The sequence below is a fragment of the Cryptomeria japonica genome, chromosome 8 (assembly GCF_030272615.1).
Source record: "Cryptomeria japonica chromosome 8, Sugi_1.0, whole genome shotgun sequence".
NCBI lineage: Eukaryota > Viridiplantae > Streptophyta > Pinopsida > Cupressales > Cupressaceae > Cryptomeria > Cryptomeria japonica.
In genome coordinates, this window is record NC_081412.1 from 308,332,608 (window position 1) to 308,476,786 (window position 144,179).

Consider the following 144,179-nt stretch of genomic DNA (forward strand, 5'->3'; position numbering starts at 1 on the left):
TCATGCCAACACACAACTTCATATCACTTCTTATCAGTGATGTTACTAACAGTCTCAATACCTTCTCGTCTTCCACACCATCATACCAGTTGACAAGCCTTCATGTTAATCTTCCTTATGCTAGTTCAATCTTCTTCATACTAGTTTTGTCATATTAACATACCCTACCTGTAGCCTACAATACCGGTCGACATCAATGACAACTCAATGCCAACAATTTTCATCCACCTCACACATGTGGGATCAAATTCTCAAACCCTATTCTTTATCCCACATTTGCACCACCCCGAGGATATCTAAAAAAACTTAGTCCCCTCTCTCATTTGAGGCTATCTAGCAATCTAGAAATTTTCTCACTCTTTGCATTATTCTTAGCTTGCATTTCATTTTCTTTAGCTTCCTTTGCATTCATCATCTTGAATCTTCAAAAACCATAGCTTCTTGTGTGTGCTTCTGAGAGCGATATTATCTACATAAGATCTTGGTTTAAGGAGTGAAATGGAGTAGATTGTGTGACATGCATGTGTGTTGGCAGGAAAAACTCCATTGTTGGATGTTGGAAGTTTTGAATCTTTGATTTGAACCATTTCCCTCATCTACATGTACATATTTTACTTCTTTCTCTACAACCTTCTCTCTTAAGAAATGATATTGAATTGAATGTGTTTAGTCCTTGAATACATCACTAGATTCTTTGAAATATTAATTGCACTTGTAGTAACACACATAATAGGAATTGCCTCATCATACTTCACCTTGATGTCTTTAAGTGTTTGTTTCATCCACATGACTTGAGTACAACAAGATGTTTCTGAAATGTTTATGCTTTTGCAGTAGATAATGACATTGAATTCTATTTATTTCTTAACCAAGAGACTAATTTGTCTCCCAAGAAAAATGTACCACCACTTGTACTTCTCTTGTCATCAGCACATCTAACCCAATCAACATTTGTATATACTTTTAAAATAAAATCATCATCCTTCTTGTACCATAATCCATAATTTGAAGTCCCTTTCAAATATTCAAATATCCTTTTTACAACTTGATCATGAGATTTCTTAGGATTATCTTGATATATGACAACCAAATAGACAACCTGCATAATATCTAGTCTTGAAGTAGTCAAATACCATAATCCTCCAATCATAGATCTGTACTATTTCTAGTCAATATCCAGAGATCCATCATCCTTACTTAACTTATAGCTAGTAGCCTTTGGGGTTACAACTAGTTTAGAATTCTCCATCCCAAACTTCTTCAACATCTCCTTGATTGTAGTGCCCCTCCCTGATTCATCATTCTTTTTTATGCATCATTAGATTATATTGGCATAGCTTGGACTATTTTGTGATGTTTTGATCAGATACTTATGGATTTGTCTTATGATTTAGATTCTTTATTATGGATATTAGACATATTGTACTATGCTTGACATCATGATTACTTGAGATGACATTCCTAGATTATGATGGTGATGGATTACTCTTTGACGATCAAGATGTACTTGTGCTATATGTGTATTTCATGTTTACTTAGTTTGATTTTATGACATTATATTATGTGTCACATGTATAAATTCATCAAATCTAAAGTAAACTAGGAATGAAAGGGAAAATCATGAATCCCTATCCTAATTAGAATTCAAACAAACAAAACAATGAAATAACATAGAAGCAAGAAACTGGAATATAATTAAAATCAATCAATCCCCCCTATTCCAAGACTATGTATAACTTCCATTGCTCTTCTCCTCTTAGTGGTATGGTGGCTCTCAGATATCGTGCTGGCAACCTACAAATGACACAAAGATTCAAAGTTCATGATTGTTGAAAATGGAGATTGAATGCTGAATTTATAGATTATTGGAGAGGATTGATTGAAAGATAGAGAAGATTGATCAAGAGGTGGAACTCAGGTGAGCTCACATGTTGATTGATAGTTGAATTGCTGATTTGGATGTGAAGCATAATAGATTGAATAGATTAATTGAGAAAAAGATGACTGAGGGATGAAAAAGAGTGATTGGAGGAAATAAAGAGGAGGAGATAGTTAACTAATCAAAAGCTGATTGAGAGCTTTATTTAGAAAAAGCTAACTAAAAGATGAAAATAGGAATTGAAGAGATAATTGAATTAGTTATTAATTGATTGAATTAATTAATTTAGCATGTGCTTGAACTTTAACTTGGATTTTTAATTTAATTTTTGCATGAGATTTTAATTCAAATAATTGAATTTATTTTAAATTCAATTTTGCTATTTGAATATATTTAGAACTTGACTTTGATTTTCAATTTGATTTTTGAAATCATGCACATGTATTTGAAATTAGAAAAAATAGAAGAATTAAATGAAATTAGAAGGATAATTAGTTAATTAAATAATTTAAAGAAACTATTTAATTATTTAGAAATGGACTTTAATTAAATAATTAAGACTATTTAAATTAAAGAAATTACATCACAATTAATTAAATAATTAATATTTAATTAACATTTAGAAAAGGGTTAATGATTAATTGAATAGAGATAGAAATTGAAAATTAATTAATTTAAATAATAAAGATTTTTAAATTGGGGAATTAATCAGAATTAATTAAATAATAAATATTTAATTAAGATTAGAAAAATGGTTAAAATGATTAAATGATGATAGAATTGGAAATGAATTAATTGGTAAGATAATGAGGAAATATGAAACTAGAAGAATAAGATTAATTAACTTAATTAAAGAATTATTTAATCAATTAGAGGAATAATTAGTACATGATCAATGAGACATTTTTAGGTGTCTACATTTGCCCCTATTTGAGACAATGTTGGAACGACGTTGTTTCAAAGAAAACAAAAAAAATTCTGCCCCAGTATGCCTTGGTACCACTGTATAGTGTAAATATGCCCCCTCAGAAAAGGTGGTAAAAATTGAGACCATATTTTCAATATCGATATAATGAGCAATCGTGTGAAGTTTTGTGCAATTTTGAGACCATTTGAGTAGCTTACAATTTGTTTGAAGTTGATAGGGACCATGGGCGTTGGAGTGGGAAAAAACCCTAATTTTGAGCTATAAATAGAGATTCAGCTTTTCATTTGCTCATTTGCATTGTGGTGAGTTCTTAGAGATCCTTGCGAGTATTTTGCTTTTCTACGAGTATTTGATCATCATGGTTGGCTATAGGGCACGAGTGCACTTGTCTGACCGAGTACGTTCTTATCAAAGACCTATGGGGACTGACAGCATGGTATTTATCTAAATTTTTGCTTGATTTTTTGTAATTTTTTCAAAAAACTTCCAGAGACCTAATTTTTTATTCATTACGCATATGCATGTTGGTTTTAACGCATTAGTGCTAAATGTTGCGTAAACTCTCTAAATGTACCACAAAAGATTAAGTGTCATGCATAGGTGCTTAGTGTTACGCATAGGTGCTTAGTATGACACATTTTATTATCTGTTCACGCATTAGTTGTAAATGCTATGCATTCATTGCAATTGTTATGCATACGCACTAATTGTATCACAATGGTGTTAAATATCACACATAAGTGTTTAACTTTATGCATTCATTGTTAATTGAATTTTTTCTCATGTGTTTGATAATTTTTTGTAATCTAGTTATCCGATATCTGACATTTTCAATATTTTCTCCGTGTAGGAGAATATTGGAGTGTTATACTGCCGACAAAGAAGACCCGATGGACTTGATCTTCGAGTTGATTTACTTGATGAGGAGATTGCACATATCTAACATCTAGGTTTATATCATGTTTTACATTTGCCAGAGGTTATGACCAATTGGGCCTTGATTACAGCATTAGTAGAGTGGTGGCATTCTGAGACATGTTCCTTCCATCTTCGTATTGGTGAGGCATCCATTACCTTAGAGGATGTTTGGTGTATACTGCATATTGCCATTCATGGTGCGAGAGTTGTCTATGATCATGATGATGGCGTTGCTGGACTGTGTGCCCTTTTTGAGTGTGAGGAGCAGGATTTACAGATCAGTGGTCATTATGATATCCCTTGGGCTTGATTGGACTATGATGATCTTACTATCATATTGTGAAATATTGTAGGTGGTTTGTTGATTCCTAACAGACGAGGTCATGGCTTTCTAGTTGGATGGGGTAGAGTGCTCCATGATATGATTGTTCATCGATGCCGAGTATATGCTTGGGGTCCTTGTCTTTTAGCCATGGTTTATTATCAGATGCATGACAGTGTATGCCTTGGATACCGATCTATCAGTTGTGGTGTGACATTTCTCTAGACTTGGGCATGGGAGCACATTTCTATCTCGAGGCCAGTTATTCATATTGACTTGCAGCCTAATGAGCCCTATGCATACAAATACACACCTAGTATTAGTCACAAGGGTTCAGGTAATGCCTTGTATTGGTGACATCAACTTGATATCTTGCAAAATTTCATTTGGAGACCATATTTAGATTTCCTCGATTGGGCAGATGATGCACAACACTTTCCTTTTTGTAGACAATAGAGAAATCTTATTGGGAGGACCATTGAGACTCAAAGGATTATTGAGATGTCTCTTCTAGGACGAGTACTCTGACAATTTGGAGAGATACATGTGACACCTATTGTTACAATGTACTTTGCTCGTGTTTCATATGAGGTTTCCGATTGGGGTGTATGCATATAGCCACATGTGGTAGCTGCCGAGTTTGATGCTTTTCAGGCATTACAATGGGGTTGGTGTGCAGGTGCAACAGATCCAGGGACTACTCCTGAGTATGATGCATGGTGGGCTAGACATAGGCCTATTCCACTAAATGATTTGACTGTTTTGATCATAGTGCAACAGATACGACATCCTAGACAATGATTAAGGATAGAGGTCATTTTGGTTCCAATAGGACTTCTACACAAAGGACCATCAGTGGTGGTGTTATGGGTCCACTTCAACATCCTAGAGCAGGATCTAGTGGGCAGGATCCACCTGTTGACAAAGACAGTGTTGGTTGAGACATTTAGATCATGTTATCTAAGCCTTCAGGCTTGTTTATGATTATTATATTTAGACACATTACCATTTTTGAGTTATATATATATGATATGCAATTTTTTGGCGATGATCTATTATGCCTTGTTTTCTATGTATGTCACATGATGCTATGAGTTATGTGATGCATGTCTATATGATTTATAAAATAATGTTATGAATGCAATGGTTTCTACATGATTTCTATATGATTTATGAATAATGTTATGAATGCAATGGTTATTAAATGAAATTTAAACTAGATGAATGCAACTTTATCTTTATGGATGCAATTTTATGGATGTAACTTTATGGATGTAACTTTTAACTATATGGATGCAACTTTTTTTTTTGTATGATAATGCCATAATATTATTTTAACTCGGATGTATCTTAAATAAATGTTAGTAAAATGAAAGAAATAAGAGATTGATGAAAGAATAATGTTAGAAAAGAAAATGATTTAGAAAGAAGATGAGAAATCAGCAAACTATCAATAAATAGATGAGATGAGAATGAGAATGAATGATTCACGAACCTGTGTCATTATTTATTGTGCAATATATATTCATCACCGAGCCTTATTATTGAAAAATGGAGCTTAGCACATCAGGGTATAAGGAACCAAGATGTAAAGATATCTCATTGAAGAAACAAACACATAGTAGACAAGGAGTGAGCCCCTCCATTCTGGGAATACACTAGGGGTCGAGGTATGTGTGGCATTCACTAGCTGAATGCTCTTATCACAGACACCCACTAGAGCAATTTCCCTAGAACTTCATTAGTTCACAACACAAACAACAAACAAAGAAAAATATAATGCCCAACATCGCTCCTCTAGTCACTTATGGACATTCTTGAGTAGCATAGGAACATAATCTATCGCCGAATGATAAAAGATAAAGACTGACCCGAACAAAATTCAACAACTATACTTACCTTGTGCCTTCATTCTCAGTTGCTTGATGTGATGGTTTATAATGGCTGATCTCATAAAGTTGTGGACCCCATTTAAGACTGACCTATCTAATTTTGAGTGTATCCTCTTCTATTTAAGACAAGATAATGATCACTTGATATTGATATGATACGGTTGATAAGACAGTTTGATCAATTGATTTCAGATGTTTGACTAGATAGTCGTATCCTTTGTTAACTTCGTGTGAAGTGTTTGTTGGATATTTGCTAGGGTATTTGTTTCTTGTGAGACATTTTATTGCAAGTTTTTTGATTGATTTTTGATATTTTTGGATTTTATGGACTGATATTTGAATGTTTTTGGTTGATTTTTTTCGGACAGTATATGGATGTTTTTGATAATTTTTTCAGGACATTTTCTGAATGTTTTTGGTATTTTTATGCTTTTCACTATTTTTGGTATTTTTTTAGGATCATAACTAGATGTTTTTGTATTTTTTCAGGATCATATTTGAATGTTTTGTATTTTTTCAGGATCATATTTGAATGTTTTTGTATTTTTTTTTTCAAGACTTTTTATGAATTTTTTGGATTTTTTCAGGACTTTATTTGATTTTTAGGATTTTTTCAGTTATACCCCCAGTGTGCAAACCTATGTGACATGATGATCTACAAAATACATGTGGAGACAATTAATGTTTGACATGACCTATGTTAATGCAATTTGTATTATGAAGATGCATTTCCTATTTGAACAAGGATGACCGTGTTTGTTAAGCATTTCATAATACACCAATTGAATTGGAGGTACAAAATATTTCATAGATAAGTAGTCAATCGATCCTTAAATTCCCTTGGAACATCTAGATTAACACACTTAGTGACTAGGATTTACAAATGGAGATGCGGAAAACTTCCCCATTGGTTCTTGAAACTTTGATCTTCTTTTGCCCATGTGTGTGCAAATGAGTTAATTCCTGGTTTTATATTCACTAAATATCCTTAGCATCCGATATGGCTAGCTACATGGATTCTACATGGATTATTCTAACTTCAAAAGCATCTCAAATAGAGCCTCGCTACTAGCAAGCTTGTAGAGCTCTGATGAGGTTATAGACTATAATTTCTCAAATATTGCTCCATTGCCAGCATGCGCTCATATCCCTGATGGAGTTATCTATATGTTCCCATAGTCAATGTTTTTTGTCGCACTTTGTATGCATGATATTTAAGTTATATATCATTGCTCTTTTGCCTTGAGATGAATATTTGGCATAGCATTTTTTCAGTTTTTCTTTTCTTGCTTTGCCTTGTAAGTAATGTTCAACCTACTTGGGTGTGACAATTATAGCGGCGCTAAAGTAGAATTTTAGATTTTTCACCAGTCATATGATCAACTAGGTGTCTTGAATGAATTAGATATTTTGTTAATGTGTGAGATATAGCAATTGATAGATTTTGGGTTAACAAGTCTCAAATAGTGAAATCACTACCCAACCATAAGTAAAGCTTCGTCACAGGGTAATGTAAAAATGAATGACCTTAGGACCTCAAAGACTTCATGTTCAAATATCTAAGAAAGGAGATGACCCTTGTTTCTCTTGAATGCAAATGGATGATAAACTTGGACTTTTGCCTTATTTTATTGATGCTGATATATGCCATGAAATTTGTGAATGTGATGCATTTGAAAAAGAAACTATATGCAATGCAGTGCTTTGAATAAAAATTATATGCAATGCGGAAAGCAAAACCTAAACTAACCCAACCCTTAGATATAATATTGTTTAAGGTGCATGCGGTTCATAGGGCCAGGGAGTGGATCTCCCTCCATGGTAGCCAAATTCTATGCTCCATTTTCTATAACCCTTGTTATGATAAAATGTCCTAGCTAGTTAGGTTCAAACTTCCCTGACTTTTCTTGTTCCGCTAGGTTCCTTTGGTTCTCCTTGAGAACTAGATCTCTCACTTCAAAATTTCTTGGGCGTACTCATTTATTGTAACTCCTCAATTTGTTCTGGTAACCTTGCAAATTATTTAAAGCAGTTTGTCTCTTTTCATTGAGCGTTTCAATCTCTTGTAATCTTGCAACCCGATAATCTTCCTTTGATATGATGTTTTTTAAGGAGACTCTTAAAGACGGTAGTTCTATTTCAATAGGTAGTATCGCTTATGTACCATAGCCAAGGAATATGGTGTTGCTCCTGTGGGGGTGCGTACTCCTATTTTGTAAGCCCAAAGAGAAGGATTTAACTAGAGATGCCAGTCCCATCCTGCATCAGTGACAACTTTCTTTAGGATCTTCAATATTGTCTTGTTTGTTGCCTCTGCTTATCCATTGCTTTGTGGATAATATGGTGTTGCAAATCTCTATTGTATTTGAAATTTTTCACACAATTCTCTCATTTATTGATTTTTGAATGGACGTCCATTGTCTGTCACTATGCACATTGAAATTTTGTACCGGCAAATAATGTAATTAAGCATGAACTTTGCTATTTGCTTACCAGTGGTGTATGTAAGGGGAATTGCTTCAACCCATTTAGTAAAATACTCAGTAGTTGTTAAGATTAATTTGTTCCCATTGAAAGAAGTAGGATTGACTTTACCAACTAGATCTAACCCCCATTGTGAAAATGGCCATGGTGATGTAATAGGTTGAAGATCATGTGTCGGTGCATGAATGAGGTCTCCATGCATTTGACATTGTTTACATTTTTGTACATATTTATTGGCATCCTTTTCCATAGTTGGCCAATAGTATCCAATTCTTAACAGTTTCTTTGATAGTGGTGGGCCACTTTGATGTGCCCCACAAATTCCATAATGTACCTCCTTTAGGGAAACTTGTGCTTCTTCTTCATCAAGACATCGGAGAAGGGCTCCATCAAAGACCTTTCTATACAATGTGTCAACAATAATAGTGTGTCTGGATTCCTGACGAATAAGAGTTTTCTTTTGATTTCTAGACAAATTAGGAGACATATATTGAGTATGTAAGTATGTGTATATCTCATTATACCATGGGGATTCAGGACCCACAATTACACATACATATTCTGATGATGGAATCTCATACGCCGGTATCATCAATTGTTCGACAATAAACTCAAACTAAGTTTCATTATTAGGCATATTTAGTAGAGACCCTACTGTAGCCATGGTGTCAACTGCCTTGTTCTACATCCTTGGAATCTGTTCAAAAGTGATGTTACTGAAATGTTATTTGTAATCTTCTACCATTTGTTTATAGGGAATCAATTTATCATATTTTGTATTATAGTGATCATTGACTTGATTTATAATTAGTTGTGAGTCACCATAGACCTATAATTCTTTTATCCTCCACTGGACAATAGTATGAAGTCCTATGATGAGAGCTTCATATTCAGCTATATTGTTGGTACAGGGAAATTTATTCTGAATGACTTAGGGATAGAATAACCTTGAGGGGTGTGTAAAGTGGAAAATCGCGATCGAACCCTAGTTGTTCTCCCCTCTTCCAACTCCGAGGAGAGAGAAGGGAGGTTCGCTAGGATTCGATGGTTTTCACTTAGGGGAGAGACTTTACATTCAAAAGAGGGGTTGAAACTCATAAGATCCAATCCCACACAATGCAAGATTGGATGCTAAATGTGTTTCAAGGGTTAAGACAGCAAGGCTACCCTCTTTTGTAAAGAATGTTGATAGGAGAATTAAGCTAAGCATGCATAGAAAGTGATAAAGATTCGCTTATAAACTGAGATAGGAATACAGTATGAAGCTGCGGACTTGGAATTAGCAGTAAAATGTCGATACGACACTGTCTTGCAAATTTGAGCAAAAGTTGTCAGGACGATGGTGCCCGGCGCCACGGTCCTTTGAAAAATCCGCGAAACGAAGGGGGATCTGTTCGTCTCTGCACAAGGATTCCAGATCTTCAATTTCAGCCGCGTACCTGCAACCTACACACAGAAAAGCGAAGACGATTGGGGGGTTAGGGATTAGGGGTTTGCCTTTAGGTCAAACCCCGATTTTGGAATTAACCAAGAAATGAGCAAGAGCTGTAAATGTAAATGTATGTAAAACAAGTACTAATACCTTGTTCTAAGGATGTTTGTATCCTTATGTGCGAAGGTTTAGATGTTGTATGTTGTATGTAGCATGTAGTATGTGATCTCCTCTTCAATGGTTGAATCCTTGACTTGAATGCAACACTTAGCCTTGAATGGAGACTTGAAATGATCAATTGCTTGAAGGAATGCTTGAATGCTTGAATGCTTGAGTATAGTTTCCACGCCTTTTTCCACATATCCTCCTCATGCCAAATGAGAGAGAAAAATGTAGTTTATATACTTGCCAATTAGGGTTAAAAGACTGATTTTCCCGACCTTAGGCCGACCAGGAAATGTAATTTCCAAATTGCAAACAAAAAGACCCGCAATCTCCTTAGGAGACCGGGCCCAAAATAGGACCCAGGGACCAGAGCGCTGGGCGCCATGGTCCTGGGGACCAGGGCGCTGGGCGCCCTGGTCCTGAGGGACCAAGGCGCTGGGCGCTCTGGTCCCACCTCCCGGGATAGCAGGGTGCAAGGAGGTTCAGGCCAGGGTACTTGAAAAAATGCAGTTTTCAGTGTCGTGAGCAAGTTTCAGGGTCTCCATTCAGGTTGCGTGTTGCGTCGCCATCGTGAAGACCGAAATGCAGTCAAAATTGCAAGTGTCGCAATTTTAGGACGCTACATTTAGCCCCCACTTTAGCGGGAGTATGTATGCTCATACTTCCGTTAAAGTACAAGGAAACAACATTGAAAGACTTTCACCACGTCAAGGAGGCAAGATACACCAAGCCCCCAGTGGACTAAGGATCTTACGACTTTGATTGAAAAAGTAAAAGGGAAGATCACGAGGGAGAACCATGACTGTCAGTAGTAAGGTTCCCTCACTATGAGTCATGCAAGAAAGATATCAAAAATTTTCAAGGCAAGGCTAAATTTACCAAGAAATTTTCAAGTATCTTGAAAAGATATGAACGGGATGTATGCCCCCCTACGTTAAAGCGATCGCACACGCCTCACCGGGGGTGACTGTTTTAACATAGTGATACACATAAGAAATGAGAAAGGAGCACGTTATCGCAAGGATTTAGCCCCCAAGTGTGAGATAAACCCAAGGATAATAGACACAAAACACAAAGCACAAGGTGACTTCTCTTTCCTCGGGGTCAGTATGCTGTATGATAATTCATGTATATATATCATATGTATGTATGCATAATTGTTCTTCATTCCCCAATCAAGGAAGGTCACCTAGAAGAAGGGAACACATGTGTCTTTTGAGTCAACATGAGAGAGAACGAGAGATCTCAATGCTTTGCATCGTCCTCAAGTAAACAACACTAAGGACAACAAATAGAAGAATGAGAATAACATATAGAAGCAGTAACGCAAGAGAGGAGGAGAGAATCTGCTATGCTAATGTAACTAGTCTAGCACGTCATCTACCCCCCGATCTTGCTGATCAATGTTTCGGGAAGGCAGGGAACACGCTAGAGGAGGAACCTCCAACACAGCAGATGGAGCTATCACAAGATCCAAACAAGGGCTATGTTCATGTTCCGAGCCACACTGTTCTTGTCTAGGAGCTAGGATAAGTTCTTTAGAAAATTCATTAGATAAATGGTTATCAATATCAACAAGTTCATATTCACTATCAGAAGCAAGAGAAGTAACATTTTCATCATGCATAACATTTTCATCCATATCGTCATCAAGGTTTATAAAAATAGGATCTTTAACTCGCACAGGATCAAGACCATCATGCATCTTATGTTTAGGAGATTTAGGCTCAATGTCCGGTTGAGGAGAAAATGGAATAATGCTTGTTGAAGGTGTTTTTGGAGATTGCAAAGTTTGAGCTCTAAGACGACGCTTTCGCCGGCGTTCCCGTGCAGAACGATTTCGTCTAGTCTTAGTAGGAAGTGGAGAAGATTGAGGAGGAGGAATGTTCTCGTCCTTAGCACTTGGGTGTTTAGGTTGTGGTCTCTTAGGCTGGATAATAGGAGAAGAAGAAGGTCTCTTCTCTCTATAAAAAGAAGGAGGAGGAACTGCTCCATATAAGGGAAGAATATTTGGTTTAGGGAGAAGACCAAGTCCATCATGACGAGGAGGTATAGGTCTACTCTTAGGAAGTTTATTAGGCATAGACATAGTCACATCCATAGGGATGGGTTGGGAATCTTCTTGAGGAAAGACATTAGTTTTATCTTTCAAAGGAAGAACTTCCTTCTCAAGAATGATAGGAATGTCAAGTTTAGGTGTTCTAGGTTCACTTAGAGATAAGATCATATCTGTTTTCCACTTTTGATAAGATTTGAAAAGATGATCACTTCGCGGAGGAAGAGACTGGAATTGTTTAGGCCAAAAGTAATCAATAGGAACGCTAGAAGTTCTTTCAGCTAGTTTAAAGAGACTATGATTGACAGTAACAACTTCACCATTATGGGGAAATTTCAAACACTTGTGAATAGGAGAAGCAATAGCTTTCATGGAAGATAGCCAAGGATAGCCAAGCTTCACACGAAATTGTTCGGAAGATGGAATAATAGAAAAGTTCACATCAAGAGATTTGTTATGGACCTCAATAGGCAATGTAATAGAACCAATTGCAGGAGAAGAAAATGCATCAAATAGTTTCACAATCACATCTGTTTTGTCATAGATCACTTGATTCAATTGCAAAGTAAAAAGAAATTCCTTAGTAATAACATTAACCATGCACGAAGGGTCAATAAGCACTCCACGGCAAGGTGTATTCTTGACTTTTGCAACTATGTATAAAGGACCATCAGGTGCTCTAATGGTTTCACTAGAATCAAATGTGATGGAAGATTCTTTAGGGATTTCTTGCTGCTCTACAAAGTTAATCACATTCGGAGTCATAGACACAAGACCATCAGATGAGAGAGAGGAATCATTAGCCTCAATTGCATTAGAGGTATGAGAAGGCAATGGATCAGTGAAAATCTGAAGATTTTGGTTAGGAGGAGCTACAGATGTGTTGCCTTTATCATTCACTCCAGAAACAGAGATAGTATTGTTATCAATCAAATCTTGAATTTTACCCTTTAAAGAAAAACATTTTTCAGTATCATGCCCAGGCTGACGGTGAAATTGACAAAAAGATTTGTTATCAAAATAAGGTGAAGTAATCTTTGTAGGATCAATTTGTCTTATAGGAGGAAGAGTAAGCACATTTTGTTCCAATAACTTATTCATAATACTATGCAATGATTCATTCAAAGGAGTATACTTTCTTTCTTTCTTGAAAAATTTAGAAATAGGAGGCACACCTGATGCTGCATTCACATTGTTGTTGATGATGTTTTCATTGAATTTGATGGAATCTCTGTTCGGTTTAAACTTCCCAAATGGTTGTTGACTGCTATCACCCTTATCACTCGGAGCCATAGGATGTGATTGTTCCATTTGACTCACAGTCAGTTGATAATTGTGAAGAGTGGCACACAACTATTGGAAAGAAGTAAACTCAGAAAACAGAAGTTTGTCTCGAATATCTTTTTGTAAATTAGAAATAAAGATTCTTTGAATATCATTGTCAGGCACTGGAAAAGAAATTTGAGCATACAAATGCTTATATCTACCAATGAAATCAGTCACTTTTTCTTTAACACCTTGTTTACAATGCATTAAATCAATCAAAGTAACCTTAGGACTTATTTTGTTTTGAAATTGTTGAATGAAAGCATTTGCAAGTTGTTCGAAAGAAGTAATAGAATAGGAAGGCAACGAGCAATACCATTGTAGGGCTTTGTCTCTTAATTTTCTAGTAAACAGTTTTGCAAGCAACCTTTGGTCATAAGCAAAATCGGTACATATTGTTTGAAAAGTCTTAACATGTGTTAGAGGATCTCCTTTACCATTATAAAGTTCCAAATGCGGGATTTCAACATGTTTAGGAGGGATAGCTCGAACAATGTCAAGAGAAAGTGGGCTTGCAACGTCAAATGTGGGCACACTAAACTTAGATTGATTCATAGAGGCAATTTGTTGCTGTAAAGAAGAGACGGTTTGTGCTAGATTGTTAATGGTCGCTTCAGTCGAAGAATTCATATTGGATGTGTTAGATTGAGATGGAGGTGTTATGTTATTGAAAGAAGGTAAAGAGTAAGGTGGTGGGACTCTATGATAATTAGTCATAGGAGATGATTGGACAGGAGGAACACTACAAGGAGGGATGGAATGGTTAAACGAATTGCCCCCTTGTGTCATGTTCATTTGTGAAGATATAATAGGCACACTCATTGAAGGAATGAATGAAGAAGTCGGATTGAATGAAGGAAGAGGGTTAACTGAAGAAGAAGGGTTGCCCCCATGACTGGTGATGATAGGAGGAATGTCTTGTGTAGAAGTAGCCATTATGTTTGATGTAAAAGTAGGTATACTAGCAATAGGAGTCGCCAAAGGAATAGAATGATTGTCTTGAGTAGGAGGTTGTGTATAACCTAAGGTTTCGGCACAACTCTTCATAGGCATCACATTTGAATCCACAATGTGTGCAATACCACGCAAAATATCAATTCCATTCTTATCACTTTGAAGCATACGTTTTAGACCCTCAATTAAAGGAAGAGCTTGACTATCAGGGTATTCTTGAGACATCCATTGTCGAAAATCGTCAAATTGGTTATCCAATTTCGAAAGTTGTTCTACGGAAACCTCATGGAGAGCTTCTTCATCATTAGGAGGATTAGAGGAATTACCCATGTCCTCGTTAAAAAGGCTATTCAAATTAGGTTCCATCTCCTCAGTAGTTAAACCTCGGAAAGACTTAATTCTACGGCTTCGTCTAACGGGAATAGTGTAAGTAGGGCTTATTGTTGTAAAACTCATGCACTAGAGAGGGAGAGAAAATTTTGATTTTAGAGGTAGCAATTTTCAGTAAAATCAGCCAATCTTCTGGATTTAAGCTGTTAAATGCAATCACAACAGTCTCCCGAAATTTCGGAAAAAATGTCCAGGACCGTGGCGCCCGGAGTGCAACACGGTCCTTACAACTTTTTTCGAAATTTGCAGGGATGAAAGGTATGATGATTTTAGAGCTAATCTGAAAAAATTGAGTGATTTTACGATCTGTAGATAGGCCAAATTAAAGCTGCAATCTCAAAATTGAACCCTACCAAGATTGTCGAAAAATGCAAAATTTGAATTTTGAAAAAGAGAGGGAAACTGAAATTTTGAATTTTATGATTTTAGAGGGAATGCCAAGAGCAATGCAAATTTTGAAATTTGAAAATTGACTCAATTTCACGCAACATTCAATTTTGAAAGCGGAAATCAAAGTTGTTGTAATTAAGCACTTAATTTCAAAAGTCACAAAATGCGAGAATTTGAATAAAGCACTGAAATTTTTAATAAATGTTAACACACTTTTCAGATTTAGGACAGTAAGAACACAATTTTGACACAAAATTTCAATTTCAATGATTTTTGAATGTTTAAAAGCCTTAATCCAAGCAATCACAAGACCAACTTTGACTGTAATTTTGAAGGTGTTAAAATTGATAAAATCAGCCAAAATTCTGGATTTTAGCAGGAAAATACAGTAAGATCTTGCTCCCGAAATTTCGGAAAAAATGTCGGGGACGATGGCGCTCGGCGCCACGGTCCTCGCAACTTTTTTCCAAATTTTCAGGGATGAAAGATATTGTGATTTTATTGCGGAATCCAAAGTTACAGCTGATTTGGAGATGTTCTGATCAATGAAATTGTCGGACAAAGGTTGAATCAAGAGGGTTTCAAAAATTAGGGTTTTGACACTTAACCACTTAATTTTCAAAATTAAAGCATAGATATGAATTGATAATTTGTAATAGAAGGGCAGATCTGAAACAAGCATTAACATTTAGACATTTCGCAAGCTTAATTACTAAAAAGAAAATTTAGGGTTTTTATGCAATCACCTCTAAAATTTTGCAAAAGATCAAACATGGAAATGTAATCAAGGAATCCAATTTTCAGATCTAGGCATGAAAAATCAGAAAGGATGTTCACATCGGGTTCACCAAAATGTAAAACGGAAAATCGCGATTGAACCCTAGTTGTTCTCCCCTCTTCCAACTCCGAGGAGAGAGAAGGGAGGTTCGCTTGGATTCGATGGTTTTCACTTAGGGGAGAGACTTTACATTCAAAAGAGGGGTTGAAACTCATAAGATCCAATCCCACACAATGCAAGATTGGATGCTAAATGTGTTTCAAGGGTTAAGACAGCAAGGCTACCCTCTTTTGTAAAGAATGTTGATAGGAGAATTAAGCTAAGCATGCATAGAAAGTGATAAAGATTCGCTTATAAACTGAGATAGGAATACAGTATGAAGCTGTGGACCTGGAATTAGCAGTAAAATGTCGATACGGCGCTGTCCTGCAAATTTGAGCAAAAGTTGTCAGGACGATGGCGCCCGGCGCCACGGTCCTCCGAAAAATCCACGAAACGAAGGGGGATCTGTTCGTCTCTGCACAAGGATTCCAGATCTTCAATTTCAGCCGCGTACCTGCAACCTACACACAGAAAAGCGAAGACGATTGGGGGGTTAGGGATTAGGGGTTTGCCTTTAGGTCAAACCCTAGTTTTGGAATTAACCAAGAAATGAGCAAGAGCTGTAAATGTAAATGTATGTAAAACAAGTACTAATACCTTGTTCTAAGGATGTTTGTATCCTTATGTGCGAAGGTTTAGATGTTGTATGTTGTATGTTGTATGTAGCATGTAGTATGTGATCTCCTCTTCAATGGTTGAATCCTTGACTTGAATGCAACACTTAGCCTTGAATGGAGACTTGAAATGATCAATTGCTTGAAGGAATGCTTGAATGCTTGAATGCTTGAGTATAGTTTCCACGCCTTTTTCCACATATCCTCCTCATGCCAAATGAGAGAGAAAAATGTAGTTTATATACTTGCCAATTAGGGTTAAAAGACTGATTTTCCCGACCTTAGGCCGACCAGGAAATGTAATTTCCAAATTGCAAACAAAAAGACCCGCAATCTCCTTAGGAGACCGGGCCCAAAATAGGACCCAGGGACCAGAGCGCTGGGTGCCATGGTCCTGGGGACCAGGGCGCTGGGCGCCTTGGTCCTGAGGGACCAGGGCGCTGGGCGCTCTGGTCCCACCTCCCGGGACAGCAGGGTGCAAGGAGGTTCAGGCCAAGGTACTTGAAAAAATGCAGTTTTCAGTGTCGTGAGCAAGTTTCAGGGTCTCCATTCAGGTTGCGTGTTGCGTCGCCATCGTGAAGACCGAAATGCAGTCGAAATTGCAAGTGTCGCAATTTTAGGACGCTACAGGGTGATAAAAATAATTCCAGCTCTAGCTCCATGAATTGTATAGGACCCATCAAAGTATAATTTCCACATGGTAGATGTTGTCAATGTAAACACTGCTTCATCAAGAAAGTCTATTAGTAGCGGGTGGTTGTCTTGCAAGGGAGCCTCTACTAACTGATATGTTATAATCTTCCCTTTGATTGCCTTTCTATCCATGTACTCTATATCAAACTCACTTAAAATCATGACCCACTTAGACAATCTTCCAGTCAATGTTGCTCTGCTTACCAAATATTTGAGTGGATCAAAGCGTGCAATGAGTTGTACTTTGTGACTCAGCATATACTATCTAATTTTCTGAGATGTGAAATCACTGCTAGACATGCTTGTTCTATAGGAGTCTAATTAAGCTCATATCCAATTAAGGTTCTACTTATATAGTAGATTGCTCTTTCTCTTCCTTGATCATCATGTTGTGTGAACAAGGCTCCTAAAGATGAGTTTGTTGCTGATATATATAGTAATAGGGGTTTTCCTGGAGTAGGTGAAACTAACATTGGAGTATTCAAAAGATAATATTTTAAAGCTTGAAAAGCTTCTTGGCACTCTTCTATCCATTTGAAGGTAACTCCTTTTCTGATTAAATACTAAAATGGATGACATTTATCTGCTAGTTGTGCTATGAATCTCCTTATAATGGACTGTATTATTCCTTGTAACCATCTTAACTAATTAAGTGTTAATGGAGGTTGATTATCCATGATTGCTTTGACCTTTGCAGGATCTACTTCAATTCCTCTGTTAGACACAATAAACCCTAAAAGTTTGCCTGTTGTTACACCAAACACACACTTTTTTGGGTTTAGCCTGACATTGTACTGCTCTAATTGATCAAATATTTTTGCAAGGACTTCAAGATGACCTTCTCTTGTCTTTGATTTAGCCAGTAGATCATCAAATGTAAAGTAAACTAGGAATGAAAGGGAAAATCATGAATCCCTATCCTATTTAGAATTCAAACAAACAAAACAATGAAATAACACAAAAGCAAGAAACATGAATATAATTAAAATCAATCAATCCCCCCTATTCCAAGACTATGTATAGCTTCCATTGCTCTTCTCCTCTTTGTGATATGGTGGCTCTCAGATATCACGCTAGCAACCTGCAAATGACACAAAGATTCAAAGTTCGTGATTGTTGAAAATGGAGCTTGAATGATGAATTTATAGATTATTGGAGAGGATTGATGGAAAGATAGAACATATTGATCAAGAGGTGGAACTTAGGTGAGCTCACATGTTGATTGATAGTTGAACTGTTGATTTGGAGGTGAAATAGAATAGATTGAATAGATTAATTGAGTCAACTGATTGAGAAAAAGTTGACTAAAGGATGAAAAGAGTGATTGGAGGAAATAAAGAGGAGATAGTTAGCTGATCGAAAGTTGATTGAGAGCTTTATTTAGAAAAAACTAACTAAAAGATGGAAATGGGAATTGAAGAGATAATTGAATTAATTAATTAATTTAGCATGTGCTTGAACTTTAACTTGGATTTTCAATTTAATCTTTGCATGAGATTTTAATTCAAATAATTGAATTTATTTTAAATTTAATTTTGCTATTTGAATATATTTAGAACTTGACTTTGATTTTCAATTTGATTTTTGAAATCATGCACATGTATTTGAAATTAGAAAAATAGAAGAATTTAATAAAATTAGAAGAATATGAAATTAAATGAAATGAGAAGAATTATGAAATTAGAAGAATAATTAGTTAATTAAATAATCTAAAGAAACTATTTAATTATTTAGAAATGGACTTTAATTAAATAATAAAGATTATTTAAATTAAAGGAACTAAATCACAATTAATTAAATAATTAATATATAATTAACATTTAGAAAAGGGTTAATGATTAATTGAATAGAGATAGAAATTGAAAATTAATTTATTTAAATAATAAAGATTATTTAAATTGGGGAATTAATCAGAATTAATTAAATAATAAATATTTAATTAACATTAGAAAAATGGTTTAAATGACTAAATGATGATAGAATTGGAAATAAATTAATTAGTAAGATAATGAGGAAATATGAAACTAGAAGAATAAGATTAATTAACTTAATTAAATAATTAAAAAATTCTTTAATCAATTAGAGGAATAATTAGTACATGATCAATGAGACATTTTTAGGTGTCTACATTATGTACTAACCCTATCTTATGATGGGGATGACTATGATATTGCTTGATGTTTGTGAGTGTCTTCTACTACATTCGTGATAAGGAACAATGTCATACCACTAATTCATGAGCATAATATGACATTGTGATGTCCTTTCACTTGTCTGTTTATTTTATGAAATATTATTGCATATGTTTTTGTATATGTACTCGCGGTGACAGGTTTGCAAGTACCAGACATTGACTCCACCTAGCTTCACAGGTTTGAGTGTGTCTTATCCCAAAGTTTATCGGAGATGACATGAAAACCCACTCTATACTCTAGGTTTAAGTTGATTGCCTTGTCGGTTTAGAATCTTAGTGTGAGTTGTTTAGCGTCTCGTGATTCCTTGGGTTATTATTGAGGTGTAGAGTTGTGTTTATTGTTTGGCTTGATTATTATTAATTAACTAATTAATTAATGATTGAATCTAGTTTAAAATAATAAATTAAATAAATAGTTGATATAAATATTTAAATATTAATGTGTGATTATTATTATTTTATCCTTTGGTATTATATTTAGAATAATGATTTAATGTCATTATGATCTATTTAGGATTAATTAATTAATTACTATTAATTTGATTAATTGAGGTTATTTATTTATATTCTTTTGATTATTTAATTAATTGTGCCCATGGTTTTTATTTATACTGGATAATCATATTATTTTAATTCCTATTTATACTCTTGGTTATTTTATTTTATTATTTGTCCTACTTACCCTGTTTTACTATTGATCGGTAGCTTGGTAAGTTAGAAAAATACTATTTTATATTATTTATGCATTGATATTTGGGATGGTAGGTATAATATATGGTTTCCTTGAATTTTCTGATTGACCGAGAGTTTCCTATAGTTGAAGTTTAATTTTTATTTATTTGGCTTTCTGAGAATGCTATTGGGTTACTATTCGACATAATTTTGGATTGGATTTCGAATTTGCTTGAAGCTTGGATTGAAGATTTGATTTCTTGGTTGCTGATTGTCGCACTCTTCACCGAATTTTCTATTGATTTTGAGTGCAATCTTAAGGTTGGAGCTTTTGTTCTCTTCTCTACAAATTTCATTTTCGAAAGATTGTATACTTTGTTCCTGATTAAAAGATTGTTTTGGGTTTCACAATGAATTTTAGAGATTGGATTGTAATTGGAAAAGATTTGGGAAGAAAGGGATTTTGAAAAGGGAATTTGCAGATCTTTGTTTGCAAGTTTGAGATATTGCTTGATGGGAGTGCATTTTCTATGTTTTCATTGTGAATGGTTATTAATCCTCTTTGTGATTGAGATGTGATTATAAGCTTTAATTTGTTATGGTATTTCCTTTGTGTGATGCATTCTTTGTATCTTCTTACTATAGAGCTATGATTTTGGGATTTTGAACTCCCTGTAGCTTGTTGGGAGACTTTTTATCCCACTGTAACTTGCACATATTGTATGTAGTTAATTTGGAAGGGTCTGTGATTGTATTTGAGTTTCATTTAGCTTTTATGATGTTTCTTGAGGTTGTTGTTGAACTATTAAGTCTTCATTTGGATGTTTTATGTTCTAAGTGTCATTCTGAGTACTGTGGGAGAAGGTTCTTTATGTATTTTTTCTTTCCCCGAGTCTGAAACGTTGTAATTTTGTATTCCCTCTCTAATTTTTGGATTTTCCAAACCTGTTGGGTTGGTTTTGAGGGTCATTTTTGACCCCTTTGCAGATCTGGGCAAGTGTCCTAACCATATGAGTTCTGTTTACATGATTTTTGGCCTCTTTCCCCAAAACGCTATAGGAAATACCAAGAGAACTACCATATGGACTAGCGAAACTACCATATGGCCCAGGAACGCTATTATGAATCCCAAGGGTGTTGGGGAATGTGCTAAAAGAGCCGACGTCATGAAACTGAGAAATTGAGTAAAACACCCAAAACTCTGCTAAATGCACCCAAAACTCTACCATATGGTCCTAGAATGCTATGGTACTTACTAGAAATTCCATAATACATACCAAAAGTGTCACACTGCATTTCAGAGGTGCTAAGCTGCATTCCGGGAGCTCTAGACGGCTCTAGAGGTCCTAGAAAGTCAGTTTTGAGATATGTGAGTGACTGTTTGGGTTGTATGCATTCTCCAGAGGCATGGGTGGTTGTTTTATGATTCTTTGAGTTGTCTTGATGTACTTTTATCTTTTATGATATCTTTTGTGCTCTAGTGAAAGGGTTTGAGCCCTGAGCCCTACCGTTGAGGTGTTTCTTATTCTTGAGTTGCTTCGATAAGAGAGAGAATTCCTTGCTATTGAGGATTGTTATTATGACTTTAGTGGGATGTGTTATGCCTCACTATTGAGGATTTGGATTCATCTTTGATTTATGTTCATGATTGGATCTTTGATTGTAGTGCATTGGTGAAGGCTATTATTGCGTACGAGGCCTTATGTATCCTATTTAGTGCAATAGCACTTTTATATCTCTTGTGAGCCTTCATTATTGTGGTTATGATGTTATATTGATGTAAGTTCCACCCTAAGGTCTAAGTGCATGCTAGGGGGAGTGGGATTCCAAGTGAGTGACTAGGTTGCAAGGGGGTAGATAGCCAGGTTACCCGAGGTCTAGATCGTCAGATATCTCATTGGGAGTTTGACTTTGTAATCAAGTGATAACTTGATATAATAATTTTTTGGGTTGGGTAGCATATTTCATCTTAAAAAGATAAGAAGTGATTGGGTAGGAAGTGTGGATGATAGGAAGAGCAAACTAGATATGTGTTTCACTTGGGTTCGGGTGTAATCTTATGGGATTCTAAGAAACAACCCTTTATTGTCCTATCTACAATTGAGGCTGAGTATATAGGAGTAAATACAACAATATGTCAAGCTATTTGGCTGAGGATCTTAGCAGAATTGAAAGAAGAAGAAGAAGATGAAACAACTATTTATTGTGATAATGTTTCATCAATGGCTTTTGATAAAAAGTCTTGTGTTTCATGAAAGAAGAAAGAACATTGAAATCAAGTATCATTTTATCAAAAATTTAGTTGAAAATGGTGAAATAAAATGGAGTTTTGCAGGTATGAGAAATAAATAGAAGACATTTTCACCAAGATATTGAGCAGGAATAGTTTTGAGTGCCTAAGAAAAAATCTAGGCATTGTCAATTTGAATGAGGAATGAGTTTTAGATGGCTCAGACAAAGGAGGAGTGTTGGAAAATCAAGTTGTTTGATCATTCCTCACTAAACTCTGTGTACACCTACCCGTCAGGAGTAAATGTTACTTGAAGCAAACTTGCAACAAGCAACCTGTAGGATGGAAGATTGTTTGCAACCATTGGAATCTCAATTCCTAGTTGCCCCTAATATTGCAATAACAACAACCATTTATTAGTAGTGAATTAATGTTGGTAGGTTAGTTTGAAATTTAAATTTTGAGGGGGAAAATCAATTAGACAACAAGAGATAAAAGGGAAGAATGTTTTCCCAAAATTAGTCAGTAGCTAAATTTTTTGTGTGTAGAAACATAAAATAATTTTCTATGTGTGCTCTGAATGATTCAGAGAAGAGTAACAATAGTTGTGTGTTTGTTAGGCGAGAGCGGTGATTTCTCCAGGAGATATTAATTCCAAGTGAGCAATAGTTTGTAAGAGAGCTCAAAGAAGCTTTAGGTGTTTAGTGTCTGGAAGGAGCTCCAAAATGCTACAAATTTGTTTGTAAGCAAATTTGTAATCAATTTCATTTGCAGTTTGTAGTTTGTTATTTGTAAAGTTATTTCTAGTTTTAATAGAAAGAAGAAAATTGCATGTCTCCAAAATTGTTTAATTTTTTTATGTTGTGTGTGTGTTATCACCAAATAATGCACCCTTTCCAAGATGTGAAAACTTAGCTTACTAGTGAAACATGAGATGACCTCTCAAAGTGTGGGCCCTAATGATAGAGGTAAACCTCTAGAGAAGGCTAATTCCTTTTGGTAATATCACCTAAAACTATTTCTTTACTAGGAAAAGGGAAAATGAAAGTTTGAATGAAACCTATGTCTACTAGGTGATGCACCAATGTGATTTTCAAGACCTATAATACTATTGTTTAAACATATATATATACTCAATGATCCACTTGTAGCATAACACAACTCAAAAGTTTTTACATACTCATGCATGAATGGTTCATAGGAAGGTGAAAATATTCTCAACTCAAGAAGGAAAATAAAAATTTCACAACTGGATTCTATTTGTACCAATTGTACAATCATATAACCTACAATGAAAGTATGCCTTATCCCACCTAAAGGTTGTAAAAGAGGCAAATGCAAAAGGAAATACATTGAATTTTGTAGAAACACTTATCAATCAATGTTTTACACATAATAAATACATCTTTGAGAAGGTGTAACACTAATTATTATTAAAAAGATGTTCATTACAACTTTATGTAAGCTTGAAATTTAAGTTGCATTACATAATTAGGCAAAAAAGAGCCTTATTTGAAGTTACAACATTGAATTGGTCAACAAGCATTAACTAGAAAAAAGATAGCCTAAAAGCTATTTTATAGAATAGAGTAGTTGATTACAAGTTTACAACATGTACCATAAAGAGAAGAAAAAGTCTTCAACTTGATTTTGGGTTGTAGCATCATAAAATTGCGACACTTGCAATTTCGACTGCATTTGGGTCTTCACGATGGCTGCGCAACGTTGAACCTGAATGGAGACCCCGAAACCTGTTTACAACATCAAAAACTGCATCTTTCTGCACCTTGGCTTGATCCTCCTTGCACCCTGTTGTCCCGAGAGGTGGGACCATGGCGCCCAGCGCCCTGGTCCCTGGCCCTATTTTGGGCCCGGTCTCTTGTTGGGCATCGAGTCTTCAAGTTTGCAATTTAGAAAATAATGCTCCTAGGTCGGCCTAAGGTCGGAAAAATCAGTCTCCTAACCCTAATTGACAAGTATATAAACTACATTTCCCCTCCCATTTGGGGGGGAGAAAAAAGAGGAAAAAACATATATGGGCAAGAGGCGGAAGTGATAGGCAAACATTCAAACATTCAAGCATTCCTTCAAGCAATTGAGCATTCTAGGTCTCCATTCAAGGCTAGGTGTTGCATTCAAGACAAGGATTCAACCATTAAAGAGGAGATCACCTTCAACATACAACATACAACATCATTACACCTTCGCATGTAAGAATACAAACATTCTTACAACAAGGTATCAATACTTGATTACATTACAAACACTTACATTTACAGCATTCTCATTTCTTGGTTAATTCCAAAACTGGGGTTTGACCTGAAGGCAAACCCCTAATCCCTAACCCCCCAATCATCCTCTCTTTTCTATGTGTAGGTTGCAGGTACACGGCTGTAATTGAAGATCTGGAATCCTTGTGCAAAGACGAACAGATCCCTCTTCGTTTCACGGATTTTTCAGAGGACCGTGTGCACTCCGGGCGCCATCATCCCGTCAACTTTCACTCAAACTCGTAGGATAGTATCGTCTCGACATTTTACTGCTAATTTCAGGTCCGTAGCTTCATCCCATGTCCCTATCTCCATCTACAAGTGAATCTTTCTTACTTTTACAAACACTCCTAGTTCAATCCTTCTATCTACATTCTTTACAAAAGAGGGTATCCTTGTTGTCTCAACCCTTGAAACTCATTCAGAATTCAATCTTGCATTGTGTGGGATCAGATCTTGTGAGTTTCAACCCCTCTTTTGAATGTAAAGTCTCTCCTAAGTGAAAACCGTCAATCCTAGTGACCTCCTTTCTCTCTCCTTGGAGTGGGGGAACACCTAGGGTTCAATTTTCCGCTTTACATGGGTAAGATGAAACTGAAAATGGTCATTAGAGACCCTTGAAAGTGCTCCAAAATGGTTGGTGTATGAATAAAAGTCTTCAACATTGACCCCTCTATTAATGAGGTTCATCTATAAAATCCTATATGCTTGGAAAAGCCTTGGAAATAGTCCAAAACTTCCCTCTATAGCCTCTCTACCTGTTATCCAACTTGTCATTTTTCCCCTAGATACCCTCCACATGCTACAACAATTGTCCTTCTTGCCTCTAATTAGTTGGGGTTGGATGCAACTAATTATGGGTCATAAAGACCCCCCCAACTTCTTGAAAGTAAAGAATAATGGTCCCAAATTGCCTGTTACATGTATACCCAACCACCAAGAACACTCCCACATGCTAAAATGACACCTAGAAGCTTAAAAATTTCTCTTTTTCCTTGAAATTTATGATTGTATTTATGATTATTTCATGACTCTACATGACCACTCCTTGGTATGAATGTCTCAAACAACATCCTAACTTGATCACCTTTGCCTTTTCCTTGTCTTTAGCCTATCATCTTTTCCTTTTGACTACTACCATTTGTGGCTTATCAAAAGGGTATTATTATTATCTTATATTCATCATGACTATCCCAACACCATCATACATTTCATACTCTTGCATTCTACTATATTTTCAAGATTTTATATGACTGTCCTTGTTATACTTTCTTGAAACTCTTCCATTCTTCACCCATTTTCTTTGTGATCTTTGAATGAGTCTCAAAATTATTTTAATAGTCCATAAGGTTCACACTCCTTTAAAGTTATGACAATCCTTTACACTACAATTCTATAACATAGACTATCACTATCCTTTGACAAGGTTTTCTTGTGCACCATTGTTTGTCTAATGACCAATCTTTATCAAGCTATAGGATTATCCAACATCATTATTGCCTATCTTTACTAAAAAATTGAATTATGAATGTCTCATGGCATGTGTGATTGTTCTTTGTTCTTCTTCCTAGCCTAGGAATGTCCTTACCATGCTAGATTGTCCTTCCTTTACTGACTGTCCTCTATTATCTTTGTGATAGTCTTTTATGACTGTAAGCTACTTTGGTAAGATGTCAAAAATATTCTATACAAACAAGAATACATTTCACATTGTTTAAGCAGTATATACCTTTGTATGATTGCGGATTGTCTTTGTCTCTTTATGATTTTTATTGTGATATGACCAGATGATTGGTATATATTATTTTTCAATCATTGCTCTTCTCGCTAAGATAGAGTACCATTTTTTTCTTGTCATTTCATTGTCTTCTATTCTTTTCAAAAGTATTTCTTTTTAGTATACATATAAGAATACTTTTTTTGGATCTGATTACAAAACCTTACTGATGTTATCCCTCTTGACATCAATTTTGGATTTCTTGACAAGCCATTCTTTATTTTATATCACTTCTTTCATATTTATGATTCTTTAATTTCAGTCAATGTGCATGTTTGTCCTAAGATAGATTCCAAACTAATTGCTCTTCCTCATATCAATCCACCTTAGGTAGAGTTCGTCTAATTTTCTTGCATTGACAATCCTTCTACTACTATTCCAAACAAGTTGGAACTATTGGCTATCATAAGATCAATGAGACTTGTCGACGATACATCAACTTGAAAAAAGAAAACAAAAGTGTTAAAAAATTAACTAATTTGATTTTTCTATATTCAATAAATAACCACAAATTATCCACATGCGTTTGCATCATGTCATGTAGCTCTAGATGTGCCACTTCTTTCCTTTGTATTTCTTGATGGATAACTCTCTTCTTTCACATCAATATTATTTACATGACTATCTTCCTTAAATTGATGATCTTTCTTTGAATCCCTCAATGTACTGTCATCACTTCTCTCAATTTTGTATTCTTCATGAATATAGGCATTTAGTAGCAATCATTGTGGATTGTTGCTCCATTTTTACCTCAATTTACGTTACAAGTTTTACACTTGTAGGTTGTCTATTATATATGAATTTACTTGTATGATAGTTCTTGCCTCAATATCTATTTGATATGGCCCTTTTTCAGTATGTTTCTTGTTTACTTGTTGTCTATGCATGACTTCTCTTTGCTATTGCCATTCTTTTTGTTCACTGTCATTCACATGACTATAGACTATCATTCTCATGACTATATATTGTCTATAATGGTAAAAAAGTCACCCTAAAAAGGGAAGAATTATGTTCCTTTGAGAGCCAATTTCACAACATACATTCAAATATCTCCAACCAGTGAAAGTGGTGAAGATATCTAATTAGAGAAATTGAAAGAGCAGACACAGAGAGTATTTGATCTACGTCTGAGAATTTCAGTCAAGGACACCAATGTGACACACAAACATTTGCGTGACATGCTATAGTCTCGTACAAACTATGAACATAAAATAATTAGGAACACAAAAACTCAACTCTGTATTCTTTAGATAGCCAACAAAACCCAAAAGTTAGAAACATGACAACGAATAAAAGATAATAAATATAAATGGAAATGAATATGGATGAAATAAATAAAAAAATACAAGAAAACCCTCATGCATTTGAATGTTTCTAATAAACTTGCACACATGAAGAAGAGGAAAAATGTAGGGGGTTGTGTTTAGAGGCTTGCCTTAGTTAGACCATGTTTTGGTGTTTCCACCTCCACATACAACCTAGATAGATAGATAGATAGATCAAAAGATAAATAGCTTGAATGATAAAATGATCAAATAGATAGGGGATGTGATAAATCCCAATATTCTCAAAGACAAGATAGATAGAATGATAGAAATATATAACAAAAGAGGCTTGAGAAATCCAAGAGAGTTGCATAAGATTATCATGAGAGATTGAGAGTGTTGTAGCAAACTAGAGCTAGTTGTAGTGAGAGCAATGAGAAAGATGTTAGAGCCCAAAGAATGAGAGACCTTTATGAGAGGACCCAAAGAGATTTAATAGAGAGAAAAGATAGATTTAAAAGAGAGAAGAGGAGGGAAGAGAGGGCTTCTGAGCCATTTCAGAAGATTGTGAGTTGTTTCCACTGACCTAGGTAAGTGATAAGTGTCAAAATGCATAGAACCAACATTTGAATGTTAAGATGTCATAGGATGAATGCATGGCATGTGGATGTCCACGTGACTCGCTCGTGTCCAGATGAATCATGCTAAAAAAAAGATGTTTGACAAGAGAAACACGTGGTTAACATAAAATAGAAGCTAAAAGATAGGTATTGAAAATGTGTCCTGAGCATCCTAAGAGGGAAAAGGCTGATGCAAAGGATGAAATGATCCTACCAAAATGCTAGAGGAATGGACACTGAAGTGGTCACAAAAGTGTAGGTAGAATTACAAAGGGGTATGCAATTTTTGACTCTACATTTTGCCCCCACTTTAGTGGGCTAATGAATCAACATGAATATGCACGCTAAAGGAAATCTATTGAACTCAAAATAGCACCACAATACTAAATAGATACTATAGAGGAAGCAGACAAAACTTTGAGCCAAAGAAGCATGCCCCCAAGCTTAAGTGGCCGCTTTTTTGCCTGCCATTTCAAAAAAGGAATTATCAAGGGGAACAAACATCAATGTATGACGTCAATGAGTATATATATCTATCTATATTGTCTATGTTTTCTCCATTCCTAGCAAGAAAAATGCAAGGATGGAAAACCCATTCCCCACCGGGAGGTTTATAGTTACGAACAAGAAAATAAACATTAAAATGCTTCTAATTAATTAACCTACTAGAGTATAAATACACAGCTAACCTACAAAAGACAAGGTTAGAAAGTGAAAATTCCCAAGACGATGGGGTTAGATCATGATAAAAATATAATATACAAATAAGAACATGGATAGAACACACATGAAAGAACTTAATAAGCAAACTAAAACTTTTTAGTTAGAAAGGTGAAAGAGACCTTGATATAAAAGATTGTCTCAATACAATGCATCATGCCCATAATACAAGAAACCACACAGAGGAATTCTACAAAGGAGAGAAGACTTCAAGGATCAATTACCTCAAGGAAGAATGCACCCAAAAGTCAGGGAAGAAATCAATGTCAAAGAGATAGTACATGACCTAGACACTATCTTGTTTTGTAGCTAGCGATCATATAGATGGTAATGATTAAAAAGATAGATCACAATCTAACAAGTTATATAATGTCAGGTGATCAAATATTAGTAGCACCAACTTTGCTATGAAGGAAATCCACTTCCAAAAGATAAGTAGAACCAACCTAATTTCTATGAAGGAAAGAGATAAATAGATTCTATGTAGGACCAACCTCACTATGGAGGGAGGCCACTATAGATAAGATCAATTTTGATAAGATCCATAAAGGGAAAAGATAGATACTCACCACATTGGGTGTCAAAAATATAGTCACCACAGAGGGCGAGAGATAGACATGTACCTTTATGGGTGAAAAAGAGATATGATAAGAATGCATAAATAAATGGAATGTGTAAAAGAACAAGATAGAGGTAAACCTTGATATTACTTGTTGTGCAAAGAAGAATAAGGTGCATCAATAGATGAAGAATTAATGACACCTAATTGATGAAGTTGTTGTATCTTGTTTGTCAAGGCCTTACATTCACTTGTGGAATGGCCAAGCACTTGATGGTATGCACAAAAAGAATATTTTTCTTCATTATCCTTATGAAACTTCTTATGTGTAGGAGGAGGAAGAGCAATCAAGCGGGCTTTAAGAAGCCACAACAAAATAAGCTCTTGATCAGATAAAGGATGAGGACCAGGAAGCAACCCTTTGTCTTGGGGAGAAGAGTTTGATTTATCACAAGAAGAAAAAGACATAGGATCATTAGAGAATGAAGGGGATGAAGACAAAGGAGAAGCCTTGTGTTAGGTCCCGGAGACAACTGAGAGGGGGGGGGGGGGTGAATCAGTTGTCAAATAAATTCAAACCAAAAACAACTTAACCAACTTAATGCTTAATACCAGTAAACTAGTTAAGTATGCCGGTAGACAATTTTAATAGTTAATTGCTATACCGGTAAAGATTAATGCATGAAACATAAACACAAAGTCATCCACAACACATGACACCAATATTTGTATGTGGAAGCCTTGTAAGGGGAAAAACCACGGTGGGAAACCTTGCCCACAATTAGATGATACTATTGTAGATAGTAAGTGTACATAGATGGGGTCTGCACATGTAGAAAGGTCAACAGCCTAGAGCTCACTGCTCAATCACAAAATGGGAGTCACACTGACTACAGTTGGATGGTTAAATCCAATAAGAATGTACTGCACAAAATAGCATCTTCATATGCTAGATTCAATACTGGTGTAATGCTAATATGCTTTCACAAAAACTTAGCTTCACCTTCAAATGATGTCTGCATGTATTGCACTACTTAATATCGCATATACCTTCACACAATTCTTTTTCGCGTTCCACACTTGATCTTACAAATAAGATCTTACATTTATACCATAACCTAAGACCAATTTTAGTAGGTCGGCTCTACAAGATATTACAATAAAAACATTTTACAAATAATACAATATCTGATGCAATAACCGATTGAACATGTCGGCTTAATGCATTTACAACAATAATTAATCATTTCCATAGCGTGCCATGCTGATCTGGAAAAGATAAACCTACCGGTGTAACCCTAGGTAACCCTGGACCTATTTACCAGTAAAAGAAAATATGCAAATATGAATATACCAATGATTAATTCATTAAGATAAGATGTCCACATGATGTCTTTGATATTACCAAGTGTCTTCCATATCATTTCAAGTACCGGTGATCATTATATCCTGCCAGTGAACCATATACCAGTAACTGTGCAATAGTTACTTGTTTGTCGGTGAATGTTGCTAGATCTCCAAAGTGGTATTGTTTTAGTAGGTGTTGACATCAATGACAAAACCATACCAAAATACCAACACCTTGTAACCTAGACTCACTGTAAAAGAGTGTAATTTTGATTCCAAAGGGACCTTAACTCCTTGACGTATGCACCCAAGACCATTTCCTTTGTATCCATACTTGAAAGAAATATTGAATCCTGAACCATAATGTGATTGAAACTCCTCTAAAGAGGGAGGACCACCTTTAATGGTATATCCAATGGTGTTCACATGATCTCATGATATAGAAGAATAATCATTTTTGATAGCAAGTGTGAAAGATACTTTTGGAAAGTTAAGGTAGATAGGATTGACTTTGTATTCTCCAATGAAGGAGCTTGTAAAATATAAGAAACTTCAATCATCACCAAAAAATGCATTTGATTGAGAAGAAGGAGTAGAATTGGGACTTTCTATTTTAGGAAGATCTTCTTTAGGGATATCCTTCTCATGGGTTTCCTCTTTAGGAGGGTCCATGTGAATAGTTGTCAGAATATTAGAAGATAAATATGAAATATAGTTCTTAAAGTAGGTGTAACCGAGGCATGACCAACTGCTGCAATTTGACATAAGTGCATAGCTTCAGGATCAACCTTGATGTACCTACCTGATTGTTAGAAACAAACTTAATAGAACCATTAAGGGTAGAACTGACCGCTCCTAAAGCATGAATCCAAGGTCTACCCAAGAGAAGATTATATGATAAAGGTCCTGGCATAACATGCACCAAGGTTGGAATAGTAACTGGTCCAATCTTTATAGGAAAAGTAACAGTGCCCAAAGTGGTTTTACTAGTATTATCAAAACCATAGATGAACATAGAATATGCTAAAAGAGAATTCGAATCCACTTTGATTTTGGGAAATAGGTCTAGACTACAAACATTGAATGCTGAACTAGTATCAATAAGAGTTTGTCTAATGTCAACATCATTAATGGATTTTATTGATTTCTATTTGAGAGGTGGGAGTTCATGTGGATATAATGTAATATTCAAAGAATTTGCACGAATATGATCCATCAATGCATTTACATTTGGAGGCCTAGTAGAAGAAGGCAATAAGATCTTCTAAAGAGCTTCCTGAAGCATGCCTTGATAAACTGGAGCAGTCTAAAGCAAATACCAAAGTGAGATCTTAGCGAGAGTAACACGAAGTTTCTCAATAAGACCATAATCACTAGGTTGCTTAACTGGAGGTTTATTGATGAGGAGAAAACATTACACTTTTTATTATAATTTATATTTTACGCTTTTATGAATCTTCAGACTAATATGCCTAGTGACATACCTTATTGCATACATGTTTGTTTACTTTTTACTATAATACTCTGCTAATTATAAGTAATATTAGAAGTAATAGTTATGATTCAATGTTTATCTTTTTGCTTATTTACATGATGAAAATATGGTGGTAATCATAATTATATCTTCAAGTTCTATTTTATCTGCATTTATGTGTTTTTAAATACATTCACTAACTCATTTGGGTGCATTTTCTGACGAACTATAGGATTTCTTTTTCTTTGTTAGATTTTACAATGCAATTTGTGTCAAATTTCCTTTTTCTTTTAAATGTTGCCCGCGTTTGTCAGAATTTCAACGACAATGGTGTTCGTCGGAAGTCCTCATTGATCACTAGTACATTTGGAGCTATTTTTCGACAAGCATTTTCAACGAGCTATGGGATTTCTTTTTCTTTGTCGGATTAATTTTTTTTTTCAAAAATTACCCCGTGTTCATTGAAATTTCGACATGTTAAAATTTCACGGATTTTACCTGTTAATCAGCATATGTTGGTCTGATGATTTTCATAGCCTCTTGATTTCTTCTTACTCATCAAGATAATATAAGTCGATGACCTCTCTTCTTGTTGATTGGTGTGAGTTATCCCACTAGCTTCATCGGGCATCGGGATAGCTTAAAATGTGCTCAGGCAATGGGCATAATTTCCCTGATGTCTTTTCCCTCGGTGTAGCTCCTCCTGATATATTATGTCTCCTCAGCATAAGCTTTGACCCTTTATCATCATAACCTTTACTGATGTGTTTTACTTTTACCAGTGTCCATTGGGATAAGTCTCACTGATAGCATCATCGTCTATCGGCAATACAAGATTTCTCCATTACCGCTAGTGTGTGTTCTGCCGATAGACTTCATTAGTGTATTCTATCCCGATCACATGCTTCTACTTGTGTGTTACTATCGGGTTGACTTTTCCTGATAGTGCATATTTCATATTTCACGTCAGAATTCTGACGAACACATGGTATTTTAAAAAAAAAGTAATTTCGCGCCATCATTATACGTGGGCTCAAGGTGCGAAAATTGGGAGGAAGCGAGCACAATTGCTGCAAATAGATGCTCAATAGTAACTATATAAGTGGTTGGTCCTTTTGTTCTTTTCATCAAGAATTTTTTGCAAGTTCCTTTGCTTTCCTTGCATTCTCTTGTTCACTTTGTTTAATGGTATCCACTTTGGCAAAATATGGATCCTCAACCTCCTTAACCTCTCCATTCTGCGGCTGCTAGTTATAAAGAAAAGTCACTTCATAGCTTCAAGAGGGGTCAATAATTCTCTGTGACTGTAAATTATTCTACCCCTCAAAATAACCCTTTGTATGGAAGCAAATTTTCTCTGTCCAAGTCCAGCTACAAATTGCAGAGGAGAAAACATCCATTCATGTGATGCTGCTAGGTTTATGTAAACACCAACTTGGTTGGTTACTATAACCATTACCTGTTTGACAGCTTCATACTTGTCATCTGGACTAAGGAAATGTTCCAGTGAATGAAGCTTCAATGATAATATCTCTTTTCCAGGACCACATAATGTTGCAACCATGGCCAATGGATTCAATACCGATCAAGAGCCACAACACGCCTCAAAATCCCTGTTGTAGATGTTCTTCTCCCAGAAGGATTGATTGATCTATTTTTATATTTTAAAATTATCATCTATCCATCAAGAGATCCTTACTAAAGTGTTAAAAGATGTCCATGTGCCTACTAACATTCATCCTAGCCAATTCCAAGCACCAATATGCCATTTATCATCCTCTTATCAACAAGCCTTAAATCAAAATGATATGCTACCGAGTCATCCAACCCATAAATTTTTCCCTACACATTGAATTCATGATCATAAAACACAAGGTGAAACGAGTCCTAATTGATATTCATTCTATCATGCAGAATCATTTTGAGTTGGAGTCTTGAAATATGAATAATTTATCTCATTTTATTTGTTAGTTGTGTATTTTGTTATGGGTTAATAGAAATCTGGGTATTATATAGAACTTTAAAATAAAGTAGAATCTAATAAAAAACTATATTTCATTTGATATTATCAAGAATTTTGACTAGTTTTCTTCATAATGTGTATCTTGTATAGTTTATCTTAATATTGTCTTTCTTGTATCTTGTATTAGTTTTGGAATAATTATCATAACTTTTATTTGAACAGTTGGATCTTTCTATAAATTGGAGGATAAGTCTATAACAATTATATCAAGAGATTGACTAGAGTGATTGGCTTCATTACAAGGTAAAGGGTAGCCTTTCCCATGTTTTTCTTCCTCAAAGTATGGTTGGTGTCTATTAAGTTGTTGTCTTGTAAGGGAGTTTTGAAGATTGAGAAGATACTTTTGATGGGTATTAATCCCATTGTTGTCAAGTATGCCTATTGGAATTGAATGTTTCCAAGGTTTATTTGCATTAGAGGGCAAATGATTCTTTAGATTTTCACTTCAATTAAATAATTATTGAAAACTTTGAATTTCTTGCTTGTAAATGAATGATTTAAATAAAAGGTTAATTTATTATGTATGATTTCTTAATTGAGATTATTCTGAAAACACCTAATTAAATTATCTTCAAACAATAGTAGACTAGTGCGTTCACCCCTGACATAATGTTGTAGTTAGTCTTACTGAATTTAACTTTGCTCTGAAAGACCAATAAGACAGAATGAAGCTTGACATCCAATTCTTCAAATTGATAATCAGATTGAAACTTAACCCAAACTATAATAACATAGGATAGCACATTGAAACAATCTAAATGAATAGATTTATCATAGGGAACTAATCAAACAATCAAAAAGATATATACCATCAGAGATGAAAAACACTTGATCTTTGTATTGAAATAAACATAAGATAATCAACTGATTACATATAGCACAATGTCTTTTTGCCAGTTTGGCATTTTCAGAAAATAAACCCCGAGAGTATTGTATATAATTGCATCTCCAAATCTATCTCTCATTTCATTAAGATATCCTCTATATATATAGATGAGGATTTAGTTTCAAAATGAAAGGGCATACCCCTTCATTGATAATTACACTAACTAATATCTTAACTAAAAAAAACCAACTAATTGACCCCAACACAACTACCAACATAACAAACATATTACATAAGAGTTTAAAAGAAAACAATTTGAAACACTCAAAATAAGAGCTAATGGCCAAGCACTTCACCATTGTTCTTAATATGCTCCAAATATTTTTTCGACTTATAGGTATCTGCATCATAAATCATGTCCCTGACAATGATCTCCAATATGACAAAATGTTCCATCTATGCAATGGTTTCCTTTAACTCTATTCCATCTGTCCAGGCAACATCAAGGGAAACACTGAGGAGACTCTAGCATTCAACAATCCATTTATCCTTATCCTTAATTTCACCTTTCTGGTCAACTAACATAGGAAAACCATGTTGGATTACATATTTACACTCATCATATTCTTTTTTATAATTATGCATCGAATTTATCATGCTTTGCAAGTAACCTTTCAATTTTCTCAATCTCTTTGGCATCTGCTCCCTCCAAATTCTTCTCATGCAACTTGACCCCTAGTCTATTTTTGATCTTAATCTGTGATACTGTATTGTCCACATTTTTTTGAACACAACCCAAAAGTCTTCCAAGTGACCCTGCAACTTTTTAAATCTTTTATTCAATAAGAAAGAAGAAATATCAATTATTACACTTTGCATATGTTTGAGAATTATTTGATTTTCCTGCTGCAATTCCTCACATTTCTTCCATTTTGAATTTTTAGGAGAAAGAAACATGGGTTCAGACTGTCCACTTCTTCTAATGGCATCCTCATACATATCTTTGTATTGATTCCTTTCCCTTACCACTCTAACCGTATGTGCCCTGTTGAATTTGGAAATATCTACTCCTATATCTGATGAGACAATAGGATCAATTTCTCCCACCTTTAATTTCATCATGTGTCCAAAAGCCCTATCCACATCAATGATTTTTGGTCTCTTGTTTGGTGGATACAGTGCCCATAGTATTAGTTATTTCTCATCTAGATCAAACCTTGACTGAATAAAAATGTCATTAACTCCCTAAATATCCAATTTGAATTCCTTATTATCAAAGTGCAATGAACTATCAAAAATAAAAGAGGCACTCAGGTCCCATCCTGGAAAAAGAATTACTCTGACCTCTATCAGTAGTTGTCTCCCTCTCTATGGAGTCATTTTCACCTATTTTGCTTCTATATCCTCTTTTAGTTTCTTGAATAATTTTTCCTCGTTTTCAGGTGTCACATTTGGGATAGTCTCCCTCAGCCTTCTGCCTTTGAAGTTATAAACAAAAGACTTAAATTATTTGGATTTAACAAATACATCATCTACCACAAAAGCAACATTTCCATCCAATCTTGTATCTTTATAAATTTCCATTTTAGTTACAATTTGATCATCTTCATTGAACTCTTCTTCCACATCTTTTTCCTATGACCTGGAAATGACCTTAGTGTCTTCTAATTCATTTTCTGACATTTCTTCTTTTGACTCCATCTCCATTAACCCCTGTCTTTTCTCCTCCAATTGTTTTTTTAGGTTATCAATTGTAATGCCCCACCAAAAACCCTAAAGGAAAACAACACAACTAGGCAACTAAAGGGTGAAATATTTTTTTTTTAAAGATTAAGTGCATTAATTATAACAATTACACATTTAATAACACAACGAAAGTCTAACACATGATTTCCTAAGGGTTACCAACGAAGATTAATTCACAAATTATATTAACACCATGGTTAATCCAATTGTCCATCTAATTAGGAAAATTAAATGCTTAAGATAAAACCTACACATACATCTAAATTCCATAATGAAAGAATCAAAGTATTCCAATACATTTATTTTCCCATAGATCATATATACAAAAGATTAAAGCAACTGAATTTAACATACATTCCATTGATATAATATTACAATATCCATAAATACATGGCTTCCAAAAATACCACGATATCCAAAAGTTACAATGCCAAGGTTACATAAATGTTTGATACAATGACCACATGGTCTCAACCGAACAATGATCATGAACACAAGCTGGTACATGAACCACAAACCAAGAAACACTAGCAAAGCCTTTCCTCGCTTGAAGATACAGTCCAGAACATCCGATGGGAAGTGGCACTACCACCCGACCATGTGATCCCAAAATGGAACTACCCCACCGTGCTAGGAGATAGTAGAAGACCCTCAAGCAAGCAGAATAAGACAAATACGACAGAACTACATAAATCTGCAAACATCCATGTGACTCAACTCATAAACACTAGTGACTCTAAGGAGAGAGTGTCATCGCATGGCTTAAGGTGGTTACCCTAGGTAGGCCTCCATAGGTCTCGACCCCCATCCTTGGTTATCCTGGTAACCTCTCTCGAACCCCCAGCTCCATCTAAGCATCATGCGGACTCTACCAATCCTTTTGTGAGAATAAGGTGGTAGGTTTGCCATTCCAGGCCTTCTCACCACGTCTTGAGCCTATAAAAGCACTCAACCATGTGCAAGGCACATTATCTTAGTTAATATTTTAGCTACCCACCCCCTAATCAATTATTAGGTTATCACATCTTAACTGACTTTCGAGGGGTTATCCTGCCATCCACTTTGGGCACGGTCCCCGCTCGAAAGCCACTCTCTCTCATAGGACACTAACAGGAAAGGTCTCTCTATGAGAACTCTATGGTGAAACTAACAACCATATCTAATCCTGACAAACCACGGGTGAAGGATACACAATCACTAACCCAGGATTGACCATTTGGAAACATAACACACAATGGCTCACATCAACAAGGTTATACAATGACACCTGACTAAGGGGTAAAAACAACCTTAGTAACAAGACAAAAACTCAAATCAGATTTACAACAAAAAATACTTTTACTAGAGAATACCCTTTCTTCTAAAGATCCTATAATAGGCAATCTTTTTATAACAGTAAAAAGCATTAATTACTTGCAAATACAGATATTTTAGAAAAGCAAAAAATACACCTCATTGATAAAAGAAAAGCAAAATTGTCATTTGATCAACAAGGCTAAATTAAGCACATAACAATTAACCTTCTAATGTATTTCCAAGAATAAATATAGAATCTAAAAACATAAGCTTTTTTGGAAATAACCAAATTCTAAATTAATTTTATATATATATATATATATATATATATATAATAATAATATAATATAAGTATATGAATATATATATATATATATTTCACATATCATAAATTAATTAAAAAACCAAAATCTGCAAAAGTTATCGGAGGCACGCAAACCAAAGAATGGATTTATTGTGTTCTGGCATCTTAATTTGCTACCCTACGGTAGCATGTACTACTGTAGGTAGTACTGCTACCGCACGGTAGCAGGTGCTACTGCATGGTAGCACTGCTATTGACGAGTAGTAGGTACTACCGTTGGTAGTACTGCTACCTTACGGTAGCAGCTACTACTGCTGGTAGTTCTGCTACCATATGGTAGCATTGCTATAGTCAGTAGTAACTACCAACCCCCTCCTATAAACCCTTTTTTTATATATATTTTTTTTAAATTTAAAACTTAAATTTAATAAATGCCCAGATTTAAATACATAGATAAAAATTTCACAAACCTCCTTATTTTTTTAAGGAAAATATTCACAAAGAATATATAAAATAACTAACAATTTTTTTTTACAGAATATAAAGATCCATTTTCACAGAAAATTAAAAGTCAAATTTTCACAGGGATTAAAAATTAAATTCCATAGGGATAAAAAGATTGATTTTCCATAGAAATAAAAATCAATGCATCCCCACTTACTCCATTTTTATTTACACAAATATCTCCCCTAATCCAATTATTTCTTCACCCAATTTTTTATAAATTCCTTCAACCAGGAAGAATGCAAAAATTGCATAACACAGAGAAACTTTTTATGGAATAGAGGAGGGTAAATCTGGCAAAATTTTGCCAGCATAACCCCCTATGAATTTTCACAACACCAAAACTAAAACATATAGAAAGGAATCAATAAACATGAGAATCTCCACAACAGAGATTGGAGATTCAACAAACTAAATTATTTTTATTTAAAGAAGACAAAAGAACACCAAACAAAGCAACCCAACCTGTAAAGCTTTCCTGGAAGATTCATGTGGATGAGCTCTATCCTGCAACAGGGTTTCCAAGACAATCCCTCTTACCAACAATCCTCTGATAATTTCTTCTTCAACAAAATATTGCTTCCAAAATAATTTTTTCTTCCCAAAATCTCTGTCTCCTTCCTGTGACTCCCAAAAAGAAAAAGATATCTTCCTTTTAACCTAAAATTTTAGGTTGCATATATTTTTCCCCCAAAAAACCTAATATTTAATTTTAGTAATAAAAAGGAATTTTCTTTTCTTTTCTAATTCCCATCAAAGGGATAAATTAACATGCAATAAGCAAAAATCATAATCCTTTCTTTCTTTTTTTTTTTTTTTTTCTTTTCTTTTCTCATGCAAATTAATTAATTTTCTAAAAAAGAAAATAAAGCAATACTTTAATTCTAATCTATTCTTTTATTCATTTTTTTTTTCATTTTTTTAAATAAAAAATCTAGAAACAATAAATGAAATTAATCTAATTTATTTTTCACTAAAAATTTAAAATAAGATATATTTCTAATATATTGCAACTTTCAACTTAATTTAATAACTTCTTTTAATTAATTAAATTTAAAATCTCAATGCATAAAATACATAATTCTAAAAATACCAACTATGAGATAACTCCATAAATTTAATTAATTAATTAAATCCACTAAACACACAAACTGAGCAAACCCCAAGCAAAGACTCGGAAAAGGTCAAACGACAAAATACGAAGGCCGAATAAGCTGACAGGATGACCAATTGACGACACTCACAAGAGTGTAACAGGGTAAAATAGGGTCAACTACTATCTCCTCCACTTCCATTGGACAAGTATAAGGCACACTCAAACTTGTGAAGCTAGGTGGAAATGATACCCCGTACCTACCCGGTACTTGTACTTGCAATATCCTACATCACCGAACCACACATGCATATATACAATATAGAAAACATGGCATGCACACCGATGAAGGAGAATCACGACGTTCCATGTCTCACCAGAGTGAGTGAAGGAAAATCATCCCCTTGCATCCAATACACTCGGAGACACGCAACATATAATTACACATTGCATAGATAAAGTAAAGTGTCAGTACATAGCAATAATCCATAAAATGCCATAAATCACAAGTACTGAAATACTGCAAATAAATTATGCATCTCATATCAAGATAAAGCATGAAATAATGTCATATAAGTCTATGTATCCACTGAAAGTAAGTAAAAGTAAAATAAGAGTCTAATAAGTTCAAACGAGGAGGGGTACTACATCAATCACTTCTTGAGCCTCTGCATCTTCCATGTTCCTAAATATATCTTCCGCTTCCAGAGTCACATACAAATAATCACCTAGATTTTGCCTTTTTCTTGCAAAAGTGGATATATCATTCCGGATCATAATTCTTGCAAAATGTTTGAATAGATTAAATTATTCCATTAATTTCTTGTCAATTACATCATAGGCTTTTGTTGAAACAATTGTGAAATCTCCAAAGCTGATAGTACCTGGCAAGAAAGTCTACTTACGTAGATCCCCAAAGTGTTTATCATTTGAGAAACTCAATTGTCTAACAATCTCCAAGTATGATATTCGGTCGGAAACACATTTTGGCATCATATAGGGAGTTCCTTCAAACCCATATATCCTAAAACATGTGAAGTCCTTATGGACACACCAATCTCCCCAGTTATGATTCACTATCTTCTGGTCATCAAAATCTTTAGGTCTTGAAAATCTTTTAATATCATCTGAGATTGATCCATCACAAGGAAATCCATACATCTAATAAATTGGCTTTACTATCCATTCCTCAAATTGGATATAATTTAATCTTGTGTAACAAGAATCTCAAACAGATTTCCATAATTGAACAGGTTGCTTCTTCCCTTGCTTGTTTTTGACATTAAGCCTCAATTCCTTGAGTCACATACCCCTAAAATGTCCATATAATAAGATTAAATGCATCAATAATGAGAAAAACTTAAAATTAGGGAAATTATTATCCCCCAAGTTCAAAAAACCCTCATGAAATCTCTCCACCAAATATGATACATAATCAAATGACCTGGGTTCATACATTTGAATGTCTAAAGCTAAAACTAATGGCCCAATACTTGCGAGGTCTAGAACCTCAATGCCTCCTAACTGCCCACAAGACATATAGGTGTACGAAAGGTAATGTCTGAAAAAATCAATGTTAAATGGTGGCCCATCCTATTTTGTAAGTTCTTCCGCTTCTTCTTTATGGACAACTAGTTTCCACCCAAGGTATGTAGTGTCTAGTCTTTGATATTCCTTTTCCAATTCCCCAAAAGATAGAGGTTTATCAAAACCAAAATCTAGGTTGAACACTTCAGTTATAGTGTTTACTGAAAACCTTATGAAGGCTTCTCCATTTGGAGTGTGAATGTATTTGCCTACAGAATTATAATTTCTCACTAGAATCTCTAAAACTTTCAAATTTACAAAAACATTAGGGACAATTAGCTTACTCGGATTTATAACCCAGGGATTGCAGAGTGGCACCTCCCTATTTCTCCCCAAGTAATAGAATAAAAACAATTCATAGCCCCTTACCCTAGTCCAAACATCCCTAACATCCTTGTATCTATCTTCCAATTGATCTTGACCAGGTAGATTTTGTTTCGATCTTCTAGACTTAGTGCCAGACACTTGCATTTGATCAATCATATCCCGATTCAATTTTCTAACTGGTGCATCTTCTCCTGTTTTGGATTTCTTGGCTCCTGACTCTCAACTCTTGGCTGATCTCTTTTTCCCTATAGAACTAGACACCTCTATTTCTACAACTACAATTTCTCACTCTACCCTTTACGAATTAGAAGTCTCTATTCTACCAATTTCCTTCACTATGTGAGATTTATGTCAAGCAACTTCAATTATATAACAAATGTATTCAATGCCGAAATCACAATGGTTAGAATCCCATAAATTGGCTTTGCATGAACCTGATTTAAGCATTTAATAATAGTCCCCTGCTTTAGTTTTGAAATTTGATTTGAAAACGGCTCATAGGCACAAGTCTCCCCGATGTAATTTTATTTTGGCACCATCGACATAACTCTCTCACTTCCTTCGATACATTAAGATTACCTATTGATGTGCATATGTTGGTTTGATGATTTTCATAGCATCTTGATTTCTTCTTACTCATTGGGGTAACATAAGCCGATGACCTCTCTTCCTATTGATCGGTGTGAGTTATCTCGCTAGTCTCATCGGGCATCAAGATAGCTTAAAATGTATTCAGGCGATGGGGATAATTTCCCTGATGTCTTTTCCCTTGGCGTAGCTCCTCTCGATATGTTATGTATGCTGGCCATATGATGGAATTTATTATGTGTTGGATTGATGTTTTATCATTGATATCAACACTTTCTATTATGGATGTTTACTGGCTTCCAGTAGAAGGATTAGATTGGGAAGATAATCAGTTGATTGTCACCTATATGATCTGGTTGATGGAATAAATTTGGATGGATGGTTCATATTATTTTGAAGTATGTTTTAGTCAGTTGGTATTGACTTGATGATCGGATGCTATCTTATGTTCTAGTAAGCTTTCTTTATTGGTCTGGTAGGGGTTTCACCGACAGAGCTTTATTGAAGATCTTTGATGTAATACATAAGTGGCATTGGTGCAGCTCCTAGAAGGTATTCATGATGCTGATGGTGATTGTGTTTGTGCCTCGATTGATTGGTGTCATTTCTTTGGCATGTGTGGATCTAATTTAGGTCCAGTGCTATCTAGGTTATGGATCGGTTTGCATGAAATGTGTTGGTGGATCTTCTGATGCACTTTTGGGATGTTTTATTGATTGGATGATGTTTGTTTGGCCTTAGGATGACATGTTTTATGTTTTTATTTCAGGATTATGTAATGGATCTATTTAATTATCATTTGGGTGGCCGACCTAATTGGTTAGGTCCTGAGTTGGTATAAATATATGTAAGATCTCATTATAGATCATGACATGGAGCGAATAATGTGATAATCATTTGTGTAGAGGATAGGGTCAATCATAGGTGATCGAGTTGGGTTTATGTAAGAGGTTTTAGATCTTTGGTATTGAGCTTAATTAGAACTATAATCTGGCATATTTGATGCTATCATCAACAGTTCTTCTCTCTAGATTGTTGTCCAAATATATATGACATCTCTGTAGTCAGTGAGACTCCATTATGATGAGCAGTGCCCTCTAGGAAGTGTACCTTCCTACATGTGCATGACCCTATTTTAATCATATACTTGCTACAGAAGTATCATCTGACTGTGGGTAGGGTTTCCCACCGTGGTTTTTCCCTTTACTGGGTTTTCCATGTACAAATCATGGTGTCATGTGTTATGGTTTCATGGTATTAATTCTCTAGTTTTAATTTATTCTTTAATGCTTAATCAGTTATTCTGGCATAAGGTTTTAAGTGCTTTAATTCACATAATCTGTTAACAACTGATTCACCCCCCCTCTCAGTTGTTCACCGTTTATCATAACAATTGGTATCAAAGCCCGGTGCTCTTTTTGTAGAAGTGTAACTGCTTGAGGAAGATCCTATGGCAACTAATAGTTCAAATCCTATTTTCCAGAAGGACAACCCTAGGATTGATGGAACAAACTATGGAGTATGGAAGATTTAGATGAAGAATCATTTAAGATGCATTAGAAAGGAAATTTGGGAAATAACTTAGAATGGTTACAATCCTCATAATTCGACATCTGGCAATCCAACACCAATAGAATTGGATAAGAACATTGAGAATGATTGCAGAGCTAGAGAAGCCCTCTTAAGTGCCTTATCAAATCAGAAAATCATGGGACTATTAAACAATTCATCATCAAAAGCTATATGGGACAAATTGGAGACTTTGAATGAAGGTGATCCTACTGTTAAAATTGCAAAACTTGAATGTTATCGGGTAAGATATGGAATCTTGAAGATGGAGGAAGATGAAATAATTTCTTCATTCATGGAAAGGGTAAATGACATTGTATTAGGAATTCAATGTTGTGGTGGATCTCTGAGCGAGGAAGAGATTGTTTCAAAAGTGTTAAGGGTTTTGCCACTGGCATATAAGATGAAGGTAACTGTAATTAATGAGCTAAGAACCATGCCTAATTCTTTTGTCAATAGAGATACTCTTGTTGGGAATATATCTTCTTTTGAGCTTGAGGAATTTGGTCCTCCTAGAGCTACAAAGATTGATACTGCATTTAAGGTATCTACATCATCAACCGACAAGCAAGATTGGAAAGTTTTGTATGCAAAGGAATTGGAAGAGATTAGGAAAGAAGAGGAAGAGCTTGAGAAACTTGAAGCCCTATTTGCTAGAAGGATACCTAAAGGTCCGTCAGGAAGTAAGTATGAAGGAAAATCTTCTTTCAAATGTTTTTCATGTAATAAGATAGGTCATTTTGCATCTAGATGTCTTGAAAGGAATTCAAAATTGGAAGAAAGAGAAAGAAGATCTTTTAAGCCTCCTTGAATATCAGATCAAGCATAAGTACAGGAGAAACAAAAAAAATCATGCTACTATGCTGATGAGGAAGGAGTAATTGATGATTCAGAAGAAGAAGAACCAGCAAGAGATTCATCCAGTGGATTCGACAATGAAAAAGACTAGGTATTTTATGCTATGAAGGAAGATGATCCGGAACCAGTTATCAAAAATGAGGAAAAGGCCCTTGCAGCAAAAGTTGAAGGCACAGATGAATGGGTAAAGATAGTGGATGTTCTCATCATATGACAGGTGACAAAGGGAAGTTTCTAACCCTACAAGAATTTGATGGTGGTCAAGTCAGATTCGGTAATAACAAGACATGCACGATCAAAGGAAGAGGAACCATTTCATTGGATGGTAATCATAACACTGATAATGTCTATTATGTTGAAGGTATGAACCATAATCTTTTGAGTGTAGGACAATTTGTAGAAAGAGGATTTCAATTACAATTCAAGGATGGAAAGTGCAAAATCATTAGCAAATCAGGATTGGAGATTGAAACCGGTACATAGACAAAAGGTAACATCTTTCATTTGAACTCTGGTGAAAAGCTTTGTTTGATTGCACATATTGATGAAATTTGGCTATGGCATAAGAGGTTGTGTCATGTAAATTTTGATTGCATTGTAAAGATTAGTTCAACTAAGGAAGTTAGAGATTTACCTAAGATTGTGAAGCCTCATAATCTGGTATGTAAGGAATGTCAAATGGGTAAGAAAATCATAACTTATTTTAAGAGAATACCTGATAAATCTAATGATGTTCTTTATTTTATTCATACTAACCTATGTGGTCCTACTAATACAAGAAGCTTTCAAGGAGATAGATATTTCATGTTACTCATTGATGACTATTCTAGAATGATGTGGGTTTCTTTTCTAAGGGAGAAATCTGAAGCCTTTGAGAAATTCAAGATCTGTAAAGCTATGGTTGAGATAGAGATAGGAATGAAATTGTGTCTGAGATCAAATCAAGGTGGTGAATTTATATCTGACGAATTCAAAAGTTATTGTGAGAAAAATGGCATTAGGAGATAGTTATCTGCACCCCGGACACCTCAGTAGAATGGCATTGTGGAAAGAAAGAATGAAATCATTTTAGATGTAGCCAAAAGCATGATGATGGAAGCTAATTTGCCTCATATCTACTAGAGAGAAGCAGTAAGTACAACAATTTATACATTCAACAAAGTTCATATCAGAGGAGATACCCATAAGACACCTTATGAATTATGGTTTGGTCATTCTCCTATTCTTAAGTATTTTAGAATCTTTGGGAGTAAGTGTTATATCAAAAGAGATGATTCCATTGGAAAGTTTGACCCTAGATGTGATGAAGTAATATTTCTTGGTTATTCAACTAAAAGAAAAGCATATAGATGTTATAACAAAAGATTGCAAAGAATTGTGGAGAGCGCTAATGTGAAAGTGGATGAGCAGTACAAAGAGCAAGCTAAATCTTATGACAGTGAATCAGTAGTGGAAATGATCATAACTGAACCAATAGTGCCTATACTAGAACAAAATACTAAACCAGTTACCCTGACATCATTAGAAAACTCAACTGTAATTGAAGAGTAGCACAGAGAACCTAAAAATCAAAAAACACCAAGGTATGTAAGGTTAAATCATTCTGAAAATCAGATCATTGGAGACAAAAACATGGGAGTTATGACAAGGAGAAGATTGAAAAATCAAGAGGTATGTTTCATTTCTCAATTGAACTAACATTAGTAATTGAAGCTCATAAAGATGAATGTTGGATGAAAGCTATGGAAGATGAATTAGATCAAATAGAAAAGAACAATACTTGGACTTTGATTCCCCGACCTAAAAATAAGAATGTTATTGAAACTAAATGGGTTTTTAGAAACAAACTGAATGAGGAAGGACAAGTTGTAAGAAACAAGGCTAGATTGGTCTGCAAAGGATATTCTCGGAAGGAAGTAATTGATTATGGTGAAACTTTTGCACTGGTAGCTAGAATTGAAGCTGTTAGACTATTTCTTGCTTATGCAGCCTATAAGAACTACAAGGTCTATCAGATAAATGTTAAGTGTGCATTTCTGAATGGAGAACTTGAAGAGGAAGTCTTTATTGAGAAACTTGATGTATTTTTATTGACAGATGACAAAAATATGTTTTGCAGATTAAGAAAAGCCCTTTATGGATTAAAACAGGCTCCTAGAGCTTGGTATGCAAGGTCGGATAAGTATCTTTTGAAGCTTGATTTTATAAATGGTAATGCTGACAATAACCTATGTTATAAGATCACTAATGATGATATTCTGATTATTGAAGTATTTGTTGATGATATCATTTTTGGAGGTGAAGACAAATTGTGCATGGAATTTTCTGATAATATGCAGAGTGAATTTGAAATGTCTATGACTGGAGAAATAAGATTTTTTCTAGGTTTATAGATTACTCAGACTGACAAAGGCATCTTTATCTATCAAACTAAGTATCTAAGGTAATTGTTGAAGAAATTTGGTATGGAAAATTCTAAACTGGTTAGTATTGCTATGGTTACAAGTGAAAAATTGTCAATTAAGGATGTATCCTCTTCAGTAAATTCTACAGGATATAAATCCATGATTGGTGGTTTGCTATATTTAACTCAAAATAGACCAGATATAATGAATGCAGTTAGTATTGGATCAAGATTTCAAAGTAATCCAAGAGAAAATCATGAAAGTGCAATAAAAAGGATATTCCGATATTTGCAAGGTACAACTGAATATGGTTTATGGTACCCTAAAGATGATGACTTTACTTTATGTACATATACAGATGCAGATTGGACAGGTGATGTTGATGACCAGAAGAGCACATCTAGTGGAGAATTCTTCCTTGGGAAGAAGTTGGTTTCATGGATCAACAAGAAGTAGTCATGCATTTCTTTATCTATTGTTGAAGATGAATATGTTGCAGTCGCAACCAATTGTACTCAAGTTCTATGGATGAAGCAGATGTTGAAGGATAAACAAGTGAGTTGTAATGATCTGGTTGTTATCCATTGTGATAACACTGCAACTATTGACATATCAAAGAATCCTATATTTCACTCCAAGACTAAGCACATATCAATCAAGTATAATTTTTTGAAGGAAAAGGTGGAAGCAAAAGGAGTCAGATTGGTTTATGTGAACACTAAAGAGCAGATAGAAGACATCTTCACTAAACCTTTGTCTCGGGAATCATTTGAGTATTTGAGAGATAGATTGGGGGTTTCTGCCCCTCCGGTAGAGACTTAAATGATGGAGATGTGCATTTGTCCGTTATACATTATTAGAGCTATCTTTTGCTCCAGATTGATGAAACAATGCTACTACTCAAGGGGAGTAGTTAGCCTTGAGATTTAGAGTTTTTATATTTTGTTTGATTATTTGGCATTGTTGTCAAAGGGGGAGGAATATATGTGAAAAAACCATTGCTATTTATTGTTCAGATTGATTGCATTCCTTCGAGGGAGTTTGGTTGTATTTGGTTTTTTTGATTCATATTTGGTTTCGAGCTTCATTTCTATATCATTTAATGGGAGATTGTTGGCTATCTTCCATTGGGGGAGACTTGTTTGGCATTTTCTTGGCACTTGGATGTTTTTCACATCTAGTGTTGCCATCAATTCCAAAGGGGGATATTGTTGGCCATATGATGGAATTTATTATGTGTTGCATTGATGTTTTGTCATTGATGTCAACACTTGATGTTATGGTTGTTTACTAGCTTCTAGTAGAAGGATTGGATTGGGAAGATAATCAGTTGATTGTCACTTGTATGATCTATTTGATGTAATAAGTTTCTATGGATGGTTCATATGCTTTTGAAGTATGTTTTATTTAGTTGGTATTGACTTGACCATCAGATGCTATCTTATGTTCTAGTAAGCTTGCTTTATTGGTTCGGTAGGGGTTTCACCGGCAGAGCTTTATTGAAGATATTTGATGTAATTCATAAGTGGTGTTGGTGTAGCTTCTAGAAGGGATTTAAGATGCTAATAGTGATTGTGTTCATGCCTCGACTGATTGGTTTCATTTCTTTGGAGTGTGTGGATCTAATTTAGGTCCGGTGCTATCTAGGTTATGGACCGGTTTGCATGAAACGTGTTGGTGGATCCTCTTATGTGCTTCCAGGACGTTTTATTGATTGGATGATGTTTGTTTGGCCTCAGACCAACATGTTTTATGATTTTATTTCAAGATTATGTAATGGATCTATTGAATTATCATTTGGGTGGATGACCTAATTGGTTAGGTTCTAGGTTGGTATAAATATATGTAAGATCTCATTGTAGATCATGGCATGGAGCGAATAATGTGATAATCATTTATGCAGAGGATTTGGTCGATCATAGGTGATCGAGTTGGGTTTATGTAAGAGGTTGTAGACCTCTGGTATTGAGCCTAACCAGAACTATAATCTAGCATGTTTGATGCTATCATTGACAGTTCTTTTCTTTGGATTATTGTCCAAATATCTTGAGGTGGTTGACATCTTTGTAGTCAGTTAGACTCCATTGTGATGAGGAGTGCACTCTAGGCAGTGTGCCTTCCTGCATGTGCAAACCCCTATTGTAATCATATACTTTCTACAGAAGTATCATCTGACTGTGGGTAGGGTTTCCCACCATGGTTTTTCCCTTTACCGGGTTTTCCATATACAAATTGTAGCGTAGAAATTAGGATTCATCAAAAGATAGGTAAATCAAAACACTAGACATGATATCACAATCAAAAGAACACTCATTGAAATGAACCTAATTCTAAGCACATTCAATAGAGGTATGAAAACAAAGCATTCAAGAATAAAATTATGCAAACTAGATGTAAAATTGAATACTCCTTCCATGCGGCTCCATTGTTGTTCTTTCCTCTTCAATGGGTTTGTGGATCTCACCTACAAGTGCTCACACAATTGAAAGCAAAAAGTTCAAGAGTACTAGAAACGAAAGTTCGGTAGTTTGATAGAAATTCGGATCAGGTTTGATTGAAAATCATCCAATTTATAGAAGAATTGGATAAATGAGCAAATTAGCATGAAAGAGATTTGAATAGAAATTCAAATCAATAATAGCAAAATTATGACATATCTATGACAAATTGCTATGCAAGGCTTATGACAATTCATGACAAATTTCTATGTCAAGAATTTATGACATTTTATGACATTTTCTATGATAAATTTCTATGTCAAGAATTTATGACAAATTTCTATGTCATTGCCATAAATTTAGGAGAGAAATAGGTGGAAATTGAATTTAAGAATTAAGAAATTAGGAAATTAGAAATTAGGGAATTAATCAATAATTTTTCATTTATTAATTAATTCACTCACAAAGAGGAATAATTAGCCAATTAAATGAATATTTAATTGTAATGAGAAAAATTAGAATAAATAAGTAATTTATTAATCCTAAAGGAAGAAATGACGCACAAGGTTAAATGATTAAATCATGAAACCCTAGAAGACAAATTAGAAATGCGAAAATGACAATTAGGTCTTGATTGAAGATAATTAATGTCATGATTTTGAATTGATAAATGACCAATGCGACAAAATGATTTGATTGATAAATGCGCCAATTGACGAGGAACAATGACAAATTGATCCAAATTGACATAATTAAGACAGACAATGATCGATAGCAAAATGATCGTAAAATGACGAGATCGAAAAGAGGACAAAAATCGATAACAAATAGATTGCAAAATGACAAGATAATGACCACGATCGATGACAAATCGATCGCAAGATGACAAGATTGAATATGACAATGATCGATGACAAATCGATCGTTAAAATGACAAAATTGAAGGATTGATGATAAATCGACAAGATTTAAAAAGAGGTCAAAACCCTAATTAGGATTGAAGATGTCCAAAATGATGACAAATAAGCATGCTCATTGATGCAATAAGATAAAATCGATCAAAATCATGACTGGATAATGTTGTCGACAAGACCAAATTCGAGGACGAGATGATTGAAGAATGTAGAAGAATGACTCGATGTTCGCAAATGATAAAGACCAAGTGTGTAACATAGGAGAAATGTTAATGCGACGCAAAAACCTAAAATGAGGCAATGCGCAAATGTTAAAATATGACCTCGCAAGCGTTGACCATTTTTGGGTGTCTACACAAATCATGGTGTTATGTGTTATGGTTGCATGTTATTGATTCTTTGGTTTTCATTTATGCTTTAATGCTTAATCAATTATTTTGACATAAGGTTTTAAGTGCTTTAATTCACATAATCTATTAACAACTGATTCACCCCCCTCTCAGTTGTTCACCGGTTATCCTAACAATGTCTCCTCAGCATAAGCTTTGCCAACATTCTCATCGAGAATAGTCTTATCGATAGCCTCATCGGCTATCGGCAAGACAAGATTTATCCATTGCCACTTGTGTGTGTTCTACTGATGGACTTCATCGGTGTATTCTATCCCAATCACATGCTTCTACTTGTCTTAAGTGTTACCATTGAGTTGAATTTTGCCGATAATGTAGATTTCAAATTTTTTGTAACTTTTGCTTTTCCTTATGAATACAAATATTTATAATCTGCTTAATGGGTTCAATATAAACTGAACAAAACCTCTAACACAAAAATGGACTCCACTATTCCTAGTTATTCTTTAAGATACTTTTGGCAAAATTTATCAAAGTGAAAGCTCATCCATATCTACCATCTGATAACAACACATGTTTTTGCTTCAAAGGAATCTTGAAAACCATTTGATAATTAGCCACAATCACATTTGCATTTTTGATCAGTCCAAGAAATGTCTGATAAGATTTCTATCCTCCAATCTACACCTTGAGAGGATCTTTGTCTACCTTGTCTCATCTTAGTGCCACCTTCAAGCTTCCCAGCTGATGGTTGGTTTACAGGAGCCAAATCATAGATGTATGGGAGTTGGTCACCTTCAAGCTCCTTTAAATGTAGCTACTCTTGACGTACTGCTTGGCCTATTTTTCAAATTCTAGAGAATCCTAGTGATGCAGAGAGGCTATAGGATCCCTCAAATCTATGTGAACCTTCCCGACCTTATCACTACTTTGATCTTATCAAAGTGATTTGACATTGTTGTAATATAGCTGCTGCTCTTGTGATCTGTCAATGTTTGTTGTTCATGATGTTACTGTGTTGAATGTTCAACGGTTTTGGTTCGTTTTGCAATTTGTCTATGTTTAAATATTTCAATTTAGTATATTATAGCGAAATCATTTCATAAATAACATTTCAAGTTATTTATAACTAGTTCTAAGAAGACTTCTGTACTTGTGACATCGTTTTTCTTAGTTTGTGAAGGTTATAGACCAAAGTTTCCATAGCCCAATTTTTTTTGCCTTTGAAGAAAGATCATGTCAGATAATATCAGCAAAGAACAAAATAAGGAGGCAATTTCTGAATTGTGGTCTAGCTTGAAAAGAAAAGGTGATTGAAAATGTTATTGTCCCTACAAAAATTGTAAGGGCTTAAAGACTAGAATACTTCTAATCACAAAAACTGAGAAACATTGTAGGTAGCATGGTCACATTGAAGGGAGGCATGATTATTGTCCATTGGCAAGTTGTTAATTAAATTGTTTTAATAAAAAAAAATTTGATAGGTAATGGGCCAAAGATGATGAGGTGTACATACCTTACCCCCTTTGGGATTTGAACTTGTGACCTCTCTTTTAAGAGCACAAGTTCTCTACCACTAGGACAACTTAGGTTGTACATCATTTTAACAATTTATATACATAAGAAATCACTTGATGATGAGATCATGATCATGGTTTATTTATGTTGATCATTTTTTATATAGGTGGAGTGCCCTAGGGCACATGAAATGGACTACCACAACCCGAAGAATGTGGTTTTCCAAGTGGAGGAACATGGAGGTGTGAATATAGAAGTTGAAGATAATGATCCTATGGAAGAAGATGATCATGCGCCAGAAAACATAATTGAAGATGATGGTACGAATACATTGATCCATGACACATTTAGTACTAGTGCAACTGATCATGATGATCAAGATGACTTTGATGTTATTCATGATGTACCTCTACTTGAGAAGGAATACAAGCCCCTTTATGAAGGATATCAAACAAATCTTCTCTCCGTTGTATTGTTGTTGGTGAACTTGAAGGTTATGAATGGTTTATCCAACATAACAATCTCATGTATGTTAAGGTATTTCATATATGTCATCTTTTTTTCATCTATTTTTATTGTTATTTCATTATAGTTAATAAAGGGTGAAATATGCACCATTAAGATTCTTTACATTAACAAATGATATTTTTGGTTGTAGATTGATAGGTGAATTTTTGTTACCACCATCCAATATTCTACCTCACTCATACTGAGAATTATTTGCCATTATGAAAGGTATTGGAATGGAGTATCAAGCAATAGATGCATGTCCCAGTGATCATATTATATATCATAAACAACATGAATTTGCAACAAAATGCCCTGAATGTCATCATATGAGTAGATATCGAATAGATCAACTATCAAAAAAGGTGTTTCACAAGGTTGTTTGTTATATTCCCATTATTCCATGTTTGCAACAATTATTTAGGTGCGAAAGCTTGGCCCAATCTATGGATTATCATGCACACAATAGAAGTTGAGATGACATTATTCAAATGACTGTGGATGGTTTTGCATTTATAAACATAGATAAAAAGTGGCCACACTTTAAAGAAGAACCTCATAATCTCATAATTTCATTGGCAGCGGACGGTGTCAATCCATTTGGAGAGTTGAGATCTACTTACTTGGTGTGACCTATTTTTGTTATCAAGAATAACATTCCTCCATGGATGTCAGTAAAGAGGGAGCACATAATGTTGGCAATGATTGTTCCAAGTATTTTTCATTTAATAGTCATCCACATTAAATTATAAATATTGCAGCAAAATGGTCATAATAATTATGTAATGTTTTTGTTCATTCAACTAGGTAAGTACCAAGTTAAAGATAGGAATGTATATATTGAGTCTCTTATCGACGAGTTGCTAGAGTTATGGAATGTTGCCACTATATATGACGTCTCTAGACCAATAGGACAAAGACAATTTCAATTCCATGCAATGCTTGTATGGACAATTCATGATGCCCCAGTGCTAACACATTTTTGTGGTATGTTATAGTGATCAACTTGGGCATAATTATAAATATAAAATTATCATATTTTACCCAATTATAAATGATCTTGTAGGTCTTAAAACAAAGGGAAAATTTGCATGTCTAGTTTGTGGTCCGAAGATGAAATCTCGTTATTCAAAAAGTATAGGAAAGCAAGTATTTGATGAGTATAGGCACTTCCTCCACAAAAATCATAAGTATCAAAATACTGAAAAACATCTTTTCAATGGGATAGAAGAGACTACATCAAAGCCACGAAGAATGACACCTCCTCTATGGAAGTTGGAATATAATATACTTAATCGTCAAGGTAATGTCATTCCATCTAATGGTTTATATTTGGAATTTATATTTATATTTTGTGTTTTGTTTACTAATGATGTAATTGATGATGTTCGTCGTTGTTAACTTTTTTAACATATTATATGCCTCGTGAAGGTCATCAAGGAATTAATGACCACCTTCCAAAGGGAATAAAGAGTTATCCCAGACAAATTAGTAGGTTGCCCTACTACGAGAAGCTACAAATTGTGCATTTGTTTGATACTATGCATATTGGAAAGAATATAATAGAGACATTATGGAAAATATTGGATGGAAGGCGTGACAAAGAAAAAATTGTCAAAATTGGTAGTGACATTCAAGAATCCAATCATGCAATGAAAAATGTCATTTAATCAAATAGCGATGGAGACCAAATTAACATAAGTGCCCTTCCTTGGTTATTAACAAAGCAACAAAGCAATGCTATAAAAGCAGTCATACGAAAAAATTCGATTTCCCATAGGATTTGATGCAAACATAAACAATCTCATAAAAAAATTAAATTTGGGCCAGGGATGAAAACACATGATTGACATACCTTCATCAAGGTAATTCACGTTCTCGTGTATTTACTATATATTTGTATACTGCATGTACTTTGCATTGTATTATGTTAGAAAACAATGAAAAAGATCATTTTATAATTATTGCAGTACGTTCTACCTCTATCTCGCCTAGACCACTTCGACAATAATGTCAAGCAAGTTATATATGATCTTGGAAAATACATGAGGTAAGTAGTGATATTTGTTCAATTTGTAGTGATATTATTTGCTATGTAATATATTGTATATTATTCTGTAAAGTCTCGTTAATATATTTGCATCTTGAATCTCTTGTAGGTGGTTGTCATCTAAAGAAATCCATAAAGAAGATATAAAATATTGGAAGAGAAAAATTCCTCGTCTAATGTGTGAAATGCAAAAGTGTCTACCTTCAAATTTTTTCAATGCACAAGAACACTACCTCATACATCAAGTTGAGGAGATTGAATTGTGTGGACCTATACACACAATGTCAATGTGGATGGTTGAGAGGCACTTGAAATTTTTGAAGTCTTTGGTTCGACAAAGAGCACATCCTGAGGGTTCTATGGTGGAGGGATATATGGTATACCAAACTATGGTGTACATTACTGAATACCTTCCTATGTTTGCATCAAATATCTGTGTAGATCGTATTTGGGATCCCAAATCCATCAACAAATTTGAAGGGGAGTACCTGATGGGGAAAGGTACAATGAGGAAAGTGAGAGGTAATTATTCGATATTGCATTTATTTTTATATATATTGCAATTAATTTATTCATAATCTTCAATATACTTTAGTTGTAAATTTCTATTTATTTTTTGTACAGTTGCTCTAGAGTGGGTTGCACTACATTTGTATGTTGCAAACAATCTTGATTGGATGACAGTATGGATTCAACGATGTCAACAATCTGGTTGCACATTAACATGGGAAGGTGTGGCTTCATTAGTTAAAGAAGCTCACCGTAATGGATATTCCAGTGTTACACAAAGGGAAATTTATTTAGCATATGGTTTAAGAGATAAACATGTACGTATAAATATATTATTCACCCTTATTATGTAATTTTCTTCCAATTTTAATGATATACATATTATATATGTTTGACATTTTGCAGGTGAAACACCACAAGACTATGTGGTGCAATGGTCATAAATTTTGCATCAAAAAGTTGGATGACACGAAGAAAACTTGTGATTCTGGAATAAGTGTAGTATTTTAGGTGACTAATGTTTTGTCTAGAAGCGACATACATCCTTGAGTCTCAGAAAATTGATACTATGGGATTTTGGATGATATAATTGAGTGTGACTTTAGGTCCTTCTGTTGGTGTAATTAATTATTCATGTTGGATATTATTACACCTTACTTAAGTTTACTTAGCTAATGCATTTCATAGTAGTTTGGGTATGAGACACCTAGGTGTTTGTGCCACATTGGGATAGTGTGTTGTAGGAGATTTCCACCTTTTATGGTGTGATCTTGTTGTTACTTTATCATATCCACTTATTGTGGAGTGATAATTCCACCTTCGGTGGGTGATCCACCTCATGTGGAATATTTTATTGCTTCTCCTACCTACCACACCTATTTCCTACCTACCCTTGTTTCTCATTCAGCCACATGTCATGTTTGTGTGCTCACATATCCATATAGCCTTGCCTATATAAGCAGGATCATATTCATTGTATGTAATTGATTGATTGATTGATGATCCAGTTGATCAATATTTTCTCTTGATAGAATACAGTTTATTCCTATCATCTATTTTGTCTCTCTATTGTAATTTCAGTTTGGGGATCTTTATTTTTTGGGGGTGTCCTACAACGATTTGGACATCACGGTTGAGTTCGGGAGGATGTTTGCATAAATTTTGAGTATACACTTGGCCTATTTTGGAGAAAGTCAATTTTGGAGGAAAACTTTAGCATATAAGGCTATATGGTATGGATTTTGTTAAAAAAAAAAATTATGCGAATTTAATCTTTTTTTAATTTTTAATTTTAAATCACAAAATTTTTTTATCGGGGCTTATTGTAAAAAGTTTTTAATTTTATTTTAAAAAAAATATATTGGTTTTACGGGGGGTTTAACCCCCCCAACATCATACTCTGTACCTTGCACTATCATTGCAGGGTCGTACTTGTCCTTTCCGACTGTCTGCCGCTGGTCTTCGCCCCAAATCCATTCCGTCCGGCCCCGCACATCATCTCTGACATATTCATTGATGACCATTCTCCTCCCAGCTCACTGTTGCTGATAGTCTGCCGGCCGTGGTACCTCCCCATCGACGCTCGTGGTATCTTCCTACCAGACGACTACTCCTTGATGTGCTGACCCCCTGCTGATGTCACTGTCGTGTTCTGTCATGCTCCTGACCATCGATTTTCTGGCAGTCCCACTAGTGACCTGCCTGCTCTGTCAGTCATCCCCTTCGGCCCCCGCTGTGAGCTCATTTCATGCACTTCCTGCCGGTTGTTTGTTCTCCTCCCGTCGGCAGCCACCACACGAGATTCAACGTCACCGGTCGTGGCCTCCTACACCACCATCCTCTCTAGTATTTTTTAAACTGTTGGTTTTCCTTGGTGAGACCCACGTCTGCCACGTGGCAGGTGGCCACTGGCCCATGGGCTCAACACCCTACAGAATCACTCTATGAAATCCCAGTCAACTTGCCACGTAGTTTGCACAATCAGTGATCCGTACGGTGACATGTCTTCACCACCTCCCAGTACCACATAAGATTTTGTATTGTATGGTACCAATCTCATTTTTCCATGTGTTACGTTTCGTATCGATGATGCCATCATCCGTACAGCCTAGGCAAGGGATGCGACAACCATTTAAACGGGTATACAACCATCAATTTTAATACAGTGAGTTGCTGACATCAGCACACATCAACGATGTTTGAAATTTTTTGGACCCCCTGTCATTTACATTTTTGAATTTGCACTCCAACTTCAAATGGCCATATCTTGCTCATTTTTGCTCCCTTTTTGGTGCAGTTGTTTTTGAAATGGTCTAGAATTTTGTGCTCTTCACAGTGGTGGAGGGATTTTCTAATTTTAATGGATGGATTTTTCAGAATTTGCAGATTTTCATAACTGTACCCGTCTAATCCCAGATCTTACAACTTCAAAGGCTTCATTTGGCATCATACGACCTCCTTTTCAGGTGTCATTTTTTTTTAAAGTGCATATTTTTTTGTCTAATTTCATAATCTGCCATTAGTTTGTAGTGATTTTGAGTAGAAATTGTACTTTTAGTATTTGGTCATTTTTGGCCTGTTTGGTACTTGTATTTCACTTGGATCTTAGTTTAGATCACTTGCAGTATTTGTTGGAGTCTCTTATAGCCTTGTAGATCAGGAAATTGAAAATCATCAAAACAATAGCAATTAGGACAACCACAAAACCTAAAGCTGCTATGAAAGCAATCCTAATCCAATCAATGAAGACATAAAGACAAGATATTCAAATCAAATGAAATCGAAGCAAACCGACGCAGATATCTCCTTCATGTGGCTCCACTATTCTTATTTCACCTTCAAATTTGATGTGGATCTCACCTACAAGTGCAAAATGCAAGTAGAAAGCAAGTTGTTGAGAGATGAAATTCGTAGCATAAGGTTACTTGAAAATGTGATTGATTCCCCCTTTCATTGAAGAAAATCTTCCAATTTATAGACAAATTGGAGAGAGGAAAAGATTACCATGAAGAGATTTGAAAGGAAATTCAAATCAAGAATGGAAAAATTATGACAAATGTGTGACACTTTCTATGCAAGGTGTATGACAAATTATGACAAGTTGCTATGCAAGATGTATGACAAATTATGCACGAATTATGGCAAGTTGCTATAAAAGATGTATGACAAATTATGACAAGATTGAAATGCCATTCCCATGACAAAAGGGAAGAGAGAAAATAGCCTCCATGATTGCAACAAATGGAAGCATAAACATAGGAGAAAATGAGGGAATGAAATTAGGGGAAATATTAGAAAAATTAAAGAAAATAGGAGAAATAGAAATTAGGAATTAGGAGAAATTAGCAAATTAGAAAATTGAGGAAAAAGATGAAATAGAAATTAGGTGAATTAATTAATAGGTTTTCATCCATTAATTAATTCATAAAATAGACCTAGGACTAAATAAATAGATTTATTTAACCCACAAAGAAGAAGAAAAGGATTAAATGAACAAATCATAAAACCCTAGAAATAAGAGGACAAGGAATTAGGTCAAGACAACAAGAAATTAATGTAGGTTCAATCATGATTCTAATTGACAAAGGACCAATGTTGATAAATGATTGAGATTGGCTGACAAAAATCAATGACAAATTGACCAAGATTGACAAGGAGATGAAATTGATAAGCGCCAATTGACGAGGAATAATGACTAATCGATCCAAATTGACATGATTGAAAAGGACAAGGATCGATGATGAATCGATCGTAAAATGACAAGATTGACAAGGACAAGGATTGATGACGAATCGATCGCAAAATGACAAGACTGACAAGGACAAGGATCGATGATGAATCGATTGCAAAATGACGAGATTGACAAGTTGATAATCGCAAATGATTACTAACAAGCTAAAGATGATTGAAAGATTGACAAGAGGACAAAACCCTAATTCTATCATCGATTAGGATTGATGATGTCCAAAATGATGATAAATGAGCATGCACCATGATGCGACAGGATAAGATCGACCAAAATCATGACTGAAGATTGCTATCGACAAGACCTAATTCGAAAGTGATAAAAATGAGGAATGCAGAAGGACTCGATGCTCGCAAATGATAAAGACCAAGCGCGCAACATAGAAGAAATGTTAATGCGATGCAAGAACCCTAAAATAAGGTAATGCGCAAATGTTAAAGTATGACTCCACAAGTGTTGACCATTTTTAGATGTCTACAAGCCTATTTGAGGTAGTTGTAAAGTTCAAATCAGAAGTCCACCTTGCCTTGTTTTGCAAGTGGCCCATTGTATATGCACTAAGTATAAAGTGTCAAATCATCATTTTGGGAGGGGTTTCTTGATTGATTAATTTGGGGGGGGGGGGGTGTCTTTTGTGATTGTGCCTCTCTCTATCTTCTATTTTTTTATTTTGGTGCTATGGGTTCTCCAAAATTTCCACTTTTAACCCCTCATAATTATGCATCATGGAAGATTAAGGCATGGAGTAAACTAATGGAAAAAGGACTCATTCATTATGTAAATGGAACTATTACAACACCACCTGATCCTAAGGGTGATCCTAATGATCAAATTGAATGGCTCGCTAAGATTGCTATGGCACTTGGAACTCTTAGAAAGTATGTATTAGATAACCTCATTTTTCACATTGGTAAGTGTACTACAATTAAAGAGGTTTGGGATAATTATGAGAAATTGTATGGTCAATTTGATGAGATTAAGGGCTACAATATTTATAGTAAACTCACAACATTGGATCCCAAGGATTTTGATACAATCCAAGATTATGTCACAAAATCAATTGAGCTAAGAGCAAAGCTAAAGGATTGTGGCATTGACAAAAAGGATGATTAGTTGGTTTATAACTTGTTGGACAAGCTTACTTCAAAGTATGAAACCTTTGTATCTAGCTTTCACATCCATAGGTTAGCTCAAGGTTCCTCTTACAATTATCTCTCATTTGATGCATTCACGAAGATTTTGATACTTGAGCAATCTAAGTTGACCAAGATGGGGATTCTCAAATCTTCAAAGTCACAAGCTTTGGTGGCTAATAAGGGGAATCAAATCAATCAAGGAAAATGAAAGAATCAAAAGCAACCTAAGTCAAAACCACAACAAGATGGAGCACAATCCTCCTCTCCACAACAAGGTGACTCACCTAAGAGGAAATCATATAAGGACAATCTTTTTTGTGCATATTGCAAGAATTTGGTACATGATGAACAACATAGTTACAAGAAGGATATTGATGAGTTGAAGCATCTTCTTGAGAAGAACAAAATCAACCTACCTTCTAGAATGTCTACTTAGGCTTCCAAAGAAAATGATAAAGGAAAGGATCACTCTTTTGGGAGAGATAAAGGAAAGGGACAATCTCTTTGTGCCAATGTGAGCAAGTATTTTACTTAGAGGTTCCTCATAAACCGGGTTGGTCATTTGTTGTTATACATGATCCAAGAGGAAGGCCGGTAAAGTATAATGTGATGGAAGAAGAAGATACCAAAGAAGTAGAAGATGATCACGATCAACAATTAGTTGATGATGTTCCTAACAGAAATATTCATGAAGAAGAACAAGATGATGATGATGATGATGATGATGATGATGATGAGGATGATGATGATGATTATGATGAGGATGATGATGATGAGGATGATGACGATGACGATGACGACGACGACGATGATGATGATGGTCATGATGATGAGTTGGATGAAGAAGAAGATCAATGACATGAATGAAATGTATTGGTATGTGATTAGAATATTATCTATTTGATATTGATTTCTTGTTAGAAATTTATTTCACTTATATATATGGACACATAACTAATTTATTGTGTTTTAAATTCTAATGTCATTACATAATTTATTCATGATGTCCTAATAGTAGAACCATGCCACCTGTAGGAGATGGATGTTGGCATTATGAGAACCGGCATGAGCCTTATGTAAACTGGCATGAAGACATAATGATATTGTATGTTGTCATTGATGTTAATATGAGACATAGTGTGAACCGGCACATGAGATAAGAGAAGAAAGAGATACCGGCATATGTGTGAACCGGTATATGCCTAAGTGAAGTGGCACATTTGTTCAAAGTGAACCGGCATGCAATTATGGGAACCGGCACATGGAAGCACTGTATGACTACCGGTTGGTAAGGCAACTTCCATTTCGGGGTTTCCAGTTCGAGTATCTCAAGTCTGCGTGACTCAATCAGTGATCTTTGTGTGATGGGTCAATAGTTTGATGGAGGACAGATCATGTTGCCACGTAAGCTCTGTGTGCGTGAAGGATCTTGCATGAAGAAGACTATTCCTATCTACCTTGGGAATGTGCGAAGTTTGTCAAATAGTGATAACGCGTGATGGGTTATCAGCTGCCATGAAAACGGTGGATAATGGATGATAGAGAATTTCTTAAGATTGACTCAAGACTGGTGCATTCAATGCAGTATGTTTCAACGGTCAGGATCGAACCGTTTAAATTGCTCAACCTAACAGATTTAGGGTTTAGGGTTTTTGCTATCGACCTGTATGTTCCCTATAAGGTCAATGTTAGGTTTCTGTCTAAAGTTGTTGGCAAAAAGTAGTGAGTGTGTATCCAACGAAAGTGATACAAGATTCTTGCTAGACCATAGGAGAAAAGAGATACCTGCAAAGTGTTTGTGCAGAAGGAGAAGAGGAACCTAAATGGATTTTTATTAGTATTAAGTACTATTAATAGATCATTGTAATACCTATTGATCTCTAACCACTTCAACTGTTGCAAAATCCCCTAATAGGGTAGCCTTAACTGGCTTGATTCAAAATCCCTTAAATCAGGTGGTCTCAACCGGCTTGCTGTAAATCCCTTAACCGGGTAACTCGAAGCTAATGAGTTCTAAGAAGCTAGAAAAGCTTAGGAGATCCTTTCAGCTATTGAGTTCTTAAAATCCTCTAACAAGGTGACCCTACTGGGTTTAACCCTTAACCGGGTGATCCCTAACAGGATCGGTTCCTACCAGAACCTATTGTAATGTTCTTAACCAGACAAGGCTCCTAACAGAGCGGACTTCTAAAGAGTTCAAAAAGTAGCTTGTGGGTATTCATCCCCACCGTGGTTTTTCCCAATTGGGTTTCCATGTGAAAAATATGTGTGTCATGTGAAATGCTTTTGTCTTGTGATGCTTTGTTTTATCTGTTATGCACATGAAGTTTCTATGTTTTATGCCTGTCTATAAAACATATTGAACTCACTGTTGTGAAGATTTGATGGTTAGGTCTACTAGTTCATGCATGAGAATATTATGATAATGTGGTATTGAGCTAAGAGAAAATCTTAGTAAGTGACTGGTTCATGACTGATTGAGTTATTCTGGATGCTACCGGTTGTACTCTGTTTTACCGGTATCTCTTTTTATCAGTCATTGAGAGTGGTTGCTATCAAACTAGTTTTGAACTGTATTTGTGTCTGTACTGATTCACCCCCCCCTCTCAGTACCAGTTTGGTACTAGTGGTTCATCATTGAGTTATCAATTGGTATCAGAGCCCTCCAGGTCCTCTGTGTTGTAAGCTTAACCGCTTGAGGAAAAGATCCTAGCCAAATGATGAAGAGGGAAGGTCCAAAGTTCAATAGGGAAAACTTTGGTATATGGAAAGACAGGATGAAGATATTCATAAAAAGTATGGGTGTTCAACACTAGAGTTATGTTGAAAATGTATATGTTGTTCCTATCGGTACTCTCATTGATGACCAAAAGAGAGAGATACAAGAAAATGGGCAAGTCATGGAAGCCCTCATCAGTAGTCTATCTGACATTGAGTTTATTGATGTTCAGGACAAGGCAAATCCCAAAGAAGTATGGGATGCTCTTGAAAATATCTATGGTGGTGATGAGCATGTAAAACAGGCTAAGGAAGAGAGCTTGAGAGGAAAGTTTGAAGACATGAGAATGGTTGAAGGAGAGACCATTCAACAGTATGGAATAAGAATCAAAACAATTGTTGGAGAAATAAAGAGTGCAGGTGGCAAAATAGAAGATTCCACTGTGGTAAGTAAAGTCCTGAGATCCCTGTTGCCGGTCTATGCAATAAGGGTTGCTGCTATTTAGGAGCTGAGATCAATAGACAAGTCTAAGGCATCCTTGGACTCCATCATAGCCAAGTTAACAGCCTATGAGCTAAATAGCTTTGATGGTAATGTTCAAAAGTCAGAATCAGCTTTTAAAGCTTCTGCTATACCATCCAAAAAAGGAAAAGAGGCTACCACTAATGGGGAACCTAGTCAGAATAGAGAGATGAAGGATGAAGAGTTTCTGATGGAATTTGAAGCTCTTCTGGCTAGGAGATTCCCAAAAGGAACTGGTAAATACAAAGGTAAACTACCTTTGAAATGTTTCTCCTGCAACCGGATAGGACATATTGCTATGAACTATCCTAATAGTGACAACAAGGACAAACCAGAAAGGTCCAAGAAATTCAAAGGAGGAAACCGGAGAAATTGTTTTGTGGCAGTTGATGAAGGTGTCACAGATGAGGAATCTGAAGATGAAGAAAATGAAGACATTGTGTTCGTTGCTGTAAAGGAAGATGTGACAGATAAGAAGGCTCTTGTCTCCCGGTTTGATGATTCCAATGAGTGGATCATTGACAGTGGCTGCTCTCACCATATGACTGGTGACCAGAGCAAGTTTCTATCATTAGAAGAGTATGATGGTGGTGTGGTTCGCTTTGGCAATGATGCACCATGCATGGTCAAAGGCAGAGGGTCCATCTCCTTGAATGGAAAGAGTAGTGCTGACAATGTGTATTGGGTTGATGGTCTCAGACACAACCTTCTAAGTGTTGCCCAGTTAAATGACAGTGGACTCGCTCTGCAATTCAAGAATGGAGTTTGTAGAATCAAAGGTAAAGATGGTAAATTAGTAGCCATCGGCATGAAAACTAAAGGTAACCTATTTCATCTAAATGCTAATATAAGTACATGTCTTATGGCTAAGCTTGATGATAGTTGGATATGGCATAGGAGATTTTTCCATGTGAACTTTGACAACATTGTGAAGGCTAGTAAGATCAATGCAGTTAGAGGGTTGCCGGTGCTGAGAAAACTAGATAATACCTTGTGTAGAGAACGTCAATTGGGGAAAATGTCTTCCTCAACTTTTAAAGGTAAATATTTCACTGCTAACAACTTGCTTGATCTTGTGCATACTGATTTATGTGGTCCTATGAAAACTAGAAGTGTGCAAGGTGATAGGTACTTCATGATTCTCACTGATGACTGCTCAAGAATGATGTGGGTCTCATTCTTGAAAGACAAGTCTGAAGCTTTTGGGAAATTCAAAGCTTTCAGAGCATTAGTGGAAAAGGAAAGTGGTAAAAGGATCAAGTGTCTCAGAACTGATCAAGGAGGGGAATTCACTTCCAGTGAATTCAACAAGTACTGTGAAGAATTTGGCATCAAGAGATAGCTGTCTACCCCCCAGACTCCACAGTAGAATGGCCTAGCAGAGAGGAATAACTGAACTGTGGTTGAAGTAGCTAGAACTATGTTGATCCAAGGAAAGGTTGCTCACACCTTTTGGAGAGAAGCAGTGAGCACTGTAGTTTACACTATGAACTGGGTACTCATCAAAAAGGGCAAGGACAAAACTCCTTATGAGTATTGGACCGGTAAGACCCCTGTGGTAAATTATTTTAAGGTCTTTGGTAGCAAATGTTACATCAAGAGGAGTGAACATCAGGGTAAATTTGAAGCTAAATGTGATGAAGGAATATTTCTAGGATATTCCACCAAGAGTAAAGCTTTCAAGTGCTACAACAATAGGACTCAGAGAATTATGGAAAGCATCAATGTAAGAGTTGATGAATCCTCTAAGAAGACTAAGAAAACTGGCAGTGAGCAAGTTGTAAATGAACCGGTTGCAACCTTCTGGGAACTAGTTGTCAGTCAACCTAGTACCAGTAACAGTGTTCCTGAACTGGTGAATGTTGATACTGATGAAGATAAGGATGAAGAAGAAAAGCAAGAAGAACCAATTAAGACCATTCCTTGGTATGTCAAGTTGAATCATGATCCCAAGCAAATCATAGGTGATAAGGATGCAGGAATCCTTACCAGAAGAAAGATCAAAGAAAACTTCTGCATGATCTCTGAATTTGAGCCTAAATCATTCAAAGAGGCTCATAATGATAAACACTGGATCAAGGCAATGGAAGAAGAACTTGACCAGATAGAGAAAAATGGTACATGGTCCTTGGTACCCAGACCAGAGCATAAGAATGTCATTGGCACCAAATGGGTGTTTAGAAATAAGTTGAATGAGGATGGCATAGTGATTAGGAATAAAGCCAGACTGGTATGCAAAGGATATGCTCAAGAAGAAGGTGAAGACTATGGGGAAACCTTTGTTCCTATAGCTAGATTGGAAGGAGTTCGTGTGCTTCTTGCATATGCAGCTTTTAAGAGATTCAAGGTGTATCAAATGGATGTAAAATCTGCATTCCTAAATGGTGTACTTGAAGAGGAGGTATATATTGAGCAACCAGATGGGTTTACCCTATCTGAAGATAGTGACATGGTATGTAGGCTACACAAAGCATTATATGGTCTAAAGCAAGCACCTAGGGCATGGTATGAGTGCCTACATTCCCATCTTGTGAAGATTGGATTTGAGAGAACAAGTGAAGATAGTAATATCTACTTGAAGTCTGAATAAGATCAGATCCTGATCTGTGAAGTCTTTGTTGATGAAATCATCTTTGGTGGAGATGACAAGATGAGTCATGAGTTTGCTGATGAGATGAAGAAAGAGTTTGAAATGTCACTCATAGGGGAGATTAAGTTTTTCATTGGATTGCAGATCCAACAGATGAAAGATGGAATCTTCATCACTCAGTCCAAATATGTCAAAGAGGTGTTGAAGACTTTTGGCATGGAAGATAGCAAACCGGGTGGTACACCGATGGTGACCGGTTGCAAATTGACAAAGGAAGATGATTTCGCGCTGGTTGATGAGAAGAAATACTGATCAATGATTGGTAAGTTGCACTATGTAGTGCATAGCAGACCAGATATTGCACATGCAGTTGGCATCACTGCAAGGTTCCAGAAGAGTCCAAGAGAATCTCACTTGAGTGCAGTCAAGTGGATTCTTAGGTATCTAAAGGGAACAATTGACTATGGATTGTGGTACCCATACAACAATAATTTCAATCTGAAAGTATTCACAGATGCTGATTGGGCCAGTAATGTGGATGATCGGAAGAGCATAACCGGTGGTGCATTCTTTCTCGGTGGTAGACTGGTCTCATGGATGAGTAAAAAGAAGAGTTGCATCTCTTAGTCTACAGCAGAAGCGGAGTATGTTGCAGCTTTCATGAACTGTACTTAGGCAATCTGGATGAAGCATGTACTGGAAGGCTTCAAGATCCTTGTACCTGAACCGGTAAGTATATTCTATGATAACACAAGTGCTATCAATATATCAAAGAATCTGGTTTTACATTCTAGAACCAAGCATTTTGAACTTAAGTATCATTTCTTGAGGGAAAAGGTTCATAATAAAGAGATTGCACTGGAGCATGTGTCCAGTAAGGAGCAGTTAGTAGACATATTCACCAAGCCTCTCCCAAAGACAACATTTGTGCATTTGAGAGGTGAATTAGGGGTATTGCCCCTTCACGAGGTGAACTAAAAGTGGTAGTTCCACATCAGTTAGGTACTGGATAGACAAATCTTTGGTTGATTGGTGTGTTTAAGGATGCTACTCCTCAAGGGGAGCAACATAAGGAAATAGTGGTGATTGTACCTCCACTTTGGCATTGTTGTCAAAGGGGGAGAAGTAGTGAAATGAAAAGACATCTACAACAACTGAGGAGAAGATGTGAAGTAGAGAAGATATCTTTTGTATATTGCCATCAATGCCAAAGGGGGAGATTGTTGGCATTATGAGAACTGGCATGAGCCTTATGTAAACTGGCATGAAGACATAATGATATTGTATGTTGTCATTGATGTCAATATGAGACATAGTGTGAACTGGCACATGAGATAAGAGAAGAAAGAGATACCGACATATGTGTGAACCGGTATATGCCTAAGTGAAGCGACACATTTCTTGAAAGTGAACTGGCATGCAGTTATGGCAACCGACACATGGAAGCACTGTATGACTACCGGTTGGTAAGGCAGCTTCCACTTCAGGGTTTTCGGTTGGAGTATCTCAAGTCTGTGTGACTCAATCGGTGATCTTTGTGTGATGAGTCAGTAGTATGATGGAGGACAGATCGTGTTGCCACGTAAACTCTATGCATGTGAAGGATCTTGCATGAAGAAGACTATTCCTATCTACCTCAGGAATGTGCGAAGTCTGTCAAATAGTGATAATGCGTGATGGGTTATTAGCCGCCATGAAAATGGTGGATAATGAATGATGGATAATGTCTTGAGATCGACTCAAGACTGGTGCATTCAATGCAGTATGTTTCAATGGTCAGGATTGAACCATTTGAATTGCTCAACCTAATAGGTTTAGGGTTTAGGGTTTTTTCTACCAACTTGTATGTTCCCTATAAGGTCGATGTTAGGTTTCTGTCTAAAGTTGTTGGGAAAAAGTAGTGAGTGTGTATCCAATGAAAGTGATACAAGATTCTTGCCAGACCATAGGAGAAAAGAGATACCTGCAAAGTGTATGTGCAGAAGGAGAAGAGGAGCCTAAATGGATTTGTATTAGTATTAAGTACTATTAACAGATCATTGTAATACCTGTTGATCTCTAACCACTTCAACAGTTGCAAAATCCCCTAACAGGGTAGCCTTAACTGGCTTGATTCAAAATCCCTTAAATCAGGTGGTCTTAACCAGCTTGCTGTAAATCCCTTAACTGGGTAACTCGAAGCTAATGAGTTCTGAGAAGCTAGAAAAGCTTAGGAGATCCTTTCAGCTATTGAGCTCTTAAAATCCTCTAACAAGGTGACCCTACTGGGTTTAACCCTTAACCGGGTGATCCCTAATAGGATCGGTTCCTACCAGAACCTATTGTAATGTTCTTAACCAGACAAGGCTCCTAATAGAGAGAACTTCTAAAGAGTTCAAAAAGTAGCTTGTGGGTATTCATCCCCATTGTGGTTTTTCCCAGTTGGGTTTCCACGTGAAAAATATGTGGGTCATGTGAAATGCTTTTGTCTTGTGATGATTTGTTTTATCTGTTATGCACATGAAGTTTCTATGTTTTATGCCTATCTATTAAACATATTGAACTCACTATTGTGAAGATTTGATGGTTAGGTCTACTAGTTCATGCATGAGAATATTATGATAATGTGGTATTGAGCTAAGAGAAAATCTTAATAAGTAACCGGTTCATGACTGATTGAGTTATTCTGGATGCTACCGGTTGCACTCTATTTTACCGGTATCTCTATTTATCAGTCATTGAGAGTGGTTGCTATCAAACTGGTTTTGAACTGTATTTGTGTCTATACTGATTCACCCCCCCCTCTCAGTACTAGTTTGGTACTAGTGGTTCATCATTGAGTTATCAATGGAGACATATAGAGTGTCGGCTAGACCTCATTTTGTGTGACAATTTTTGAAGTTTGTGTTTATTTATTGAATGTGGACTGTTTATTAGCTATGTTATGGATGATGATTTATGATACATATGTGATGGATTACAACATCCTTATGATGATACATATATGATTTATGATACATATGTGATGGATTACAACATATATGATGGATTACATCATGTTTATGATGATACATATGTGATTTATAATACATATGTTTCTATTATTACTCATATATTTCATGTATTTATTATTTATCAAATTGAAAATGTAATGCTTATGATTATCAACCCTTTTGTTGAGGACCTTGCACTTTCTAGATAAACGAAAGGTAAGGAAAAAAAAAATGATATTTATGATGTTTTCATATTTTTCATGTTGTCTACTATGTAATTTTTAGCATACGTATCATGTAATGCCTATGATGATCAATTGTTGGTGCTGATTATATGTATATATTTTGTATTATTATGTCATCTTTGGTGGAAACGGGTAATTGACTACAGACATCATCAACCCTTTTGTTGAGGACCCTGCACTTTCTAGATAAACGAAAGGTAAGGAAAAAAAATTATAAAATGTTTATGATGTCTACATCTAATATGTAATTTTTAACATATGTATCATGTAATTTTTAGCTAACATAAGATAAATTAATTACATATGTAGGAACCTGAACCCCTTTGACGAGGATCCTACATAGTGTCATGAAATGACAAGTATAAGTCAATACACCTTATAGAAACCATTTATTAATTGCTTGCTTTCTCTTTAATAATAAGCCATGTTTAGCAACAATATTTTTTCAAAACTTTGTTTTTTTTCTCATTGAAACCACATGTTATAGCTCATTCCACCTTCTTGGCCCTCCTATATGCCACAAATCTAGTACAATTGTCAACACTTGAGGCCCCAGTTGGGCTTATTCAAATTTTAATCTCATAATCAACTTTAGGACTGACTTCTTCATTTGATGGAGTGCAGGGTACCACCAAATAGGTATTTATCAGATCTGTCTTCCTCGAGCGAGGGAAATTCAAGAAGAGGAGATGAAAGTGAGACATGTAGTGCATCTAAAAGAGGGAGATCAACTAGAGGTCAAAAGATTAGGAGAAAATTCAATAAACACATGCAATTTTTTCTTGCTCAAGGGGGGTCATGTTCTTATGATGATGAGAGCATAGGCGATATCGAGGTTCCCTTGAGGTATAAACATCTATAGGAACAATGGGTACCCAAGGAACTTCCTCCAATAAACACTGATATTTGTGTTAACAAGAGGATATATCGCATAGCACCATCATCATTACATGGTCTAGGTCTATTTTCCATGGACGACATAAAGGTCTATTACAACAAAGTTATTGAATTGATGGAGTATGTCGGACCTTGTTACAATTATAAAAATTGGATGCAAATTGTTTGATATAAAAAAAGTATGCATAGGTATGCACTCTCAGTGAATTATATACAACGAAAAGATAATAATCAAAGTAAATGAGTGGCTATGTACATTTATGGAAGGCCAAAAGCAACAAGGAATATTGCAGGTTTTATAAATAGTAAATGACCTGGGTCAACTAATAAGCAACCCAATTGAATATTTGAGGTGCGCGAGGGAAATCATGTATTTGTATGTGCGATAAAATCAATAAGTGCAAGAGAAGAGCTGCTAATTGATTACAATTTGAATCGCATAGATACAAACAAAGTTACTATCATGGGGGTGGTACATACTATATACCATTTAAACCAACCTTCAATTAATGACTCCAATATACCATTTTATTATTAAGTTTTTTTGCTAAGTCTATTGGTTTCATTTTGCTAATGTTTTTTTTTATATTTAATCTTTGTCACAGGGCGACATTCATCCGACACATAGTAGAGATAGGGATGTAGCTCCCAGCCCTTCTACCCAGCAGGTAAACCTCATTGTAATTGTACAAATTAGATAGAAGAAAAATGTTATATTATTATGTTATTTTCTTTCAGGTTTTTGAGTAATTTTGATAATGTTACTAATATTCTTGTCACAGACAGATGTTCAAGGAAAGGCACCTGCATTACCTTATGACAATACAATGGTGGACTCACTATTATGCGATGATGACATTGCATATTCCATAGACCATGTCACAATGATGAGAAAGATCTAAAAAAAAGTTAATAGAGAAATTATTGCTCTAGCATACCAAGTCCCTCAAACTGATGCAATAAAAGAGAGGTTGCAACAATTGATGCAGAGAGCACAAAAATTGTAAGTAAGCAGTAATGAAATCTTTAATTATAACATGATACTTCCAAAACCAGACCAATACGAATTGCTAAGTTCAAAAATGGTTTATATTTTATACTCTTTTATGTCAAGAACTAGAATATGTACGTGTTGTTTTTACAGGAAATATTGCATCCTCATCAAGTTGGTGGCCATGATCAGGGTACTCCAGGTAGTTCAGGTGATGACCATGTTCCATACATTAAAACTACTTTGATGCTCTGATATATCCTTTATGTGTTCACAAGCTCCTTGTTGTTATCAAACATGTGACTTCCCTGCACATTTTATAATTGTTGCAGAGCATCCACACTATAACTCATCAAATAGGGACAACCTTCCACTCAAGGTAATTTAACTCACACACCAATAGAATATATTTTTTATGCCTCCATACATGGCATGATACATTCATACATCCTTCAAAGTTTCACAACACCTAAGTTGCCAAGTCACAATTCATTGACTCAAACATATCAATTAGGACAATCATTATCTAAGACTACATACCCTCACTTTGGAACTCTCAATCACTCCCAATGGAAATCAACATTACTCCTAGGGTTTACTCAGACCCCCACATACCTAAATATTACTTGGTTTGCACATTAGAGACAATACTCTCACTATTTTCATAAGTTGATAGTCTATGCAAAGTTTAGGACAGTCACAGAGGAATTAGGAAATCACTTGTCATAAACACACAATCTTGACTCAAGACACTCAACCCTCCTTCCAAACATACACCACACACTGAGATTTCCATCCACACTATCTTCCAAGACTATTTTTCATTCAACCCTCACATGTCAAAAGCTTTTTATCACTATTTTCAAGTTTCTTGTCATGAGGCAATACAAGAGGACAATCATGTCACATCTTTGGTTCAAGGTCTTTTAAGGCTTCAAAAATCCTTTGAAATCTCTAAGATGACTCCCCACATACCTTATTCAACCCCCAACAATATACCAACACTCATTCATATGTACTTTTGCACCAAACCCTCACAAATCTACCTTTTCATTGTCCTTCTTGGACTAGGACACCCAAAACAGTCCCAAAAGTCTTCAAATCACATGCCAAACTTGGAGTGAAAACCCTGCACACTTGATGAAATGATTGTACACAATATAATACAGATTTATGCCCATTTGTGGGCTTATTTGGGAAAAATAAATAAAAGATATTACATTTTGAGTGCTTGCTGCTAGCCCTAGGTAGGGTTTGGACAATTTTCACCAAAATGGCTATAACTTTTCAAATACAGATCCAAAATTAATGAAACCAAAAGGAAATGAAATTATATTCATGTCGCTTCAATCTCCAACCACTTTCCAAAGCCAAAAAATGCATTTGATGGTGGAAAACATGTGGATAACAGACTGCAATATTTAGAAAACTGAGAAAGAGTGTAGGGAATTCAAAAAATTTTATTATTCAAAGGCTCTTAAATTGACTATTTTTCTTTACAAAAAAGGTCCTAGTTCCTCATTGTTCTCTTGGTGCTCCTGCACCACTATGTTATTGCTCATATATTTAATGTTTTGTATATTTAATGTATTATTCTTTAGGTTATGTCCATGTTCCTGTGCAAACGTCGCCTCATTAGAGGCCATCATCCCCACCTATATTGCCAACTCCAATGTCAGCAACAAGAAGCATGCAGACATCCGCTAGTGCACATCATACTAACCTTGGAGTTGGTAGATCCCTCTTTTTCTCTCTCTTTTGTTATGTGTTTATTTCCCTTGAAGTGTTCTTTCTTGAGGGCATTTCATAGTGGATTCATTTTCTACAGCAAAACATGTACATGAGGATGCAGAGGCCACTAGCGGTGATACCATAGCAGCATTTTCTAGATCTTCTTACGGGAACGTTTCCAGTCACATTTGTGGTGACTGAATATTTGCTTCCCATGAAGATAGAGAAGGTTACAAGTACTTTAAAATTATTATCCTATATAGAGTAATTGTAATTTACTTATTAATCACTCATTTTGGACTAATCATCCCATGATTTGTTTGCAGGAAATTATATTTTTTATAAAAATCTTAATGAAATACATTGGAGATCTTCGGGCCCACCATACATAAATGGTGGAATGAGCAAGAAAAAAATTTAAAAGATGATTTCATAAACCGATTGGTTGGGTTGTTCAAAAATGTCACATTTGAGAAAAGCAAGGTCCTTGACCAAGCTGGAAGACATCTAAAGTATGTGAGGGACCATTATAGGACACATTTAGAGAAGAACAAAAAGTACGAGTGTTCGCCTATGATTCCAGAGAGGGAGTGGAAGGATTTGATTTTGGATGCAAAGGAGAGAGTTGAAAGGAAAAAAGGAAATACACCACCAGGCAGAAGAAGGTATGCTATACTATTAAGAATATAATTATGTACTAATTACTCTTTATATTTATATAATTTGACATATTTCAAACTTTTCATAGACTACTTGACACATCAAAGGCAACTAAGGAAAGACTAAAAAATCATAGGCAACATGAACTCGACTCTAGTGGTTATATGAAAGTTGCTACACAAATTGTAAGTATCAATAAAAAAAATATCACATTGAAATAATAATTTGCAAATAATTTTTTTAATCATTAAATAATACAAGCAAAATTCATGATATTAAGCAAAAAATGCAGGGCTCTGAATTCAATAAAGTGCCCACAGAAGATGACATCAAAATTGCCTTCTGAGAGGGCTATAGAGCCATGGTTGAACGTCTAAAAGGATTGAGTGGGAAAACAAAAGAATCTATTGCATCCGTCAATCATGTAAATAAGCTAAATGAAAATGATTTAAAATTGAATACTTGAGAAATAATCTATTCAATGTTAATTTCCAACATAATGTGACTATATTTGTTTTAAATAATCAAGCAATCATAACAATGCACATGACATTGGAATGCAACCTGCATAGGGTGGAACAAAACCTGCACATGATGAAGGTCGTGGTGTGCATCCCAGTATTGGAGGTATTCACATGCTAAACAATTGTTTTTATGTAATGATCATTACAATTAAACATCTTTAATTGTAATTGGTGTGGTAATTAATGTAACCTTTTTTGTTTTTATTTTAGAGCATGTAGACCATGGTGAGCAAGTTGAGCATGATCCAGGTAGACAACATCAAGAACGTGATGGGGCCCCACCAGGTAAAGAGGACCACTATTATTCTTTTAAACTAATTTAATTGCAATTGGTGTATTGATTAATGTAACCTTTCATGTTTCAACTCCAAAGGATTTAGAGGGTGTTCAAGATGTTGAGGATGAGGCTAGACAAAATGATTAGGAAGATGATGTGGCCCCATCAGGTAAAGAGAACCCCTGCAATTTTCTTTTAATTAATGGAATACTTGTAACAATAATAATAATAAAACTCATGAATTTAACCCATTTCTTTGTTATTGCAGCAGACTCCCCTTTGCATATGCGTCCTCATGGTGAGTACAGGACTAGGCATACATTAATTAGATCATAAGAAAAGGGCAAAAGAACTGAAGAGGGGACAAATGATGAGGATAACGATGGTCCACTTAGTCTTACCTCCAAACCTGAAAAAGAAAGAAAAAAAATGATTGTAATCTTATTATATGTTAACAACTGGATTTTATGTGTTAATGAATTTAATTATATGTTAATGAATGATGTGTTAATAAATGTTGATGAATGTTACTTGTTAATGAATGTTAATAAATGATATGTGTTAATGAATTGAAGAAGTTGAGAAAATACAACTTTAGAGATCCGAAGAACACCTGTTAGCAAAATACCTGTCACAAGAGAAGATTGGAGGCAAAAACACAATAATGGCTCTAAAGAAAAATATTATCATTCAGAGAGGGAATCAATTAAAAAGTACAATACAATCCTTATAAAAGGAGATTAGCAACCCTAAAGGTGTGCAACCCTAAATATGTGCAACCCTAAAGAAACCCTAAAGGAATAATTATTAAATACCTATAATATTATTAAATGCTTAAGTTTAAAGCTTAAGTGTAGAGTATAATAAACTAATAATTAAATAAATAATTCTCAGCTAATACAAGATAACTCTAACACCCCCCCTTAAGATGAACTTAGGGAGTAGCTAAAAAACTAAATGCAAGAAGCAAAAAAATGCAACTACATGATGAAGGCAAAAAAATTTGGGTCTCGATAACAAAGCTTGATGAGATACCCAATCACAACCAAATCTCTATGAACCAGAGAAATAGAGAAAAACACGTGAGAAAAAAAAAACTCTACTCCAAAAAGAGATGGAAAAGGCAAGTGAAGGATTGAAGAAAGAACCTGCAAACACTGTCGAAGAATAACTGTTGATCTAAAGAACCTCCACTAAAAAAGAAGATGATTAGGTAGAGAAGACTGTAATTTGCATGAGTGCCCTCAAATAACACTACTTGAATCAGATGGCAAACAAAGGCAAACAACTAAACTCGAAGATATAGATGGCATAAAACACCAAAGCTTGAAGAACTAATCCAACAAACTGAGGAAGCATTAGAACAACAAGAGAAACTCCCACCATAATGCGAACAAGGGTGAGGTACAGGTTCACTGAAAATGATGGCCAACAAGAACTACACAATGAAGAACCAAGAATATCGAAGGTGCAGAGAAAGTACATAGTGTCATGGAAGGAACACTCACTTGACACACATCATAAGGCTAATGTCATGGAAGGAACACTCACGTGACAAAGGTAGATGAAAAACAAAGGCAAACATCAACCCCCCCATGACGTTTTATAATGTAGTGCATGTACAATAAGGCACAAGATGTGCAAAATCCCAAGTATACAATGCATAGTGGCACTTTAACTCAGTGTGTTTGCAAAAAATGAAATTCTTACAAAATGATATATACAAAGATTAGAAGAGACATAAGGTTGGAAATATAGAAAGAACGGCCAAAGACGAGACATCCTACTAAAAGAAAGAGATCCCAGGACCTGAAACATCCAAGATATTCACCAGAGTGTTGAAAAACAAAAAAATGAATAAAATGTACTTGGGGCAGAATCTAGATAGAAAACTCATATTACTGGAAAATGCACAGAACAAACTTTCCAATGATATAAAGTTTTCAAAAAATGGAGTTCAGATGCTCAAGTTATGTCTCTCAGAGTGCAAAAAGAAACTTTTGTCTTTGACAGCAAAAAACACCATCAAAAAAGAAAAATTATAAGATCAAACCTCCAGATCTGAAGAGCTCAAAAAGAGCTTTCCGACAATATAAAGTTTTCAAAAAAGTGCCTCCGTATGACCAAGTTATGACCAAAAGAAAAACACCCTCTTTTAGGGCATAAAGAGGGTTAAAAAAAATTATTTATTTATTTATTTATTTTTGACAAAATTTTCTGATGCATTTGCAGGTACAACCATATGGATTTTTGTGCAACGTAAAGCATGCCAATAAAAAAATCATGACCTAGATGCCCTTGTCACCGAAATAGGTCGAATTATATATCAAAATGATTGGAAACACCCTTAGAAAGGTAACGACGAGTTCTTTTTTTGGCCTAAACTACTTTAAATTTTTTTAATGATTTTTCTGATGAATTTCTCGAAATTTGTGCCAAAAAAAGGCAAAACCAAAAATGTCTAGAACCCAATTTTGTCAAAATTTGACAAATTTATATGGAAATGGGGGTTTTTGGGCATTCTGAGCTCAACGGTGAGGTCCGTTTGAGCCCAAAATGATTAGAAACAAAAACAACTACCCCAGATCCAATAAAAAATCTCTGAAAAGACTGAAACCCTAGCCTCCAAAAAATCTTTTGAAAAATCAAGAACAAGTAGCAGTAGATGTAGGCTCTAATACCATGAAGAAGTTGAGAAAATACTTTAGAGATCCTAAGAACACTTGTTAGCAAAATACCTATCACAAGAGAAGATTGGAGATAAAAACACAATAATGGCTTCAAAGAAAAAGATTATCATTCAGAGAGGGAATCAATTAAAAAGTACAATAAAATCCTTATAAAAGGAGATTAGCAACCCTAAAGGTGTGCAACCTTAAATATGTGCAACCCTAAAGAAACCCTAAAGGGATAATGTGCATTTAATAATTAGAATAAATATTAAATACCTACAATATTATTAAATGCCTAAGTTTAGCTTAAGCGTAGAGTATAATAGACTAATAATTAAATAAATAATTATTAGCTAAACAAGATAACTCTAAAATGAATGTTGATGAATGTTACATGTTAATGAATCTTAATGAATTTTAACTGAAACTCCCACCCTTTAGTCATTTCCATGTGCATGTTTATGGTAGTCCAATCTACTAAAAAATACTATCATGAGTGCACTTTCAATTCTCATAGAAGGTGATCATATCTCCATGTTGCATTGTCTAATCTCAAACTTATTGTCATGTGCCTCTATATTTAGAACCTGATTTCTATCACAATCCTTATTCTTCACTCCTCATTACTGGTCTGCAACATTGTATTACCAGTGTACTGAACCTCTGTGCATGCCTTATGACTATTACATCTTTTAATTCCTTTGAGTTCTTTTTTTTGATAGACTTGATCTTCTTATCTCTCTATGAATGTACTTTGTCTTTGATTTGCTTTGCGACAAGGCTTTTATGGACTACAATTGGCATTGATGGAATCTCCTTGTATTGCCCTTAAGTTTGGAGCCTTGAAATGGATTGTATGCCTTATGATGGCACTGTCTACTTTGTGTTCTACAATATTCTCATGTCTCCAACTCAGATGATTATCTTTTATGACTAGATATATCTTTGTAAGTGATTTCTTTGTTAATCATTATCTCCATGAGTTGTGTATGCCTAAGACTAAAATATTGTTCTTGATAGTCTTGCTGCTCACTATTTTGTAGAGTTTTCCTTAGGCACGTGCACTATCACATGTTTCCCTTTAAACAAGGTCTAGGACTATACCTAACCCTACACTATTATCCATGATTGCATACTAAGTTCTAGGTCTCTATCTTTATAATATCCTCCTTTGATAGTATTTTTAAAAAACCAATATGACTATCTGTATGACTATTTATGAATCCTTTATGTATTGGCTGCAAGACATTTTTGTCATTTACTATTATGATTCCTTATGATAAGTCTTCTCATGCATTCTTGTATCTATTTGATCTTTATCTTCCTGATAATGAAGTACCTACTGCGCTTAATCCTTTGTAAGCTCACTAATATTAATGCTGCTGATATTAATCCTTTGTAATCGGAAAAAGTCAACCCGATGGTAACACCGACAAGTAGAAGCATGTGATCAGGATAGCATACACCATTTCAGTCCATCGACAGATTACACACTAGTGGCAATGGAGAAATATTGTCTAGCCAATAGCCGATGAGGCTATCGGTAAGACTTATCCCGATGGATACTAGCAAAAAGTAAAATGCATCGGCAAAGGTTACGACAATAAAGGGTCATCGGTGTAGACAAAAGCAGTTCGGATTTTTTTTTTTTTATAAATGTTGGGGAAGGTCGGAATTTCGACGAACACCACAAGACAACCGATGATGTTGCCATACCTGCGATGACAAAAATGTCGCAGGATGCAGCCTTGTCTGTCATCGTAATCGTTGAAATTTTGACATCTCCTTGAAGATGGTCCATTGATAGAACACACACTAGCGACAATGGAGAAATCATGTCTTGTTGATAGCCGATGAGGCTATCGGTAAGACTTATCTTGATGGACACTGGCAAAAGTAAAATGCATCGGCAAAGGTTATGACAATAAAAAGTCATCAGAAAATGTTACGGCAATAAAGGATGCAATGAGGTCAAAATTTTGACATCTCCTTGTCAAACAAGCATGTCGCCTAGCGGCAATGGAGAAATCTTGTCTTGCCGATAGCCGACGAGGCTATCGGTAAGACTTATCCTGATGGACACTAGCAATAGTAAAATGCATTGAGAAAGGTTACGACAATAAATAAAGGGTCATCGACAAAGGTTACAATGATAAAATATACAACAAGGTCAGAATTTCAACGTCTCCTTGTCAAAAAAACATGTCGCGGGTGCATAGAAATTTCTGACGTGGTGTCGTCGGAATGTCGACGTGAATCCCATCATTGGAAACACTGACGAAAAAATAGTGACTAGGATTTTCTCAAGAAATACGTCTGAATTTTGACGTTTAGTTGTCTGATATCCGATGAACGGTCATCGAATAACTGCTCCAAATGTCCTAGTGATTGTGAGTAAACAAGTAGAATTCAACAAGATTCATGACAACTGCCGCATGAAAGATGATAACCTCCAATTATTTCAAAATGAAGATCTTCCTTGATCTCTCTTTTTGTTCCTTTTCATTGGCGTGTTTCATCGGCATTATTTAGAACTCAACTTATTCTTGAAGTTGATTTATTTCTTTTAGTATTTTTCTCTTGTTGTTTTGGTAGTCGTTACTATCGCCTTAGGCGGGTAACCTTAGTATGAAATTTCAATAAGGATATTTATATATCCCTTTGTTCTCAGTTGAGTAGTTAGTTAGTCAGAATTTAGTCAGTACTTAGTTTTAGTTGAGTCAAATCTTCTTTGTAATACTCAGAACCTATTTTACTTCCTTTCGGAACTACATATCAATGAAAGTAGAAATTTGATCTCAGTACTTGTGTTCCAAGATCCCACCAGAGGAAGAGAAGGGCCCGCTTGACCAAAGAGAGGTGATCTTTGTTGTGATTTCAGTTCTTTTACAGCTTCGAAATTGAGATTAATTTACTTTGGTAAATTTCTCACTGAGATGTTAAATTTCAACTGTTGGTAATTTCTTTCCAGCAATCAACATTAGATTTGAAGTTGAATGTTATTGTTAGGGGAAGTAATACTTATCTTTACATTGTTGTTTGGATAGTGTAATTGTTGTAGATTAAATTGGTAATAACATGGTTAATGAGATGGTTAGTTTGATGGTGAAAATGGAAGCAAAATTGTTGTTAAGTTAGATCATGGATTTAGGTGTTATGTTTGATTTCTATAAGTGTAATTAGATTTCAAATTCTACAAGAGTAATTAGATTTACTTTCAAGCTCTTAATCTAGATTCAAATTCCTAGACTTAGAAGTAGTTTCAAGATTTTTAAGAAACTCCATGATTATAGCTTAATTAGGTTTTGTTACATTTATGTTATCAAACTCGAATCTTCTTAGAAATAAGTTGTTTAGAAATCTAGATTTTAGTTTGATTGACAGTCAAGACTGAGATCTCCTGATAGCTCCTGACTGAATTCTTTTGAAATTTGAACCAATCGTTACTCATTGTTGTATAGTGCAAAATCCCCAAAAATTGTACCATAGAGAACCCTTATCACAAACAACTTTAGACACACCCCAGTTTGATATTGAGATAAATTAAATGGTGCGAGTTGATGAAGCAATGACCTTGCCCACCATTTTTGGCACCATTGCCGGGGAACACAAGATCTAACTATTGCAGTTGGAACTTAGGTGTCGATAAGAGAAGTACAAACGGTTGATGAGAAGAGCAAGAGATAGATTTGGAAGATTCCTTCCAAGAGAATATCAACCTAACCTACTGTTTGAAGAATTTGAGAATCAAGAACAACAAAACAAAATTGAATAACAAGTTGAACATTTGAACAAAACAATGAGATGGGTGAAAGAGTGCAAGTTGAAGATCCTCCACCAAATAGGACATTCTCATATCCTATTAATTTGAATCTTGGAGATAATGAACCTCCTATGAAAAACATTTCACCCTCTATTTTGCCAACCTTTAGAGGAAAAACATTAGAAGATCCTGACCAATTCTTGTTTGAATTCAAAGTCTTATGTCAGACATATGATTACACTGCTGATAATCAGAAACTAAAGTTATTTCCATCAACTCTTAAGGAATCTGCATTGAGATGGTTTATCGGATTAAGAGCCGATTCTATTGGAACATAGCCTGAAATGGAAACGGTTTTCTTGGACAAATACCAAGATTATTGTTGAGTTAGAGATAGGAAAGATGAATCATTCTGTATGAAACAAACTGAGGGTGAGAGTCTAGAAGACTATGCAGACAGGTTTATGTTTTTGTATAAAAGATGTGCTAAGGGATTGAATGATGATATCAGTCGCACAATCTTTAGGAGAGGAATTGATGATGAGTCAAAAGAGGCTTTTAATGTAATGGGTAAAGGTGACATTAACAAAGTCCCTTTAGATGAGATCATTGAGATTTGTAGGAACTACTCTAGGAAAAGAGTGGGAACTAGGAACTCTAGGAAAAACAAAGCTTTAGGACTTGATGTATCTCAAGTTATGGAAGAGATGGAAAATTTGAAAACTGATATACTCCTCCATCTTAATACTCAGATAGAAAATAAAAACATGGAGCCTTTAGCCATCTATTGCTCAAAAAGTAGGGGAAAACATCTTTTAAGGGAGTGTCTAATGAATCAACTGGAAATCTGTGAGGAAATACATTCTACAAGTTCTTGCAATTTGTTGCCAGAAATTAAGAATCATTTGAAGAAGCCACCTATAATTGAGGAAGAACTTAATTATGTGGGACAAAGATGACAAAACACTAGATTTAATTCTTATCCAGGACAGTATGGTCCACATAACAGTTGGAACCAATGGAATCCTCCTTTTCAAATGCAACCACCTACTACATCTTGGGGACCTCTTGAATGGGTTAGACCTTAGTGGAATCAACCTCAGTGGAACTAGCCATAATGGAACCAATCATGGAAACATAATCAATGACATCCTAATTCTCAACCATGGCAGCAAAATCAAAATTAGTTTCAACCATGGCAAAATTAGGGACCTAAACGACCTTGGGAACAACCCCCACCTCTTATCACTAGTCCTAATGCACCTAACAAGAAGGTTAATCAACCTCCAATTCTAGCTCAGCCTATGCCAAATAAAAAAAAAAACCATCCTCAACAAGCATTCAATGCTAACCTTAATCTCTTTGGTTTAAACTTAATCAAGATAAATGACATTCACTTGAGGAATCACAATGTACCCTCTAAAGATAACTCAAAGAAGGATGAGGATAAAATAGAGGAATTAAAAGAAAAAGATCATGAGTCTAAGGAAACATCAACTAAAGCTCCTTTTCTAGAATGACTAGATGCTCCACAAAAAGCTCCTGATATCTCCCAATCTGAACATACTAATATGGTTGATTCTCCACTTTTAAGGGTATTGAAGAAAATCAACATTGAAATTCCTTGTCTATGAGCTATCAAGGATATTCCTGAGATTAATCAACTTATCAATTCACTGTGTGTTAAGACACTAGGGATGAAATGCAAGTTTCCACCCACAATTAAAATAGGGACCAAGCTTACTGATGTTTTGTCAAGAAGATTACTTCCCATGAAGTACAATGATCCAGGAAGTCCTGTGATTACCTTGAGTATAGGAGTGGAGATTCCCAATGTCTTAATAGATTTAGAGGCAACTATAAATGTGATAACATCAGATATGGCATAATTGTTAGGAATGACAAGGGTGCAACCCCAAACCAGAGTAATTCAGTTAGCAGATCAGTCCACTGCTAAACCTGAAGGAGTTTTAGAAGATGTCACAATGAAAATTGATACTTGGGACTATCTAGTTGATTTTCTCATTCTAAAATCCAAGAAGAAGTCTTCAAGTTATCCAATCATTTTAGGAAGACCTTGGTTAGCTACGGCTGTAGCTCTTATTGATTGTAGATCAGGAAGTATGACCATCTCTAATGGTCAAAAGTAGAAGGAATTGAAACTTTATCCTCCAGCTAATCCTACTATTCATTCTGATACTCAACAATGGGTTGATGATGAAATGGATTCTAAGGGGGATGGAGTGGTTGAGTTGGCCATGGTTACTTCGATTGAGCATATGGATGAATATGAAGAGTATGTGGAATAGGGGAATAAGTTGGATAGTGGAAAAGAAAAAGGTGTTGAAAATCAACATAATTAATCTCTCAATAGAATCATGGATGTGATTAATGAACTCCACATTAATGGACCATATCCTTTTCCTCTTAATACTCTTATTGGAGAACCAAGAGTGGATAAGAGTGAAATAAAGGAAATTTTGATTTCATCAAATAAACCTTTGTTCATTAGCTCATCCTTATTGCCTATTGAGGAGGAGAAGTTAAAAAAACCCTTAGAAAACCATTCAGAAGCTTTCATATTGGATTACACTAACATGAGAGTAATACATCCTTCAATTTGTATGCATCCTATATATACAAAGGATGTAAAACTAGTCAGGAAAGGTCAGAGAAGAATTAATCGTGGTTTGAGGGATTTTGTACAAACAGAAATAGAAAAGTTGTTAAAAGTTGGATTCATCTACCCAATCTCTAATAGCTAGTGGGTTTCACCATTGGTTATTGTGGCTAAAAATAATGGGAAATGATGAGTATGTGTGGATTTTAGGGAACTAAACAATGACACTAAGAGGGATTATTTTCCTCTCCCATTCATTGATCAGGTGTTAGATAATTTGGCTGGTAATAATTATTTCTCTTTTTTAGATGGCTTAGTAGGTGCAATCGGATTCAAGTGGCTCCTAAGGACCAAGACAAGACACCATTTACTTGTCCTTGGGGAATGTTTGCATATAGGGTTCTTCTTTTTGGACTTTGTAATGCACCTGCCACCTTCCAAAGAGTTGTTTTGGACATCTTTGCTTATTTGACTACCTCATGTGTTGAGGTTTAAATGGATGACTTCTCAGTCCATGGTAAAACCTATGATGAATCTTTGGAAAATTTGAATAAAGTTTTACAAAGATGTAAGGATCACCGGTTGTCTTTGAATTAAGATAAATGTTCACTACTGATGACATAAGGAATTGTTTTATGTCATCACATATCCAAGGACGATATTAAAGTAGACCCAAAGAAAGTTGAAATCATCCAACAAATACAAGTTCCTAAAACACAGACCGAAGTGAGAATTTTCCTCGGTCATGCAGGTTACTATAGATGGTTTATTGAAGGATTCACTAAGATTGTTGAACCTCTGTTCACTTTGCTAAAAAGGAATTCAGAATTCATGTGGACAAATAGCTGTCAGGAGTCATTTGAAGTCATTAAACAAGAATTGATTACTTGGCCCATTATCAAAGGACTTGTGTGGGGAGAGCCTTTCTACATTCATGCATATGCTTCAAATTTTGCTACTAGGGCAGTTTTAGGACAAAAAGATGCAGATGGAGCAATGCATGCCATCTATAACATTAGTAAGAATCTAAGTCCAGTAGAAAGAAACTATACAACAACTGAGAAGGAATTTTTAGCAGTTGTATATGCTATCAGTAAATTTAGACATTACATTATTGGCTATTAAAATTTTGTCTAAAAAAATCATGTTGCGAGAAGGTATTTGATGAGTAAAGCTATTGTAGGAGGATGAATAATCAGATGGTTATTGCTTTTACAAGAGTTTGATATTACTATAGTGGATAAGGAAGCAAAGGATAATGTTGTAGCTGACTTTGTTTCTAGGATGATTATGCAGGGAAATGATGAACCGGTAAATGATGCTTTTCCAGATGAACACTTGTTTGCAATTTTAGTACAATTGCCTTGGTTTGCAGATATAGCAAACTATCTTGTAACAGGGTAGTGACCTAGTCTTTTTAATTCTAAACAAAAGGAAAGACTAATTCAGGAAAGTTCTAGATTTCAATGGATCGATGTATTATTATTTTAAATGTTCCCTAATCATGTATTCACAGCTGTGTGCAAGAAATTGACATTCATGCCATTCTGAACTAGAAGGAGGACATTACTCTGTGATCAAAACTATTCATAAAATCCTAGGAACGGGATATTTTTGGCCTTCCATGACCAAAGATGTTTCATTTTATGTGAAACATTGTGATGAATACCAACACATGGGGAGACCAACAACAACTATGGAGATGCCTCTTTATCCTCAAATAGCTCTTGAGCCATTTGAGAAATGGGGAATCAACTTCATTGGACCTATAGATCCTTCTTCTAGAGGATGTCATCACATTTTGGTTTACACTGATTATGTCACAAAATGGGTAGAAGTTGGGGCATTTCCAGTAGCTTGAGAGGAAAAATTTGCTGATTTTTTGTACAATCAAATCCTTCAAAGATTTGGTGCTCAAAGGGAAATAATATCTTATCAAGAACCATTGTTTATGTCTTCTATGATGGAGGCCTTCATGCAAAAGTATAGGATGACACATCGGAAATATTCTCTGTATCATCTTCAATTAAATGGACAAGTGAAGGTGACTAACAGAGAATTGGAAAACATCATTACAAAGATAGTTTCTCTCTGGAAATCAGATTGGGTTGATAGATTGGATGAAGCAATTTGGGAATATACTAAAACCTAGAAAACTGCTACAAGTTTTTATCCATATGAATTAGTCTATGGGAAAACTCATGTTATACCTATTGAATTTGAATTGAAGATATTAAGGACAACATGGGAAGTGGGAATCAATCTCACAAAATCAGAGAAGGTTAGGATTTTTCAATTAAATAGGCTGGATGAAATGAGAATGGAGGCTTTGCAGCATGCTGAAATCATTCAAAATCAAAGAAAAGTATGGCATGATAAACATACTGTGTCAAGGTAGTTTAAGAAAGGAGACTAGGAATTATTATTTTGACTCAAGGTTCCAAGAGTTCAAAGGGAAATTTCATACCAGATGGTTGGGGCATTATGAAATAAATGAAGTCTACAATAATGGTGCAGTTCAGTTGGTACCAATTGATGGCGAAAAGAAGGTGAAGTAGTCACCGGTTAGGAGGGGCCTCAAAGAGATCAATCTGGATCGATCAAAAAGAGTAAACACAAAGATATGATGGAGGCAATGCAGAAAAAAAAAATTTATTTCATGAAAAATGATTACAACCAACCGGTAACAACTAGGTTACAAAAACTGGCTCATAGGCCTCCTAAAACATGCTCAAAGTACAAAATGGGTCACAACTGGGACATTCAATCTTAAGATCTATCTTCTACGCTCAGTCTAGCTACTTCGTTGATCGATCATTACATTCTAATGCACAATTAAAATTATATATACCATCCAAGGGGATCCAGTCGACCCAAAAAGAGATAAAAACCCGAAGAACAAGACCTAATGTGTAAAATTAGCAAGGTTGGCCTCCGCCAAGAGATTCCTCTAGAAAATCCAAACGATGAAGTGTAGATTGTAGGAAAAGGTTAGCCACATGCCAAGGAACATCAAAATCAATGCCCAAGGCTCCACAAGATTCATAAGGGGTTCTGGCAGATCACCAAAATAGGTCCAGGTAACCGGTAACAAGAAACTGTCAACTGTAATACCCTAAAAATGGTCATCTAAACCATGGGCCCCTAATCTTGACAACATCACCAAGGTCCTAACCAAAGGCAATTAAATCAATCTTGAGCACATTATTAATTCTCCAATCATCAAATATTACATGGCAAGTCAATTACTCAATATTAATTAAATATTTATTTAATTAATTGAATCATTCCAACAAAATCATTTTTTAATCAATTATCCTATTTAATTTATTAAATATCCTTGCATATTTAATTAATTAATAAATTTACCATTTAATCATGCAAAAAAGAATTAATTTATTACAAAAGAGGAATTAATTACAAAGCAAGAGTTGAATTGAAAATAAAATAAAAGAATTGAATTGAGAGAGAAATCAAACTTGAGATATTATTTCTTTTTCTAAATTGAGAACTTGAAATCAGAAAAGCAATTAATTGAATTATTGACCATTCTCTAAAATTGGAACTCAAAGATTTTCAGAAAAATAAGTTCAGTTGCATTGAAAAGACTCTTTTCTTGAATAAATAAAAAAATAATCTATTTTTATCACAAGTGCATGCATTTCAATTAAACTATAATTGGAATCTATCTCAAAGTTAAGTGAACATGATTTCTCAATTATTTTCAATTAATCCTAAATTGAGGTTTTTCATCATCTCTCTTGTAATTCTCTATAAATTCAGCCTTCAGCTCTCATCCAATATACCCAAGAGATTTTTGAGAACACGCTTGGAGATTATTATTATGCTGATTTTGCTCTGGAGTCATTGAATATATTGTGCTTTTTTCTTAGATTATTTGCATCCATATTGCTTGAATTTGTTATTGGTTGAATTATTCATCCATCTTGCATCCATTTTAGCTTAATATCATGCTCATATAGATTAAATCCTTCGTCTTGGTGTAGTCTAGTCACTGGTATTGCTTATAAAAATCTGAGAGCAATCTTATACTCGCATCTTTTAGAAGGCAATTGGTCGATTTGTTATGGTTTTATTATTCATGCTTATATTTGTCTAACCATACATGTAATGACTTAATTGAACTGTTGTGTCCTGCAGATACAGATCCTTATTCCACTTTTTCACACACACATTTCTGGTGCCCACTGTGGGGCAGAAGACTACATGTTTCGGCCTCCAAGACTGACTTTTTATTTTTGTTATTTTTTAGGTTTTTGACTTTTTGGATTTTCAGTCATACAGCCTCTGTGTCATATCGTACGAGATTTCTCACAGGCTGAAATGAAAAACTATAGGTGTCGTACGAGCAGGAATCCTGTATCGTACTATTTGGTAAACTCTATTGTACGACTCTATATTTTTCAGGTTAAAAAGACAAAAAAGCAAATTTTCATGATTTTGGTTTTCTATTCAAATTGATTATTCTGACGAATGATCCTAGTTGTTTATCTGTCTATCTTAAAAAATTTCACAACCTAATCAGTTTTTGCAGAATGCTTGTCGAAGAATATGCTTGTCGCACAAAGACAATATGACTACTGATTCGTTGTCTTTGCAGGTTGCCTAAGAAGAATCGACCAAACATCGTGTATTCTTTCAATTCATTTTTAGGCACCTAAATTGCTATCTGGTTAAAGAAAAATCTGTATTTTGTGTTTTGAGTAAATTCTAAGAGGTAGAAGAGTATGCTATTGTCTTTTTTTAGACAATCAGAAATCCAAACCCTTGAGGCATTTTCTTTGTTTGAGATTTATACATCTTTAGTAGGCCTGCCCTCCCGAGGAGCTTAAAAACTCTTAAAGTCATTACGGCCGGTGTGAGGGGAATGACCTAAGTGGGAACAACTAAAAGCCAAGTACTCCAACCCACTATAAAATAAATGTGATTTGATGAAAATCAATTCAACGATAGTGCTCGGGAATAGCTCCCCTCCATACCTTCGAGTATATTGAACCTTGGTTTTCAAGGCTAGGAGACCTCTTAATTGAGTTTATACCTCGATGTGCCGAACGGACCCCTTACTAGTTCCAATTCAAATTAGAAGCTACTTGGTTCACCTCCGAAAGGGGGGATAATCTTTGTGCAAGAGAGATAGTAACTCTCCCAAGATACTTGTCATTTCGTGCCCCCATTAGCATTTAGAGTCGGATAATACGACATTGAGAATCCATTGCGTGAGACTCAGCGGCTGTATTCTGATTAGCTATTGGGTGTGTACCTGAGTCTACAAGTAAAGGTTTTCTTCTCTCACCAAATTTTGTAGGGCTTGCATGTTGTGATTGGACTTACTATTCCTACTACGTGTTTTCTGTGTTTTCATCCCTCAAACTAAAACTAGAATACCAAAATTGGAGAAAACAAGAAACAACTCAGTGATCAAAAACTCTATCCATGTCAGAACTAGTCCATCCTAAGTCAAAATTCTGTCCAAAACTAGTCTATCCTAGTAAAAAATTAGTCCATCTCAAAATTGGTCATACTCAGTTGTCATACTCAGCTATTGAAAAACTTAGAATTTTTGTCTTTGTCCTGTTAACAGTTGTACAAATCTGATCATTTATCATTCCACTCCATATCTTGTGCTATACGAGTCTAGTAATTTGTCGTCTTAGCTCAATCCTCTATCGTATGAAACCCAGCAGTCTTTCATCTGAAGCTAAATCTTGTGTCATACGATACATAATTATATTGAATCTTTTGTCGTCCTAGACATACCCATATGTCGTATAGTACTAGGCAAAAACTCGTACGAAACAAAACTATTGTCGTCCTGAAGCTATGAAATTCTCGTCCGGCTCAGTAAATCCTGTAGTACAAATCTCTAATTTTATCAGTATAGAGTAGTCAAACTTGCCTAAAAATAGTCTACAGTGAACATAATACTGGTTATCATCATCCTAAGCATAAACAGATGTAGACAATGTACCTCTGCCATTTGTGTTGCACAATTTGGTCGATCATCTTTCAGCTAGTTCAATCAACTACCTATCAAACCTAAGTCACTTAGATAATGTCTTATATAGGATAGATCATTCCTGAAACCAGACCGAATCTTAGTCACTACTCTCGAATAAACTTAGATAAACATCTTATATAGGATAGATCTTTCTTGAAACCAGACTAAATCTTAGTTTCTTCTCTCAAACAAATACGTTAACCAAACAACTAGCTCTAAAATTGACCTTGAACTCTGCATCACAAATAGTTTTAGGGCACACTAATCCATAAAAATGCCTACTCAAACCAGGAGTTCTCATAAGAAAGAGGCCAAAGGCAAAGGACAACCCTTCACATATCAAGATAAACCATACTACGTGAAGGACCCACTCACTGATAAACCTTCATCATCAGGGGTACCAATTTTTGATGAACCTAAATCTCCCACTATACATGAGATGAACAACAATGACAAAGACAACCTTAGTATTCATGAAACTGATAATGACTCCTCATCAAGTGAAGTTGAAGAAGACATCGAACCTCCAGAAAAAGATATTTGTGATAGTCAAAAGGATAAAGACTTCCAAAAAATGATGAAAGCTATCCTGGCTCGAGAAAAGGAAGACTATTTCTTAGAACTAGCAAGACAAGGTGCCAAACTTCCTATTGGATATGATGTTCAGACACTCATTACTAAAAAGGAAGAATCACCTATACTCGCAATACACAGATGATTACAAGCCTTATAAACTGAGATCATAGAACTGAAGAATAAGGATAAGTCCCCAAAATAATATTCTCTGGAGACAATATACCCCTTTCCATTTGACAAGAATCTATACATACCTACATTTCCTTCATGAGTTGAGATCCCAAAATTTGACAAATATGATGGTACCTCAGATCCTCAAGATCATGTCAAGGAATTTTGTGCTACCTGTATGGAGTTCATGCATGATCAAACGTATCTCATGTACCTTTTTCCAAGGAGTTTGGGAGGACAAGCTATGGAATGGTTCTCAAGTCTACCTAAAGGAAAACAAACATTTGAAGAACTTATCCAACTGATTTTACAACAATACTCATACAACATTCGACATCCTATGACTATGATCGAATATTGCAATACTAAATAGAAAATAGGGGAGCCTTTCCTTACTTTCCTCCAAGGTTGGAGAAAGATGTTCTCTAGGTATTCACAACCTATCCTAGATTATGAGAAAATGGACATATTCGTCAACAATTTGGTCCCAAAATTAAAATATTGTATAAAAGTGCAAGTACACCCATCATTTAACAAAATGATAGATAATAACATTCAAATGGAAGATGTGCTCATAATGAAGGGGGATATCTCACCTTGGAAAGAAACACAACTAGGATCTAGCTCTAAAGAGAAGAACACATATTGGAAATTTGGCAAAGATAACAACAAGAACGTTGTTAATGACAGAGTAGTAGACATTGTTAAAACTAACTCAAAGCCCATGATATTCAACTTGGCTAGTGGCACACAAGCACTCAAAGTGGCTAAAGCTACAACAGAATATCCTCCGAAGAAAACAAAAGAGTGGTTCAAAGAGAAACCTTGGCTTTCCAAACTTAAGCGTGATTTTACTCCTCTCAAAGAATCATATGAATCTGCTTTCAAAACTCTATTGGAAAACAACCTGATAATGCTACCAGATAACTCCAGACCATATGATCCAGAAATCAAACCAAAATGGTGGAGAGAAAATGAATACTTTGACTTCCATCGGAATAAAGGTCATAACACAAATAATTGCATGAAGCTCAGACATGAGATTCAAGATCTCATAGACACTGGTAAAATTGTTGTCGGGGATCACCCAACCAATGCTAATCACAAAGCATTTAAGGACCCTTTACTTGTTTACGAACAAGGTTATTCTTCAAAGACCAAAGGAGGTGCCAAAGTAAATTATACTTGTACCAGCAATGACAACGTCATCAACATGATTGAGCCTTCCCAATCAGAAGATTGCAATGTGATTATAGTCCAAGACAAACCAAATGAATCATGATATGCAAGAGCTCTAACCCGTTCTCAAAAGAAAGTCACTATCCAAGGAGCTAGTTCTTCCAACCCAACTCAAGCAACATCGAACCCACCAGCCCCATCAAACAAACAAAAAGAATCAACCTTGGATAAATTTAAAAGGCTAACTTCAACATCAGCCTCTGGATATAGCATTGTTGAACAATTAAAAAGGAAAAATGCTCAAATATCAATCTTTGAATTGCTAAAAATCTCTTCTACTCACAAAGAGATCCTGGACAAAGCATTGCTCACCACTAATGTTCCAAAAGTTTTAGACATTGATCGGTTTCAGTCTATGGTGGGTCATCTAACTTCACCTCACTATCTGACCTTCTCTGAAGAAGATGATAACTCACTAAATCATCCACATAACCAGCCATTTCATATTGAATCCATGATCCATAAACACTGAGTTAAACGTGTTTTGATAGATGGAGGCACAGGGTTGAATATCTGTACTTACAGTCTGCTTACACAACTAGGATTTTTTGAAAAATGTCATTGATCCTACCAAGAAAATAACAATTAAAGCCTATGATGAAGAAGAAAGGATCTCTAAAGGTCTAGTATCATTACCTATCAAGGTGGGACCTGTAGAAAGAGATGTCATTTCCCAGGTACTTGATCTCCCTCTATCATACAATATCTTATTGGGCAGGCCATGGATTCATGAAATGAAGGCAGTTCCATCAACATGCCATCAATGCTTAAAATTTCCTTATAATGGAACAGAAGTCAGTATTCCTGCTGATACAAATGTCACCTGTAATGCATTGACAAAAGGTGCAGATACTTTCATGCCTCATAATAGGGCAGCCTCTACAAATGAAAATCCAGAAACCTTGATGAAAGACTTAGAAAAGAGATTGAAGATTACAAATACCAGCATGGATGGATACATGATAGAACCGGTACTTTCATTAGTCTCTCCCCCTCCATCACCAAAAAAGTTGGGAAAACCATCAGAGGCTATGAGAACATATACTTCAACTCTGGATATCATATATGATGGTCTTTTTGTACAATCTTCTACTTCCCTAGCAGATGAAATAGATGAGGATGCATTTCTTAACTGGCTTTTCAAGGAAGATAGTCAAAATGAGGAAGTACGACATTGTGAGATTTCTCCAACTCAATACGGTCCTGGCTACAAAATGATTCAACGCATGGGATATTTAGGTACTGGTCCTTTGGGCAAACATCAAGAAGGTATCATTGAACCGATACAGCTACAAACAAAGTCCATAAATGATAAAGTTGGAATGGGATACTATCCAGGAAAGACATCAGACCAAAAACATGCTTCTAAGACAAAGTGGAAGAAAAAGACATTGCCTTTAACATTACAGGATGTAAACATTCAACAAGTTCAAGATAGTTATGAAACAAAACAAGAGGAACTAGCAATAAAGAGAGAAGAAATAGCCAGTACTCAAGTTCCGATGGTATTAGTTACAAAACTACAAGAAGTAGAGGTCCCAAAAGATATGAAAGAGGAAGTAGAAAGAATCAGGGAATTGTTTACACCCCTGAAAATTCCAGTTACATACACTGGTAGGCAGCAAGTAGATGATTCAGAGACTAACTCAAATGAGTATGAATGGAGTCCTGGCCACCTCTCAAATACATCTAGTTTAGAAACTCTAGAAGAGTCTAGTGGTATCACAGATGATACTCAAGAACTGATGTGCATAAAACTAGAGAAAGAAATATAGTAAATTAGACAAAATAGACAAGCAGACTATGAACAAGGACTGGAAGAAGGAAGAATACTAGAAATTTTTTCATCTATTATATACCCCTCTAATAAAACAAAACAAATCAAGTATGGGTTTACACAAGAAGAATTGGAAGCTACAGAAGCAGAACCAGTCATCATTCCAGAGGAAGATGAATGTAGTAGATGACAGGGAGTCATAGAAATATCAAGATCATGTCAACAGGTGTGTCAGATACAAATGATAAATGAACCAAATCTTGAAGGATCTTGCAACATTAAAGATGTTGGTGTTGATATCATACATATACTCACTAAATCACTTGAATAAGACTCAGAAAGTTCATCCGACGACTCCGACAACAGTCCCATTTTTTAAAATATCTACTCAGCATCTAACTCTGAATCATCTGATGTAAATGATGAAAATCTGTCTACTGATCTTATTATTGTCGAACCACGATATGACATCCAGTCTGGTGTAGGGAATGATGCTACAAGTATGTCTATTGGATTAGGTCAACTAAATATTAATGTGCACTTGAATAATCATGTTCTAACTCTTTCTGGTCTCGAGACATTTACACAAGGCATCCTTCTAGAACTTGACTTTACGATCCGTAGTTGTGATGATAATACCGTGAACTCCCTCATACCGGTCCAACATTTATCCTTAGTACATACAGAACTAATTGACTGTACTTTACAAAACCAACCCATGAATATACCTACTTTTGCCAATGACTATACATTAGCCTATTATCTCAATGAAGCTGAACCCATGAACTCTTCCACCAGTGAACAAAGTGAAAACATGACTAAAATAGATATCAAGTATCTTAGTCGAAACAATAAGAAAAATAAAAATAAAAGACTTGATGGCGAAAACCACATTGTGGCGGTGTTTGAATCTAAAAAAGAGAAAATAAAGGACGTACCTAAGGGTGAAAACCACTCTCACGCACCTAAAGGTGAGATACTTGATATACTGCCAAGTCATTTTCAGGAAAGGTCTTATATATTGATTGAGCCAACTCAACCAATGAACATTGGGAGTCAAGAGACACCACACATCATTCATGTAGCTCAATCACTATCAATAGAAGAATTGAAAGATTTCACTCATCTATTTTCAGAAAAGAAGATCAATTTTGCATGGACATACTTTGATATGTCAGGCCTGGATCCTGATCTTATCATGCACCATCTTTCCATCACACCAGGATTTAAACCAGTCAAGCAAAAACTCTATAAGATGCACCCTCATGTGGAACTACTAGTCAAGGCTAAACTAGAAAAACTACTAAAAGATGGATTTATCAAAGCTATAGACTATGTGGAATGGATTTCAAACATAGTACCTGTGTCAAAGGCAAACAAATCTATCAGAGTTTGCATAGACTTTAGAGATCTCAACAAAGCTTGTCTACAGGATGACTTCCCATTACCAAACATTGATATGATAGTCAACATGACTGCTGGGTATGAGATGTACTCACTAATGGATGGATTCTCTGGCTATAATCAAATCAAAATAGCTCTTGGAGATCAAGAAAAGACAACTTTCACCTTTGCGTGGGGAACTTTTTGGTAGAATGTCATGCCATTTGGGCTAAAGAACGTAGGAGCAACCTACCAAAGAGCAGTAACTACTATCTTTCATGACATGATGCATAAGAATATGGAAGATTATGTTGATGACACTTTAGTGAAGACTATGAAGAGATCCACACATATTCAAGAGATAGGTCCTATACTAGATAGAATGGAAAATTTCAAACTCCGGTTAAAACCAAAAAAGTGTTCATTCGGAGTGACATCTGGTAAACTACTTGGCTACATAATTTCAAAGAAGGGAATTGAGGTTGATCCTGAGAAGGTCCAAGCTATAATGGAAATGCCACCTCTGAAGAACATCAGTCAAATAAGAAGTCTACAGGGACATCTCCAATCCATCAGATGCTTCATTTCTCAGCTAGCAGACAAAGCTCAACCTTTCACAAAAGTATTGAGGAAAGGAGTAATATACAACTAGGATCAAAAATATGAACAACATCTTTAGAAAATCAAAGAGTGCCTATCAAATCTACCAATATTGATGCCACCAAATCAGGATAAACCATTGATCTTATACATATCAGCAACTAATTCATCACTGAGGGCACTTTTGGCACAACAAGATGACAATAAAAAGAAATGAGCTATCTATTACATCATCAGAACATTGGTGTCTTATGATATGAACTACAATATAATAGAAAAAGCATGCTTGGTATTAGTCTTTGCATCACAAAAATTGAGACACTACATGTTAGCACATTCAGTCAAGCTGGTGGCTAAAATTGATCCGCTCAAATATCTTCTCAACAAAGCAACACTTATAGGAAGATTGGCAAAATGGGTCATGATCCTTACAAAGATTGATATTGAGTATGTGAAACGCAAAGCCATAAAAGGACAGGTAATTGCAGATCAACTTATTGAAGCTCTGCTTGAAGACACTCAACCGTTGGATATAGAGTTTCCAGATGAATCAATAATGCATCTTACTCAACAACCCTGGAAGATGTTCTTCGATGGGTCTTTTACTCAAAATGGTTCGGGTGCTAGAATACTATTTATTACACCTTAGAAGTATTCAATCCCAAAGTCTTATAAGATTTTGTTCCCATGCACAAACAACATTGCAGAATATGAAGCTTTGGTAAATGGGATAAAGCTAGCTATTGAATGGAAAGTTACAAAATTACACATCTATGGAGATTCTTAGCTGATCATCAATCAAATCAATGATATATATCAAACTCGAGATGATAAAATGATGCATTATAAGACAATGGTTGATGATCTTAAGATGTATTTTGCTTTTGTATAATTCCAACAGATTCCCAGATCCACAAACAGAGCAGTAGATGCTATGGCCACCTTGGCATCTATACCTGAGTTGCAAGAATCCAATTTTCGCTTTGAATTGCTGGTGGAAGAATTACATTACCTCGCCTATGATTCTCCTGAGACCCAAATAGTCTTTTCTATTATTGGACATGACTCATCCCGATACAACCACATTTACTCTTATTTACAAGACCAAATTATACCTGAAAATCTTACCCATTATGAGAAAGAAACCTAACCTGAAATGCTTCGTGGTATGTTATCATTGCTAATGATCTATTTAGATGAGGTTTGGACGGTACATTTCTTAGGTGTCTAGAAACTAAAGAGTCTAAACATGCATTATCAAAAGTCCATGAAGGTATTTGTGGATCTCATTTGAATGGTCTTACTTTAGCTCGAAAACTAATACGGGTTGGCTACTACTAGCCAGACATGGAGAAAGATGCTATTAAATTTGTTAAAATGTGAGAAATGTCAGCTACATGGAAATCTCATACATGCTCTAGCAAGGGATCTCATACCCTTCATCACACATTAGCCTTTCCAGCAATGGGCCTTTGATCTTATTGGTCAGATCTATCCTGCATCATCTAACAAACATAAATTTATTATAACTGCCACTAAGTATTTCACTAAGTGGGTAGAAGGGGTTCCACTCATCAAAGCAACCGGTAAACAAGTAGCTCTCTTCATCCTAAACTATATCATCTGCAGGTATGGGATACCTTCATCCATTATGACTGATAATGGAGGACAGTTCAAGAATAAAGATCTAGATGAGCTCTGTGAGAAATTCAAAATTAAACAACACTGGTCATCAATATATTAGCCTCAAGGTAATGGACAAGCCGAGGCATCTAACAAAAACCTATTGACTATCTTGCACAGAACAGTGAACAAATCCGGGAAGGATTGGCATCTACAACTCAATCCTGCATTATGGGCTTACAGAACAAGTATCAGAACACCTATCGGGGATACACCTTTTTCTTTGGTGTATGGGTCCGAAGTAGTATTACCTATTGAAGTGGAAATACCATCTCTAAGAGTTTCTTTGCAAGGTCTTGTTACTGATGAAGATTATAAAATATCTAGATTGCAAGAACTTGAATTGTTGGATGAGTGTCGGCAAGTGGTGTTTGATCATCTTAGAGTATATCAAAAGAGAATGTCTAGAGGATGTAACAAGAAAGTTAGACAGAGAATTTCAGGTTGGTGACCTAGTTCTGAAAGAAAATCCCAAAAATAAGCAGTTTCGAGACAACAAAGGGAAGTTTGAACCCAATTGGTTGGGTCCCTACATTGTTACTTCAATCTTTGGCTTTGATTCCTATCATCTCTCAACATTAGAAGGAGAATAGCTTCGTGAACCAATTAACACCATCCACTTGAAGAAATTCTTCACTTAGCATTCTCTGCTCCAACAACCTATATAACTGAAAAAATGTCCTGAAAAAAAAAAATGAAAAATCTGAAAAAGTCCTTAAAAAGAAAAAAAAATAGAAAAAAGAGAGAAAATGCCCTGGTGAAAACCTTGTAAAGAAGCACCTTGGTAAAAAAAAAAAGAATCTCTACCAAGCAGGTGAAAACCTGGTAAACGGGTGCCTCTTATACTCAAGCGCTCCATCTATCAACTCAATGTTGGCATTCTCGCTTTCCTACATCTTTGCTTTCACTTGTACACATTTTTCAGTCACTTTTCGTGACATCCTAGTTCATTGGAACCCTCATGGCTTGAAACTGATCAATGTCCTAGTCTTAGGTTAATTGACAAAACACATTACATGTCCTAAGCAGTATTAACCAAGTCATCTTTCCGCCAGTTAAACCTGGTCATCCACTCCGAGTTAGTCACCTGTCTCTTGACTACTAAAGTTTTTATCATTGCGTAAACAAGAAAAACAACATAAAGGAAAACAATCACTAAACAGTTTGAGCTATGCATGAAAATTTACTTTGTATGTTGTCTTTTATATTGATTTTTGATTATTATCCCTCTGAGTAACTCGAGGAAGTCTATCTTGACTAAGAGGAGCAAGGATTGGGGGCATAATATTTTCTTTATTTTCTGCTTGTAGGAATGATCCCAATGATTTGGAAACATCTAATTAGCTAAGTTTTTATGATAAGAGCCTTCACATCAAGGTGAAATCACCACACATACCTCGACTCCACTTATTTGAATGCTACAGGGAGGTCCACATCATTCTTTTGTCGATTTTGAGGGAATTTCTTTATCATGCAATTCGGGTCCCTGTGAAATCTATCCAAGGATATGAATGAAAAAAGGGTCATTATAGACAAGATAATAAATATTGCACATGAAAAGAAAGGAACTCTAATCTGCCTTTTATGTTCGTTATGCTCGGTGATGAATCTTAAGAATTTTAAATCCAGTGACTAGGTTTAGGTTGCATTTCATTTTACATTTCATATTTTGCATTTTATTCTGTATTTTTTGAATTTAGAGTGATTTCGGTATGATAATAATGACCTCTTTATCTTCTGAATGAGAACCAGAAGCATCATCATTTCTTAGCTAAGTGGTCTATTTTTCATCAATTCTCCTATCGAGTACTTGTGTTTTGAGATGTTAGCTACATACATAAGCATCTTATATAGATTCATACATTTCATTATCACTCATTAGCATTCATCTTATTGCATAAAGAGAAAGAAAAATATATATTTTCTTTGCTCATTACTCATCTTCATCATTTATTTGCATATGAAAAGAAACAAAAATAGACATCCATATTCATCTGCATTACATAAATCCATATTGAAAAAGCATACATATAGAATAAAGCATATAGAAAGAATCTCATAATTGAATCAACACAAGTACAATGAAGTCAAATCAGATCTTGTCTACATATATATCGTATAAAGTCTCAAAGTACAAAATGATGTCAAATGACATATACAAACTCCCATCGGAGCAAGAATCGTATAGGCTACAAAAAATGGGTGTGTCTACAAAAAATATCAGAGCCACAAAAAAAGAATATCTAGCTCTCGGCCTCTCCCTCATCGCCAGGTGGAGGACGAGGAGCCCATTGAATAGGATCCTGACGAGGTGCCCAAGCTCCCTCTGATCATGCCATGTACTATCAGTATGGGACAACTTGTTGTGCTAATGGAATTGCTACACTGTAAGTTGTAACATAGTAAGCCGCTCGACTAGTCTGGTGCAAAACCTTACGCTAAAGAGTGTCTCGCTTTTCTCTCATCCCGACAACCTGACTATCACGCTCTACTCTGAGCTCCACCAGCTGATGATCTCACTCCGCCCTAAGCTCTACTAGCTATAGGTCTCACTCTGCCAGCTGAGTCTGAGTCACTATCAACTGTGACTGTAGATCTACTAGACGTACCCTCATCAACCATGTTGCATTAGCCCCCTTCTCTCTCATAGGCTATCCACCCTCATCTCCACCTCTAGCTCCACCCTGCTCCTCCCATCTCTGTCAGACCTGTCTCGGTGCTGCTCTCTCCTCCTTAGCTCCACCCAACCTCACAACTACACTCCATAGGGATCCACCCTCACCCCTTTGTTGTCCAACCCCAGCTAGAACCCTGCTACTACTAGCACTAGGATTGCCACTTGCCCACCTCAGAGCCTTGGCTCTCTATCCTATCTCTAGCCCTGTCCCTACCCCTATGTGGGGGCATCATCCTCAACCTCCTCAATATGAGGTGCCTGCTCTGCCGGATCAGAAAATCTATGGAATGGATGTTGCTGGAACCAATCCCTGTAGTGGGGCAATACCCCGGCATCTGCAATATCACCCATGTAGTCCCATCGAAGTCACTGTAATCTAGTCAAATCCTACATACTCAAGGCATAAGATAACCTAGGTGCCCATCCCTGCCTCTCCTCATTAGCATATCTCACGTACGTTGTGAACTCCTGCGAGATCCCCTGAGGCCTACCATACTACCTCATCACTCGAGATATCACAAATCACTCCACCATAGTCTACGATCTGCCAATGAGTGGGCATGTAAGAAATAGGTCTTTGCGTATGATCCCCCAATCATCCCATGGCTCTAAGCCCCTGTAAGGTCTCTATACCACGGTTATCAAATCATCTAGCTGTCGTCTCCAAAAATCTGTCTTGCCCAGATGGGGCTGGGTAACATATCCAGAATACCTATATACAATTGGTTGACCAAGCTCCCTACTATCATCTACAATCGGCCTACAAACTGGGAGGTGCTCCCAGGTCCATACCTATAAAATCAAGACTCTTGTAGCCATACTCTTCCCCTCCCGGAAGATGATCTCATACATCTTGCGATACATGTGTGCTAATATACAAGAGCCCTAGCCTAGTCTCTGAGGGGTCTCAACAAGTCTCTCTAGCATCCTACCCCATCCACAAAGGAATCCTTATTTTCCCCTATTCGACATCAGAAAGCAGCCGATAAAACTTGCTAGGACACAAGCAAGAGGAAACTCCTCACTGTACCTACTCATCATAATGTCCCAACTGATAGAACATGTCAAGATATTTGGATCCCTGAATACACGTCTGATAGCCTGTAATCCAAGAAGATGTGTTGCATCATAATCTACCATACCCCCAACAAAAAGGATATGGAGAATCTTGTAAATGTCCTCGAGAGTGATGGTCATCTCCCCAACTAGAAAATGGAAGGTGTTATGCTCAGAATGAAATCTCTCTACTAACACTGTGAGCATCCCCTGATTCACATAGATATCTGGTAAACCAAGAAGGTGGGTGAAACCACAAAAATCAATATGTGCCTGCTCAACATCTGACAACTGTCGAACTAATGTCATCATGGGTGGATACACGCATCTGAAAAGAACATGAGGCAATTGAACCTACAAAAATCAAACAACGGAGTATTAGAAAATGTTCCAAATAAGCCTACAAGAGAAGTAAAACATCACGCAAATTCAACTACGTCAATTTCCAAATTAAAATTTTAAGTTTGAACCTTAAAAAATGCTCACTATTTTCCAAACGACAAAACACAGAAGGGCATAAACTCGTATGAGTCAGGATTGGGCTCCGTACGAGAAAAGATCCCCATACGACACAAGAATAGACTTCGGACGACAAAATGGTCTCTTATGAATGTTTTCATACGATAGAAGGGTAGGTGTCACATGACAAAACTAATGACCCTAAATGACAAAAAAAACTTTAACAACTTGTCGTACGAGACAGGATCCTGTCTCGCATGACAAGACGTGAAAACCCGACTTCAACGTGCCAAAAACTTGAAAAATCAACAAAACAATTCAAAATTGAGAACATAAAAAGGCTTAAGATCGATTGCTTACCATTGGCTCATAGTTCTGAGGTTGATTATGTCATCTCTGGCACTCGAATCAATGCTCACAAGTGGGAACCACCATTTTTCTTTGCATAAGGCTTTTTGAATTTTCAAACTTGAGAGGTTAAAATGAATTGAAAATGACACTTTTAACCCATATATAGCCAAAACCCTAATTTTTCAACTTGCTCCGATGGATATGAAAATTGTACCCTTAGCTAATTTGCCTGTTCTGATTCCATTTTCGGGATCGAAATTGAAATTCGAGATCATTCACTAGTCAATTTCACAAAATTTGGACCACTTAGAACTTTTCATCAAAAGCTCATTCTTTCTTCAAATTGAGCTCAATTTCTCATCAATCAAACATTGAATCTTAATTTGATTCTATAAAACAACTTTGCGCTCAATTTCTCATGAATTAATGCTGAATCTCAATACAATTTTTATTCTACAAATCCACTTTGTGCTCAATTTCCTATCAATCAATGCCAAATTTTCAAATATTCCTCTGAATCATTTGTGCTCAAATAACATATCATTGCTAAAAATTGCTTATAATCATGTACCCTCACTATCTTTTGATTTCGCTCCTGAGGGGGCATACTCATGACCTCACATATTCAAATTCGAGAAATTTTTCAAAACTTCATCAAAAGTCGAGCAAAAATATTTTCAACTAAATAAAATCAATCAAATCTTATTGCTAAGGGGTATCTCACCTTTATCGCTTCACATCAAGTTGATATCTCTCGATCATCTGAATCGAATCAATCGCTAGGGGCATATCAGTTTCATCGCTTCATATCAAGCTAATATTTGTCTTTATCTAAATCAGTCTCTTAATGTTAATCAGTTTCATCGCTTTTCATCAAGCTGATTATTCATTTAAACTCAATCAAGGGTTTAAAGAGTATCTTCGATCACATGCTCAATCTAAGCAGGTGTTCAGTTTCATCACATTGAATCAAGCTGGACAGTTTATCTTCGCTCATCGTATCTTGATCAATCAAGTTCAAGATCGATTTTATCTTCGCTTGCTGTGTCTAGTTCAATCAAGTTCTAGATTAGTAAGATCCACTTCTTGATCTATCAAGTTCAAGTTTGGTAACTTTTCTCTCTATCATTCCTAGTTCAATCAAGTTTAGGATTGGTTTTGCTTTAATCAGACTTCATTCAACTTCATCACTTCAAATCAAGCTAAACACCTTGCTCTTTATTTGGTTCGTGATCAATCAAGTTCAGAACTGGTATCTCCTAGACATCAACATATTCTTTGAACCAATGCACTACTCGCACATTAATTCAAAGAGGGGCAAGTGTAATACCTTAAAAATGGTCATCTAAACCATGGGCTCCTAATCTCGACAACATCACCATGGTCCTAACCAAAGGCAATTTAATCAATCTTGAGCACATTATTAATTCTTCAATCATCAAATATCACATGGCAAGTCAATTACTCAATATTAATTAAATATTTATTTAATTAATTGAATCATTCCAAGAAAATCATTTTTTAATCAATTATCCTATTTAATTTATTAAATATCCTTGCATATTTAATTAATTAATAAATTTGCCATTTAATCATGCAAAAAAGAATTAATTTATTACAAACGAGGAATTAATTACAAAGCAAGAGTTGAATTGAAAATAAAATAAAAGAATTGAATTGAGAGAGAAATCAAACTTGAGATATTATTTCTTTTTCTAAATTTAGAACTTGAAATCAGAAAAGCAATTAATTGAATTATTGATCATTCTCTAAAATAGGAACTCAAAGATTTTCAGAAAAAGAAGTTCAGTTGCATTGAAAAGACTCTTTTCTTGAATAAATCAAAAAATTATCTATTTTTATCACAAGTACATGGAATTAATTAATTCTTATTTCTAATGAAACTTGAACTTCCTATCTACATTTGAATTAAACTATAATTGGAATCTATCTCAAAGTTAACTGAACATGATTTCTCTATTATTTTCAATTAATCCTAAATTGAGCTTTTTCATGATCTCTCTTGTAATTCTCTATAAATTCAGCCTTCAACTTTCATCCAATATACCCCAGAGATTTTTGAGAACACGATTGGAGATTATTATTACGCTGATTTTGCTCTGGAGTCATTGAATATATTGTGCTTTTTTTGGATTATTTGCATCCATATTGCTTGAATCCATATTGTTTGAATTCATTATTGGTTGAATTATTCATCCATATTGTATCCATTTTAGCTTAATATCATGCTCATATAGATTAAATCCTTCATCTTGGTGTAGTCTAGTCACTGGTATTGTTTATAAAAATCTAAGAGCAATCTTATACTCACATCTTTTGGAAGGCAATTGGTCGATTTGTTATGGTTTTATTATTCATGCTTATATTTGTCTAACCATACATGCAATGACTTAATTGAAGTGTTGTGTCCTATAGATATAGATACTTATTCCACTTTTTCACACACACATCAACTGATAAACGGAAACCGATAGCGATAACTTGTCAAAAAATGATCCAAATGCGATGTGGTCTGGAAATAAGAAAGATGATCAAGTATTCAAGTAGAATCCAACTCCACAAGATCCGGTGAGCCAAAACTAGGACACATAGAAAGAAATGCTAAAAATTCAAACATAAAGCAAAATACAAAGAAAATGTTTTTGGTTGATGCAAGATTGCTATGAACCGTGGATGCTCCTGCATTAGACATCTAGGGTTATTGAAAAAGTGAGTCTCTCACTTTGCTAGGGTTTGAGGAAAACCAAGGCAAACTACCTCTTCCTAAGAAATCCAAGATGAATCTTCAACTAGTTTGTCCTTCCACTTCACAAGATACTCCTTATACTAACTGCTCCGGGTACTACACCCAATCCTACTATCCAAAATATCTTCAATCTGGTCTGGTTCCTTCCAAGGCAACTATTTCTTCAAGTCTGCAATACTATCCTCGTAGATTTCTAGTTCATGATACTCATGAAGATTTGCAATATTAAACATAGGTGAAATAATCAGACTATCCAGTAACTCCACTTCATAAGCATTTCCAAAACTGAACTTCCTCAAAATCCTACAAGGTCCAAACGTTTTCATCTGCAATTTGTTATAAGTTCCAATCGAGAATCTTTCTTATCTCAAATAAACCATCACTTTATCATCAACTTCAAATTCCTTGTCTCCTCTTCTCATCTGCCTTCTCCTTATACTTGTTGTTCATGTCTTCCAAATGCTTCTTAACCTGAATATGCAAGGCTGCTATGTGATCTGCAAAGTCTTCTTCTTCTGAACTTCTCTGATCTTCACTGCTAATATTGTTGGCATTTGCATGAAGATTGCATTGATGAACTTCTATGTTGTCATTGATGTCAATTATAACCGGTAATGATGTTGTAATAATATTGTTTTGTAACTGGTAGGAAGAACTAGTGAAGGGAATTTCAACGGGTAAGTGAGCTTGTGAAGGAAACTAGTATTACTAGAGAAGAAGTGAGATCAACCGATAAACCCTACCTATTGATATGCTAAACCCTAACTGATGGAGCTTGGTGAATTGGTTGTATTGGTTTATGATCTAATGATGAGCGGTAATGATTATGACACGTATACATGTTGTATGAGAAAAGTTTCAAAAAGGTTTTTGGCACATAGAGATAATGGTTTTTGTCTTGGGAATGAGCAAGTTCATTGCATATAATGGAAACCACGTAATGAGTTACAGTGTTCAATGAAGCGGTGATCAAGGAGTGGTCAAGGTTATCTTGAATGATGTGTGTTGATTTCTATGTAATTTATTATGTAATACAATGGTCATACTTGAACCAATTTGTTTTGTAATCTCTATGAGATGTTTAGGTTTGTGATGTGTTACCAACCTATTGTTTTGTTTATAAGGTCGATGAGTTATTTTGTTGTAGTGTTGGCAATTTTGGTTAAATGTAAGAGTGATTGGTTGTCGGACTAGGAGATGTATCTATAGTATGTGTAAAGGCAAATAGGAGCATGAAAAGGATCTGAACAAGCAAGTATAGTTCTATTCAAACAGATCAACAAAACCCTGTTGTTCTCTAACAATTACAACAGTCAAATCCCTTAACCGGGTAAGCTCTAATAAGCTTAGTGTTATCTAAATCCTCTAACCAGGTGGTCCATTAGCTTGTATTTCAAATCCTGTACCGAGGTTACTCCTAACAGGGTATTACTTCTAATAGGGCATTATAGTCAATCTCTTAACCGGGTGGTCCCTAACAGGATCTGTTCTTAATAGGACTTTTTGTAAAGCTTTAACAAGATAGGCTCCTAACAGGGCGAACTTCAGAAGAGTTCATAATACTTGTGGGTATTCATCCCCACCATGGTTTTTCCCATTTGGGTTTCCACGTCAAAATATTGTGTCAAGTGGTGAATGCTTTTGTGGTTATGTTTACTATGGTTAAATTTCTTAACTCCTAAATCCACTTTGATATGTTATGTTAACCGACAACAATTTGAAATATGTTTTAACTACTATCGGTAAAGTATTTGAATGATTTATTCAAAAGGTTTTGAGAGTTTCAAAGATGTTTTACTGTTAGTCTGTTATAACAATCAATCAGTTTAACTTGTTAGTAATATTGCATTTGAAGTTCAGTGTTTAAACGAGTCAGTTTAGAGTTTGCTTCGAGAGGTTGACTTTGAGTTTGGTGAAAGTCTATATAATTTTTTAATCTACTGATTCACCCCCCCTCTCAGTATTTGACCTGATCCTTATTGATTCATCATACCATCAATTGGTATCAGAGCATTTCAGGTCCTCTAAGGTCTAATCCTAACAACTTGAGGTAAAGATCTTGAAGAACATGATGAAGAAAGAAGGTCCAAAGTTTAATAGAGAAAACTATAGGATATGGAGTAATAGAATGAAAATCTATATCAAGAGTCTAGGAAATCAATACTAGGAACATGTTGGTACTCAATATGTTTCACCTAGTGGGATTATGACTGATGATCAAAAGAAAGAGCAACAAGAAAATAATCAAGCATTGGAGGTCATTATCAGTTCTTTGTCTGATGTAGAGTGTGTATATGTCCATGGTATGGAGTCTTCTTATGAGGTATGGAAGAAAATTGAAGAGATCTATAGCATTTATGAGCATGTGAAGATTGCCAAAGAAGAGAGTCTAAGAGGAAAATTTGATGGCATGCAAATGGCTAAAGGCAATATTATACAACATTATGGTCAAAGGATCATAGATATAGTTTGTGAGATCAAGAGTGTTGGTGGTAAAGTGGAAGATGCCATAGTGGTTAGTAAGGTGTTGAGAACCCTTCTACCAGTCTATGCTATCCGAGTTGCAGCCATTCAGGAGCTAAAATCTATTGACAAAACTAAGGTAACTCTTGACTCCATTGGTAAGCTTACTGCATTTGAATTAAATGGTTATGATGGTAGTGTTCAAAAATATGATTCTGCATTTAGAGCTTCAGTTTCTAACCCTCATATGAGGAAAAGTAGAGATGTCAGTCACAACTATGAATCTAGATCCAGCAGAGAAGTTGATGATGAAGACAGTTTGGTTGAGCTTGAAGCATTGTTGGCCAAGTGATTACCCAGAGGTACCGATAAGTACAGAGGTAAATTACCTTTTAAATGTTTTGCATGCAACAAGATTGGACACATTGTAGCTAACTGTCCTAATGGTGACAATGAGCAAAAGCGTGAGAAGTTAAAGAAGTACAAAGGAAAAGGCAAAAGAGATTGTCTCATTGCAGTTGATGGTGGTATCACTAATGAGGAATATGAGGGAGATGCTAATGAAGATATTGTTTTTGTAGCCATTAAAGAGGAGTCATCTGATCAGAATGCATTAGTTTCTCGCATGGATAATTCTAATGGCTAGATCATTGATAGTGGTTGTTCACACCACATGATCGGTGACTAGAGTAAATTTCTTACTTTGAAGGAATTTGATGGAGGAGTTGTGAGATTTGGAAATGACTCACCCTGCATGGTAAAAGGAAATGGAACCATTTATCTTAATGGAAAGAGCAGTGCAGATGATGTCTACTGGTTGAAGGATTAAAGCATAATCTTTTGAGTGTTTCACAACTCAATGATAGAGGTTATCCATTGGAATTTAAGAATGGAATCTACAAAATCTATGGGAGAAAAGGTGAACTAATTGCAACCAGAATGCAGACAAAAGGTAACTTGTTTCACCTAAATCCTAAAGTCAATAATTGTTTAATTGCTAAAATAGATGATAGTTGGCTTTGGCATAGGAGATTTTGTCATATAAATTTGATAACATTATAAAGTGTAGTAAGTCCAAGTTGGTAAGAGGTTTGCCTCAGTTGGACAAACCAGTGAATGCTCTGTGTAAGGAATGTTAGTTGGGAAAGATGACATCCTCAACTTTTAAGAGAAAATCTTTTTAAGTAGAACATCTATTAGATTTGGTTCATACAAATTTCCGTGGACCCATAAGGACTAAAAGTATTCAAGGTGATAGATATTTTATGATCTTCACTGATGATTGCTCAAGAATGATGTGGCTCACATTCTTGAAGGATAGAACCGAAGCATTGAGTAAGTTCATGGCATTTGGGGCCTTAGCTAAAAAGGAAAGTGGCAAGAAGATAAAGTGTCTGAGGACTGATCAAGGTGGTGAATTTCCTTTAGAGGAATTCACTAGATATTGTGAAGACAATGGAATAAAGAGGCAGCTTTCTGCACCAAGGACACCACAATAAACTGGTATTGTAGAGAGGAACAACCAGCCAGTTGTTGAAGCTACAAGAATGATGTTGATACAAGGAGGTGTGGTAAAAACTTTATGGAGAAAAGCTATCAACATAACTGTCTACACTATGAACCAGATACTGGTAAAAAGAGGTAAGGATAAAACTCCTTATGAATACTGGTATGGTAGATCACCTAATGCCAGGTATTTTAAGATATTTGGCAATAAATGTTTTATTAAGAGAGGTGACTATGTTAGTAAGTTTGAGGCTAAAAGTGATGAAGGAATATTTCTTAGTTACTCCACCAAGAGTAAGGCCTACAAATGTTACAATAACTGAATATAAAGAATCATTGAAAGTGTTGATGTTTGAGTGGATGAGTATCCTGAAGTTTCAGGGGAAACTAGTGTGGAGGAAAAGGAAGAAGATCCTTGCATTCTATTTTTGGAACCAGAACCGATGAAACATAAAACTGGTAAAGAGAATGTTGTTGTACCAGTTCAACTAGAATAGGTAGATTTAGAAGATGATGATAATGAATAAGAAGAACCTGAAGATAATGATCATATTATTATGAGGTATGTATTATTATGAGGTTTGTGAGACTCAATCATAATCCTGACTGGATTATTGGAGATAAGGATGTTGGAGTGTTAACAAGAAGAAGAATTAGAGAGAATTATTTCATGATCTCCACTATTGAGCCTAGAACTGCTAAGGAAGCATTTGGAGATGATCACTAGATCAAAGCTATGGAGGAGGAGCACAGGAAGAAGGAGAAGACTATGGTGAGACTTTTGCACCACTTACTAGAGTGGAAGGTATTAGGACTCTAGTTGCATTTGCAGCATATAAGGGATTCAAAGTATATCAGATGGATGTGAAGTTAGCATTTCTAAATGGAATACTGGAAGAAGAAGTATACATTGAGAAACCAGATGGTTATGCCTTGACTGATGCAAAGGATATGGTATGTAAATTGCACAAGGCACTATATGGTTTGAAGCAAGCACCGAGAGTATGGTATGAAAGGTTGCATTCACACCTGATGAAGATAGGTTTTTAGAGAACCAGTGAAGATAGCAACATATATCTCAAATCTAATGGGAGGTGGCAAACCTAAAGCATTTTCAGGATCCAACAAGCGGCAAGTGGTTCAGGGGATTTAGTGAAGGGAAAAGAATCTAATGGGAAGGATCTCAAGACCCTTTTTAACTCAGAGGGCCTAGAGGGGGGCCCTAGATCGATTGGACACATTGGTAAATGGTCTTCTTTGTTTGGTATTAAACCCAAAGGTAAGTCATCTTTGCCCCCGGTTAAAAATACTTCGAATGCTTCTCAAGGAAAGTTTGCCATTTCCATTCCAGATCAAATTATAGATCAAAACATTGCTCGAATGGAAACTACTCTGATAGGGAAATTATTTGGGATGAGACCAAACATTGAGGTTGTCCGTGGATTTGTTAAGAGAAAATGGAATTTGAAAGGTCAGGTTGATGTGGTCGCGATGAATAAAGGATGTCTTTCCTTTTCTTTCTCTTGTGAGGAGGATCACAAAAATATCCTCTACAATGGTACCTGGGCGATAGACAAATATTTAATGTATATCCAGAAATGGTATCCTAATGTGGGAAGAGAGGATAAGTTTGTGGTCCAAGTTCCAGTCTAGATAAAGTTGCCTGGGCTTCCTATGGAATATTGGGAGGAAGATGTGTTTTCTGGGATAGCCAATACTTTTAGGGAGCTTATCACCATTGATCTGATTATGACATCTAGAAGAAGACTTATTTATGCTAGAATCTATGTAGGAGTTGGGCCCAAAACAGATATGCCAGAGGAAATAGAGATAGAATAAAAACTAGGCAAATGGATGCAGAATATTGTTTATGAATCAATCCCTTTTGCTTGCTTTTACTATAAGAAAGTTGGGCACTGGGCTAAAAAATGCCCAAGCAATGTGGTCAAATCTCAGTCCCAAAATAAAGTGTGGAAAAAGGTGGACAACTCTTTGAAAGTTTCTCCTTCTGATTATTCAGATCAGGAGAAACAGTCCTAGGTAGGAAGTACAAAGGAAGTGTTAGTCAGAGAATCGAGAAATGATACGAAGAAAGGAGAGAATGATAAGATCTCCCATCAGGAAAAGGAGCAGGAGAATAATGGAAAGGATTCAAATGATGGAGAAAGAGATTCACAAGTCAGCAGTCAAAACAAGGAAAAGGATAAGACAAAACAAAATTTAGCTCAGAATGAGAAAAGGAATAGCTGTCAGATGGATAAGGGAGTTAGTCAATCCAAAGATAATAAGGAAGAGGGAGACAATTTTAACTTAGTAACAAAATTATCCAAGTCAGAAAATGGAGCAAGCTAGACCCAAGATGCACAACCTGACAATATCTTTGAACAAGGGCTATCAAAGATTTCATTAGCCTCCCTAGCTCAGGTCAAATTGAATTTCTTGGAGGAAAATGAACCAAGATGGGGAGATGAGGAAGATATAAAAAAGGCATTGGGAAAGAGTGATTCAAAGCAGGAGGAAGAAGAAGTAATGGAGGATAAAAGAAAGAACAAGAACCAATAAAAGAACAATAAAAGCAACAACAATAACACATCCACCTGAAATACCAGAAGCAGACTAGGGGATGTGGGAGCTCAACATACTTCACCTGGAAGACATTCAAATGAAAAGAAGAGGACCATGGAAACAAGCTTGAATATAGCAGATGGGACTCAAACAACCATCTTTCAGACAGGTATTTCTAAAAAGTCGTGAAGATTATCTCCTGGAACATTCGAGGATTGAATAATCCTCACAAATATGATTTAATTAAAAGTATGATTAGAGACAAAAACCCAAATATTTTTTTGATTTAGGAAACCAAAATGCATAAGGATAAGGTTGAATGTTTGAAAATGTTTAGTAATAGAGGAGTTAGTGGTGGTAGTTTAGAAGGAGCTTCGAGAGGTATTGTTACTTTCTGGAATACAAATAATGTAAAAGGTGAAGTGTTGATTCAAGACAATAATCTGGCTTGTATTAGATTTAAGCATTTGAAAGAGGGTACTTCATGGGTCTTAACTAATGTGTATGCCCCAAACACCAAGATTGGCATAAGTGATTTTTGGAAAAGCTTGTCCATGTTTAGAAGTAAGTTTGCTAAAGATAGGTGGATTATTATGGGGGACTTCAATACCCCTTTGAAGGAAAATGAGAAAAAGGGAGGAAGCCAAACCAATTTGGACAACATATTGAATTTAATGGAATTCATCAATAATAATGCTCTCCATGACCTAGATTTGCAAGGAGTTAAATATACCTGGACTAATAGAAGGAGTGGTGAATACTTAATTCTAGTCAGTCTTGATAGAGCTTTAATTTCACTAGATTGGTTTAATTCTTACTTTTGTTCTTTATCAGCTCATATAAGGGTAGGATCGGATCATTATCCTATATCCTTTATGGCTAATGCCAAGAAGGGAAGAAGACACTTCCCTTATAGATTTGAGAGAATGTGGAAAATATACCCGGATATGGAAAGCAAAATAAAGGAATGGTGGCAGGTTAGAATTGAAGGAGTGGTGAATAATTAATTTTGGTCAGTCTTGATAGTAACTCAATGATGAACTGATAGTACTAACCCGGTACTAAGAGGGGGGTGAATTAGTACAAGCAAAAATACAGTCCTAAACTGGTCTGATAGAAGACACTTCAAATGACTGGCAAATAGTGACACTGGTTTGAAACAGAGTGCAACCAGTAAAGCTAAGACTGATTGAGACAAGCATTAACTGGTTACTCACTTAGCTTTTCACTCAACTCAAGACTACCTTACCATTTCTCCCTTATGCATGAACAAGTAATCTACCATCAGATCATAATAACAACTAGTTCAACATGTTTTATTGATAGGCATAAAATACCGAACCATTATATGCTTGACAGACAGTAGCAAAGCATCACAAGATAAAAGCATCACACATGACACACATATTTTTCACGTGGAAACCCAACTGGGAAAAACCATGGTGGGGATGAATACCCACAAGCTATGTTTGAACTCTTTAGAAGTTCGCTCTATTAGGAGCCTTGTTCGGTTAGAGACATTATAAAAGGTTCTGGTAGGAACCAATCCTGTTAGAGATCACCCGGTTAAGGGATGGCTACAATACCCAGTTAAGGGTTAAACCCTGTTAAAGGTTACCTTGTTAGAGGATTTCAAGAACTCAATAGCTAAAGGATTTCGAACTCAATAGCTTTGAATTACCCTATTAAAGGATTTATAGCAAGCTAGTTAAGGCTACCCTATTAAGGGATTTTCCAACTGTTGAGGTGGTTAGAGATCAACAGGTATTACAATGACCTGGTAATAGCACTCAATGCCAATGTAGATCCGCTTAAGCTCCTCTTCACCTTCTACACTTACACTTTGCAGGTATCACTTCTCTTCTTTTGGTCTAGCAAGAATCACGCATCCCTTCTCTTGGATACACACACAACTTTTGCCAACAACCTCAGAAAGAGACACAACATCGACCTTATAGGAAAATAGATAGGTCAATAGCATAAACCCTAAACCCTAAACCTGTTAGGTTAAAGAATTCAAACAGTTCAATCCTGACCATTGAGAACACTCCATTAATTGCAACAGTCTTGATCCAATCTCAAGACATTCTCCATCATCCATTTTCACCAATTTCATGGCAGTTGATAACCCATCACATGTTATCACTATTTTACAGACTTTTCACATTCCTGAGGTAGATAGGAACAATCTCCTTCATGCAAGATCCTTCACGCGCACAAGGTTGACATGGCAACATGATCTATTCTTCATTACAATGCTAACTCATCACACAATGTCATCAGTTGAGCCACACAGGCTTGAAGCACTTAAACCAAAAACCCTGAAGTTGAGACTACCAACCGATAGTCATACAATGCTTCCATGTGCCAGTTCCCATAACCATATGTCGGTTCACCTTGAACAAGCACACTGCTTCACTTTGGCATGAATGGCAGTTCACAGGGTTATGTCGGTTCTCACCTCTTCAGCATATTGACATCAATGACAACATACAATATCATTATGTCCACATACCGGTTCACATAATGCCAACAATCTCCCCCTTTGGAATTGATGGCAATAAACAAAGATATCTTCTCTGCTTCACATCTTCTCCCCATTTTCTATAGATATCTTCTCCACTTCACATCTTCTCCCCCTTTGACAACAATGCCAAAGTGAAGGCACAAGCTTGCCTATTCCATTATGCTACTCCCCCTGAGGAGTAGCTTCCTTCAACACATCAATCCAAAATAAATTTGACTATGCACTACCTGACTGATGTGGAGCATATGCTTTTAGTTTACCTCCTAAAGGGGCAACACCCCTAATTCACCTCTTAAGTACATAAATGTAGTCTTTGGGAGAGGCTTGGTGAATATGTCTGCTAATTGCTCCTTACTAGAAACATGTTCTAGTGCAATCTCTTTGTTCTGAACCTTTTCCCTTAAGAAATGATACTTAAGCTCAAAGTGTTTGGTTCTAGAATGTAAAATTGGATTCTTGGAGATGTTAATTGCACTAGTATTGTCACAAAATATACTTACCGGTTCAGATACAGGAACTTTGAAGCCATTTAATACATGCTTCATCCAAATTGTCTGAGTGCAGTTCATGAAAGCTGCAACATACTCTCCTTCCACTGTAGACTGAGAGATACAACTCTGCTTCTTACTCATCCATGAGACTAGTCTACCATCAAGGAAGAATGCACCATCGGTTGTGCTCTTCCGATCATCTATATTACCAGCCCAATCAGCATCTGTGAACACTTTCAAGTTGAAATCCTTGCTACATGGATACCACAATCCATAGTCAATAGTTCCCTTCAGATACCTAAGAATCTGCTTGACTGCAACCAAGTGGGATTCTCTTGGGCTTTTTTGGAACCTTGCAATAATGCCAACTGCATGTGCAATATCTGGTCTGCTATGCACTACATAATGCAATTTACCAATCATTGATCAATATTCCTTCTCATCAACCAATGCTAAGTCATCCTCTTTGGATAGTTTACAACCGGTCACCATCGGTGTACCAACCGGTTTGCTATCTTCTATGCCAAAGGTCTTCAACACCTCTTTGACATACTTGGACTAAGTGATAAAGATTCCATCCTTCATTTGCTAGATTTGCAATCCAATAAAGAATTTAATCTCCCCTATGAGTGACATTTCAAACTCTTTCTTCATCTCATCTGCAAACTCATGACTCATCTTGTCATCTCCACCAAAGATAATGTCATCAACAAATACCTCATAGATCAGGATCTGATCTCCTTCAAACTTCAAGTAGCTATTGCTATCTTCACTTGTTCTCTCAAATCCAATCTTCACAAGATGGGAATGCAGGCGTTCATACCATGCTCTAGGTGCTTGCTTTAGTCCATATAGGGCTTTATGTAGCCTACATACCATGTCACTATCTTCAGATAGGGAAAACCCTTCTGGTTGCTCTATATACACCTCCTCTTCAAGTACACCATTTAGGAATGCATATTTTACATCCATTTGATATACTTTGAAGCCTTTAAAAGCTGCATATGCAAGAAGCATATGAACTCCTTCCAATCTAGCTACAGGAGCAAAGGTTTCTCCATAGTCTTCTCCTTCTTCTTGAGCATATCCTTTGCATACCAATCTGGCTTTGTTTCTTATTAGTGTGCCATCCTCATTCAGCTTATTTCTGAAGACCCATTTGGTACCAATGACATTTTTATGCTCCAGTCTGGGTACCAAAGACCATGTACCATTTTTCTCTATCTGGTCAAGTTCCTCTTCCATTGCCTTGATCCAGTCTTCATCTTTATGTGCCTCTTTGAATGTTTTAGGCTCAAATTCAGAGATCATACATGAGTTTTCTCTGACCTTTCTTCTTGTAAGGATTCCTGCATTCTTATCTCCTATGATCTGCTTAGGATCATGATTCAGCTTGAAATACCAAGGAATGGTCTTGATAGATTCCTCTTGCTTTTCTTCTTCATCCTCATCTCCATCAGTATCAGCATCTACATTTTCCGGTGTAGGAACACTGTTACTGGTACTTGGTTGACTGACAACTAGCTCCCAGAAGGTTGCAAATGGTTCATTTACCGCTTGCTCACTGTCGGTTTCCTTAGTTTTCTCAGAGGTTTCATCAACTCTTACATTGATGCTTTCCATAATTCTCTGAGTCCTATTGTTGAAACACTTAAGAGCTTTGCTCTTGGTGGAATATCCTAGGAATATTCCCTCATCACATTTTGCATCAAATTTGCTCTGGTGTTCACTCCTCTTGATGTAACATTTGCTACCAAACACTCTAAAGTAGCTAACCATAGGTGTCTTACCAGTCCAATACTCATAAGGAGTTTTATCCTTACCTTTCTTGATGAGTACCCGGTTCATTGTGTAGACTGCAGTGCTCACCGCTTCTCTCCAAAAGGTGTGAGCTACCTTTCCTTGAATCAACATGGTTCTAGCTGCTTCAACCACAGTCTGGTTATTCCTTTTTGCTAGGCCATTCTGCTATGGAGTCTGGGGGGCAGACAATTGCCTCTTGATGCCATGTTCTTCATAGTACTTGTTGAATTCACCAGAAGTCAATTCCCCTCCTTGATCAGTTCTCAGGCACTTGATCCTTTTACCGCTTTCCTTCTCCACTAAAGCTTTGAAAGCTTTGAACTTTACAAAGGCTTCAGACTTGTCTTTCAAGAATGTGCCCCACATCATTCTTGAGCAGTCATCAGTGAGAATCATGAAGTACCTATCACCTTGCGCACTTCTAGTTTTCATAAGACCACACAAATCAGTATGCACAAGATCAAGCAAGTTGTCAGCAGTGAAAGATTTACCTTTAAAGGTTGAGGAAGACATTTTCCCCAATTGACACTCTCTACATAAGGTATTATCCATTTTTCTTAGCATCGACAACCCTCTAACTGCCTTGATCTTACTAGCCTTCACAATGTTATCAAAGTTTACATGGCAGCGTCTCCTATACCATATCCAGCTATCATCAAATTTAACCATAAGACATGTACTTATATTTGCATTCAGATGAAATAGGTTACCTTTGGTCTATATGCCGATGGCCACCAATTCACCATTCTTTCCTTTGATTCTGCAAACTCCATTCTTGAATTCCAGAGTGAGGCCACTGTCATTCAGCTAGGCAATACTCAGAAGGTTGTGTCTAAGACCATCAACCCAATACGCATTGTCAGCACTACTCTTTCCATTCAGAGAGATGGACCCTCTGCCTTTGACCATACATGGTGCATCATTACCAAAGCAAACCACACCACCATAATACTCCTCCAATGATAGAAACTTGCTCCAGTCACCTGTCATATGGTTTGAACAACCACTGTCGATGATCCACTCATTGGAATTATCAAACCAGGAGAAAAGAGCCTTCTTGTCTGACACATCTTCCTTGACAGCAACAAACACAATATCTTCACTTTCTTCATCCTTTGATTATTCATCTGTGACACCTTCATCAACTGCCACAAAACAGTTTCTCTGGTTTCCTCCTTTGAATTTCTTGAACCTTTCCGGTTTGTCCTTGTTGTCGCCATTAGGACAGTTTATAGCAATATGTCCTATCCGGTTACAAGAGAAGCATTTCAAAGGTAGCTTACCTCTGTATTTGCTAGTTCCTTTTGGAAGTTTTCTATAAAGGAGAGGTTCAAATGCCATCAGAATCTCCTCATCATCCATTTCTCTACCCTATCTTGGTTCACCACTAGTGCTATCTTCTTTTCCTTTTCTGGATGATACTACAGAAGATTTAAAAGCTGATTTAGTCTTTTGAATACTACCAGTAAAACTATTTAGCTCATAGGTTGTCAACTTTGCAATGATGGAGTCTAGGGATACCTTATTCTTGTCTATTGATCTTAGCTCTTGAATAGCAGCAACCCTTATTGCATAGACTGGCAATAGGGATCTCAGGACTTTGCTTACCACAGTGGCATCTTCTATTTTACCACCTGCACTCTTGATATCTCCAACAACAGTTTTGATTCTTATTCCATATTGTTGAATGGTCTCACCTTCAACCATCCACATATCGTCAAACATCCCTCTAAGGCTTTCTTCCTTAGCCTGTTTTACATGTTCATCACCGCCATAGATATTTTCAAGAGTATCCCATACCTCTTTGGGATTTACCTTATCCTGAACATCAATGAACTCAATGTCAGATAAACTACTAATTAGGGCTTCCATGACTTTCCCATTCTCTTGCATCTCTCTCTTTTGGTCATTAGTAAGGGTATCGGTAGGAGCAACATAGACAGTCTCAACATAGCTCCAGTGTTGAGCACCCATGCTTTTGATGGATATCTTCATTCAGTCTTTCCATATACTGAAATTTTCTCTGTTAAACTTTGGACCTTCCCTCTTCATCATTAGACTGGGATCTTTACCTCAAGCGGTTAAGCTTATAACATAGAGGACCTGGAGGACACTCTGATACCAATTGATAACTCAATGATGAACTGATAGTACTAACCTGGTACTGCGAGGTGGGGTGAATCAGTACAGGCAAAAATATAGTCCTAAACCGGTCTGACAGCAGACACTTCAAATGACTGGCAAACAGTGACACCAGTTTGAAACAAAGTGCAACCAGTAAAGCTAAGACTGACTGAGACAAGCATTAATTGGTTACTCACTTAGCTTTTCACTCAACTCAAGACTACCTTACCATTTCTCCCTTATGCATAAATAGGTAATTACCATCAGATCATAATAATAGCTAGTTCAACATGTTTTATTGACAAGCATAAAACATCGAACCATTATATGATTGACAGATAGTAGCAAAGCATCACAAGATAAAAGCATCACACATGACACACATATTTTTCACGTGGAAACCCAACTGGGAAAAACCATGGTGGGGATGAATACCCACAAGCTATTTTTGAACTCTTTCGAAGTTCGCTCTGTTAGGAGCCTTGTCCGGTTAGAGACATTACAAAAGTTTCTGCTAGGAATCGATCCTGTTAGAGATCACTTGATTAGAGGATGGCTACAATACCCGGTTAAGGGTTAAACCATGTTAAAGGTTACCTTGTTAGAGGATTTCAAGAACTCAATAGGTAAAGGATTTCAAACTCAATAGCTTTGAATTACCCTGTTAAAGGATTTACAACAAGCCGGTTAAGGCTACCCTGTTAAGGGATTTTCCAACTGTTGAGGTGGTTAGAGATCAATAGGTATTACAATGATCTGGTAACAACACTCAATGCTAATGCAGATCCACTTAAGCTCCTCTTCACCTTCTGCACTTACACTTTGTAGGTATCACTTCTCTTCTTTTGGTCTTGCAAGAATCACATATCCCTTCTCTTGGATACACACACAACTTTTGCCAACAACCTCAGAAAGAGACACACCATCGACCTTATAGGAAAACATATAGGTCGGTAGCATAATCCCTAAACCCTAAACCTGTTAGGTTAAGGAATTCAAATGGTTCAATCCTGACCATTGAGAACACTCCATTAATTGCAATAGTCTTGATCCAATCTCAAGACATTCTCCATCATCCATTTTCACCGATTTCATGGCGACTGATAACCCATCACATGTTATCACCATTTTATAGACTTCGCACATTCCCAAGGTTGATAGGAACAATCTCCTTCATGTAAGATCCTTCACATGCATAAGGCTGACGTGGCAACATGATCTGTTCTTCATTACAATGCTAACTCATCACACAATGTCACCAGTTGAGCCACACAGGCTTGAAGCACTTAAACAGGAAACCCTAAATTTGAGACTACCAACCGGTAGTCATATAATGCTTCCATGTGCCAGCTCCCATAACCATTTGTCAGTTCACCTTGAAAAAGCACACCACTTCACTTTGGCACGAATGTCGGTTCACAGTGTTATGTCGGTTCTCACCTCTTCAGCATATTGACATCAATGACAACATACAATATCATTATGTCCACATACCGGTTCACATAATGGCAACACTTTAATTTCACTAGATTGGTTTAATTCTTACTTTTGTTCTTTATCAGCTCATATAAGGGTAGGATCGGATCATTATCCTATATCCTTTATGGCTGATGCCAAGAAGGGAAGAAGACACTTCCCTTATACATTTGAGAGAATGTGTACAAAACACTCAGATATGGAAAGCAAAATCAAGGAATGGTGGCAGGTTAGAATTGAAGGAAATGCTATGTATAAGGTGGTCAAAAAGTTAAAGTTTGTGAAAGATAATGTTAAAAGATGGAACAAGGAATCCTTTGGGAATATCTTTCCTTCTAAAGCCACCATTCTCTTAGATCTGAAAGATATTCAGGATGAGATTTAGAATAATGGCTATACAAAGGTCTCGAGAGATGTAGAAGATGAGATTCTTATGAAATATCATGATATAATAGCAAAAGAAGAAACTTTCTAGAAACAGAGGTCAAGAAATATTTGGCTGAAGGAATGGGATAGAAATACAAAATACTTTTATATTTCCACTCTAAAACACAAGGCCATAAATAGGATATCACAACTTAAAGTTAATGGTAGAGCTGTTGAAGATGAATAATCTATGAGGAAGGCAACCATGGAGTTTTTCTCCAACCTCCTGACTAAGGAACAAAATTTGGACTTGCAAGCTCAAAAGGACCTTATGGATTGTATCCCCTCTATCTTGGATGCAGATCAGAATTCATACATCACTGCTATTCCATCCAATGATGAGATTTTGAAAGTTGTCCATTCCTTTGAAGGTAACAAGGCCCCAAGCCCAGATGGTTTTCCCATGTTCATTTTTCAAATGTACTGGCATATTGTTGGAGGTGATGTTTTCAGTGCTATGAAAGAATTTTTTGGTGCAAGAAGAATTTTGAAATAATTGAATGGAACTTTAACTGCCCTTATTCCCAAAAAGATGGGAGCTGATTCCATGGATCTTTTTAGACCTATTAGCCTTTGTAGTTATTTGTACAAGATCATCTCTAAGGTTTTGACTTCTAGAATATTGAGTCTGCTCCCCTCTATCATTTCTCCCTAGCAAAGTGGCTTTGTCCCTGGGAGACAAATATTGGATTCGATAATATCGGTCCATGAAAATATTCATTCACTATCTAGTGCTAAAAAGAGGGCTTTCTTTTGAAGCTTGACTTATCTAAAGCCTATGATAGAGTGGACTGGAGATTTATGATGGATGTTCTCTCTGCTTTTGGTTTCTACTCTAGAAGTATTTGTCTTATTCTACAATTGGTTTCTTCTACTTATTTTTTTGTCTTAATCAATGGGTCTCCTTCCCCCTTATTCAAGTCCTCAAGGGGTCTTAGAGAGGGGGATCCTCTATCCTCAGTTCTTTTCATTATCTTGGCAGAATGTCTAGGAAGATTCATTGGAAAGCTTGTTGAGAAGGGAGAGTTTTGTGGGTTGAAACCTTCTTCAGTGGATCAAGTTTTCTCCCATCAGCAATTTGTGGATGACTCTATTATTATGGGGAAGGCTTCTGTGAAAGATTCTAGGAATTTAAAGAAAGCATTGGATAGTTATGGGATAGCTACTAGTCAACTAATAAATTGGTCTAAAAGCTTTGTTTATTTCATCAACACTCTAGAAAGAAGACAGATAAAAATAAGCGACATTTTGGGGTGTCAATTGGGGAATCTTCCTACTTCCTATTTTGGGCTCCCTTTATGTCAAGTCCCTCTTGATACTTTCTGGGGATCTCTTCTGGATAAATTTCATAGGAAGTCAGCTGGTTGGAAAGGCTCTCTTCTTAGCCAAGCTGGTAAGGTTCAACTTTTGAAATCTACTCTTCAGAGTATCCCTCTTTATGCCATTAGCCTATTCAGAATTCCTGCCAAGTATGTGGAGGCTATTGAAAAAATTCAAAGAACTTTTCTATGGATAGGGGTCGAGGAGAAGAAGAGAATGATTCTGATTGCATGGGATAAGGTTTGTAAACCTATAAGAAAGGGAGGTCTTTGCCTTAGAAGAATAAGAGACATGAATGAGTTTCTTATGGCTAAGCAGATTTGGAGAGGTTATAACACCCAGGGAGAATGGAAACTGATATGGGACAACAAGTATAAAAGATGATATCCTACCCTTCTAAGTTTCCTCAATGCTGAAGATATCCCAGTTGGCTCTAATATTTCAAAAAATGTTTCAAGAACAAGAGATCTAATTGCCAAAGGTGTGAAATGGAAGGTGGGGAAAGGAAACTTCATTAAATTCTAGGAAGATTCTTGGTTGCTTGATTCCCCATTGAGTGAAAGTCCTGATTGGGGTTAGTTTCATAATCAGTGCAAGGAAAAATATGGCTCTATGGTGGGTGACTACTAGAATGATGGACAGTGGAAGGAATTATCCCAAGTAGATCCCTCCCTTGGTAATCTGAACAAAATTATGAACTCCATGGTGGTGGTGGATGATGATGATCAACTAATCTGGAAACTTACAACAAATGGTAAATTCTCTGTGGCCTCTCTCTATAATCAATAGTTTTCTAAGATGGAGAGTCCTTGTTGGGCTAAGGCTTGGGTGAAAGGCCTAATTCCTAAAATTAATATTTTTTTTTGGACTACCCTTCAAGATAAAATTTTGACTATTGATAACCTTAGAAAAAGATGAAAATGTATGCCTAGTGTTTGTTTTCTTTGTATGTAGAATGAGGAAACCATTAACCACTTGTTCTTTCATTGTCCCTTCTTTGCTGATATTTGCGCTATATGTCTGGATTACTTCAATATCAGTTGGATTTTCTCGGAATCAGTCCAAGAGGTTTTTAATTCTTGGCATCATCCCTCAAGGAATAAGATTATAATTTTGTTATGGAGACTAGCTTTAGCCCATATTTTCTAGTAAATATGGAAAGAGAGAAATGAAAGAGTGTTTAGAGAGAAGGCTTCTAAGGCTCAAATAATATTTGAGAAAATCAAACAAAATATAGTGGAGAATATTAACATCATAGGTGGAATAGCCAATCTCCAAGATAAGGATGATCATATTATCTTCAAGAAATCGACATTAAAGGGAAGAGACTTCTTTCAGGTTAATCCTAGAGAAGGTGTGAAATGGGAAAGCCCTCCCCATGGCTGGATGAAAATCAACTTTGATGGCGTTTCAAAGGACAACCCTAGCAATGCGGGATGTGGAGTGGTTTTAACGGATGAATGGGGAAAATGCAAAATCATTAAATGTATCCCTATTGGAAACCAAACTAATCATGTTGCTGAGGCTATGGCGGCTTATCATGGGATGGTGCTAGAAAAGGAAGACAACTATACCAGAGTTTGGTGTGAAGGTGACTCTTTGAATATCATAAACTATTTGAATAAGGTGTTCCTTCCTTCTTGGTCAATAAATAATGTAATTAAAGAAATGAAGAAAATAAGTGACACCTTTGATATGTGTTTTTTCACACACGTGTACAGGGAAGCTAACTTGTGTGCTGAATGGGCGGCCAACCTGGCCTGCTGAACTGAGGAAATCATTACTATTAATGGAGAGAGAAAACTTGCATGTGAGGTGAAATCCTTGTTCGATCTAAACCGTATCTAGATGAGACAACGTGGCATCATCAATCATAATTCCTAATTCTTTTCCCTTTTTTTTGATGAAGACTTACAATGGTGGTGATGAGCATTTATTTAATTATCTTATCATATTAACTAGGCACGGATTCAGGGTTGTTTTTCAGAGCAATTATAGAAACCAAAGAAGAAAAATTAGAGTAGAGATTAGGAATTCTAGTGATTGTGAAGGAAAAATGGGGGGAACAAAAAAAGGTTTGAACCAACCTCATGTTCAGATTGGAAGAAGAAGAGAGAGGTTTGGGAGATTCTACAGGAGGGGGCTTAAGTGTGTTCATGGAGAGGCTCTGTGGTAAAGACCCAATAGTCACCAAGCACTTTATAAAGAATTGGAAGAATGGCCAAGTTTTGGTGGGCACCCAGATGATGACGGTGGATGAAGATATTATTGCAGAAGCCGTGGGGATGGTGAAAAAGGGCATTAAGTTCTATACAGATCGTAGCATCTCTGATAAGGCAGTGGACAAATTTCCTGTCATAGATGGCAAAAAGCAGAAAATGGTGAAGGTGGATAACTCCAATCACTCCCCAAAATGCATCTGTAGGACATGGAGGTTTGTGTTGTTTTCTACCATTACGTACATTACGTTGGATGGGAGATTTATGAGAGATTACGGGCACCATTTTGTGTTGCTCAGCCACTTTCGCAATGGTGAAAAGGTAAGCTTTCCCTATTATCTTTCTTGTTCCATGGATCACACAATTAAATAAATGTAGAAAGACCCTCAGGGTGACCATGCTCTTCATCAGGGTCTTATGGTTTTAGTGTATAAATTGTTGAAAGGGAAATGCATTGAGAAACCAATTAGAGGTAAAAATACCAGGGATGAGGAAACAAAAAGTGAGGATAGTGGTTCAAACTTTGACTTGGAAACTGAAGGTGAGTCGGAGGAGCTTAGCAAAAAGAGGAGGAATAAGGGGAAGAGAAAGAGGATTACGGTTGATTCTGATATCTTGGACTCCAATGATGAGTCCTTTGAGGAAAAATTCATTGAAAACAAGAAAGGTAAAGGAATGGGAATACAAACCCAGAGGAAGAAGAACACCAGCAGGGGAGTTAACAAAGATAAAAAACCAATTTTGATAGCTTCTGATGAGGATGTAGTGGAGTAAAAAAATGACAATGTGTAGGGTAAGGAGGGGATGAGATCCCGGATGTGGTTCGTGATGAGGATTTGAATACTCAAGGATTGCAAAATGATGGCCATGAGAATAAAAGGGGAAATCCTAGTGATTGTCTTGGGGATATTGATAGTATAAAGGGATTTAGTTATACTATCAACAGAATTGTGAAAGATATCGGCAACCTAAAGAATGATATGAATGTTATAAAAAATGCCACGATAGGCGACAAACCTCTTTTTGAAAATGTTAAAGAATTGGCGGTGGCAATCAATAATGCTGAAGCTATTGAAAACATAGTTGGTAATATTATTGAAATTGAAAAGAAGGCTAAGGAAATGGAAGGGAATAGAGAGGCGAATGGGCTAGAAATCACCATGAATAATCTAGGTAATAGAGTGGACAAGATGGAACTAACTGTGAAGAGGATAGCTGAACATAATTTCCAGATTCTTAAAGCCTCTATGGATAATATGAACATTTTGATTAACAAATTTGATAACATTAAAGATAAAGAGGGAAACAAGGACCAGTTGGAGCATGTATCTACCAAGGAGCAAAGTAAAGATGTATTATTGGAGCATGTATCTACCAAGGAGCAACTAGTGGATATCTTTACAAAACCTCTGCCTAAGACTACTTTTGAGTATCTTAGAGGTTAGCTAGGGGTTGTGCCCCTACATGATGTGAAATACATCAATCCCAGAGAAAATTGGAAAATCTTGAAGCAGGATTGGTGTAGAGTGGAGTTATTCCACGAGGGGAGCATCAAGTTGCAAATTGATATTGTATAACAATGAAGTATGACATTGCATGTTTTACTTTCATTTTGGCATTGTTGTCAAAGGGGGAGAAGAACTATATGATTGGGGACATGATCTATATGATTGATAGAGAGAATATCTATAGCCAGTTACCAGTTGAAGACATGAAGACTTAGTTGAAGGAGATTACATGGTAAAATGTAAACCAAGATTCCTATTCACAATCATAGCAATCAAGGGTATTGATACTTGTATTGCCATCAATACCAAAATGAGAGATTGTTAGCATTTGCATGAATATTGCATTGATGAACTTCTATGTTGTCATTGCTATCAATTATAACTGGTAATGATGTTGTAATAATGTTGTTTTGTAATTGGTAGGAAAAACTAGTGAAGGGAATTGTAATCAGTAAGTGAGCTTGTGAAGGAAACCGGTATTACTAGAGAAGAAGTAAGATCAACCGGTAAACCCTACTTGTTGATATGCTAAACCCTAACCGATGGATCTTTTTGAATCGGTTGTATTGGTTTATGATCGAATGAAGAGCGGTAATGATTATGACACATATGCATGTTGTATGAGAAGAGTTTTAAAAGATTTTGGGCATGTAGAGATAACGGTTTTTTTCTTGGGAATGAGAAAGTTCATTACATGTAATGGAAATCGCATGATGAGTTATAGTGTTTGATGAAGTGGTGATCAAGGAGGGGTTGAGGTTATCTTGAATGATGTGAATTGATTTATATGTCATTTGTTATGTTATCCAATGGTCATACTTGAACCGATTTGTTTTGTAATCTCTATGAGATGTTTAGGTTTGTGATGTGTTACCGACCTATTGTTTTGTTTATAAGGTCAATGAGTTGTTTTGTTGTAGTGTTGGCAATTTTGGTTGAATGTAAGAGTGATTGGTTGCTGAACCAAGAGATGTATCTACGGTATGTGTAAAGGCATATAGGAGCATGAAAAGGATCTGAATAAGAAAGTGTAGTGCTATTCAAATAGATCAGCAAACCCCTATTGTTCTCTAACAATTACAACAATCAAATCCCCTTATCGAGTAAGCTCTAACAACTTAGTGTTATCTAAATCCTCTATCCAGGTGGTCCATTAGCTTAGATTTCAAATCCTCTAATGAGGTTACTCCTAATAGGTTATTGCTTCTAATAGGGCATTATATTCAATCCCTTAACCGGGTGGTCCCTAACAAGATCTGTTCTTAATAGGACTTTTTGTAAAGCTTTAACAGACTAGGCTCCTAACATGGCAAACTTCAGAAGAGTTCAGAATACTTGTGGGTATTCATCCCCACCGTGGTTTTTCCCATTTGGGTTTCCACATCAAAAATATTGTGTCAAGTGGTGAATGTTTTTGTGGTTATGTTTACTATGGTTAAATTGCTTAACTACTAAATCCACTTTGAAATGTTATGTTAATTGACAACAATGTGAAATATATTTTAACTACTTTGAATGATTTAGTCAAAAGGTTTTGAGAGTTTCAAAGATGTTTTACTATTAGTCTGTTATAACAATCAACTGGATTAACTTGTTAGTAATATTGCATTTGAACTTCAATGTTTAAACTAGTCAGTTTAGAGTTTTCTTTGAGAGGTTGATTTTGAGTTTAGTGAAAGTGTATACAATTTTTTTATCTATTGATTCACCCCCCCCTCTCAGTAGTTGAACAGATCCTTATTGATTCATCATACCATCAAATATCTCTTAGTTATGATATTCCTCTAGGGTGCACTTCGGTAACAATCTCAAAAGGTGTTCTTCTAGTTCTCCTATTTATTGAATTGTTGTAGGCAAACTTTGCTTGTGCAAGGATCAAATCCCAACTTCCAATTTTATCTCCAACTAAACATCTCAACAAATTTCCCAAGCTCCAGTTAACTACTTATGTCTGTCCATCAGTTGGTGGATGAAAAATAGGTTTTCTATATGTAATGCATGTGATGTCTTCTTACAAGGTATGAAATGAGCCATATTCGAGAATCTATCCACTACCACAAATATAGAATCATTCCCTCTCAGTGTTTTAGGCAATCCAAGTATGAAATCAATGCTTATATCTTCCCAAGGTCTTATCGGTACTGTCAAAGGTTTATACAATCCCACATTATGATTACTACCCTTTGTAACTTGACAAACTCTACAACTTTGCACATATTTCTTAACATCTTTATGAATCTGGGGCCCAAAGTACTGCTCACTCACCAATTCTATTGTTTTGTTAATACAAAAATGTCCAGGTAATCCTCCATTGTGTTTCTCCTTTATCAAATTCTCCCTCATAGAACTCTTAGGTATGCACAAGTGAACTCCTCTGAATAACATCCCATCCTGAATGAAGTAATCCAATCACTTGCTTCTATCTACCACAACCATTTCTCTACATGCTTTACAAGGTTATTCAAAATTTGGGTCATCATCATACAAAGTCTTCAATTCCTTAAATCCTAATATTGTCACTCTCATCTCTGTCAGTAGATTCATCCTCCCACTCAATGTATCAAAAAATTTGTTAGATTTTCCACTTCTATGCTTCAACACAAAGGTGTAACTCTGCAATAATTCTACCCATCTCATATGTCTCTGATTCAACTTACTCTGACTATTCAAATACTTCAAAGCTTGATGATTTGTATACAACACTAACTCCTTAGGTAACAGGAAATGTCTCCTCTTCTTCAAGGCTTGAACTATGGCATAAAACTCCTGATCATACATTGAATATCTCCTCTGGGCATCATTCAATTTCTCACTGAAATAAGCTACTACTCTCCCTTCCTGACTCAAGATTGCTCCTATTGTTGTTTCACTTTCATCACAATCCACTTGAAATACTTTATTGAAATCCGGTAAAGCTAACACAGGATGCTCAGTCACTTTCTGCTTCAATAGTTCAAAACCTTTGTTTGCTCTAGTGGTCCACTTGAATTCCTTCTGATCTCCCCTCATCGTCTCAGTCATAGGGTTACAAACTAAACTGAATTTTCTGATGAACTTCTGGTAGAAACTAGCCAATCCATGAAATGATCTTACCTCTCCAATGCTTTCTGGTGTAGGCCACTCAACAATTGCTTTTACTTTCTCAGGGTCCATCCTCAAACCATCCTCAGATATCACAAATCCCTAATAGACTAACTCATCCTTCACGAAATTACACATCTTAATATTTATTAGCAACTTTTCTTCTCTCAACCTCTACAAAACTTGTCTCAAATGCAACAAATGCTCCTCTTTTGTCTAACTGAAAATCAGAGTGTCATCCAAATACACAATAACAAACTTGTAGACGTATACAAATGACCACTTTCTTAAGTGAATATTTAATATTCATTTTAACTTTATTCCTCCATTTAATTAAATTGTATTTAATTGAATCATTCACATTCATCTATTTAATTAAATGAATTACTCAATTTATTTAATTAAATTCACCTAAGTCTTTTCTACCCCTTTAATTAAATAAATCACTTTATTTAATTAATTCCTGTTTCTTCCCTTTTTAATTAAATTTACATTTAATTAGATTGTTCATTGCAAATAAATAAATCTAATTTATTTAATTAAATCCCCCACTTGTATTTATGCAATTCGCTTCTATTTTTGTTGAAATAAAGTAATTTATTTTAATTAAAATTACCCCCCATCCACTCGCATTCTCCTAAATCTCCCACTTTCCTCTCTAAACCCCCTTCTAGATTCTTCTAATCAATTCTAATTTAACCTAACCCATCTCCTAAATATTGTCACATCCCTAAACAAAGGGAAGTCACTTCTCAAACCTTCAAAGTCTTTGAAAACCATTAAAGGCTTTATGTCTTCAACAAGTTAACCTTGAAATTATTCTAAACCATTAATGGTTAACTCAACCCTCTTGCATGATTAGAGAGTTTCTCTCTAACTCAACCCTCATCTAACCCAAGGGTCTCATAAAGCATTCATTGCTTTGATCATGGTTATTCCTTTAACCCTTGCACAAGAGTTTATCCTTTGGATAAAAGCTTTATCCAATCGATGACCCTAACCTAACCTTAACCCTTACCCCCTAAGGTAACCTTGAGGTCTTCTCAAGCATTTAATACTTCTTATATCTCCTCTCAAGAAGTCTTATGTTGACAATTGTCACCATTTCATTGGTGAGAACTATAAACTTGGATTGATCTTTAAATCTTGGCCCTTGATGAGATCATCCAATCCTGGCCATTCATTGCCCTATTTTTCCTATAAATAGAGCTCTCATTCCTCCATTTTCATATCCAAGGCTTTAGTATCAAACTTATAGAGATTTTACTAAGCAGCTAATCTAAATCATTTTAATCAAGCATCTAGCCTCTCTTTGATAGAAATAATCTTCATAACATCTTAAATAGGCATTTGCATTATCACATAATAATCATGGTAGACTAGTATAGCATGCTAGGATAATTTTGTTACTAATCCTTTCATTTTGTTATCATATCCATGCTAGTTTAAATCATGTTAGACTTAATATCATGCATAACTAGAAATGTATCCATGCTAGATTGATCAATATCCCTCATTTTCATGATTATCATCCCTAAGTCATTTTTCTCAATGATCTGAGAGAAAAGGCATTGGATTGAGGGGTCTTGTGAGATAGAGAACAATGGAACATCCCTTGGGAAGTTGAGTTATTCAATATAACTCCATAACTTGCACCAAGAGTCTCATTGGTGTGTGGACTAGTTTGAAATCACATTTTCTATTTCATCCCCCCACTTTTCCTGCACACATTTTTGGCACCCACCGTGGGGCATAACCCCATTTATAACATCATTTTTAATGTAGGACTAACATTGCAGGTATGCAAAAAAGCTGAGTTAGCACGTCGGTACCTTCCTCTAGCACATCTGGGTTGTCTGTCAGCGCATCCTGCTTACTGTTTAGCGCGTCAGACCCAAAACTTAGCACATTCCATAGTCACCTTAGCGCATAACATTTCTGTTGATTCTTGATAAGCCTTGGCACATTAAATCATTAGTTCAGTGAATCCAAGAAACAACTTAGCGCATCTGGTTCATTTGTCAGCGCATCCATTCCTTTCTATAGCGCACTCAGGCCGAACTTTTGTGCATAGTGTTGACAGAACAAAAGAAAGATTTTGTAATAGAGAAATATCATTTTAGGCTTGTAGAAGCCCACCTTAGATTTCAAATTTTCACTAACTTCTTTTTGTTGCAGGTTTTAATCATTTCTTGCAGGTTGAAGGAGTTAGAATTAGAAATTTTAATTATTTTTTAATATTTTTAAAAAAGTTGGATAAAAAGAACACGTCTTTCTTTTTGGCTTAAAATTAATTAAATCTTCCTTTGGGCTTAAAAATTAATCAAATATTTGCAAGGTAAAAAGAAAAACAAAATACCATTTTCTTGCTTTCTTAGGGAGAAAATATTTCATTTTAGGAAGCTCTAAAAAGAACAAGGCAACATTTATTTTTTGCAAAGTTTAAAATGAACCTCACCATCCTTTGGTGTTTAAAAGGATCCATTTTTCTTTGTGCAAGTAAAAGAACCTCACTTTCAAAAGTTTAAGCAAAAAGAGGGAAATCTTTCCCCTTTTGAATTTAAATTTTCTTGACCCAATATCGCAAATTTTCTTTGTCGACCAGGACTTCTTTACTTAGATAAAAAATCATTGATTTGGAGGTTAAAAGGAAAACCATGCTTTTTTGGAGAAACATCTCCAAATAGACTTTAGCAAATCACTGAATTGAAAGCATAAAAAGAACTTGATTGCTTTGTCTCGAAAGTGAAAAGTATATGCTCTCCCCTTAATTGGGTGACCAAAAAGTCAGACCACTCTTATATTTTTTGTATTTCAAGTACTTAAAACCTTTAGCAAGCCTGCCTTGCCGAGTTGCTCTTAGAGCGCCATTTAAATGGTCAGTGAGAGGGGAACGACCTAAGTGGGAAATGACTTTATCGCCAAGTGTTCCAACGCACTATAATCAAAAGTGGAGGATGACAAAATTCCCTTCAACGGTTTTTCTCAGCGATTAGCCTTCCCCTAGTATCTTTGTTCTAAAGGTTGGAAAGCTTCCCAAGGGATTTTATCACTGAAGACTGAACAAGAAGCTTGATTATGAACTTTAGCAATAGAAACCTTGAGCCGAATGAGTTTCCAAACATCCTCAATATCATAGTACAAGGGTGGGGAAGAATCCGCCCCTAAGATTACTCACCATATCTCTCCCAAGATAACTACCCAATTGTGAAGCAATTCATTTTGGGTTAATTTTTGGCAAAAGGCAAAAAAATGGGTGCCTCCTAGAGGGTGACATGACTGTTTGAGCTGATGGAGTATCGAGACTAGTGGAATATGATATTGTTCATGACCCTTGAAGAAAAAGTCTATCTGATTTGTATTCTTTGTATCTAAACCTGTGAAAACATTGGGGATTTGAACACATCCTTGCAGAACATACACTATCTGTTTAATATAGGCAAAATTGGTTGTCTTTTCAAGTTGTGTTTTCGGTTTATATTTTCAGAAAATCATCCATCAAAAATTAAACAAGTGTTAAAAATTACCAAAATACCAAAAACAGAACAATGGGGACAGTTTAGTGCATAAGAGCAACCTCTTAGCGCATTGGAAGCATTGTCTAGTGCGTACCAACCCAACTTTAGCGCTTTTATCCATTAAGTTAGTGCATAACACCTATTTTACTGATAAGCATTTCACTAATGCTTCAGGAGACCATATTAGCGCTTTCAAGTATCAGTGTAGCGCATTGGGGGCAAACCTTAGCGCTTTGAGTAAAAAATTTAGCGCATAGTCTAGACATAATAGCACTTGATCATTCCTGTCAAATTTTTTTTTTAAACTTTGAGTTAGCACTTAGCACAGGTAGCTTAGCGCATAGGTGGCTTTGAATAGCACATCTAGATCACACAGTAGCGCATCGGGTCTCTGTCTTAGCGCATAGGTAAAACCTAGAAAAATAGAGGGTTAACTGGGTAGTTTTGAAAAATTTCATTGTCACTCTTGAATACCCTTTTGGATCCTTAGTCAAACTCACCAATCAACATTTGAACCAGAACATCAGAGAAAATATTCACACAATCCAGCAAGCATCCATAGAACAAAATTGTCGAAACTAAAACTAGCTAGAGATAAAACTTTCTCCATTCGAAATTAGGTAACATCATCACATTGATCAAAAGGTTTGCCAACTAAGTGGATTCCATCATCCAAACATACCTAGTTTAAACTTAAGTTGTCAAATCAAGTCTCCATATTGGGAAACTCTTATCCATATCATTTGACGCACTTTGTCATGGAGGCGAATCTAAACCTCTACTCGATAAAAGTAGGCTTAAGTTTTCAAATGAAGTATCTTAATCCAAACAAATCAAAGGAAACAATTGATCACTTATGTATGACCACTCCTCATATTTTGAGAAGAAAAATTCTTCATCACAACACTAAGTTGAAGAAACGACAACCTAGTTCCAAAACACTTGCCAAATGAAACAAATCTCTCTACATAAATTGTCAACTCTTCAAATACATCGCACCTTTCTCCATAATATGTGGTTGTATCTTCAAGACAAGTCAAAAGAATTTGATGAAGAACCATTGAAAAGTAGAGCCTTTTGCCAAAAATCAGCATTCAGTCAATGCTTGAATCGTGGAGGAAAGATCAACCCCGCTTTCTTCCCAGAAGTCTGCATCACTTATAACATAGGTCAATTTGAACCACCAACCCTCGAACAACAAGAAGAAGAGAAGTTTGTCCCCTTTGTAACAAAAATTTTCTACTAGATGCCCGTTGTCACTCACTCTCAACAAAACAAGAAAAGAAAACCACAACCAGAGTCTAGTATGGGTTGAAGATTATCAAACTCGTTCGATTATACTGATCTAGGGGAAACAAAGATCACTGAGGAGCTTATTCAAGAATGTCACGAAAACCCCTCATTCCAAAAACTTATGGAAAGATTCATAGAAGCTGACAAAGAAAAATACATGCTCATGCTAACAAGCGAATGAGTTAGACTTCCCAAAGACTTCAACACTAAAATCTTCAGGACAAGGTCTCAAAATTACACTTATCAAGAACAACAGAGAGAATAGGAAACACACGACCTTGAAAACATACCTGAACAACAAAACATACCTAAACAACATAACATACTAGAACACACCCATACCCGAACTAGGGATAACAAAAGAGAAGAACCTTTTCCTTGGTAAACAAATGCGCCCATGGTTGCTCTTACACAACAAATGCAAATGTTGCAAAGACAAAAGTAGGACATGCAACAGGGACCACAGTATGATATTCATTAAATGAAATTTGTCCTTACCCCTTTTACATGAGATTAAACATGATACCTTTTCCCCTGAATTCAGATATACCCAAATATGATAAGCATGATGGTAAGAGTGATCCCCACGATTATGTTCGGGAGTTTTGTACCATGAGCCTTGAATTTTATCACGATGACACTTATTTGATGAGGCTATTCCCAAGAATTTTGGGAGGTAAAACAATGGAGTGGTTGTCTAAACTTACACCTCCCGTCGAATCCTTTGATGAGTTGGTCAATAAATTTATCACACAATACTCCTACAATATTCAACACGCAATCACCATGCTAGATATATGTAATACCAAACAAAAAAACAATGAAACATTCATGGTGTTTCTTCAATGTTGGAGACGTATGGTTTCAAGATATCCTTGAGATGTGCCTGAAAAGGAAAAGATGGAAATTTTCATCAACAATCTAAATAGTGAGATGAGTCATATACTCAAGCTCTAGTGCATACCATCTTTTGCCAAGTTAATCGAAAACGAAATCCAAGTAGAGGAAGCATGCATCAATAAAGGGACATTAAATTTCTTCAAAGAAGGAACTAATTCATCCAACTCTCACTTTAACAATCAAAACAACAACAACAATTTAGGCAAATCTAGATTCTGGACTAGTAACAAAAATGTTCTTAATGAGGGAGGAACTGATGCTAATGATATGAAGTCCAAACAACCAGTATTGGCTTTATCAGGTAATCCTCAGGCTCCCAAGAATCAAAAGGGTGTTAGCCAAGGCACTAACATTGATCCGCCAAATACCAATTAGGGACCTTCAAATGCAAACACCAACAACAATACCTAAGGCAACAACACAAATTGAGGAACTAATCCGAATCCCAGGGGTAACACCAACAATTTCCCAAATAGACGCATTTACACAACCTTGGGGCAATCCTTAGAATCAGCATTCTGCGAACTCCTGGCAAACAAAATTATCACATTTCTAGCCATAAATAATTTCGAACCCCAGATCAAACCACCTTGGTGGAATGACTCACATTTTAGTGATTTTCATTGAAAGAAAGGACATCACACAAATGATTGCATGAGGCTTAAAAACATTATTCAAGATACGATCAATAGATGTGATTTAATGGTTGATGGTCTAAAACAAATGGTGATCATGATGCCTTTAAAAATCCTCTTCCAAATTACAACAAAGAAGGAGCTTCATCATCAAATGATACATGGGGAGCTCGCATAAATCATCTATACAACAACACCATCGATCACATATCAACAGAGGATAATTAGATAAACGTCATAAGGATCAAAGACAAATAAGACCATACATCCCTCAATGTGATAACTTGAGCTCAAAAATATGTCTTAAAAGGACATACCTCAACATCAACCACTATCCCCAAGACTCAATATGATTTGGTAAGTCAACTACAGAGAACTCTTGCTCACATATCCATACTCGAGTTTCTCAAACTCTCGCCAAAACATAAGGACATATTGGAAAAAGTGCTTGTTGAAACAAATGTACCTCAAGATCTAGATATTGACAAATTTCAAGCCATGGTGGCTCACATGATAGGGCCTCATAATCTCACCTTTTCTGAACATGATAATATCTCTTTGAGTCATCCACATAATACTCCCCTTCATATTGAAGTCTTAGTCTAAAAACATCGAGTTAAAAGAATCTTAATAGATGGAGGATTTGGTCTCAATATCTGTACCTTAAAACTTATCCGTGCATTGGGCTTCTCTGACCAGTCTATTGATCCAAACAAAAAGATCACCATCAAGGCATATGATGATGAAGAAAGCTCATCCAAGGGAACACTGATACTACCTATTCAGGTAGGACCGATACAAAGGGACACTATGTGCCAAGTCTTAGACATAGACTAAACATACAATATTTTATTGGGTCGTCCTTGGATACATGAAATGAAAGCAGTACCATCAACTTACCATCAGTGTATCAAATTCCCATATAATGGGCAAGAGATTTCCATATTGGCTAACAATAATCCCTTTCAAAATTGCAATGCTATGGGGGCAGCCCAAGATAGCTTGGTTCCACATAACAGGGAAGCTCAAATTTCCTCAGTATTAGATCATCATCAAGAAAAGCTCAAATCTTTACCACTAGATTTTAAACAAAAGATGAAAAAAAAAGAGCAAGGAATGAGAGAATACTCTTTCGAACCCATGTGTCTATCCAAATTGCTAGCATCACCAAAATCTCATGGACAAGCTTCTGTGTCAACACATCAAGCAACACAACCCATCACCAAATTTGATGGCAAGTTCATTCAATTGGGTACACTAGCACATGAATCAGGAGAGAAAGACATCCTTAGTTGGCTATACAAGGATGGGGAAGAAGTCAAAGCTGCTACTATGGAAGTAGCCATACCAACACAACAATATGGAAAATGATTCTTTATCATGCAACGAATGGGATACAATGGCAAAGGACCTATAGGCAAGCATCAAGAAGGCATTACAAAACCATTAGACCCTCCTTCATAGTTTTCTCAAGATAAAAAAGGATTGGGATATGGACACAGTCTACCCCCAAGGCAAAAGAAAAATAAATATCAAAAACCTCAGTGGAAAGTAAAGAATAAGTACAACGAGGACTCATGGAAAGAGGCAATACACCAAGCAGCAGACACAATAAGGAAAGAGCGAGAACACCAAGAAAAAGAGAAACAACAAGAGGAGTTGGTCATTCAAAGAGAAGAAGCATCTTATGAGGAAGTACACCATGTTCAAGAACCTATTCAAAACAAGGCAGAATCACCTCTTGAAGAAACCACCACTCCCTAAGGAGAAAAAATATATGAATAGATGCAAAGAGTACAAGTAGGTTCTGACTTGGAATCAGAGAAAACTACCAAACTGGTATCAATTATCAGGGATCTCTTTTCACCTTACAACATACCTGTCAACAGCACTGAAAGACTTTGGGACAATACTTCTGAAATTGATTCTAATGACTATGAATGGGGTAGTTGTTCAAATGTTACTGAAGATATCCTTGAAGGTGCTATTCATACACCCCTTTCTCAGGAAGGACAAGGCACAAAGTCTAGATTACTTGAATTTGGTCCACAACATATCTACAAAGCTAAGAAAAATGAGAAACGACACTACGAGCAAGTCTACATGGAAGATGATACTATTGAAGACCTTGACAATATCATTAACTTACCCAATATCCCAGACAACCTTAACAATACCTCTATCATGACACTTACCATAGCCGACCTTGACCCACCAAATGACTCTTTACCGCTCATATTTCCTGATCTCATAGACTTGGATGAACCTAAACACCATGGCATACCTATTTTCTCAAATGATGAACCCATTGTCCATTACCTATGTATTGTCAACCTGAAAATAGGCTCTACTAGCAAACAAAATAACGATATCTACAATCAGGAGGGTGCCAAGTCTCTCAGTCATAAAAATGAAAGAAATTAAGGATCTAATGCTAAAAACTAGTCAATGGCAACATTAGATCACAAACAAGTAAAAATAAAGGATACATCTGAGGGTGAAAACCTTTTTAAGGCATCTAAGGATGGGAGACTTGACACTCTTCCTGAACACTATCAGGAGCGATCACCCATATTGATTGAGCCTGCTCAATCAATCAACATTGGTATAGAAGAAGCAACTAAAAACATACACCTAGAAGAATCTCTGATAGAAGAAGAAAAACTAGAGTTTATCAGATTCTTCAAAGAAAAGAAAATAAATTTTGCTTGGTCCTATGCAGATATGCCCAGAATAGATCCAAACTTAATCATGCATCATTTATCTATTGCTCCAGGAGCTAAGCCAGTCAAGCAAAAGCTAAGAAAGATGAATCCGCATGTAGCATTAATGGTCAAAGCTGAACTAAAGAAGTTATTAGATGTCGAATTTATTTGACCTATAGACTATGCTGAATGGATTTCAAACATTGTGCCAGTTTCAAAACCAGATGGAGGCATCAAGATATGCACAGATTTTAGAGATGTTAATAAAGCCTGTCCAAAGGATGACTTTCCTTTGCCCAACATAGACATAATTGTGGACCTCACAGCAAGCCATGCAATGCTATCATTAATGGACGGTTTCTCTAGCTATAATCAAATCAAGATAGCTCTAGAGGATAAAGATAAAATAACATTCACCTATCCTTGGGGAATGTATTGTTGGAATGTTATGCCTTTTGGCTTGAAGAATGTTGGGGCAACTTATCAAAGAGAAATGACGACAATATTTCATGATATGATGCATACCTTCATGGAGGACTATGTGGATGATTTACTGGCTAAGTCATTTACCCAAGCAAAACATTTGGGCATATTAGATAAAATGTTTCAAAGATTGGATAAATTCCAAGTCAGGCTAAACCCTAAGAAGTGTGTCTTCAAGGTGACATCAGGCAAATTATTAGGCTACATTGTGTCAGCAAAGGGCATTGAAGTAGATCCAATGAAGGTACAAGCTATCATGGAGATGCCACCTCCCAAGAACATTAGCCAACTCAAATCTCTACAAAGATGACTATAGTCTATCAGGTGATTCATAGCCCAATTAGCAGATAAAATTCTACCATTCAATCATTTGCTACATAAAAACATACCATTCAAATGAGAAGCCAAGTGTGCAAAATTGTTCTATCAAATCAAGCAATATCTAACGAACCCACTAGTTCTGGTACCACCAATAGTGGGGAAGCCACTTATTCTCTACATATCAATAACAGACACATCATTGGGGGCACTGTTAGCACAAGAAGATCAAGAAGGCAAGGAATGAGCTATATATTACACCAGTAGAACATTAAATGGATATGAGCTGAATTACACATTCATTAAGAAGGCTTGTTTAGCTATGGTATTCACCTCTCAAAAGTTCTGACATTACATGCTAGCTCACATAATCAAGCTAGTAGCAAAAATTGATCCTCTCAAGTATTTACTCAACAAAGTAGCTCTTACAGGCCAACTGGCTAAATGGGTCATGATTCTCAATGAGTTTGATATCCAATACATAGAGCATTGTGCTATCAAGGGACAAGTAATTACAGATCAATTAGCTAAAGCACCACTACCAGATAAGAAACCAATGAAGGTTGAATTTCTAGATAGGGATGTCCTTACTGTTACACCCAAGCAATGGACCCTGTACTTTGATGGTTCCTAAACTCAACATGGCTGAGGTGTTGGCATCTTGTTTGTCACCCCTGAAGGACACACCATACCAAGATCATATAGACTCATGTTTCCATGCACAAATAACATCACTGAGTATGAAGCACTGGTCACAGGAATCAAAATGGTCGTAGAATGGAGAATCACAGAATTGAAGGTCTATGAAGATTCCCAATTCGTTATAAATCAGATCAACAATAAATATCAGACAAAGGATGACAAGCTACTACCATACAAAAGAATGGTGGATGACTTCAAACAATATTTTGTACACATCACCTTCGAGCAAATACCAAGGTTGGACAACAAAGTAGCCAATGCAATGGCTACTATCACTTCACTACTACAAATTCCAGAGCAATAGAGTTGTTATGAGTTTTTGGTAGAGCAACTATTTTCCCCAACCTATGACAATTCTACATCCCATGTTATCTATGCCTTAATCAGTTCAGACTCTCCTTTGTATGGGGCAATCTATGAATATCTTAAAACCAATACCCTACCCATTGACCTGTCTTGATATAAAAAATGCAACTTTATCTGACAAGCCGCCCATTATACCTTAACTGTTGATACCCTTTACCATTGAGGTATAGATGGTCCTCTTCTTCATTGCCTTGATCATAATGAATCTGACTCTTCTTTACACGAGCTTCATGAGGGTATATGTGGCACACATTCAAGTGGTCCTACTCTAGCTAAAAAACTTTTGAGAATGGGATATTATTGGCCGACAATGGAGAAATATTCTTATCAATTTGTAAAGAAATATCCTAAGTGCCAAATCCATGGCAATCTTATCCATGCACCAGCACAGGAATTGCATCCATTTACAACATCTTGGCCTTTCTGTCAGTGAGGACTTGATTTAGTAGGGAGAATCCATCATTCCTCTTCAAATGGACACAACTTCATTATCACTACAACAAAGTATTTCACAAAATGGATTGAAGCAGTCCCAATGACCACAGTAACTGGAAAGCAAATTGCTTCTTTTATTCTCAATTATCTAATTTATAGATATGGCATCCCTAGTTCTATCATCATAGACAACGAGAATCCCTTCAAAAATCAGGATGTACTAGAATTATGTGAAGGATTCAAAATCCAACATTGTTTTTCTACACCTTACTACCCACAGGGGAATGGTCAAGTAGAGGCATCAAATAAAACAATATTGAAAATCCTAAAGAAGACAGTAAATGATGTAGGAAAGGATTGGCATGTGCAACTCAATCTGGCACTCTGGGCATACAGGACTAGCATCCGGAAACCTACAGGAGCTACACCATATTCATTGGTGTATAGATTAGAAGAAATTTTACCTCTTGAGGTAGAAATTTCATATCTTTAAAAGGCCTCATTCCAGATGAGGATTATTGGGTCAACAGATTACAAGAACTAGAGCTTCTGGATGAAAAATGACAACATGCCTATAATCACCTCAAAGCATACCAGCAGCACATGTGCATAAGCTACAACCACAGAGTTATCCCTAGGATTTTCAAAGTCGGTGATCTCATACTCAAATAAAATCCTAGAAATCAATAGGATCGAGAAAAGAAGGGGAAATTTGAACCTAACTGGTTGGGTCCCTATGTCATAATATTAGCCTATGGATTAGGCACCTATCAACTTACAAATTCAGAGGGAAATGTACGTGATGAACCAACCAACAACATCCATCTAAAGAAATTCTATACTTGAGTGGTCTAATGCACGAAAAAAGTGAAAAATACAAAAAAAACAAAAAAAGGGTGCAATAAAAACAAGTGGTAAAAACCTAGCAACAGGAGCTATTTGTGAGGGAACAACTCCTCTATCTATCATTACTCATATCTTTTGCATTCAAAGTCAAAGTGAATGGCCATCTCCAAACACTTTATACGCAGCATTATCCCAGATATACTTAGCGTAGTCATTGTCCTTGCTTATCTGAAGATCAATTCATTATATCCCACCATGGCTTGGTCATCACTATAAATATCCACATTGATTGGTATATATAGCTAGGGGAAACATTCCTCTGACTTCAAGCATTCCAACAACAATCAAACAAGAATCACAACATGCCAAGAAAATCCTGTCAACAACAGCTCATTAGCCGAGAAAACAAAACACTGATCCTATTAACAACTTCAACACACATGATGGATGATTTTCTAAAATATAATTTTTTTACATCTCGCATGAAGTTTTGACTATTTTGCACTTGAACTTTTTGAATCATTGGATCTCCTAAATTTTCTCAACGATGCATCGAACTAGATGAAGCAGTCGGAGAGTTTGATATTTTTTTGGTTTTCTGTCTGCGTGGCAATCACTTGTACTGTGAAAATTTTGTCTCGAGACGTGATTCAAAACATATCACTGAAGACATTGTTCCACTTTCCACATACAAATGGTTTAATCTTGTTTGTTTATATGCAAGCAACACTCTAGTCATCTTGGTTCAATTATACCTCGATGCTTGTGCCATCTTGCAATATCATAATTCATGTAAGTTTTTCTTAGGTCATTATGGTTCAATTATACCATCATGCTTGTATCAAATTTCAACGTATCAAAATCTCAATGATGATAAACAAAAACAAAGAAAAAACATGTGACTATATAGGAATGACAACAAGAAAAAGAGGGTGATCAATTAGTTGCATATCATTTTAAATCTTGCATTAGTTGCATTATCATACATCTCATTTTCAAGATACATCTCACAAATCAAATTCATCACAACAACCTATCATTATATCATTATATCATTACATCAATCATATCAATCACTATCAAATCAAAAACATTTATCTAAGTATCACATCATCATCATAGAAACATCATATCAATACATAAATCATCATCCATAAACACATCACATGTGGATCAGAAAATCAGTGTCATATATATATATATATATATATCAAAAATGGTCAAAATATACAAGGGATGTCATGTGTGTCAAAATACAACAATGATCAAAATACAATAGGAATGAGGTAGATCTAAAATTTATAAATTTTCCTATGGGTGCAGAGCGACAAGGAGCGGGAATCCCAAATTTCAAATCTGGGAATGGTGGACTTCCTGGGGAAGGCAGTTTTTCTGGGGTCCGAATTGGAAATCAGGCAAGAGTACAGGCATCTCAAGGTATAGAAGAGGACAAGGAAACAGTCAAATCGGTGGAGGATAAAATAGTCTTTGCTCTTTGGAGTGAAGCCACTGGCTAAATCAGGGCTCCTGGAAGTTACAAATATCTCTGATCCAATTTCAAGGTTGGTTGATGTTTCTGTTCCAGATAAACTGGTAGATCTGACTATCGCTGGTTTAACCATGACTTTAGTTGGATGATTTATTGGTTTTAGGCCTAACATTGATGTTGTCAAGAATTTCATAAGGAGGAAATGGGTTTTAAAAGGTCAAGTGGATGTGGCAGCGCTGCCTAGGGGGTTTTTTCCTTTTCTTTTAACCGTGAAGGAGATATGAATAAGGTTCTATAAGGTCCATGGATGTTTGGCAAGTCAACTTTGGCTCTTCAGAAATGGGTCTCAAACCTCACCCTTGATGAATCCTTCTTTGTTTCGGTGCTAGTCTGGACATGCCTCCCGGGTCTCCCACTGGAATTCTGGAATGAGGAAGTCTTTAAGGGTATTGTGAATTCTTTTGGAGAACTTCTTTCGATTGATCCAATGATGGCGACTAAATCAAGGTTAGTCTTTGCTTGCATCTGTGTAAATGTTAATCAAATGATGAATATGCCCCAATCTATAGAGATTATTTCTAAACTAGGGAAATGGACCCAAGCTATTGAATATGAATCACTCTTGTTTGCTTGTTTCCATTGCAAGAAATCGAGGAATTGGGCAAAATCATGTCCGCTTAAGAAGAGTAAGGAAATCAAGACTGATAGCAATGTGAAGTATAAAAAGATTTGGCAAATGATTGATAAAAAAGGAGACTCATCAGCTGAGTGTGATCAAAATAAGGAAGTTATGGAACTAGTAAATGAGGTTAAGAAGGGTGAGAACAGTAATAATGAAAAATAGGATTGTGTTTGCTCTAATAACCAAACAAAGAGTACTAAAGAGGGGGAGCAAGGTAGAGAGTTGAACTTCAAAAATAACCTAGAGGACCAGGAGGTTGGATCTGTCAGTAAGGAGAAGGAAGAGGTAAGTCCCAATGAAGTTGTGCCTATTTGTTCTTTCTCAAAATCAATTGAGGAAAACTTTAATGAAGCTCAAGAGTTTAACCCTTTTGATATTGAGCCCTTATTGTTTTTAACTAATGGAAGCCCAAAGCCTCCGCAATGTAAAACCCCATCACATAGTGTGGTAATGGATATCCTGGAAGGAAATCTCAGGATTCTTGGTTCGAAAGAGGGAAAATTGAATAAGGAGGAACTCAATGGAGGTATCTCAACTAGAAGCAGGAATAATAAAAAGGCAGATGTTGGAAGCCAAAACAAAAAGTAGGGGAGGCCATCTCTAAAACATCAAAGGGAACAAGAAAGCTGGAAGAACCTTGATGATGGAACACAGTGTTCCATTGAGTCAGCCCTATCTCTGATTAAAGTATGAAGATAACCTCCTCGAATATCAAAGGGTTGAATGCCCCTCATAAGAAGGATGTGTTATGAAACATCATAAGAGATCATAAACCGGATGTGGTCCTTGTTCAGGAAACCAAGATGTCTAAGGATAAAGTGGAAAAGATTAAAAATTTTAAAAACAATGGTGTCATAGGATCTTGCTCGGAGGGAGCTTCTGGAGGAACTGCGATTTTTTGGAACCAAAAAACCATTAAAGGTAAGGAAATCATCTCTTCTTTTAATAGGAACTATGTGCAACTAAAAGAAACTATGTGCACCTTGAGCATATCAAGGATAAATTTGTATGGGTGTTAACTAATGTCTATGCGCCTAATACCAAAACTGGGAGAGTTAAATATTGGAGAAGCCTTGCTGATGACAAACTTAAGTTTGCTGATCAAAGCTGGATAATAATGGGAGATTTGAATACTCCACTAAAAGAGGAAGAGAAGATGGGAGGTCTCCCCTTGTAGCTTGATGGGAAACAAGACCTTATGGAGTTCATTAATGATCAAGCTCTTATGGATGTGGATCTTCAAGGGATTAACTATACCTAGACTAATAGAAGAACCAGAGCTGACCTGATTCAAGTGAAGTTAGATAGAACTTTAATTTCTCCTGAGTGGTTAGCCAAGTATAGCTTCTCTCTTGCTTCTATTATCAAAATTGGGTTATACCATTATCCTATCTCTTTTACTGCCAACTCTTTTTCAGCTAAGAGAAACTTCCCTTTTAGCTTTGAAAAAGTGTGGTTATCCCATCCTTCCTTGGAAGCTTATGTTGCTGATTGGTCGAATTATAAGGTTGAGGGTACGACTCTCTTTAGAATAGCTAAAAAGCTCAATATTATAAAGGCTAAAATTAAAATCTGGAATAAAGAGATTTTTGGGGACATCTTGAAGAGTAAA